This window comes from Rattus norvegicus, chromosome 1 (genome assembly GCF_021556685.1).
Source record: "Rattus norvegicus strain SHRSP/BbbUtx chromosome 1, alternate assembly SHRSP_T2T, whole genome shotgun sequence".
Classification (NCBI taxonomy): domain Eukaryota; kingdom Metazoa; phylum Chordata; class Mammalia; order Rodentia; family Muridae; genus Rattus; species Rattus norvegicus.
This window is the reverse complement of record NC_141534.1, coordinates 126,638,361-126,782,539: the sequence shown is the minus strand read 5'-3', so window position 1 is coordinate 126,782,539 and position 144,179 is coordinate 126,638,361. Positions and strand designations below refer to the sequence as shown.

The 144,179-nt window shown below is 36.3% G+C and overlaps 1 protein-coding gene across 3 annotated transcripts; it reads left to right on the top strand.

The window, feature by feature from the left end:
- Positions 1-41,760: 41,760 nt before the first annotated feature.
- Positions 41,761-102,408, top strand: LOC102555617 (uncharacterized). 3 transcript variants are annotated; one of them, XM_087601064.1, is made up of 4 exons: positions 41,761-42,039; positions 93,767-94,564; positions 94,850-94,889; positions 99,175-102,408. In XM_087601064.1, the coding sequence occupies exons 1-2, from the start codon at positions 42,012-42,014 to the stop codon at positions 94,330-94,332; spliced, it is 594 nt and encodes a 197-aa protein (XP_087457190.1). In that variant the 5' UTR covers positions 41,761-42,011; the 3' UTR covers positions 94,333-94,564; positions 94,850-94,889; positions 99,175-102,408. The 3 variants fall into 3 exon arrangements, with proteins under 3 accessions (XP_087457190.1, XP_087457184.1, XP_087457188.1); XM_087601058.1 differs by lacking the exon at positions 41,761-42,039 and adding an exon at positions 80,206-80,318; XM_087601062.1 differs by lacking the exon at positions 41,761-42,039 and adding an exon at positions 87,122-87,343.
- The last annotated feature ends 41,771 nt before the right edge of the window (positions 102,409-144,179 follow it).

The window sequence follows — 144,179 nt, the reverse complement described above, 5'->3', positions numbered from 1 at the left end:
TATTAATACACAGAGCACTGGCTTGAATAATTTTCATCGTTATAAAGAAAGAAAGGATATAAAAATGGATATACTAGAGATAATTATTTTAGGAAAGGAATGATAGTGTAAGTAATGCATTGGTTTTTTTTTTGAACCATTCATATAGTTGCATTGGATTAAATATTGCATCAAGATGAACTGCACCTGAGTAACAATAATAGAAATGGTCTCACAAACACAAGTGCAATACCACATAGTAACATATTTACATATGTATTGCATGTATACATATTCTCTAATAATTTATTTTCTAAATTATTTACCTCTTAAGTTATGTCTATATGAGCTACACTTCTGGAACAGGGTTAGCCCCTGGGAATCTATTGGGGTGACTTTAGATATGACTCCTGGAAGTGGGGGATATGGAAACTGAAGTGGCAAACATCATCATATAGTCAGGTGTGAGTTCCTGTGTGTGTAGGGGGCACCGTCCCACCCATAAAAACTTTGACCCAAAATGTAAAATGTGTACACCATGTGCATGGATGAAGATGAACAGAGAAGGACAGAAAGGCCAACAAATGACTGACCCAACCTGAGACCCATCCCAAGAGCAAGAACCAGTCCATGACACTGATACTCTGTTATGCTTAAAGATAGAATCCTACAATAACTGTCATTTGAGAAGCTCCACCTGAGAGACAATTGCAACAGACAAAGAGAACTAAAGCTAAAGAGCTCAGGGAGTATAAATTAAGAGTAGGCAGAAGGATTAAGGCATCCAAATATGATAGGGACTCCACAGGACGTCAATTAACCTGGAATCTTGCAGTTCCCATAGACTGATAGATAAACTAAAAGCATGTTGAGGGTAGACTTAGCTTCCGTCCTATGTGTAGCAAATGTGCAGCTTGTTTTTTATGCAGGTTCCCCCAACATTTGGAGTGAGATGTACCCTGACCCTGTTTTGGCTGTAGATCCCATTCTCCTAACTGGTGTGCTTTGTCTGGCCAGAGATTGAAAGAATGCATATTGTTTTGCTATGACTTCATATGTCAGGGGGCTGTACTTCATCTTCTCAGAGAATAAGAAAGAAAATGTGGGGATGATATTAGTATATAAAGTGAATAAATAAATTAAGAAAAAAGGTTTGTCTATAACATTATGACACTGTTAGATACGCTATGCTAAATGATTATATTTCTGAATTAAAGCTTGAAAATATGTTTTTAAAAATGCAGGAAGATTTCTGAAGGACACTTCAATGAACGAAATGCTATCTAATATTATAACTAATGCTTATTATCACTTAGTAAAATTAACAAAATCATATCACAAAAAACATAAGAAAGCTGAAATTAGCAACCAAAGTCGCATTCCGAAATGTCAAGACCAGTAATAAAGGCCTACATATATCTAGAGAGCATCTATTTCCTATAAGCTAGATATGTGTGCACTCCCCAGATACCATTGGGTGTATTTTTTTCTACTGCTAATTGGAACCTCGGTAGAGAGTAAATTACATTTTTCAAGACTTTCTACCTTCAAGTTTTATGGTTCTGCTGAAATATACCAGGAGTAGGGATAGATAGGTGAAACAATTTTGGTGGCAGTCTCCTAGGTTACAACAGACTCTTCATTTCCATAATTTTGGGTTGTGATCTAACTGCAGAATAGTCCTAAATGCAGTCTCTCTTTGAACGCACATACTTCAGAAGTCAGAAAATCAGAGCTAATAGAGTCCCTAAATGCAGGAACTTTACCAGTCTGGATCCTGGCTTGTGTCTGGCTCTCAGGCAGTTCCAGGCTATCCAATGTCTGACTAAAAGCTGCTTATCAGAGATGGAAGAATGCATTTGAGATCTGCATGAGACAAAGCTGATAGAAACGAAGCAAAGGCAGGTTTTGCTGATATTCACAATGGTTTTCTTAAGTCACCTGCTCCTGTTTTCCTGTACAGAATGTATTCTTGCAGCTGAAGTTATGGATTCTGTTTTAAGATCAATCTTCCCTGTCTCATTCCTAGAATTCTGCATTATCAGTAAAGAGTGTGATTTACATCAGACCTTAGTATCTGACAAAGACCAAAGATGGGCTACTAGTTACACTGGTTTAGAGCACAAATTGGTAAACTCTTTGCTCTGAATTGAGGTATTCCCAACTGCAACCAGAGCTGGGGATGTTGCATAGCCCTCAGACAAAAAACTTGCCCACAGAAGTCTGCTATGCCAGGAGCACTCTCCCTCTAAGCCAAGAGCCCACAAGTGTTACTCCACTTTCTCTCCATTGACTGTCCAAGGAGAGATACTACAGGAGATCACAGGGTGTGGGACCCTCCAGGCAGCCTAGGTCAGCAACCTTCTAGACTTTATATGCCCCCAGACCTGGTGATATCCCATGGTTCTCAGAAACAAATGTTGCCCTGAGAAAACTGGTTCCCAGGAGTGCTCTCACTTCTAAATCACAGGCTAATAGACTCACAGGTCCATGGGAAGGACAAACTCTAGTCAGAGATAGCAAGACCAACTAAAATCAGAGATAACCAGATTGCAAGAGGAAAGCGCAACAACTGAAGGAACAGAAACCAAGACTACTTGGCATCATCAGAACCCAGTTCTCACAACACAATAAATACTGGATATCCCAATTCACTGAAAAAGCAAGATGTGGATTTAAAATCATATCTCATGATTATAATAGAGGACCATAAGAAATGCATAAATAACTCTCTTAAAGAAATTCAGGACAACACAGATAAAGAAGCAGAAACACTTAAAGAGGAAACACAAAAATTCCTTCAAGGATTACAAGAAAACTCAAGCAAGCAGGTGAAAAATGTTGAACAAATCCATCCAGGATTTAAAAAGGGAAATAAAAACAATAAAGAAATTACAAAGGGAGACAACCCGGAAGATAGAAAACCTAGGAAAAAGTTGAGAAGTCATAGACACAAGCATGACCAACAGAATACAAGAGATTGAAGAGAGAATCCAATTGATAGGAGATAGCATTGAAAACTTTGACACAATCATCAAACAAAGTGCAAAAAGCAAAAGCTCCTAACCAAATAAATCCAGGAAATTCAGGACATAATGAGAAGACCAAATCTAAGAATAATATTTATAGAAGAGAACAAAGATTCCCACATTAAAAAGCCAGTAAATATGTTCAACACAGTTAAAGAAGAAAACTTCCCTAATCTGAAGAAACAGATGATCATGAACATACAAGAAACCTACTGAACTCCAAACAGATTGGATCAGAAAAGAAATTCCTCCTGTCATGGAACAGTCAAAACATCAAATACACAAAATAAAGAAAGAAGATTAAAAGCAGTAAGGGAAAATGGTCAAGTAACATATAAAGGCAGACCTATCAGAATTACCCCAGACTTGTCAACAGAAACTAGGAAAGCTAGAAGATCCTGGACAGATGTCATACAGACCCTAAGAGACCACGAATGCCAGCCCAGGCTACTATATAAAGTAAAACTCTCAATCACTCTAAATGGAAAAAAAACCCAAGATATTCCATGACAAAAAAATATTTGCACAGTGTTTTTCCACAAACATATCCTTACAAAGAATAATCAATAGAATACTCCAGCAGAAGGAGGAAAACTACACCATAGAAAAAGCAAGAAAGTAATCACCTTTTAACAAACCCAAAAGAAGAGAGCCACACAAACATAATTCCACTTCTAAAAATGAAAATAACAGGAAACAACAATCATTTCTTAATATCTCTTAACATTAATGGACTTAATTCCCCAATAAAAGAACATAGATTAACAAACTGGATATGTAAAGAGGACCCAGAACTTTGCTGCATACAGGATATACACCTCGGTGACAAAGACAGACACTTCCTAAGAGTAAAAGTCTCGAAAAATTTTTTTCCAAGCAATTGGTCTCATCAATCTGGAGAAGCCATTCTAATATCAAATCAAATCAACTTTTAGCAAAAAGTTATCAAAAAAGATGAGGAAAAACACTTCATACTCATCAATGGAAAAATCTACCAAGATGAACTCTCAATTCTGATCATCCATGCTCCAAATCAAGGGCACCCTCATTCATAAAAGAAACATTTCGAAACCTCAAAGCATTCATTGTACCACAAGCAATAATAGGGGGAGATGTCAAAACACCATTCCCATCAATAGACACATCATGGAAACAGAAATTAAACAGAGATACAGTGAAACTAACGAAAGTTATGAACCAAATGAATTTAACAGAAATCTCTAGAAAATTTCATCCTAAAAGATACAAAAGTAGACCTTTTTCTTAGCACCTCATGCTACCATCTCAAAACGTGAACAAATAATTGGTCACAAAACAGGTCTTAATAGATACAAGGAGATAGAAATAAGCCCTGCATCTTATCAGAACACCATGGACTAAGTCTGGTATTCAATAACAGAGAGAGAGAGAGAGAGAGAGAGAGAGAGAGAGAGAGAGAGAGAGAGAGAGATTACATACACATGTATACTGAAGAACATTCTATTCAATGACAACTTGGTCAAGGAAGAAATAAATATTGAAATTAAAGCCATTTTAGAATTTAATGAAAATGAAGGCACAACCCACCCAAGCTTATGGGATACAATGAAAGCAGTAGTAAGAGGAAAATGTATATCTCTCAGAGTCTACAAAGTAATTGGAGAGCACATACACTAACAGTTTGACAGCAGGCCTGAAAGCTCTAGAACACAAAGAAGCAACCTCACCCATGAGGAGTAGACAACAGGTAACAATAAAACTCACAGCTGAGATCAATGAAGTAGAAAGAAAAAGAACAATACAGAGTCAAACCCAGGAGCTTCATTGAGAAAAACGAGTTAGATAAATATGTAGCCAGACTAACAATAAGGCAGAGACACAGTGTCCAAATTAACAAAATCAAAAGGGAAAGGAAGACATAACAATTGAAACTGAGGAAAATCAAAAACTTACTAGGTCCTACTGCAAAAGCCTATACTCAACAAAACTGCAAAATCTGGAGGAAATGGAGAAATTTCTAGAGAGGTATCTAGTAACAAATTTAAATCACGTTCACATAAACCATCTAAACAGTTATGTAACCCCGAAAGAAATAGAAGCAGTTATTCCAAGTATCCCAATCAAAAACCGCCTTCACCTGATAGGATTAGTGCTGAATTTTATCAAACCGTCAAAGAAGACTTAATACCAATACTTTTCACTATTTCACAAAATAAAAACAGAAGGAACACTGCCCAGCTCATTCTTTGAAGGCACAAATATGCTTATACCTAAACAACACAAACATTTCTACAAAGAAATAGAACTTGAAACCAATTTCCTTATGCATATTGATGCAAAACACTCAGTAAAATTCTTACAAACCAAATCCAAGAACACATTAAAATGATCATTTGCCATGATCAAGTTGGCTTCATCCTAGTGCTGTAGGGATGGTACAATAAACTGAAATCCATCAACATTATCCATTATATAAACAAAATCAAGGGAAACAGCAAGGAATTCAACGCCCATTATTAAGTGTAGTAAAAGCAATATACAGCAAGTCAATAGCTAACATTAAAGTAAATGGAGAGAAACTTGAAGAAATCCAACTAAAATCAGGGACTAGACAAGGCTGCTCATGCTTTTACTACCTATTCAATAAAGTACTTTAATCCAAGCCAGAGCAGTTAGAAAACAGAAAGGAGATCAAAAAAAATACAAATTGGAAAGGAAGAAATCAAAATATCACTGTTTGCAAATGATATGATAGTATACTTAGGTGACCTCAAAGATTCCATCAGAGAAATTCTACAACTTATAAACAAAGCAAAGTGGCTGTATATATATATATATATATATATATATATATATATATATATATATATATATATAATTAGCTCAATGAAATCAGTAGTCTTCCTCTACTCAAAGGATAATCAGGCTCAGAAAGAAATTAGTGAAACAACATCCTTCGCAATATTCACAAATAGTATAAAATACCTTTGTGGTTGCCTAACCAAGGAAGCGAAAGATCTGTATGACAAGAATTTCAAGTCTCTGAAGAAAGAAATTGTAGAAAATTTCAGAGAATGGAAAGATCTCCCATGCTCAAGGAACTGCAGGATTAATATAGTAAAAATGAACCTCTTGTTTAAAGCAATTAACAGATTCAATGCAATCCCCATCAAAATTCCAACTCAATTCTTCATAGACTTAAAAGAGCATTTTGCAAATACATTTTGAAAAACAAAAAGCACAGTATAGTGAAAAATATTCTCAACAATAAAAGACATTCTGAGTGAATCACCACCTCTAACCTCATGCTGCATTACTCAGCAATCGTGATAAAACCTGTGTGGAATTGATACAGAGACACGTAGATAGATCATTGGAATAGAATTCAAAGCCCAGAAATGAACCCACACACCTCTTGTTACTTTATCTTTGACAAAGGAGCTAATACATCCAATGAAAAAAGACAGTATTTTAAACAAATAGTGCTGGTTCAACTGGACATCAGCATGTAGAAGAATGAAAAATGAGTTATTCTTAGCTCCTGTTTCAAAGCCAAAGGCCAAGTAAACCAAAGACCCACACATAAAACAGATTACACTGAAAGTAAGTAGGGAAGAGTCTCAAACACATAGACACAGGGGAAAATTTCCTGAACAGAACAGCAGTGGCATATGCTCTAAGATCAAGAATCAACAAATGGGACCTAATAAAATTTCAAAGCTCTGTAAAGCAAAGAACACTGTCCATAGGACAAAATGATAACCAACTGATTGGAAATTCCTTTTCCAATCCTACATCCAATAGAGAGGTAATGTCTAATATATGCAAACAACTAAGGAAGTTGCACTCTAGAGAACCAAATAATCCAATTTAAAAATGGGGTACAGAGATAAACAGAGAATTCTCAACAGAAGAATACCAAATGGCTGACAAGTATCTAAAGAAATGTTCAAAATCCTTAGTTATCAGAAAAATGCAAATCATAACAAACCTGAGAATCCACCTCACACCAGTCAGAATGGCTAAGATCAGAAACTCAGGTGACAGCAGATGCTGGTGAGGATGTGGAGAAAGAGGAACACTCCTCCATTTTTGGTGTCACTGCAAACTGGTACAACCTCTCTGGAAATCGGCTTGGATGTTCCTCAAAAATTTGGTCATATTGCTACCTGAGGACCCAGCTATACCACTGCTGGGAATACAGCCAAAAGATACATCATTTAGCAAGTGCACATGCTCTATTATTTTCATAGCTGCCTATTTATAATATCCAGAAGCAGGAAAGAATCAAGATGTCCTTCAACAGAGGAATGGATACAGAAAATGTTGTACATTTACACAATGTAGTACTACTCTTCTATTAAAAACAATGACTTGATGAAATTTTTAGGCAAATGGATGGAACTAGAACATATCATCCTCAGTGTGGTTAACCAGTCATAAATGAACACACATGGCATCTACTCACTGATAAGATGATATTATCCCCAAAACTTGAAAGAAAAAATTCACAAAGCATATGAAGCTCAAGAAGGAAGACAAAAAATTGGTATGCTTCATTCCTTCTTAGAAAGGAGAACAAAATACTCATGGGAGCAAATACATGGAGAATAAGTGGATCACAGATTGAAAATATCGTCCAGAGACTGCCACACCTATATGCAGAAATGAATCCCAGTCACTATTGCTGATGTCAAGAAACGCTTGCTGACAAGAGCCAGAAATAGGTGTCTCCTGAGAGGCTCTGCCAGAGTCCTAATGATACAAATGAGGATAGTTGCAGCTAAACATTTGACTGATCAAGGGATCACCTATTGATGAGTTATATAAAAGTCTGAAGGATTTGAAGGGGTTTTCAGCTCCATAAGAAAAAATACTGTATCAACCATCCAGACCCCATCAGAGTTCCCAAGGACTAAACCACCAACCAGTGAATACATATGGAGAGACCCATGACTCCAGTCACATATGTTGCAGAGGATGGCATTGTGTGACATCAATAGGAGGAAAACCCCTTGTTCCCATGAAAGCTCATTTCCCTGATGTAGGGAAATGCCAGCATGTTGTGTCAGGAGTGGTTGGGTAGGAGTGGGAGCATCCTCATAGAAGCAGGTGAGGGGGTATGGCTGAGGGGGGAAGGAAATAACATTTGAATTGTAAATTCATAAAATATTCAACAAATTAAAATTAAAAATTCAGGAAGACAAGTTAAGCTTATTCCTTTAATCAATTAAACACTGGGGATGACCACTATGAACCTGAGTAAAAATTAGAAATTCATAATGAAATAGTATCATGGAAAACAGCAAAGCCATAGGTATTTAGATATAAATTTCTAAGTCAGCTTTTGTTAACTTCAATAGTCTTTTATAGCCTTAAATATTTATCATTATATACAGTATATTTTAAATCAGACCTTAACCATACATATATTATTTTGTAGCAAATATCACCTTAAATTTTGATCATATTGCAAAGAAGTGTACACTGACAGGAACCGGATGTATATCTCTCCTGAGAGACACAGCCAGGATATGGCAAACACATAGGCGAATGGCAGTAGCAAATCACTGAGCTGAGAACGGAATCCCCATTGAAGGAATCAGAGAAAGGACTGAAAGATCTTTAAGGGGCTCGAGACCCCATATGAACAACAATGCCACCCAACCAGAGCTTCGAGGGACTAAGACACTAACCAAAGACTGTACATGGACTGACCCTGGGCTCCAACTGCATAGGTAGCAATGAATAGCCTAGTAAGGGCACCAGTGGAAGGGGAAGCCCTTGGTCTGGCAAGACTGAACCCCCAGTGAATGGAATTGTTGGGGGGAAGGCCTTAATGGGAGGAGGATGGGGAGGGGAACACACTTATAGAAGGGGAGGGAAAGGGTTGTGGCATATTTGCCTGGAAACCGGGAAAGGTAATACCAATCGAAATGTAAATAAGAAATACCCAATTTAATAAAGATGGAGAAAAAACTGATCATCTTACAAAAATCTGTACAAATCCAAAATATTTTTGGAGGCATTGTGATTCTTTAGTCTAAAAGAAGATGCAGTGATAAACAAAGAGTTGATTAGGACTAAGAAGTTTTACAGTTGTTCTCTACCAGATTGCCATCTGAAGATGGCAGTTAATTCACATGGTATGTACACTTTAACCTAAGGAAAAATTGCTGACTTCCTACTGAGGTAATCACCCAAGATAGTAGGGAAGCTATAAGGTTGTTATTTAAAAAAAAGAAATGTTCTGTTTTTCTATTAGATTTATATTTTCAAATTGAAAATGAATCCAAATAATATGCACATATACACTCAGAAAAGAATACAACACACACACACACACACACACACACACACAAACACAACCACACAGACAACCACACATATATTCTAAACAAGTGTTGAAAAAGACAATATATGGAAGCAAATGAAGACTACCTTATACAGATTTTATTTATACTTATTTTTAATGATAAGCCTTAAGTTATAAGTTTAAAGAAAAAAATTAACAGATCTTATATCTTTTAAACTATTGCACATGGACATAAAGTCTTGAGATAGAGTTTACAGAACAATATTAAGAGATTTTTTTGAAAGTAGATCACAGAAAAATAATGTAGATAGAAGTTATTAAAAGTAGCAGAAAGTTAGAAATCAGAGTTTTTGTGATCATTTGCTAGCATTGTCTCAGAAGATGTTACAATGGAAATCAACTGCATCAATTTTGGGGCATTAATTTATATTTCAGCCAATCTATAATAATAAAATCTGAATCCTTGTCAGTAGAGATAGAAGTTTTCAAAAGGAAACTCTATGAAATAATGTTCTAATAAGTTCTAAGAAGGAGGTGAAAGCTGAAACTGCAGGACAACAGGTTATAATGAAAGAGAGCCTAGAGAGTTCAGGGGTAATGGTCTTTTATGGAGAGACCCCAGACTTGTTTAGCAGGTAATACCCTTGATGGATACAAACAGGAAAGTAGAGTCTAGGAGCAAAATAGTCTATTGGTTATAGACAAGGAAGGAGGAATGAGTAAGAACTCTACCTATATTCAAATATTGTAGAAGCTGTGAGGGTGTCCAGGACTAGCAGCGTTGAATAAAAAACATGTAATTGTTGGGGGCAAGGAAATTTAAATATTGTAGGCCCCGGAAGTACAAGGAGGCATGTATCAAATAGCTTTGAGGAGAAGGTTGCAGAGGAGAGAGTCTCATGCTACGGAAGGTGGAACTTTAGTTCCTGGGTAGCTGAAGTGAGAAATGGGAGAAAATAGAAGTATAAGGAAATGCCCATGTAAATATAGATGGCTAAATTTATAGGTGAGTGCAGGAGCCAGAGAATGGTGCTCTTGTGGGGGATAAATAGGTAAAGGGAAGCAGCAGCTGAAGAGTTGGAAATTAGAATTCAGATTAAATTGTGTGTTTGGTCAAGCAGAAACAAATGTCCTTATATACGTGAGGAAAGTCAGATGGTTCTGAATGTGGATAATAGAGAAATAAATAGGGGAGTGATGGTGACAAGAAATTTAAAAAGAGTATGGGATTCATGGCAACAGTGGAAATGTGTCATTTTTGGCGGCTGGTGATGACATGAGCCTTGGTGCTGAGTTGTTGGACCAAGTCTCCTGGAAAAGCACCTGCCTCTCGCATGGTGCACTTTGTTACAACTCCAGTTTTCCAGTTTTTAATATTTATAATTTTCCTAACTTCAGTTTCATAGTGGAAAGGGTATTCAATACATGTTAAATGTTCTCTTCCAGTGATAGAGTAAGGAAAATTTTCTTCAAGTCTTAGTAATATACACAAATTAGAAAATTGTCAAACACTGTCCAGTGCTTGGACATTTTTTCCAAATTGGGGAAATCATTTAAGCCAGTTGGAAAACTTATATCCAAGTTGTACTATTGGATATCTTCCATCCACTCATTAAATGGAAGGAAGCAACAGGAAACCAGCATTTGGGAATCTGTGTTCTACTACAGGTTCTCTGCAACAGTGAAACAAATAAAAGTGGATTTTGTACAGTATGGAGTATTCAGGCCATGGAAGTATAAAAGCAGGTGACTCTATAAGTGAAAAGACGTTCTGGTGCTTCCTTTTAGTCAAAGCACACAGAAAACATTAAGTAGCCAATCACTAAAACTTTGTAAATTGACACAATAAACTCCATGTGTTCATAACTAGAATTTGGTGTTATCCTGTGTACTTTCTTTAGAGAGATTTAGGTAGAGGAGTTGACATTGTTTCTACTTCTACTAAGGAAAAATGTTTTTGTTTCCTTTATTTCTGGAAATTATTAAAAATTTTCACTTCACATCTCTCAAGTATACTTAGAGTTACTTTTTATATCCAGGTCAGCTTTCATTTTAATAGTTTTACATACATACATACATACATACATACATATATACATACATACATATGCATGTATGTGTGTATTTGTATCGACAGTTTTACAACTTGATTAGACTATACACAAGTTTAGTGCTGAACATTTTTTGTTGTATAATTAATTAATATATTTTACCTGTGGAACACTTCGTCCCTCGTGTAATTAGGATACTTTACTTTCTTGAATGTTATAAGATGTAGGCATGAACATCAAAGCCTGCTGTAAACTTGGGAATCTCCATCAGTGCTGATGATTTGCCTCTCATCCTGTCCTCCCCGAGTTCCATTACTGCAACAGAAAAATCAAAAGTGAATATGAGGAAAAAAACGCTTTTACCTTCTTTTCTCTACATTGACTAAGAGAAAACAAGACAGTGAAAGCCTAGGACTGTTACTATTTCTGGCTCCTTCTGCTTAGATCCAAACATTATAGCAGATAAGCTGTGTTTTTCTCTTTTTATTGGATATTTTTGTTACTTACATTTCAAAAGTTATCCCCTTTCCCGATTTTCCCTGCCTCTATGAGAGTGTTCCTCCACCCACCCACTTACTCCCTACCATCTCCTTGACCTGGCACCAGGGCATTCAGCCTTCACAGGGCCAAGAGTCTCTCCTCCCATTGATGCCCGATAAGGCCGTCCCCTACTACATAAGTGCTGGAGCTATGTGTCCCTCCATATCTGCTCTTTGGTTGGTGGTTTAGTCTGTGAATTCTGGGAGTCTGCTTGGTTGATATTATTGTTCTCCCTATGGAGTTGAAAACCCGTTCAGTTCCTTCAGTCCTTTCTCTAACTTCTCCATTAGGGACCCTGTTCTCACTTAAAGTGTTGGCTACAATCTCCTGCCTCTGTCTTTGTCAGGCTCTGGCAGTTTTTCAGGAGACAGCTATATCAGACTTCTGTCAACATGTGCATCTTGGCATGCACAGTATTGTCTGGGTTTGGTGACAGTATATGGGATGGATCTCTGGGTGGGGCTGTCTCTGGATGACTTTTCCCTTAGTCTTTGCTCCACAATTTGTCTCTTTACTTCCTCTTGTGAGTATTTCGTTCTCCATTCTAAGAAGGACTGAAGCACCCCCTCTTTTCTCTTCCAACATCTTGAACTTCATGGGGTCTGTGGATTATATCTTGGGTATCCCATGCTTTTGGGACAATATCTACTTATCAGTGAGTGCATACCATGTGTGTTTTTATGACTGGGTCACCTGACTCAGTATGATATTTTCTAGTTGTATCCATTTTCCTAAAATTTCATGACTCATTGATTTTAATAGCTGAGTAGTATTCCATTCTGTAAATGTACCACATTATCTGCATCCATTCCTCTGTTGAAGGACACCTCGGTTCTTTCTAGGTCCTGGCTATTAGCAATAAGGATGCTAGGAACATAGTAAATCATGTGTCCTTGTCATATTTTGGAGCATCTTTTTTTTTGTATATGTGCAGGAGTGGTGTAACTGGGTCCTAAGGTAGTACTATGTCCAATTTTCTGAGGAACTTCCTAGCTGATTTGCAGAGTCATTATACCAGCTTCCAATTCCACTAACAATGGAGAAGTGTCCCTCTTTCTCCACATCCTCTCCAGCATCTGCTGTTACCTGAGTTTTTTTTTTCTTAGAAATTCTGACTGGTATGAGGAGGAAGCTGAGGGTTGTTTTGATTTGAATTTCCCTGATGACTAAGGGTGTTGAACAGTTCGATAGGTGCTTTTCAGCCATTCAATATTCTTCATTTGAGAATTCTGTGTTTATTTCTGTTCCCCATTTTTAACAGGCTTATTTGATTCTCTGGAGCCAAACTTATTGAATTCCATGTATATATTGGATATTAGTCCTCTATTAGAAGTACGATTGTTAAGGATTGTTTCCCAATAGGTTGGTTGCTATTTTGTCCTATTGACAATGTCTTTTGCCTTATAGACACTTTGCAATTTTATGAAGTCCCATTTGTCAATTCCTGGTCTGAGAGCATAAGCCATTTGTGTTCTGTTGAGGACAATTTTCCACAGCACCTACGAGTTCAAGGCTCCTCCCCACATTTTCTGTTATTAGTTTGAGTGTATCTGGTTTTATGTGGAGGCCCTTGACACACTTGGATTCAAGCTTCATACAGGGCAATAAGAATGGATTGGTGTGTATTCTTCTATATTCTGACCTCCAGTTGAACCAGCATCATTTGCTGAAAATGCTATTTTCCATTGGATAGTTTTAGCTCCTCTTTCAAAAACCAAGTGACCATACATGTGTGAGTTCAATTCTCTTCCATTGATCTACCTACCTGTGTCTGTAACAATACCATAGTTTTATCACGATCACTCTGTAATAAAACTTTAGGTTGAAATCCTGTGGGAGGGAGAGCTAAACCTTCAGAGAGGCAGACACGCATGAGAAACCAGAAGAGACTGCACTCTGCACACATTACTGATTCCAGAGGAAAACACCAAACGCCATCTGGAACCCTGGTGGACTGAAGCTCCCAGAAACGGTGGCTCAGATCTTCCTGGTTGCTGCCACCACAGAGAGCTTGTGGGCAGCACCCTGCGAGTGAACTTGAGCCTCTGGACCACAGGTAAGACCAACTTTTCTGCTGCAAGTGACCTGCCTGGTGAACTCAAGACACAGGCCCACAGGAACAGCTGAAGACCTGTAGAGAGGAAAAACTACACGCCCGAAAGCAGAACACTCTGTGCCCATAACAGGCTGAAAGAAAACAGGAAAACAGGTCTACAGAACTCCTGACACACAGGCTTACAGAACAGTCTAGCCACTGTCAGAAATGGCAGAACAAAGTAACACTAGAGGTAATCTGATGGTGAGAGGCAAGCGCAGGAACCCAAGCAACAGAAACCAACACCACATGGCACCATCGGAGCCGAATTCTCCCATCAAAACAAACATGGAATATCCAAACACACCAGAAAAGCAAGATCTAGTTTCAAAATCATATTTGATCATGATGCTGGAGGACGTCAAGGAAGAGGTGAAGAACTCCTTAAGAGAAACACAGGAAAACATTAAAAAACAAGTAGAACCTTATAGACATGAATCGCAAAAATGCCTGAAAGAATTCCAGGAAAACATAAATAAACAAATAGAAGCCCATAGAGAGGAGACACAAAAATCCCTGAAAGAATTCCAGGAAAACACAATCAAACAGTTGAAGGAATTAAAAATGGAAATAGAAGCAATCAAGAAAGAACACATGGAAACATCCCTGGATATAGAAAACCAAAAGAAAAGACAAGGAGATGAAGATACAAGCTTCACCAACAGAATACAAGAGATGGAAGAAAGAATCTCAGGAGCAAAAGATGACATAGAAATCATTGACTTAACTGTCAAAGATAATGTAAAGCAGAAAAAGCTGCTGGTCCAAAACATACAGGAAATCCAGGACTCTATGAGAAGATCAAACCTAAGGATAATAGGTATAGAAGAGAGTGAAGACTCACAGCTCAAAGGACCAGTAAATATCTTCAACAAAGTCATAGAAGAAAACAAACCTAACCTAAAAAAAGAGATACCCATAGGCATACAAGAAGCCTACAGAACTCCAAATAGATTGGAGCAGAAAAGAAACACCTCCCATCACATAATAGTCAAAACACTAAATGCACAAAATAAAGAAAGAATATTAAAAGCAGTAAGGAAAAAAAGGTCAAGTAACATATAAAGGCAGACATATCAGATTCACACCAGACTTTTCACCAGAAACTATGAAGGCCAGAAGATCCTGGATTGATATCATACGGACCCTAAGAGAACACAAATGCCAGCCCAGGTTACTGTATCCTGCAAATCTCTCACTTAACATAGATGGAGAAACCAAGATATTCCATGAGAAAACCAAATTTACACAATATCTTTCTACAAATCCAGAACTACAAAGGATAATAAATGGTAAAGCCCAACATAAGGAGGCAAGCTATACTCTAGAAAAATCAAGAAACTAATCGTCTTGGCAACAAAACAAAGAGAAGCAAAGCACACAAACATAACCTCACATCCAAATATGAATATAACAGGAAGCAATAATCACTATTCCTTAATATCTCTCAACATCAATGGCCTCAAGTCCCCAATAAAAAGACATAGATTAACAAACTGGATACGCAACGAGGACTCTGCATTCTGCTGCCTACAGGAAACACACCTCAGAGACAAAGACAGACACTACCTCAGAGTGAAAGGCTGGAAAACAACTTTCCAAGCAAATGGTCGGAAGAAGCAAGCTGGAGTAGCCATTCTAATATCAAATAAAAACAATTTTCAACTAAAAGTCATCAAGAAAGATAAGGAAGTACACTTCATATTCATCAAAGGAAAAATCCATCAAGATGAATCCTAAATATCTATGTCCCAAATACAAGGGCACCTACATACGTAAAAGAAACCTTACTAAAGCTCAAAACACACATTGCACCTCACATAAAAATAGTAGGAGATTTCAACAGCCCACTCTCATCAATGGACAGATCATGGAAAGAGAAATTAAACAGAGACGTAGACAGACTAAGAGAAGTCATGAGCCAAATGGACTTAACAGATATTTATAAAACATTCTATCCTAAAGGAAAAGGATATACCTTCTTCTCAGCTCCTCATGGTACTTTCTCCAAAATTGACAATATAATTGGTCAAAAAACGGGCCTCAACAGATACAGAAAGATAGAAATAATCCCATGTGTGCTATCGGACCACCACGGCCTAAAACTGGTCTTCAATAACAATAAGGGAAGAATGCCCACATATATGTGGAAATTGAACAATGCTCAACGCAATGATAACCTGGTCAAGGAAGAAATAAAGAAAAATTAAAAACTTTTTGGAATTTAATGAAAATAAAGGTACAACATACCCAAACTTATGGGACACAATGAAAGCTGTGCTAAGAGGAAAACTCATAGCGCTGAGTGCCTGCAGAAAGAAACAAAAGAGCATATGTCAGCAGCTTGACAGCACACCTAAAAGCTCTAGAACAAAGAGAAGCAAATACACCCAGGAGGAGTAGAAGGCAGAAAACAATCAAACTCAGAGTTGAAATCAACCAAGTAGAAACAAAAAGGACCATAGAAATAATCAACAGAACCAAAAATTGGTTCTTTGAGAAAATCAACAAGAGAGATAAACCCTTAGCCAGACAAACGAGAGGACACAGAGAGTGTGTCCAAATTAACAAAATCAGAAATGAAAAGGGAGACATAACTACAGATTCAGAGGAAATTCAAAACATCATCAGATCTTACTATAAAAGCCTATATTCAACAATACTTGAAAATCTGTAGGAAATGGACAATTTCCTAGACAGATACCAGGTACTGAAGTTAAATCAGGAACAGATAAACCATTTAAACAACCCCATAACTCCTAAGGAAATAGAAGCAGTCATTAAAGGTCTCCCAACCAAAAAGAGCCCAGGTCCAGACGGGTTTAGTGCAGAATTCTATCAGGCTGTCATAGAAGACCCCATACCAATATTATCCAAACTATTCCACAAAATTGAAACAGATGGAGCACTAACGAATTCCTTCTATGAAGCCACAATTACTCTTATACCTAAACCACACAAAGTCCCAACAAAGAAAGAGAACTTCAGACCAATTTCCTCTATGAATATTGATGCAAAAATACTCAATAAAATTCTGACAATCCGAATCCAAGAGCACATCAAAACAATCATCCACCATGATCAAGTAGGCTTCATCCCAGGCATGCAGGGATGGTTTAATATACGGAAAACCATCAACGTGATCCATTATATAAACAAACTGAAAGAACAGAACCACATGATCATTTCATTAGATGCTGAGAAAGCATTTGACAAAATTCAACACCCCTTCATGATAAAAGTCCTGGAAAGAATAGGAATTCAATGCCCCTACCTAAACATAGTAAAAGCCATATACAGCAAATCAGTTGCTAACATTAAACTAAATGGAGAGAAACGTGAAGCAATCCCAATAAAATCAGGGACTAGACAAGGCTGCCCACTCTCTCCCTACTTATTCAATATAGTTCGTGAAGTTCTAGCCAGAGCAATCAGACAACAAAAGGAGGTCAAGGGGATACAGATCGGAAAAGAAGAAGTCAAAATATCACTATTTGCAGATGATATGATAGTATATTTAAGTGATCCCAAAAGTTCCACCAGAGAACTACTAAAGCTGATAAACAACTTCAGCAAAGTGGCTGGGTATAAAATTAACTCAAATAAATCAGTAGCCTTCCTCTACCCAAAAGAGAAACAAGCCAAGAAAGAAAGTAGGGAAACGACACCTTTCATTATAGGTCCAAATAATATAAAGTACGCCGATGTGACTTTAACCACGCAAGTAAAAGATCTGTACAATAAGAACTTCAAGACACTGAAGAAATAAATTGAAGAAGACCTCAGAAGATGGAAAGATCTCCCATGCTCATGGATTGGCCGGATTAATATAGTAAAAATGGCCATTTTACCAAAAGCGATCTACAGAATCAATGCAATCCCCATCAAAATACCAATCCAATTCTTCAAAGAGTTAGACTGAACAATTTGCAAATTCATCTGGAATAACAAAAAACCCAGGATAGCTAAAGCTATCCTCAACAATAAAAGGACTTCAGGGGGAATCACTATCCCTGAACTCAAGCAGTATTACAGAGCAATAGTGATATAAACTGCATGGTATTGGTACAGAGACAGACAGATAGAGCAATGGAACAGAATTGAAGACCCAGAAATGAACCCACACACCTATGGGCACTTGATTTTTGACAAAGGAGCCAAAACCATCCAATGGAAAAAAGATAGCAGTTTCAGCAAATTGTGCTGGTTCAACTGGAGGTCAACATGTAGAAGAATGCAGATCGATCCATGCTTATCACCCTGTACAAAGCTTAAGTCCAAGTGGATCAAGGACCTCCACATCAAACCAGACACACTCAAACTAATAGAAGAAAAACTAGGGAAGCATCTGGAACACATGGGCCGTGGAAAAATTTTCATGAACAGAACACCAATGGCTTATGCTCTAAGATCAAGAATCAACAAATGGGATCTCATAAAACTGCAAAGCTTCTGTAAGGCAAAGGACACTGTGGTTAGGACAAAATGGCAACCAACAGATTGGGAAAAGATCTTCACCAATCCTACAATAAATAGAGGCCTTATATCCAAAATATACAAAGAACTCAAGAAGGTAGACCAGAGGGAGACAAATAACCCTATTAAAAATGGGGTTCAGAGCTAAACAAACAATTCACAGCTGAGGAATGCCGAATGGCTGAGAAACACCTAAAGAAATGTTCAACATCTTTAGTCATAAGGAAAATGCAAATCAAAACAACCCTGAGATTTCACCTCACACCAGTGAGAATGGCTAAGATCAAAAACTCAGGTGACAGCAAATGCTGGCGAGGATGCAGAGAAAGAGGAACACTCCTCCATTGTTGGTGGGGTTGCAGACTGGTACAACCATTCTGGAAATCAGTCTGGAGGTTCCTCAGAAAATTGGACATTGAACTGCCTGAGGATCCAGCTATACCTCTCTTGGTCATATACCCAAAACTTGCCACAACATATAAAAAAGACACGTGCTCCACTATGTTCATCGCAGCCTTATTTATAATAGCCAGAAGCTGGAAAGAACCCAGATGTCCTTCAACAGAGGAATGGATACAGAAAATGTGGTACATTTACACAATGGAATATTACTCAGCTATCAAAAACAATGCCTTTATGAAATTCGTAGTCAAATGGTTGGAACTGGAAAATATCATCCTGAATGAGCTAAACCAATCACAGAAAGACACACATGGTATGCACTCATTGATAAGTGGCTATTAGCCCAAATGCTTGAATTACCCTAGATGCCTAGAACAAATGAAACTCAAGACGGATGATCAAAATGTGAATGCTTCACTCCTTCTTTAAAATGGGAACAAGAATACCCTTAGCAGGGAAGAGAGAGGCAAAGATTAAAACAGAGACTGAAGGAACACCGGTTCAGAGCCTGCCCCACATGTGGCCTATACATATAGAGCCACCCAATTAGAGAAGATGAATGAAGCAAAGAAGTGCAGACCGACAGGAGCCGGATGTAGATCGCTCCTGAGAGACACAGCCAGAATACAGCAAATACAGAGGCGAATGCCAGCAGCAAACCACTGATTTGAGAATAGGACCCCCTTTGAAGGAATCAGAGAAAGAACTGGAAGAGCTTGAAGGGGCTCAAGACCCCATATGTACAACAATGCCAAGCAACCAGAGCTTCCAGGGACTAAGCCACTACCTAAAGACTATCCATGGACTGACCCTGGACTCTGACCTCATAGGTAGCAATGAATATCCTAGTAAGAACACCAGTGGAAGGGGAAGCCGTGGGTCCTGCTATGACTGAACCCCCAGTGAACTAGACTTTTGGGGGGAGGGCGGCAATGGGGGGAGGGTTGGGAGGGGAACACCCATAAGGAAGGGGAGGGGGGAGGGGGATGTTTGCCCGGAAACCGGAAAGGGAATAACACTCGAAATGTATATAAGAAATACTCAAGTAATTTAAAAAATAAAATCACTTTAGGTTGGAGATCGTGATTCCCTAGCACTTATTTTATTGTCGAGAATAGTTTTTGCTATCCTGGCTTTTGCTATTCCAAATGAATTTGGAAATTGCTCTTTCCAATTCTTTCAAGAAATGAGTTGGAGTTTGATGGGGGATAGAATTGAATCTGCAGATTGCTTTTGAAAAAATTGACATTTTTACTCTATAAATCCTGCATCCATGAGCATGGGGGATCTTTCCATTTTCTTAGATCTTCTTTGATGTCTTTCTTCAGAGACTTGAAGCTCTTGTCATGCAGATCTTTCACTTGGTTGGTTAGAGTCATACCTAGGTATTTTATATTATTTGTGATTATTTTGAAGGGTGTTGTTTCCTTAACTTCCCTCTCATCCTGTTTATCCTTTGAATAGAGGAAGGCTATTGATTTTTGTAAAGTTAATTTTACATCCAACCACTTTGCTGAAGTTGTTTATAGGCTTAGCATCTCTGGTGGACTTTTTGGGGTCACTTAAGTGTACTACCATATCATCAGAAAATAGTGATATTTTGACTTCTTTATTTCTAATTTTTAATCATTTGACTTACTTTTGTTATCTGACTTCTGGCTTGGACTTTGAGTTCTATATTGAATAGGTAGGGAGAGCATTGTCAGGCTTGTGTTGTCCATGATTCTAGTGTTATTGCATCACGTTTCTCTCCATTTAGCTTAATGTTGACTATTGGCTTGTTTTATATTGCTTTTAATATGTTTTGGTATGGGCCTTGAATTCTAGATCTTTCCAAGACTTTTAACATGAGGGAGTGTTGAATTTTGTCAAATGCTTTCTCAGCATCTAATGAGATGATCATGTGTTTTGTTTCTCTTTGAGTTTGTTTATATAGTAGATTACATTGATTGGTTTCTGTTTTTGAACCATCCCTGCATCTGTGGAATTGAAAATCTAATGCAAATACTATTAAAGCTATTTCACAAAATAGAAACAGAAGGAGCACAACCCATTTCGTTGTTTGAGGCCACAATTACACTTATAACTAAACCACACACAGAGCCAACAAAGAGATAACTTCAGACCAATCTACCTTATGAACATTGATGCAAAAATAATCAATAATTCTCACAAACCGAATGCAAGAACACATCAAAATGATCATCCATTATGAATTGTTTCTTTTTCAACTCACTGATTGTTACTGTTATCTTCCAATTGTTGCTGACTGCTGATTGATAGTGATGTGCCTGTGTCCTCTTCTACAGTTCCTTTTTGTGTAGGTTCTGATTATAGACATTTCTAGGAAAATTCTCTAACAATAGATGTGTAAAGAGTTCTTGGAATACTAATTGCAACTTTCTTCCCATGTGCTGATCCATATGTATTCAGTTTACATGAAACACTGGAGTGTCTCATAAATCTGCACAATATCAAGTGGAATTCAGTGTTAAAGACAATGTTCGTATGCTGTGGGTATTCCCAACAATACATGATGTGTGTGGAATATTTAATGTGTGGTTGTAAAGTGGCCAAACATTTCCTGAACCACATACAGTTATAAGGTGTTTACTACTGTCAGGAATATCTTTTTAACACGTTTCAATGGATTTTTTTAAACTTACATTTCAAATGTTATCTCCTTTCCTGGTGTCCCTTCAATACCCCCTATCATATCCCCCTCTTCCTTGTTCTTTGAGGGTGTTCCTCGACCCATTCACAAACACCTTCCCAACAACCTACCCTTATACCTCCCTGCACTGGTGGTTTTAGCCTTGGCAGGACCAGTCTTCTCCTTTCTTTGGTAGCCAACAAGGGCAGCCTTTGCTACATATGCAGCTGGAGCCATGGGTCTGTCCATGTGTACCTTTTGAAATGTGGTTTAGTCCATGAGAACTCTGGCTTGTTGTTATTGTTGTTCTTATTGGATTGCATACCTCTTCCCTCCTTCAGTTCCTTTTCTAACAATGGGTACCCCATTTTCAGTTCAATTGTTGGCTGCAAGGATTCTACTCTGTATTTGCCATGCTCTGGCAAAGCCTCTCAAGAGACAGCTTTATCAGGCTCCTGTCAGAATGCAATTATTGACATCTGCAATATTGTCTGGATTTGATGGCTGTGTGTATATGGGCTGTATCTCCAAGTGGGGCCGGCTCTAAATATCCATTCCTTCAATCTCTGCTCCAAACTTTATCTGCATATCTTCTCCAATGAATACTTTGTTTCCCCTTCTAAGAAGAACTGAAGCATCCGCACTTTAGTCTTCATTCTTCTTGAGCTTCATGTAGTGTATGTATTGTATCATGTGTAACCTGAGATTTTAGGCTAATATTCACTTATCAGTGAGGGCATACCATGTGTGCTTTTTTGTGATTGGATTACCTCACTCAGGATGATATTTTTTTAGTTTCATCCATTTGCCTAAATTCCCATGAAGTCATTGTTTTTAATAGCTCAGTAGTATTCCAGTGTGTAAAGGTAGCACATTTTCTGTTCCATTCCTCTGTTGAATGACATCTGGGTTCTTTCCAGGTTCTGGCTGTTATTAATGAGGAAGCTATGAACATAATGGAGCATGTGTCATTGTTATATGTTGGAGCATTCTTTGGGTATATGCCCAGGAGTGGTATAGATGGGTCCTCAGAGATTACTATGTCCAATTTTCTAAGGATCTTCCGGAGTGATTTCCAGAGTGGTGGTACCTGATTGCTATCCCACCAACAATGGAAGAGTGTTCCTATTTCTCCACCTTCTCTCTAACATCTGCTATAACCTGAGTTTTTTATCTTAGCCATTCTGACTGGTGTGAAGGGAAATCTCCAGGTTGTTTTGATTTGCACTTCCATGATGACTAAGGATGTTGAAGATTCCTTTTGGTATATATCAGTCATTCAATATTCCTCAGCTGAGAATTGTTTAGCTCTGTACCAAATTTTTTAATAGGGGTATTTTATTCTCTGGAGTCTATCTTCTTGAGTACTTTGTATATTTTGGATAATATTCCTCTATCTGATGTAGGATTGTTGAAGATATATTAATTGCTGTTTTGTCCTAATAACAGTGTCCTTTGCTTCACAGAAGGTTTGCAATTTTATGAAGTCCCATTTGTTGATTCTTGATCTTAGAGCAAAAGCCATTGTTGTTCTGTTCAGCAAAATTTCTCATGTGACCATGTGTTTGAGGCACTTCCCCAATTTTTCTTCTATCAATTTGAGTGTATCAGGCTTTATGTGGAGACCCTTGATCCACTTGGACTTGAGCTTTGTACAGGGTAATGAGAATGGATAGATTTCCCTTCTTCTACCTTTGTCAAAGATCAAGTGAACATATGTAGGAGGATTCATTTTTGGGTCTTCAATTCTATCCCATTGATCTATGCTCATGTCTCTGTACCAATACCCTATAGGTTTTATCAGCTCAATCCTAGAATGACGCCTACTTAATCATGATAGGTGATCATTTTGATGTGTTTTTGGATTTGGGTTGGAAGAATTTTATTGAGTATTTTTTCATCAATATTCATAAGGGAAATTGGTCTGAAGATATTGTTCTTTGTTGGGTCTTTGTGTGGTTAAAGTACAAGCATAACTGTGGTTTCAAAAAAAAAAAGAATTGAGTGATCGTCCTTCTGTTTCTATTTTTTGCAATAGTGTCAACAGTATTGGTATTAGATCTTCTATGGAGGCCTGGTAGAATTCTCCACTAACCACAACTTGTGCCAGGCTTTTTTGTTTCTTTGTTTGGAAGAATTTTTAACAACTACTTCTGTTTCTTTAGGAGTTATGGAATATTTAGATGGTTTATCTGATCCTGATTTAACTCTGTTAACTGGTATTTGTCTAGAAAGATATCCATTTCATCCACATTTTCCATTTTTTTGAGTATAGCCTTTTGTAACACAATCTGATAATTTTTTTTTAATTTCCTCAGATTCTGTTGTTATATCTCCCATTTCATTTCTGATTTTGTTTATTTGGATGCTTTCTCTCTCACTCTGCCCTCTGGTTAGTGTGGCTAAGGGTTTATCTTCCTTGTTGATTTGCTCAAAAGTCACCTCCTGCTGATTATTATTATTATTATTATTATTATTATTATTATTATTGTTATTGTAGTTCTTTTTGTTTCTACTTGGTTGATTTCAGCCCTGAGTTTGATTATTTCCTGCCTTCTCCTCCTCCTGGATGTATGTGCTTCCTTTTGCTCTAGAGATTTCAGGTGCGCTATCAAGCTGCTTGTATATGCTCTCTCCAGTTTCCATTTGGAGGCACTCCGATCTATGACTTTTCCTCTTACCATTACTTCATTGTATCCCATAAGTTTGGGTATGCTGTGCCATCATTTTCATTAAATTCTAAAATGTGTTTAATTTTTTTATTTCTTCCTTGACCATATTATCATTGAGTAGACCATTGTTCAAGTTCCATTTGTATGTGGGATTTCTATCATTTTTGTTGCTATTGAAGATTTGCCTTAGTCCATGTTGATCTGATAGGATACAAGGGATTGTTTCAGTCTTCTTGTATCTGTTGAGGCCTATTTTATGACCTATAATATGTTCAATTTTGGAGAAGGTACCATGAGGTGCTAAAAGTAATGTATACTCTTTTGTCTTAGGTAGAAATATTCTAAGGATATTTGTTAAATCCATGTGGTTCATAACTTCTGTTAGTTTCATTGAGTCTCTGTTGAGTTTCTGTTTCCATGACCTATCCATTGCTTACGGTAACGTGTTGATATCTTCCACTATTATTGTGTGAATTACATTGTGTTCTTTGAGCTTTAGTAAGGTTACTTTTATGAATCTAGGTGTCTTTCAATTTGGAGTATGGATATTCAGGATTGAGAGTTCATCTTGGTGGATTTTTCCTTTGATGAATATGAAGTGTCCTTCCTTATCTGTTTTGATAACTTTTGTTTGATAGTCGATTCCATTCGATATTTGGATGTCTACTCCAGTTTATTTCTTGAAATCATTTGCTTAACAAATGTTTTCCAGTCTTCTACTCTGAAGTAGTTTAAGTTTTTCATTGAGGTGTGTTTTCTGTATGCAGCAAAATACTGGTCCTTTTTCTGTATACAGTCTGTTAGTCTATGTCCTTTTATTGAGAAATTGAGCCCATTGATATTAAGAGATATTAAGGAATAGTCATTTTTCCTGTTATTTTTGTTGTTAGAGTTGGAATTATGTTTGTATGTCTCTTCTTTTAGTTTGTTGCAAGAAGATTATTATTTTGCATTTCTAGGGTGTAGTTTCTCTCCTTCTCTTGGAGTTTTCCTTCTATTATCATTTGTAGGAATGGACATGTTGAAAGATATTGTATAAGTTTGGTTTTGTCATGGAATATCTTGGTTTCTCCATCTATGTTAATTGAGAGTTTTTACGGTATATACTTTTCCGGGGCTGGGATTTGTGGTCTCTTATGATCTGTGTGATGTCTGTCCAGAATCTTCTAGCATTTATAGTCTCTGGTGAGAAGTCTGGTGTAATTCTGATAGGCCTGCCTTATATGTTACCTGACCTTTTACCCTGGCTGCTTTTAATATTTGTTTGTTTTGTGCATTTGCTGCTTTGACTCTTATTTGACAGGAGGAATTTCTTTTCTGGTCCAATCTATTTGGAGTTCTGTAGGGTTCTTGTATGTTTATGGGCATCTCTTTCTTTAGGTTAGGGAAGTTTTCTTCCATAATTTTGTTGAAGATATTTACTGGCCCTTTAGGTTGTGAATTTTTGCTCTCTTCTATACCATTTATCCTTAGGTTTGATCTTCTCATTTTGTCCTGGATTTCCTTGCTGTTTTGTCTTAGGAACTTTTTCCATTTTACTTTTTCTTTGATGATTGTGCCAATGCTTTCTGTGACATCTTCTTCTCCTGAGATTCTCTCCTCCATCTCTTGTATTCTGCTGGTGATACTTGTGTCTATGTCTCTTGATCCCTTTTCTAGGTTTTCTATCTCCACGGTTGTATTTGTGATTTCTTTATTGCTTAATTTCCATTTTTTGGATACAGGATTGTTTTGTTCAATTCCTTCACTTTTTGGCTGAGTTTTCCTGTAATTCTTTAAAGGATTTCTGTGTTTTCTCTTGAAGGATTTCTACATTTTTACTTGTGTTGTCCTGCATTTCTTTAATGTAGTTATTTATGTCTGCATTAAAGTTTTCTATCATCATCTTTAGATGTGATTTTAAATCCAAATCTTGCTTTTCCTGTGTGTTGGGATTACCAGTATTTGGTTTGGTGAGAGAACTGGGTTCTGATGCTTTGTGTTGCTGAAGTTCCTGTGCTTGCCTCTCACCATCTGGTTGTCTCTGGTGTTGTCTGGTCTTGCTCTGTCTGACAGTAGCTTGATTCTCCTCTAAGCCTTTGAGTCAGCACTCCTGCAAGCCGGCTTTCTCCCAATGGAATCTCAGTACAGACAGCTGTTTCACAGGTTCTGCTCTGGAAAGGTCTGTCCCAGACTGTTCCTCGGTTCCTGTGTCCAGAGAGCTCCAGGCTGGTTAGTCTTGGGTCAGGAATGTGAGCAGATGTCATGTTGTCCACTGAGCTCTCAGGGTTGTCTGAACTTCTGAGAATCCCACTATATCCCCAGAGGATCAGGATATAGAGAGCTGTGGGACTGGGTCAGCTCTGGGAGTAGACAAAAACTGAAAGAATCCTGTCCCAGACTGCTCTTGGGTTCCTATGTCCTGAGGGCTACAGGCAGGTCCCTTGGAACCAAAGTAGTGGTCTTAACTTTACTTTCACGTTTACAAATGCTCCTGGAAAATGGCTTTCACCTCTGGGTGCTGGCAGAGACTGGAAGTATCCTGTCCCTGACTGCTCCTAGGTTGTTATATCCAGAGGGCTCTAAGTGAGTTCTTATTGGTCCAGGAAATTGAATGGATATGGTGGTCTCCCCTGAGCTCTCAGGATTGTCTGCACGTCTGAGAGTCCAGATCTCTCCCCAACAAAATCTGTGTACAGAGAGTTGTGTGGGACTGGGTCAGGTCTGGGCACAGGCAGGAACCAGAAGCTGTCAGGAATATCTTTTTTTATTACTTTTTTTTATTAACTTAAGTATTTCTTATTTACATTTGAGTATTATCCCCTTTCCCAGTTTCTGGGCCAACATCCCCCTATCCTCTCCCCCTCCCCTTCTTGATGGGTGTTCCCCTCCCCATCCTCCCCCCATTGCTGCCCTCCCCGAAACAATCACGTTCACTGGGGGTTCAGTCTTAGCAGGACCAAGGGCTTCCCCTTCCACTGGTGATCTTACTAGGATATTCATTGCTACCTATGAGGTCAGAGTCTGGAGTCAGTCCATGTATAGTCTTTAGGTAGTGGCTTAGTCCCTGGAAGCTCTGGTTGTTTGGCATTGTTGTTCATAAGGGGTCTCGAGCTCCTTCAAGCTCTTCCAGTTCTTTCTCTGATTCCTTCAACGGGGATCCTATTCTCAGTACAGTGGTTTGCTGCTGGCATTCGCCTCTGCATTTGCTGTATTCTGGCTGTGTCTCTCAAGAGAGATCCACATCCGGCTCCTGTCGGCCTGCACTTCTTTGCTTCATCCATCTTGTCTAATTGGGTGGCTGTATATGTATGGGCCACATGTGGGGCAGGCTCTGCATGGGTGTTCCTTCTGTCTCTGTTTTAATCTTTGCCTCTCTATTCTGTCAGGAATATCTTAATGAAAGCAATATGTTTACTAAATATCAATTGTATAGCACAGAGACTTGATCACTAAAGACTGAATGAAAATAACAATAATAGCATAGGTCTCTAGGTATCCACTAGTACAAGATCACAATTAAAATTACTCTAATTCTTTCTTTCATAGTATTTAATAACAAGGTAACACATCACCCATGATGTGCTAATTTTATTAAAGAGTTTATCATTCCCCAGAACTGTTATTTAGCAAAAACTGAGTTGGAAAAACAAACATGTTATAGAATCTAGTAATTAAAATGAAAATAAAGGTATAAACAATGGTTTATACATTTTTGCTTGTTTGCCTGTTTTGCCATTAATGACAATAGGAAAGCAGCTTTACTGTCCAAAGAGTACATGGTTTCTGGATATAGTAAGATCTGTCTCTGGATTTTTGTGAGACTCCAGGGTAGTATGCTGAGGACATAAGCTGCCACATTAGTTCTTGCAGTGACTAATCTAATAAGGGAATGTTAGAAAATCCCTTGTTACTGTCACAAGCTGAACCTTGAATCTTTTTCTTTGCAAGAGACACAGCCCTGCATGCTTGAGCTGAAGAATGCACACCAAAATGCTGACACCTGAATTTAATATTAGGTCACAGGCCCTCTACAAGAAGTAGGAACAAAGGAATCAGAGCATACAGTCTCTGAAAACAAACAAGAGCTGTATTTGCAGCTTTCCACTGGCACTATCTCTGGTTTGCTATGGAAGAGCTTTTCCTTCTTGTTAGCACCAATCAGTCTGGATTTGATGATATCTAGGAGCAGATCAGTCCAGGAATATAGCCAACAGTCCGACTGAACAAATCCCTTCTTGCAGACAAATTTATTTGTTCTTCTTGATTAAGCTGGATGGAGTTTGGGCATTCAAATAAGGAGTGGAATCAGATACTGACAGGAGAGAGATTTCATATCTAGGCATGGATTTCAAAGCTGGCTGTAACCTTGGAGATTTCTATCAGGGCTGCTGATTCATCTTTCAACACCTCCTCCCTGGGTTCCATGACTGAAGCAGAAAAATCAAAAGTGGATGTAAGGAAAAACTGTTTTTACCTTCTCTCTACATTGACTAAAGAAAAACCAGTCAGTGGAAATCTGGGCCTGTTCCTATTTCTGAACCGTTTTGCCTAGATTCAAGCAATTTGTCACAGATGCTCTGAATGTTGTTGTTTTGTTTTTGTTGCTTGGTTTTGTTTTGTCTTCACCGTGCTGACAGTGACTTTTAACTTGAAATTGTTTCTGCTTGCTTACTAATTGTGATGTGCCTGTATCTCCTTTCCCAATTGATTCTACTGTATGCTCTCACTAGTTCCTTTCGTAGTAACAAAATATCTACTAATGTATCCTCAAAGAAATGTTGGAATAGTAAGTGAAATATTTTCTTCCATGAGTCAGTTTGCCTGAAACACTTCAGTGTCCTCATAATTCTGCACAATATTAAGTAGAAATCAATGTTGAAAAATGAATATATGCTGTGGATATTCCCAGCAATACATAGGGTTTGTGGAACTTTTAATGTGTGGTTGTAAAGTAGCCACAGTATTTCATAAATCATATAATGTTGTAAGGTATTTACTACTCTCAGAAAATCTTAATCAAAATAATACTGTTTTGTAATTATCCAGTATACAACACAGAAAACTGATCTCTAAAGACAGAGTGCAAATACTCGAAAAGTGGAGGTCTTAAGGTATCCACAAATACAAGGACACAAAGAAAATCACTGTGTTTATTTCTGTCTTTTACACAACATAATAACAAGGGAGAGATCTTCAGTAAATGATGCATTGATTTCCCTATAGGACTCATGTCTCTTTAGAGATAACCCAGCAATTCTTATGACCTCTACATTGTGGATGAACAAACATCTCTAATGAGGGTTGATTGGTGCACTTATCACTAAGCATCACAAGATGTCATCAGGTCTCATTTTATTTTTATATACATTTTACTGATTGAAAGAAGTAATTTTCTCCTCAGGCCTGCAATCTATGGAGGTCAGGTTCTTTATCCCTTTAGCAGTGGCAGCTATGGCTTCCATTTTCTGGAATACATCTCACATCCAATAAAATTAGAGTACATAATTGTCATAAAATTTCTGTGAATATGATATCAGTGTATATTAAGAATATCTATTATATGTTTCTGTGTTTAGAGCTAGAATTACTGAGGATTTCATTTCTCATTAATCTTTCCTTTAATCACTTGAATATAGTCAGTAATCACGGAGACTCTATTTGGGAATCATATTTTTACGGCTTAATAATATAAATAAGTAGTTCCTCCAGTACTAGGACCTTACCATCAAGTTGTGATTTAATCAAAACTTTGAAAATGATCTGTGATGTTTGAATGGGGTAATGCAGACTCCATTTGACCAGTGACTTAACAAAATAACCCAATAGTAGTATTGTAGAATTTATAGTATCATTATAATTTTGGAAAACATTTCTTTAAATATATTGTGATTCAAAACACACACGTGTGTGTATGTGTGTGTGTGTGTGTATGTGTTTGTGTGTGTGTGTGTCTGTGAAAAATATATTTGATTTCTTTGAGAATTTCTGAAATGAGTACTGTGATTATATTATTTCCAGTTTTCTTCTACTGACTCCAATACATATGACATCTGCTCCATCTGTCTCTAATTAAAAAAAATACTGATAGATAATGCATTATGTATGCATATGAAGATTTACATAACTACTCCATGCTGTGCAAATTAGGTTTTTATAACATGCATGTGTTTAGGGCTTACCTCTTAGTATTGAAGAGCCTATCAGATAGATGGCTTTTCTCTGAAAAGTACTGATTTTCCCTTGCCATTATTTGGCTGTAGCTTATCAGGGAGAATGAGGTCTTGAGAAATATTCCTATCATTTGCATGAAAATTTCTGATGTCATTGTGTTACTTTAATAAGTTTTTCATGTTGCTAAAATTGTATGGCTGCAACCAATATATCATGTATAAAAGAACATTCCCTCACAGCAGATATCCTGTTCCTCAGGCTCTTTTACATTGTCATTCTGGAAAGATCTCTGAGCCTTGGAGCTAAGATAAAATTTTTAAGGTCATTTTTTGGTGTTGGACACACATTGTTTTCAGTTGGTATTTGCATTTTGACCAGTTATGTAATTCTGTAATTGACACTGTCTAATTCAAAGTTAAGTTTTTTTTTTGCTGAGGGTTTGAGCTAAACTTAAATGTAGATATAATGAGAAATATTTAGAACACAGACCATACTGTTTCTGGAAATTGACAGGGGTAGCTTCCACTCTAGAGACCATGACCTCTATACCCATTGGTCATTTGCTATATTTTAGGTATTAAAAATAAATTTTCTTTCTGGCCATGATGTATTTCTGCATTAGCCCCAAAAGATATCTTTGAAAAGTGAGATGTGGCTTCTTGAGGCCAATATTTTTTTGATAAGGACTAGGATTTGGCAATTGTTAGTATATTAGATCATTGGTAAAATTCTGAAGTTTACATAGAAATTCTGTCTTGCCAATAGCTGTTGAATTTTATTAACATATCATGGTGGAAAGGATAAGGCTATATACATATTTGAAAATCAAAAGCGTTCATTTTACCACCGTAATAGTGTAAGAAGTTCTCATAGAACTTACTGAAATGTTATGGGGAGCTTGACAGAAGTATGAGATGAAATATGAGAGGCTTTTGTGCTCCTTTTTGTCTATTTCTATTTTGATGACAATAGGGCAGCAGGGCAGGCACTTGCTCATTTTCTACAATGTCTGTCATTTATTCTACAATAGTAGTAACTGTAGAAACACAGGGGATACCATCAAAACTAGGAAGGGAGAAGACTAAATGGTTCCAAAGTAGTAGTGGTGTGGGTCTAGGTTCTTTCTGCAGCTCTTGTACTGTATATCTAAGAGAAAAATTAATTTATCTGTATAAATGGGACTTAGGAGTTTCACCAGTGTTGTATCTCTAGTTGTAAGTTGACTAAAACTTGGATATTCAATGGACTTGGAAAACACAGAGCCAGATTCTAGACAAGTTCCTGAAAGTAACAAAGAGAAATAAAGTTGGACGTGCCAGTTGTTTGGGGGATTGTCAATGAGTGTTCTTCATTTTGTCTCAATACTCACAGATTTCTGCACAAATCCAATGACTGCAATTAACAAATGAGATTATTAATTTTCTCTGGGATGCTAGTTTTGTTTGTTGTCCTCAAATTTTCTTTTTTTCCAGGGACTGTTGCATAAATAAGACAAACAGACAAGCATTTTTAAACTCTTTCTTTCTTTCTTTCTTTCTTTCTTTCTTTCTTTCTTTCTTTCTTTCTTTCTATTTTTACAATTCAGATATTATACCCCTCCCAGTTCACCTGAATGTTCAACATACCACACCTCTTACCGCCATCTCCAAGATCATATCCACCACACTCTCATTCCACCAAATCTCCCTATCCGTGGGTCTCTTGAGGGTTAAGTGTATTTTCTCTGACTGAGTCCAAACCTGGACTTCTGTTGTATATGTGTAACAGACAACATATCAATTTGTGTATGCTGGCTGTTTGGTGGCTCTGTGTCTGAGAGATCCTGGGGTTCCAGTTTAGTTGACATCTCTAAGGTTAGTCTTCCTATAGGGTTGCCCTCCTCCTCTTCTTCTTCTAGATTTTCCATAATTCAACCACAGGTGTCACCAGCTTCTGTCCATAGTTTGGGTCTAAATATCTGCATCTGATGCTTTCAAATGCTTGTTGGTCCTTTCAGAGGGCAATCACGATAGGTCCCTGTTTGTAAGCACAGCATAGCATCAGTAATAGTATCAGGCCTTAGGATCTCCGGCTATCTGGTTCCCAATTTGAGGTCGTCATTGGACCTCCTCCTGAGACTCTTCTCCATTTTTGTCCCTGCAATTCTTTCAGACAGGCACAATTCTGGGCCAAAGTTTTTGACTGTGGTATGTCAAACACTTCCCTCCACTTCTTGTTCTGTCTTTCTACTAGAGGTGAATTCTATAAGATTCCTCTACCCACTGTAGGGTGTTTCATCTCAGGTCCCTCCCTTTGAGACCTGAGAGTATCTCACCTCCCAGAACTCTGGTATATTCTACAGTATTCTCCTACATTATCTCCCAGGGTTGCCTGTTTCCATTCTTTCTGTTGGCTCTCAGGGCTTCAGTCCTGCTCCTCCCCACCCAATACATGATTATGTTCCTCTCTTCCACTCCCTGTTTCCTTTCCCACCAAGGTCCCTTACTCTCTTCCCCTGCTGTGATTGCTTTCTCCTCAACCCCATGTTGAGGATGCCAACATGGGGTTGAGTCATTCTCACTTAGGCTCTTTGGCTTGTTAGCCTTTTTGAGTTCTGTGGATTGTATCCTTGGTATTCTTTACATTTTTTGACAAGACAATCATTTGACTATCAATAATGTATAAGTATATGAGAGAAATCATTGCTCTCTGTTTAACCATTTGTTTAAATATTATAAAATTGAGAACACAGTCAAAAGTCATGCTTGGACAAAAGTGTTTTTAAGAATGCTGTTTTTTCACAGATAAAATGTCAATAGGTATTATTTAAGGTTACTAAATTTGAATCAATGAATTATTTTCAGTGTGAAACAGAGAGGACCACCAGGTGAAGCTACAAGCATTCAATTCTGAAGAGTCAGGAGACTCAGAAGTTGTGAAATGCTGAGGACTCTGTGAAGACTGCTCTACTGTTATGTCACTCAGGATGATATTTTTTAGTTCCATTCCTTTACCTAAGAATATCTTGAAGTCATTATTTTTATAGCTGAGTAGTACTCTATTGTGTAAATGTATCACATTTTCTGTATCCATTCCACTGTTGAAGTATATCTGGGTTTTTACAGGTTCTGTCTATTATAAATAAGGCTGCTATCAACATAGTGGGACATGAGTCCTTGTTATATGTTGCAGTGTCTTTTTGCAATATGCCCAGGAGTGGTATAGTTTGGCCCTCTGGTAGCACTATACACAATTTTCTGGGGATCGGAAATTTTTCTATAAGACTAGCCAATAGAAACTACTTGTATACAGATTATTCTTCCTCTTCAATGTTGTCACCAATATATTACACATACAATTGCCTTTATTTGATCTATTACTTACATATGAATGCATAGGTTGCAAAGAAAGTTGTACATTAAAAATGCATATTTTCTATTATATTTTACTGTATAACTGTGAGGAAAAATATTCAACATAGATGAAACAACACTCATCTATGAATAAATGTTAGAGAATATAGTCCCAGAGAGGCAGGAACTTCAAAAAGGAAGGATCTAACCTACAGAATAATAGACTGCTTAATTTGGGAGAAAATGTGATATTTTCAAAAAACATCAGACAACAGGTATCCATGTAATGCTACATAAATATTTGTCATATCACAATTTATCATTAGACTCACAGCATTTCCTCAATTGTGGTTAAACCATAATCATATAGGCCATAGTAGAAGTTGCTAATGGATGCTGTCTAAATTGGAAAAGTAGAATGAAGAACAGTAATGAAGAGAAACCACTCAGTGCACATCACTCATTATCATGGAAAGACTATTTTAGAGGAGAATAACCAAAGGACACACAGTTGAACAACTTTTTTTCTTGTTTTTCTTTTTATTGACTAGCTTATATATTAAAATTTCTAGTATTATCCTCATTTTCTTGTTTCCCCTTTCCTATCCTCCTTCCTCCTGCTTCTAGGATGATACCCCTTCTCCCCCTCACCCACTACCACCTCAAGACCCTGGCATTCCCTTACTCTGGGGAAAAGAGCCTTCACAGGAACAAGGGTTTCTCATCCTATTGATGCCAGACAATGCCATCCTCTGCTACATATAGTGCTAGATTCATGGTTCCCACCATGTCTATACTTTGGTTGGTGATTTAGTCCCCGAGAGCCCTGGGGTGTACAGTTGGTTGGTTTTGCTGTTCTTCCGATGGGATTGCAAGCACCTCAGCTACTTCAGTCTTTTCTCTAACTCTTCCTTTGCGGTCCTTGTGCTCAGTCTGATGGTTAGCTGGAAGCATCATAATTTGCATCAGTAAGGTTCTGGCAGAGCCTCTCAGGAGACATCCATATCAGGGTCCTCTCTGCAAGCACTTGTTGGCATCAGTAATAGTGACTGGGTTTGGTGGAAGCATATGGGATGGATCCGCAGGTAGGGCAGTCTCTGCATGGCCTTTCTGTCAGTCTCCGCTCCAATCATCATCATTGTCTTTCATCTCAAGAGTATTTAGTTCCACCTAAGAAGAAACAATGCATCCACATTTTTGTCTTCATTCTTCTTGAACTTCATATGGTCTGTTAATTGTATCTTGGGTATTCCAAGCTTTTGGTCTAATATCGACTTATCAGTTTGTGCATACCATGTGTGCTCCTTTGTGACTGGGTTATAATTTCCTGAAGAGTATACTGATGACTTACGCTCTAAGATCAATTGACAAATGGGAACTTATAAAATTACAAAGCTTCTATAAGGTATAGGACACTCTCAATAGGACAAAATGGCAACCAAGAGATTGGGAAAAGATCTTTACCAATCCTAAATCTCTTAGAGGGCTAATATACAATATATATGAGGAATTCAAGAAGTTAGACTCCAGAGAACCAAATAACACTATTAAAAATTGGGTACAGAGCTAAATAAAAATTATCAACTGAGTAATATTGAATGTCCAGGCAGCACCTAAAGAAATGCCCAACATCCGTAGTCATTAGGGAAATGCAAATCAAAACTAATCTGAGATTCCACATCACACCTGTCAGAATGGCTAAGATCAAAACCTCAAGAGAGAGCAAATGCTGGTGAAGATGTGGAGAAAGAGGAAAACTCTTCCATTGTTAGTCAGATTGCAAGCTGGTACAACCACTCTTAAAATCAGTTTGGAGGTTCCTCAGAAAATTGGACATTTTACTACCTAAGGATCCAGCTAAACCACTTCTTGGCATATACCCAAATGATGCTCCAACATACAACAAAGACCCATGTTCCACTATATTCATGGTAGCCATATTTATAAGATCCAGAAGCTAGAAAGAACCCAGATGCCCTTCAACAGAGGAATAGATATAAAAATTGTGGTACATCTACACAATGGAATAAAACTCTGTCAAAAACAATGACTTCATGAAATCCATAGGCAAATGGATAGGTCTAGAAAATAACATCTTGAGTGAGATAACCCAATCTCACACACACACGCACATGCACACACGCACATGCACACACACACACACACACACACACACACACACACACACACAAACCAAACATGGTATGCACGAACTGATAAATAGATATTTACCCAAAAGCTCAAATTACCTAAGTTACAATACACAGACCACATGAAGCTCAAGAAGAATGACCAACGTGTATATGTTTCAGTTCTTCTTAGAAGGGGGAACATAAATATTCCTAGGAGGATATATGGAGACAAAGTTTGAAGCACAGTCTGAAGGAATGGCCATTAGGAGCCTGCCCCACCTGGGGATCCAGCATATATATATATATATATATATATATATATATATATATATATATATATATATATATATATCTCCACCAAAACTAGACAAAATTGATTAAGTCAAGAAGAGAATGTTGACAGGAGCCTGATATGGGCATTACTGAGAGGTTCAGCCAAATCATGACAAATACAGAGGCAAATGCTCGCAGCAAGCCATTGAACTGAGAACCAGGTTCCGTTAGGTGGAATTAGAGAAAGGAATGAAAGAGCTAAAAGGGCTTGCAATTCCTTACGAACAACAAGGCCAACCAACCAGAGCTCCTAGGTACTAAACCAGTACCCAAAGTCTACACATGGACAGACCCATGGCTTTAGCTGCATACATAGCAGAGGATGGCCTTGTTGGGCAACAATGGGAGAAGAAGCCTTTACTCCTGTCAAGGGCAGAATATCACCCCCCAACTGTAGGGGAATGTCAAGGCAGTTAGCAGAAGGAGGTTGGGGCACTTGGCAAGGGGGTTGGGGTAGGGGGTTTATGGATGGAAAATCAGGAAAGGGAATATCATTTGAAATTTAAATAAAAATATCCAATAAAAATAAATAAAAAGGAAAAAAGAGTTAAAATGCATGAAAGATAAAAATATATGCTAGCTGAGGTCCTAACACTTTGAATTGTGAATTGCTGTGGTAGGATACAGTATCTCCCTAATAATTTTTGTCACAAAAATCCTATATTAGAAATTTCTCAACTTGTGGATTGTGACCTTTTTGGAGCCAAAGGACGCTTTCACACAAGTTTCCTAACTCCATTACAAAGCACAGATAATAACATTACAATTCACTACAATAGCAAATTATAGTTATGACATACCATCAAAATTAAATGTATTTTTGGGAGTCACCATCACAAAAGAAACTATATTAAAATGTTTCAGCATTAAGTAGGTGGAGAAACTCTTTGCTAGATCATCTCTGTATGTATCCACATTTGACTACATAAATATAAGTATCTTGCAAGTCATAAATCAAAGTCAAGTAAACTACATTTGCATTTTTTAACCTTTACTGGTGAATTAATTGGTGCAGTTAAAATGAACATTCAAAACAAGAGAATGGGATCAGCATTCACTCCCTTGTATGCCACACCAAGACTCCTTAGTGTTATTTAGTCCCAAAGTAGGTTTAGCAGCACTACTGGGGACAGACCAAAACATTTTTGAAGATCAGACGCATCAACTACTGTTACAACAGAAGACATGTGATATGTATGAACATGTACCTAAGACTGTATAAGACAATTTTAATATAAAGAGACAGAGTCATATAATTTATGATTCACCAATTTATTTTGAAGGTTTATTTTATATTTTCAAGGATAGATGGAAGAAAGACATTTTCTCCAAATCTTTACAAGTTTTTACTCCTTCATTTGTATCCAAGTAATCTTGCCTCTCCCTCTTACTTCTCAGTGGATATTTGGTCTTTACAAAATTACCTGGTCATATGTAGAGTTTTTTTTTTAATTTTAGTAGAATTCTAAATTTTTAGTGTCCAGCCTAAAACAAATGTGAACTTGATTCAAAACAATTAATCAAAATCAAGCAAACAAACAAAAAAAAAAAACAAACAAATACAAAATACATACAAAACCCTTAACTTTGACTGTTGTTTGTCAATTACTCCTGAATATAAGGGCTGGCTAGGACTGTCTTTGTAGGTATCATATCACATTTTTGATGATTATTCCTCTCCCTGAACTCTTCTCAGATTCTCCCAACTTCCTCACTACAAAATTCTAGTGCTATGTATAGGAAAGACTTTTTGTCCAACTTTGGGGGAAATATTTTAACAAACTCTTTGCTATTTTAGGGGTTTATCTGTAGAGACTGAGAAATGGTTTTGAGACTGCTTTAAACTTGAAGAAATTTTTGATCATTTGAAAGTTTCTACTCCATACTACATGATTTTACAGATCAAAAAACTTGGCTCTAGTATACTCCTGGAAAACATGGAGTCTTTATTGATGATTATGGCTCAGGAACAAGATTTGTGTGAGCATTCTGCTCTCATGAGAAGCACGAGAACAATAAATATTGGTACTTAGAATCTTTCCTAGACTCAATTAATTTGTGTAAGGATTGAATAAATGTTACTGGAATAAACTAGTTGGTGTTAGTCTTTTCCAAGAAGTCTGAACTACTATAGTCTTTCAGAAAAACATCTTGACAAGCTTATTTCTCTATTGCATCACTTGTGAACAAAATCATTTAATAAACACCTTTGCAGAATGATGTCATACAGGTGAGGCAGATACAAGAGAGAATGTAGCCTGTCATTGGATGAGAAGGAAGAATAGGCAGCAGAAATGTTTGAAGGACGAGGAGGAGTCTAGAATGGAAAGGAGGAGAGAGAAAAGGCAGAGTAGCCATGAACATGGAGCCTGACGTTAAGATTCCACTCTGTGTATTTAGAGGTTGTTGTGAATATTATTAAGGGATGGATGTGTAAGGGGATTTGTATGTTAGGTGGGCAATTATATCTTATCAATTGGATCAGAGGTTATTGCGTGTGTGCTCTTTCTTGTGGCAATTTGACTTTGGAAGTGTGTATGGCACCAGAGAAACTGGGCCACCACTTGGCCACCATAGAATTGGGATGTGTGCTTCTGGCAAGATATGTAACAGATATCTTGGGGCACTACCATGCTGGACCTAGTGGTGGATAAAAGACAGCTTTTTATTTTTTATAATTTTCCAACAACACCACTACATATTATTTTTTCTCAAAAATACACCAAAAGAAAAAAGAAACCAAAACATGCAAATAATTAATATTATAGTTGGCCAAATAGGTTATATTGAAATAAAGATCTGTACATGAGAGAGGGCTGCCATATGTGGCCTAAGAGAGAGGAGGGTGTACCATATCTTGCATAGACTTGATGCACCAAGGTAGAGGGAAAGGGGTAGGGAGGCAAAGGGGAGAGGGAGGAGGGGAGGAACTCTGATAAAGGGCCTTGGATGGTACAATATTTGGAATAAAAATAAGTCACTAAAACAACTAAATAATTTCAAATATATACAGGGGGAAAGGGAGGGGGAAGGGAGGAGGAGGGGGAGAGGAAGAGGGAGAGGGAGAAAGAAACAAGTGGGGAGTCATGTATCCTCTGTGGTTAATATTTCCATATCTCTGAGTTCAAATTAACATTTGACTTTGTGGAGTGTGGCAGCAGAGAAACTGGGCCAGCGCTGGACCAGCACTGGGATACCACCTAATTGAGATGTGTGCTTCTGGCAAGATATGTAACAGATATCTTGGGGCACTCCAGTGCTGGACCTAGAGGGGGATAAAAGACAGCTTTTTTAGTAATCCTAGTTCTCTTGGTGTCCTCCATTCTTTTGTCTTTGAGATTCTTTCTGCCTCCTTTTCCATGAAGGTCTCTGAGATCTGAGTGGAGGGAATTGATTGAGACATCCCATTTAGAGCAGCATTTTCTAAGTCTCTCTCTCACTCTCTCTCTCTCTCTCTCTCTCTCTCTCTCTCTCTCTCCCTCTCTCTCTCTCTCTCTCCCTCCCTCCCTCCCTCCCTCCTTTCTCTGCTTAATATTTGATTGTGGATCTCTGAATTTTTTCTAATATCCTGAAAAGAAGAAGCTTCCTAATGTGCCATTGCTAAAGATAACAATTACCCAACTTTGTAAAAACAGCAAGGTTGAACAGGTGCCTAAAATAAAACTTCCATAGCTACACATTAGTCTCTTTTGTGGGAAAAGTTCTTTGTAAAGTACTAAAAAAGAAATAGAAGCCCCAACTTAAAATCAAAATAATTGATCTAATATGATGACTGGTTTGCAATATATCTAGGGCAAGGGTAGGACAAATCCTGTGGAAGAAACTAACTACCAGCTGATTTGCCTTAGTGTACACTTACTCCATGAGTCAGAACCCATAATTCACATGGATTGAATGAAGAAGAGCCAGGAAATAGCACAGAGACCACGGTATTATATACTTGTAGATCTGTGCCTTACTCAGCCATCATCAGGTTGTGGAATATACATTGTGACATATTAATAAACAAATAGCAAAAAACACATAAAAGGTGGAAACCAGGGTCCAGAGAACAAAAACCAAAACAAAACATCAAGCAAACAAAAGAAAATTTGAATGAAAGAATGGACTGAAGGACATATTACTGTGGGGAATATGTTGGAAAGGTCTTGAACCATCGATACCACAATAGGATGAATTACATTGAAGAGGGTGTAAAATAATTCTTATTATTAACATGTTATTCTTTTAGCAATAATTGAATAATTATTGTATACTCTTCTTATTATTTGGGAGCATATATTACTTCAAAGTATTATTAATTCTCAGCCATGAACATTAAAAAGTCAGGACAATGCAAAATGGCAACCATGGTATAAATTTGAACCCGTTATTACAATCACCGCTTCTCAAAGGAAGGAATGTTGGCGATAAAAGAAAAGTATATTCAGTACAGGTGTATACTTTGTCAGAAGTTTGGTTCACTTATAACATTGAAGTATAAGAGAGGCTTTTGTTTTGCTTTTCTTCACATATATGTGGTCCCAGGGGGACAGGATGAATACAGTCATATCTCCTAAAGTTCCAGTCAAATTTGGAAAATCTAAAGTTGAAACAAGGATAACTTTACAGGAAGATATCAGAGTTGGGATGGAAGAAAATTGGAATAGCTGTTGGCATTTGATGAACTCGTTGCACAAGGAAAGTAATGTTTTTCAGGGAAGATTAATACCAGAGGGTACTTATGCTCCTGTAAATCTCTCAGCATTTGAGCACATGAAAACAGTGCTAAATTGCCTGAGTGTGTATTAAAAAATGTTGGAATTATGTGTCTATGGATTATTCCTAATGGATATTGTGCACGGCACTAATGCATTGTATGAAATGGTTGTATTTTTAACACATTATATTATATATGAGTATTAGGTTTACAAAATGATGACATGTTAATAACAATTCTGTAAGTGCTCATATAGACTCCATATAGATGTATACAATGTACTTCACTGCAGAAAAATCATACAGGTATACAAACAAAAAAGAAATGATTGTACTATTCCTAGATTTTGTATATTTCTCTTCTAAAATAAACTCCTCTTACTATGTCTTTAACATTATGTTAATTTAAGACAAAATGTACTATGTGATAAATAGCTTCATGAAATTCGACACAGGTATGCATTTAGATAATTCAACTGCTTTGTTTGTAAGTTGTAATGTATCTAAATATAAAAATTAGTGTGATTAATTTCCAAATACAAATAACTCCTCAAGTCATTAACACAGGAAGATTACAAATACTTAGCACAGGAGTGCACTTGACCGTTCATGATTACAAATAGAAGTCCCTAGACACAAATGGAGGCAATATTATGCATGCAATTAGCGAGAAACAGGCTCAAAGTCACAGACATTACTGGACAGTTTTCTCTATTTTAATTGGAGTCAGAAACCAAAGAATAATTACATAATATTTTGGTCTTTCTCCTTCTATTTCATCTTTATTTTTATTCCAGATGAAACATTCATGGAGGAGGGAAGAGATGGAAGAGCTTTGATGGAGAAATCTCCATGGTAACACAGACTTTTGCTATCTTTATCATTTTTGCAATATCTCTCCTGATTGGTCCCAATTCTTTTCCCTATTTTCCTACATCTATGCATGCAGTCTGAGTCAACCACAGCTAAAGAAACCTATTCACCTAAAAAATTTCCAGTAATGCAAATGGCTGATATCTAGCTCTCAAATAGTACCAGGCACTTGTCAGAGGTTGAATGAAAGCTGCTTCTAGGAGAACAAGGAATGCTCTGGAATCCTGCAGATAAAAATGAAAACAGAAAATGATCATGGTCAGGTAACTCGCTGTGATTCTTCACATTCCGGCTCTGAATGAAACTGCTCCAGCTTGCTGTGCAAGGTATTTGTTATTGATTCTGGACATTGCTTTATTTTTAAGATCTATCATTCAGGACTCGAACTTCGGCTTCATATTCAAGGATGGTGTATTACATCAGCCTTCACTATCTGACAGTGACAGGAAATTCGTTGCTTCTTAGTCTACTTTGGGGGACCAGATCTCTAAAGGATTTTTATATCAGAACAATAGCTCTCAGTTGGCACCATGAGACATTCTGGAATATTTTCAGACATCATATTACCTAATATGCCACTGCCATCTGAGAGGACTAAATCCCAAACACTGAAATTCTCCTTTGTTATCTTCTTGGTACCATCAAAAGTCTCAGATGTTTTACATTACATTTCAATCCAAATTCTAACATTAGGTTTAATTTGTTATGGCTAGGAACGAATATATTTCTATGGCCATTTTTACATATCTGCATACTTTATTTTTTAAGGAGAGTCAAAGCACAGAGTTTGCATATACTCCAATGAAAATGGTTAATATGCCAATATTTTTCTTTTTTGAATATAAATTTTCAATTACTAAGGTGTACAGCCACAACCTACTTTCCATAAGTCATAGTATGTTAGTTAAGTTATATTGCTGTCTGTTTTAATTAATATTTAGTATCATTGAGCATTTTTTCAATTGTGTTTGTTACATATTATTCACAGGCTTTTGTTTGTTTGGTAGTAATTTTATAATTCAAAGTTTCTGTTCTTGTGCATAATCTAAGAGCATCAATTGCAATTTAAGTTAAGTTAAGCAATTAAGTTCATCTAAATATACGTGGAAGTATCAATTTATGATAATAAATTGAATCTTTAATGCTCTATTATGTCTAGCTAATATTTTTATTGTTACCCTATCAGTTTTGAAAATCCAAACATTTATTTAAAACAGAAAATATTTTTTCAAATCTTTGTCAAATTTATCATCTCTATTGATCTGGTAACTATATAGTTAACTATATCATTGTTGCTCAGGGATTTGTTTTTTTGTTCTGTCCACCATCTGTATTCTTTTTGCTTCTATGTATCTAACATAGTGTTAAGCATTGAGGAGTTAAGAGATTTTGGGGCTCATTCAAGGGAAATAAATGTGCATTAGAATAACCAAGCATCGATAATTTGTTGAAAATAGTTAAAGACAGGTTGCAGTAGTATTTTTGGAAAATTTATTTTATATTGCACAAGTGATGCCTAACACAGTAACTGGGATAGATTACAATAAATAGCACTTGCCTGTTACTATAGAATGTACACACATAGAAAAGCAGAAAATTGGTGAGACCCTAATCTTTTAAGTGTGAATTGTAGTGATAGAAATTGGTGGTCTTCATAGTAATTTTGGCCTCAGATTCTTTGATGGACGAATTCGAAGTCAATAAAATCTATTATCAAATTTTTTTATTACATTCCAGCATTTAATGAAAAGGAAGGCTCATTTTCTCAGGATGGTACAATTTTTGGATGTGAGACTTTGGATATATAAATTTAGGACTAGTCAAAATATATTCTCCTTGAAAGATAGTTCATATAAACCCTATAGGTACCACTGAGGATGAGAGGGACTGGTAATATCAAATCCTAATCACTTGTGAATCTTTCAGGTTTCATGGAAACAAGTGCCAGTTAGTATGTATCTGCCAACAAGTTCAATAAAAATATGAGAGTTTTACATAGAACCAAAATCTATATTGAAATAAATACCTACTTTGGTGGAGGCAAGAATCTATCTGGTTTTTAAGGGTCCAATACACGTGAAAAAAGAAAACAAGGTGTCCAATAAAGAAACATCTGGTACTGCTTGGATAAATGTAGTAACAGGTAAATCCCCTACATTTGTCTTTATTCTCAAACACTATTATTATTTTCCATATATATTAATTCAAGTTTTTTTAATTGTCATTATTTGCTTCAACATTGCTTTGTACTCAGATAAAAATTATCCAACAGATTTTCAATATGGCATTTCTAGAGACAGCACTATGACAACAGTGCTTCATGGTTAAGGAAAACCACTGTAGTGAGAAGATTTTGAATTACTAATGTACTATATACCATCTAAAGCTCGGAGACTCTTGAAAAAAGAGGGATCCGGAAAAAAAGAGAGATTGTACAATAAATAAAGATGCTGTTTACTCCTATATTTTAGCAAAAACAGCAGTCATTTTGGGCCATCGTCTATGCCACCAGATAAATAGATATCCTAGCTTGTCTTGCAGTTTGTTTAATCCACTTATTAAATGACAGGGAAAGACAGTAGACCCTCACTCTAGTATCCACATTCTCAGATAATTTATTGTAGGAAAGGCTACACTTAATTGAATGTAGCCTTGAAAGAGGTTGAAAATACACGCCAAGGAAGAGTATGGGAGATTGGCTCTGTCAGGTAATCTATATAAAGTGTCATCATCCTTAGTGATATTCTAAGCAGTCTTTTCTGAGGACGCACACAGCCCAGAATATAACCAAACAAAAATACTCTGTATGTTTTCCCAATAAACTCACTAGTTTCCTAGGGAAAAGCTTGCTAAATTTCTATATTGACTTGTTCTTTTAATGTTAGATGAGGGTAGGAGGCATTGACATTGCTTCTCCCTCTACTTGGTGGAAATTAATTTTTAAATTATTCTTTATTTTTAAGATTATAGTTCAGTTTTATTTACCTTTCCCTCCTTTTCTCTCCATCCTACCATTTTAATATTTTTACTCCTTTTCAAATACATTGCTAGTTTTCATTTGACTTTTGTTAAATGCATATTATCTGTATGTATATAAATGTGTGTCTTTTTCTTTTTTTTGGTTATAGTTTTTTTTTCTTTTCTTATTGTCTTTTTAACATTACACATGTTATCCCCTTTCCCGGGTTTCCCTCCAGAAACCCCCTATCCCATCTGTCCTCCCACTGCTTCTGTGAGGATGCTCCCACACCCAAACATCAATTCCTTCCCAACTCCCTATCCTGGCACCCTACTCTGAGTCATCTAGCCTTCACAGGACCAAGGGTTTCTCCTCCAGTTGATGCTCAACCAGACCATCCTCTGCTCCATATGCAATGGTTGGAGCAATGGTTCTCTCCATGTGTGCTTTTGGTTGATTGTTTAGTCCCTGGGAGCTCTGGTGTGTCTGGTTGGTTGATATTGTTGTTATGTCTGTGAGGTCACAAACCCCTTCACCTTCTTCAGTACTTTCTCTAACTTCTCCACTGTGGAACCTATTCTCAGTCCAATAGTTGGCTACAAGCATCCACCTATGTATTTGTCAGACTCTGGCCGAGCCTCTCAGGAAACAGCGGTATCAGTCTCTTCTTAGCATGTACTTCATGGAATCTGTAATTAGGTCTCATTTCATTTACTGTATATGGGATGGATGACCAGGTGGGGTTGTCTCTGCCTGGTCTTTCCTTCAGTCTCTGCTCCAAACTTTGTCTCTGTCTTTCCTCCAGAGAGTATTTTGTTCCCCCTTCTAAAGACTGAAGCATGCACATTTTGGTCTTCCTTTTTTCTTGAACTCCACATGACCTGTAAATAGTTTCTTGGATATTCTGAACTTTTGGGCTAATATCCACTTACCATGTGTTTTCTTCTGTGATAGGATTACCTCACTCAGGATGATATTTTCTAGTTCCTTCCATTTGCCTAGGAATTTAATGAAGTCATTATTTTTAATAGCTGAGTAGTAATCCACTGTATAAATATAGCACAATTTTTGTATCCATTCCTTTGTTGAAGGATATCTGGTTGCTTTCCAGCTTCTGGCTATATAGATAAGGGTGCTATGAACAGTGTGGAAGATGTGTACTTTTTATATGTTGGAGAATCTTTTAGGTGTATGCAAAGAGTGGTATAGCTGGGTCCTCAGTAAGTGCTATGTCCAATTTTCTGAGGAGCCATGAGACTGATTTCCAGATGGATTGTATCAGCTTGCAATCCCACCAAAATGACAGAGTATTCCTATTTCTCCACAGCCTTGAGAGCATCTGCTGTTACCTGAGTTTTTGATTTAGCCATTCTGACTGGTTTAAGGTGGTTATTTCAGGTTTGTTTTGATTTGCATTTCCTTGATGCCTAATGATGTTTAACATTTCTTTAGGTGCTTCCCTGCCATTCCTTATTCCTTGGTTTAGAATTCTTTGTTTAGCTCTGTACCTGATTTTATTAGGGTTATTTGATTCTCTGGAGTCTAACTTCTTTAATTCTTTGTATGTCTTGTATATTAGCCTTCTATCAGAAGTAGGATTTGTAACAGCCACTTTACTTTGGATAATGTTATGTAAGTATATTTTTAGGGCTAATCATTTTGTGTTAGATAACCAATATTTTCTTTTTCTATATAAAGCTATATATCTTGCTGTCAGAATTATTTAAGTGCTTAAAATATTTTTAAAATCAACTTTGTTGTTGTAATCACTAGCATTCCTAGAAGACATAATCTTACAGCAAATAGCCTCAAATCCTAGATTTTACCTTCTTTCTTGTCTCTCTTCCACAGTGACCATGGAGTTTTAGATATCTGAGATATTCTATCAAATATTTGCTGACTGTGTTCCACACTGTGTTTTGATTTGTTGTGGTTTTCTGTATTTATTACTTAGATAAATAATGGACCTTTTAAGATGCATTTTCAAATCCAATATGCAATTTTTATTTAAAGAGTATGTGATTATCTATGCAATCATTTATTTATTATAGGTATTTTTAGGTAGAGAGCTGATATTATAATGATAATTTCCCTGTTTTATTAATATACATTTACAATTTTTACTTTCCTAAAAAGATCCTTTGATCTCCTCGTTTACTCCATCAGATCATTTGAAACCTAATATGTCCCACCCTACTACTCTATTCTTCACCTAGATAATTGTTCCTCTTTCATTTTATTGTTCTGAAGTTACCAGTGTATAGATATATTGATATCAATAGTTGAAGCAAGGAGCCTGCAACCTTACACCGATGATTGAGTGTAACACACACAATATCAACTGTTCTAGTTCCATCTTTCTGTTTAAAATTATTACTTTCTTTACTGCAGACTATCATTTAACAGTTTCTTTCTTCTATACAGTGAAAGTATTTTCATCATACTTCTACCAACTAAAGCATAGTTACATTGTTTCCATTTAAGTGTATTGCAAATATTAAATTAGCAAACATTCTCAAGGAAGTAAACAAGGGTAAAGTTGTTGAATAACTTTGGATATTTAACAAGGTGTGATTTTTCATTTAGGGCTCAACAGACCACTTAATATTCTTTGCATTTACCCTGTTCAGTAATTGCCTCTAAGTGTTGTAAAATTAATAATGTGCTGAAGGTGACAAGTAAATATTTTTGTGGGCATAAGGACACTGAAAATTAGAAATTTCAGAGAATTAATAAAGCTTTTCCATAATTATTCATAACATTACCTGACATGTGAAGTTAGCTAGATTTATAATATTGGTCATAAACTCTTTCACTTTCTGTTATTTAATATATATTACATAGCAGATATGTATAGAAAAATTAAGATGTGGGTACCAAGCCACTAATACTCACATAATTGCTATGAATGGAAAAATATACTCTAGAAAAAATTAAATTTGATAAAATCATGAAGTTTACTTTGAGTTGTTGTAGTAAACTGCTATTTTTACATCAACACACCATAGTGATAAATAGTAACATTTTGAATAAAAATGGGGACTTTAGTTAAAATGTTAGTATTTTAAGAAAATGTTAAATGGAACTTCTTGGAAATTAGGAGGTATAAAGTGAGATTTTGATTGATTCTGAGATGAAATATAAGTAAGAGTCCTAGGTGCTACCCACATTTTATTATATATGTAGAAATCAGAGGAAACAGCCTGCCATTTTGTAGGATTTTCATCTCAGTACCAGAAAACAAAAAGTGTTTAAACAGGAGGAACTCAGAACAGAGAATAAAATCTGTGAGTAGCAATGTTGGCCATGAATTAAATTTATATGGTTAGGTTTTGTTCTTAAGGTTTTAATATACTGAGCCAGGTAGATGAATAAGTTGATAACATGCTCACTTGAAAATATTGGCACCTGGGATTTATTTTTAGAATGCACCTAATAACATCTAGGCAAACTGGTATAGCTTTCTATCTTATGAAAGGAGAGAAGGGGGTTAAGAGTAAGATATGTGACTTTATGCTCAGCTAGAGTAGACTGTTTGGCACTTTGCATTTTATAGATAATATTTTTATGACATGAGCCAGTCGTAATATACATCAACATTAATAAGTATTTAATTAATATTTTAAAACACATGCTGTCATGAATTGCAAAGATCTGCTAATGTTTATATAATTCTTCTACTATAGCAAGGTAGCCACAATCCCAGTATGACTAGAAGCAAGACTCATGGAGCCCAATCCTTATCATAGTGACTACTGTCATTTAATGGGCTGCTGAAGAAAAGGAGACCAGATTATTCATGGGTTTTTGCCTTGAAAGCTAACCCATATTCCAATAAATATGAATGAACTGCCCTAAGTATAGTAGTGTGAGGGAGGTAACTCCACCTCCAGTCTTCCATGTGGTAGTGAAGGTGTAGGAGTGATGTTCCTCCACAGGAGAACCCTCCACCTCTGGCTGTTGGGAAACCTGGCCTATGTCAGGTGAATGGGAAAAGTGTCCATGCTCCTTACCAGATGAAGCAATTCAAAAGAGCCTGCCTTGCATCTAACATGTTCAGCACCTGGACCTAATGATGGCAGTGATTAGGTAAGTGCTGACCCATGGGGTGGCGTGCCATGAAGTGGCCTACATCACACATATCTACAGAAAAAATAATCATTCATATACATGCACACATACATACACACACACACAAATAAACACACACAGCACATTATTGTGATCTAAAATATCAGGTGTGAATTAATTTTAGAAAACATATAAAAGCAAAAGGAATGGAAACACTCATATCTTTGTCAGGGATATCACTGCTGTTAAGAAACACCATGACCCTATTAAAAAATGGGGTTCAGAGCTAAACAAAGAATTCACAGCTGAGGAATGCCGATGTGTTCAACATCTTTAGTCATAAGGGAAATGCAAATCAAAATAATCCTGAGATTTCACCTCACACCAGTGAGAATGGCTAAGATCAAAAACTCAGGTGACAGCAGATGTTGGCAAGGATGTGGAGAAAGAGGAACACTCCTCCATTGTTGGTGGGATTGCAGACTGGTACAACCATTCTGGAAATCAGTCTGGAGGTTCCTCAGAAAATTGGACATTGAACTGCCTGAGGATCCAGCTATACCTCTCTTGGTCATATACCCAAAACATGCCACAACATATAAAAAAGACACGTGCTCCACTATGTTCATCGCAGCCTTATTTATAATAGCCAGAAGCTGGAAAGAACCCAGATGCCCTTCAACAGAGGAATGGATACAGAAAATGTGGTACATCTACACAATGGAATATTATTCAGCTATCAAAAACAATGACTTTATGAAATTCATAGGCAAATGGTTGGAACTGGAAAATATCATCCTGAGTGAGGTAACCCAATCACAGAAAAACACACATGGTATGCACTCATTGATAAGTGGCTATTAGCCCAAATGCTTGAATTACCCTAGATGCCTAGAACAAATGAAACTCAAGACAGATGATCAAAATGTGAATGCTTCACTCCTTCTTTAAAAGGGGAACAAGACTCTGACCCCATAGGTAGCAATGAATATCCTAGTAAGAGCACCAGTGGAAGGGGAAGCCCTGGGTCCTGCTAAGACTGAACCCCCAGTGAACTAGTCTATGGGGGGAGGGTGGCAATGGGGGGAGGGTTGGGAGGGGAACACCCATAAGGAAGGGGAGGGGGGAGGGGGATGTTTGCCCGGAAAACGGGAAAGGGAATAACACTCGAAATGTATATAAGAAATACTCAAGTTAATAAAAAAAAAGGGGGGGGGAACAAGAATACCCTTGGCAGGGAATAGAGAGGCAAAGATAAAAAAAAAAAAAAAAAAAAAAAAAACAGAAGGAACACCCATTCAGAGCCTGCCCCACATGTGGCCCATAAGTATACAGCCACCCAATTAGACAAGATGGATGAAGCAAAGAAGTGCAGGCCGACAGGAGCCGGATGTAGATCGCTCCTGAGAGACACAGCCAGAATACAGAAAAAACAGAGGCGAATGCCAGCAGCAAACCACTGAACTGAGAATAGGACCCCCGTTGAAGGAATCAGAGAAAAACTTGAAGAGCTTGAAGGGGCTCGAGACCCCATATGTACAACAATGCCAAGCAACCAGAGCTTCCAGGCACTAAGCCACTACCTAAAGACTATACATGGACTGACCCTGGACTCTGACCCCATAGGTAGCAATGAATATCCTAGTAAGAGCACCAGTGGAAGGGGAAGCCCTGGGTCCTGCTAAGACTGAACCCCCAGTGAACTAGATTTTTCGGGGGGAGGGTGGCAATGGGGGGAGTGTGGGGAGGGGAACACCCATAAAGAAGGGGAGCGGGAGGGGTTAGGGGGATGTTTGCCTGGAAACCAGGAAAGGGGATAACACTCAAAATGTATATAAGAAATACTCAAGTTAATAAAAAAAATAAAATAAAAAAATAAAAAAATGACACACAAATCCATGACAAAAAAAAAAAAAAACCCAAAAAAAAAAAAAACAAAAAAAAACCAAAAAAACACCGTGACCAAAGCCGCTTGTGGAGGAAAGGTTTCATTTGGCTTATGTTTCCTGTTCATCATTGAAAGAAAAGGACAGGATGGGAGCTTAAGCATGCCTGCAACATGGGAAACAGGAGCTGATGCAAAGCCCTTGGAATAGCATATTTTTTGCTGGCTTGCTCCTCATGGCATATTTAGACTGATTATTTTCTTATACAATTCAGGATTAATAGCCACACACACACAATAAGCACATAAATCACTAGTTATAAAGTTACTCTATAGGCTTTCCTACAACACAAGGATGGAGGTGGCTTCTCAATCACGGTTCCCTCTTTCAGATGACACTAGCTTGTGTCAGGTTGATAGAAAAGTATACAGCATGCTACCAATGGTCTTCTTGGCTTCTTGTGGTGATACAAACATTTAACCCTACTTCTCTGTAAATATAGGGAGATATCTGTGAGGTCAAGGCCCCTTTGTTCTATTTAGTGAGTACCTGAACAGGAGGGCTACATAGAGATATTTTTGTGTCAAAATCAAAACAAAGATGCATTACTAATAGTCTCCTTTGTTGAGAGAATCTTTTGTAAGCGTCACCTCTCAAAATTAAAAGCAGATAGCAAATGAACTGAGGCAGAAAATAGGAGGTTGCACAATTTCAAGAAGAAAGGGGATTCTGGGAAACATAATTGGCCAATGTAGCTTAACATAAAGGGGCAGAACAACCAGGAAATGTTAGGCAGAAAGGAATAGTAAGGCAGGGAGATAGGCCAATTAGCAACAGTATAGTAGATGACTGTAGAAAGCCTTGGGATCTTAGAAGCAACTGGCTGAACTTTTTGCAATCTAAAGGAATCTCTCACAGTACAAATGATCCTAGGCTGTGCTTGCAGAAAGGAGCCTAGAATAGCAGCTCTCTAGGAGGCTCTATCCAGCAGGTTACTGAGACAGATGCAAATACCCACAGACAAACAATGGACAGAGGTCCACAGAAGAGTTAGGGGAGAAGCAGAAGGACATCAATGAGATGGAAACCCCACAGAATGACCAAAGTGTCAAATAACCTGGAGTCACAGGAACTCTCAGAGACTGAGACAATGATGAAAAACCATACATGGGCTGGTCCTAGTTACATATGAACAGAGGGCTGCTACATGTGGCTTCGAAGGGAAAGGATGCAACTAATCTTGCAGAGACTTGAAGCACTAGGATGGAGAGATTGGGTCAGAACTGCCCTCTCAGAGGCAAAAGGGAAAGGGAGGATGGGAGGTACTCTTAGAGTGGACATTGGAGGAGGCAATATTTAGAATGTAATAAGTCAATAAAGCAAATAAATGTATTTAAAATTACACAGACATGTATGTATCTCTGCCTTTTTTCCATGAAGGGCCCCGAGGTCTGAGTGGAGGGACTTGCTTGAGACTTCCCATTTAGAGCAATGTTTTCTAAGTCCACCTTTACCTTCCCTTCTCTCTCTCTCTCTCTCTCTCTCTCTCTCTCTCTCTCTCTCTCTCTCTCTGTGTGTGTGTGTGTGTGTGTGTGCGTGTGTAATACTTAGTTCTGTACCTCTGTATTTGTTCTCATTGCCTGAAAATAGAAAAGTTCAAAAAATGCAATTGGTAATGATAATGTTTACACAAATAACTAAAAACAGAGAAGTTGAACAAGATCACATGCATGCCTAAATATTAGTGTCTTTTGTTTGGAATGTTCTATGACCGAAGAGAAAAATCAAAATCATTGATCTATAATGCTGACTGACGTAAATATCTAGTGAAAAAGTAACACAAATCTTGTGGAAGTAATTGACATTTCATTTGCCTTAATGCAAATTTACTCTGTATGTCAGAACCATAGACCAGAGACCTATGCATTATAAACTTGAAGATCTGTACCTTATTTGGCCATTATCAATTAAATGAATCTACAAAGTGATACATTATTAAAAAAAGAGAAAAATGAATAAAATTGGGTGAAGAGAGCAAAACCAAACCAAAAGAAAACAAAACTAAACTAATAAACAAACTAACTAACTAAAAACAAGTAAACAAACGAAATGTTGAATGATCTTAGCAATTCTGATTGGTGTGAGGTGCTTTGTTTTTATTTGCATTTCCCTGGTGTCAAGGGGTGTTGAACATTTCTTTTGGAGCTTCTCAGTCATTCAATATTCCTTGGTGTAGACTTTTTTTTAGCTCTATACATTATTTTAGCAAGGTTAGTTGGTTCTCTGGAGTCTAACTTCTTAAGGCTTTTGTATATTTTGTTTGTTATTCCTCTACTGGTTTTAAGGGTGGTAAAAATCTTTTCCCAATCTCTGGATTGCTGTTTTCTGCTTTGGACAGTGTCCTTCACCTTACGGGAGATTTGAAATTTTATGAGGTACCATTTGTTTATTCCTGACCTTAGAGTATAAGCCATTGGTATTCTCTTCAGGAAAATTTTCCTTATGCCCATGAGTTTGAGGGACTTTCCCATTTTCTCTTCTATTAATTTCATCTTATAGGTTTTACATGGAGGTCCTTGATCCATTTGGGCTTGTGCTTTGTTCAAGGAGATAAGATTGGGTCAATTTGTGCTCTGAGTGGCAGTTGAAACAGCATCATTTGCTGAAAGGTGTCTTTTTTCCACTAGATGATTTTGGCTCCTTTGTCAATGATCAAGTAGCCATAGGTGTGTGGATTCATTTCTGGGTCTTCTATTCTATTCCATTGATCTACCTATCTGACTCTGTATCAGTACCATGCAGCTTTTATCACTATTGCTCTGTAGTATACCTTAAAATCAGGTATGGTGATTCCCCCAGAAGTTCTTTATTGCTGAGAATAGTTTATGATATCCTGGACTTTTTGTTATTTCAGATTAACTTAAGAATTATTCATTATATCTCTGGAATAATTAGTTGGAATTTTGATTAGTTTGGATCTCTAGGTTATTTTTTGTAAGCTGGACATTTTTACCATGTTAATCCTGCCAATCCATGTGCATGAGAGATCTATCCATTTTATGAGGTTTTCTTCAGTTTCTTCAGACATTTGAAGTTCTTGTCATACAGATCTTTCCCTTGATTTTCAGCATCACACCAAGATATTTCATACTATTTGTGAATATTTTTTTTCTTTTTTCTTTTTTTCGGAACTGGACACCGAACCCAGGGCCTTGCACTTGCTAGGCAAGCGCTCTACCACTGAGCTAAATCCCCAGCCCTATTTGTGAATAGTTTAAGGGGTGTCAGTTCCCTAATTTCTTTCTCAGGGCATTAATCCTTTGAATAGAGGAAGAATACTGGTTTGTTTGAGTTAATTTTATATCCAGGCACTTTGCTGAACAACAACCACCACCACAACCACAACAACTGCAACAGCAACCACAACAGCAACCACAACCACAACCACAACAACTGCAACAGCAACCACAACAGCAACCACCACCACAACCACAACAACTGCAACAGCAACCACAACAGCAACCACAACCACAACCACAACAACTGCAACAGCAACCACCACCACAACCACAACAACTGCAACAGCAACCACAACCACAACCACAATAACTGCAACAGCAACCACAACAGCAACCACAACCACAACCACAACAACTGCAACAGCAACCACAACAGCAACCACAACCACAACCACAACAAAAACCAACTACCAATACCAAACCAAACAAAAACAAAACAATAACAAAAGTTGAATAAATGGAAGAAAATGAGGGACATACCACTATGAGGGTTGAGATGAAAGGACTTGAAAACGTATCAGGACCAAAAACGTATGCAGGACATTGTATAAGGAAGTAAAACAATTTTTACCACTAGCATGTGTTATCCACTTAGTAATTATTGAATAAGTGTACTCTATCTTTACTATTAGGAGTCTATATTACTTGAAACTATAACTTTTTCAGCCATTAACGTTAACAAATCCTATGCAATGCAAAATGAAAATTGTGGAATGTATTCTAATTAGTTAATGAAAAGTACTGCTTCTCAAAGAAAGATTGTTGGAGGAAATTGGAAGCATATTCAGGGTATGTGTGTACTGTGTCAGAAGGAAGGTTCACTTGTGACATAGAGATTATAAGAGAGACTTCCGTGTTTCTTTTCTTCATCTACATATGTGCTACCTACAGGGAAACAGCACAAATCCAGTCTTATCTCTTAAATTTCAGTCAGGTATGCAAAATCTAAATTAGAAACTTAAGAATAACTTCACAGGAAGGCATATGAGATGGGAAGAAATAAAATTGGAGAAGCTGTGGGCATTTGTTGAATTGGTTGCAGAGGGAAAGTAATATTTTTTTTCAGGGAAGATTAGCATCAGAGGGTATGTTAGCTCCTATAGATCTGTTTGAATCTGAGCCCGTAGCAATAGGGCTAAATTGTTCATGTGTGTATTAAAAGGGGATCAAATTAAGTGGCCATGGATTATCTAAGTAATAGATATTGTAGGTAACACTAATTTATTGTATGCAATGGTTGTATTCTTACCAAATTATATGACAACTTAATAAAAATTTATAAGTTTTCATGTAGATACCATAGCCATATACACAATGTGATTCTCTATACAATAAAAATGAACATGTAGCCACATACAAAGAAATGATTGTCATATGCCTAGATTTTGTATATTTCTTTCCTAAAATAAACACTTCTTAATATTTCTTTTGTATTGTTATAGTTTAAGAGGTGGCGTATCCTGCGGTAAATAGCTTTATGAAATTAGAAACAAGGACGTTTTTAGATAATTTCACGTGCAGAGATTTCAAGTTGTAATGTGCATAAGAATATGAGCTAGTGTGACAAATTTCTAGTAATCATAGGTTGTTGCATATTGCCACAGGAAGATTACTAAGGTTCAGCGGTGGACTGCATTTGCTAGCCCATGATTAAAGCAGAAGTCCCCAGACACATTCCAAGGTTTTGTTTTAGGTACCATTCCCAAGATACAGGCTCAAAGGTGCAGGCATTACTGACCAGATTTCTGTTTGAATAAGAGCTAGAAATTAAAGAATAATAACATAATATTTCGTTCTGTTTACTTCTATTTTATCTTTACTTTAACCTGATGCAACAGGCAGGGAGGAGGGAGAAGAAATAGAGGAGCTTTGATGGAGAAATCACCATGGCAACAACAGGCTTTTGCTTTCTTCGCCATGTATTGAGATCTCTCTTCTGATTGGTCCCAAATATTTTCCCTATTTTATTTCGTATAGGCTATTCTGCATCTACCAGAGCTAAAGAAATCTCTTAACATAAACATTTTCCAGTATATTCTTATGCTAGATATCTAGTTATCAGCTCATACCAGGTTCTTGCCAGAGATTTCTTTCAAGCTGCTTCTCAGAGAAGGAGGAGTGCTTTGGAAATCTGAAGATGAATATGAAACTAGAAAATCAGCATGGTCAGGTAATATGTTATGATTTTTAACACTTTTCTCTAAATGAAACTGCACCTGTTCGCTGTGCTGGGTATTTGTCACTGCTTCTCGTTATTCCTTCAGGTTTAAATCTATCATTCAGTACTCAGCCTTGGATTTCTTCTTCATCTGCAATGATGGCGTAATTCATCAGTACTCAGTATCTGACAGAGACAGGAATCTTATTGCTCCTTAATCTTCTTTGGCAGATTGGATCTGCAAATAATTTTGATATCAGGACAGCAGTGATCACTTGGCATCATGAGGCTTTCTGGAACATTTTTTGACATCATGTTTCCTAGTATAGCACTGCCATCTGAGCACACTAAAACTGACACATTGCAATTCTCCTTTGTTGTCATCTTGGTACTATCAGAGAGTGAGATATTTTATATTACTTAGCAATCCAAATTCTAACATCAGGTTTAAGTTGTTATTGTTGGGAACAAACATAATCCCATGTTCATCTTTACATGTGTGCATATTTCATTATTTAAAAACTGTCAAACTAAAGAATTCACGTGTATTCCAATTTATAATGTCAGTATACCAAAATTTCTTAATTTCTGGATTTTTGAATCTCCTCTTACTAAAGTTTCCAGCTGCCATCCCCTTTAGATTAGTCATAGTAAATTAGGTTAGGTATTTTGGTCTCCTTTAATTGCTATTTAGTAACATTGGTCATGTTTTCCATAGTGATTATTACTTATTTTCCTATGCATATTGTGTGTTCTGCAGTAATTTTATTAAATTGAAGTTTCTGTTCTTTTGCCAAATTTAAGAGTCTTAATTGTATTTACATTTATGTAAATACAGATATGGAGAAGAATCAATTGATGATAATAGATTGAATCAATGTGCTTTTAATTTTCTGGCTTATATGTATTGTTGGTTTCTCATCAGTTTTGAACTTGCTAACATTTGTTTGCAACAGAATTTTTTCTTATTTGTGTCTTTAACAAATTTATCATCTCATTGTCCTGGTAGCTATACAGTTAAGAATTCGGTCTTGGATCAGTGAATTTTCTCATTGTTCTGCCCAACATTTGTGTTTTTTTCTATTTGATGTATTTAACATAACACTAAATCTTGATGATTTAACAGATTTTTCAGGCTCATTTAAGAAAAACGTAAAAAAAAACATAGAAAATTATTTAATAATAAGTGCAAAATCAGAGGTAACAATACAATCCTTTGAACATTTATAATGTATTGTACAAGTACTACATAGCAAGGTGACTGAGAATGATCACAATAGCCTTTCTCTTTTAATGAAGAAATTACACACATATAAAAGCCTGTAATAATTGAGGCCCTAATGTTTTAAACTGATTATTCTCAGATTCCTTTGGGAAAGGATTCTAAGTCATTAAATTCTTTTTAACAATTTTGTTGATTATATTCCAGAACTGAGCGAAAAGGAAGGTTCAGTTTCTCAGAATGCTGACTCTTTTGAATATGGGCCTTGGATATAGAAATATAGGGTTAGTCAAAATGATACTCTCCTCAGAAGATACCTCATGTACCTCATATAACACCTGTAGTATCAACCAGTAAGGATGATAGGGACTGGTATCCTCAAATCCCAGTCACTTGTGAATCTTGCATATTTCACAGTAAAAAGTGTCAGTCAATGTGTATCTGCCAGCAAGTTTAACAATGGTATGAGTGTTTTACATAGAACCAAAGTTCATATTGCATTAAATGTCCACTCATAGATGTAAGAATCCGTGAGTGTTTTATGGGTCATTTATACAAACACTTGTGAAACAGTAGATATAGTCTCTAGTGAAGAAACAGCAGTTAATGGTTGGCTAAATGTAGTACCAGGTAAAATCCCCCACATTTGTGTTTATTCTCCTAAACTACAACTATATACCATGTCTATTAAGTCATGTCCATTTCTTAGCTTTCATCATTTGTGTCACCTTTGCCTGGTAGTCTGAATACAAAAAAAAAAAAAAAAGAAAACATCCTATTGATTTTCAATAAGGCTTTACCAACTCAGTCCTATGACAAAAGTGCTTCAGCATTCAGTAAACCACTTTAGTGTGAAGATCGTGAGTTATTTATGTAAAACTGTTTAAAAGTCATAGACTCTTGAGAAAAGAGGGATCTGGAAAGGAAGGAAAAGATAGAGGTATAGATCAAGGTTCTGTCTCGTCCATTATTCTAATTCACACAGAACTCATCTTTGGCAATTATCTGTGGTACATGATAAATAGATATCCTAGTTGGTCTTGAAGTTTGTTGACATCTTCTCATTAATTACAGGAAAAGGCAAGAGATCATGCTTCTAGTACCACACACTAAGACAATTTATCTTATGAAAGTCTACACTTAATGACTGTAGCCTTAATGTAGGCTTAAAATACAAACCAAGGAAGAGTACAGGAGGTTCACTCATTTATGTGAAATATAAGAGAGTCATGAACCTTTCAGGATAATGATTTTCTGGGCAGCCTATTTCTGATCTCATGAAGCCCAGAAAATAATAAAGAAAATGCTCTGAGATATTTATCGATAATCTTATCTGTTACCTAGGTAGAACCTTGGGGATGTCTATATTGACTTGTTATTTTAATGGTAATTACGGGAAGTAGACTTTGCTTCTATCTCTACTTATGGTTTGTAAATTGTATGTTGGGTATTCCGAGCTTTTGGGATAATATCTGCTTATCAGTGAGTACATACAATGTTTGTTACTTTGTGATTGGGTTACCTCTCTCACGATACTATTTTCAAGTTTCATCCATTTGCCTAAGTATTTCATGAAGACATTGTTTTCAAAACTTGATAGAATTCCATTGCATAAAGGTGCCACATTTACTGTATTTATTAATCTGTTGAAGGATATCTGGATCCTATCTGGCTTATGGCTATTATAAATAAGGTTGCTATGAACATAGTAGATATGTCCTTGTTGTATGTTGGATTATATTTTGGGTGTATTCTCAGGAGTGGTATAATGGGGTCCTAAAGTAGTACTATGTCCAATTTTATGAGGAACCTCCAGACTAATTGCCAGAGTGGTTGGACCCACTTGCAATCCCACCAAAAAGGGAGTAGTGTTCCTCTTTTTCACATACTCCACAGAAGATGTTTTGAAGATGCTTTTTTTGAGATTTGATATTATCCATTTTGACTGTTGTGAGGTGGAATCACATAGTTATTTTGATTTGCATTTCCTTGTTAACTAATGATGTTCAACATTTCTTTAGGTGCTTCAAGGCCATTCAACATTTCTCAGTTGAGAATTATTTGTTTATGTAGCCCATTTTTAAAAAGGGTAAATTCTGGAGCCTCACTTCTTCTGTTCTTCTGTGATATATATATATATATATATATATATATATATATATATATATATATATATATTTGTGTGTGTGTATATATGTATATATATATATATGTTATGATATTTTCCCAATCTGTAGATTGCTGTGTTGTCCTATTAACACTGTCCTTTAGCTTACTATATATCAGGAATTTTATGAGATCCAATTTGTGGGTTCTTCGTCTTAGAGCATAATACATTGTTGTTCTTTTCAGGAAAGTTTTCCCTATAACCATGTGTTCGAGATTATTCCCAATTTTCTATTAGTTTCTGTATTCCTAGTTTATATGGAAGTCCAGTATTCACTTGGAATTGTACTATCTACAAGACAATAAAAATAGATTTGCATTCTCAAATGCTGAATGCCAGTTGAACCAGCACCATTTGTTGAAAATGCTATCTTTTTTCAACTAGATGCATTTATCATCTTTGTCAAATATCAAGTGTCCATAGATGTGTGGATTCATTTCCGGGTCTTCAATTCTACTCCTCTGATCTACCTGTCTGCCTCTGTACCAATACCATAAAATTTTTAGCTCTAGTGCTCTGTAATGCAGCTGGAGATTTGGATGATGATTCCCCAGAGGTTCTTTTATTCTTGAGAATACTTTTCACTATACTGTTTTTTTTTTTATTCCAAATGAATTTGCAGATTGCTCTTTCTAACTCTGTTAAGATTAGACTTGGGATTTTAATGGGGATTGCAGTGAATCTGTAGACTGCTTTCAGCAAGAAGGCCATTACAATTTTTTTTTTTTTGGTTCTTTTTTTCGGAGCTGGGGACCGAACCCAGGGCCTTGCACTTCCTAGGCAAGTGCTCTACCACTGAGCTAAATCCCCAACCTCGGCCATTACAATATTAATCCTGCCAATCCATGAGTATGGGAAATGTTTGTGTTCCTGAGATCTTCAATTTCTTTCTTCAGAAACTTGAAGATTTTGTCAAACAGATTCATACTTGTTTGGTTAGTGTCATACCAAGGTATTTGATATGATTTGTGACTGTTGTGAAGGATGAGACATCCCTCAGTTCTTTCTTAACCTGTTTATCCTTTGGGTAGAAGAAGGGAACTGATTTTTTTGAGTTATTTTTATAGCCAGCAACTTTACTGAGGTTGTTTATCAGGATTAGATGTTCTCCAGTGAAATTTTTGGGGGCACTTATGTATACTATCTTATAATCTGCCAATAGAGATTTTTGACTTCTTTTTTTGCACTTTGTATCCCTTTGAACTTTTTTGGTTGTCTAATTGTTCTGGCTAGGATTTCAAATACTACATTGAATAGGAGAGTGAGCAACCTTGTCTAATCACTGATTTTAGTTGGATTGCTTCAAGTTTCTCTTTATTTAGCTTGCTGTTGGCTACTTGTTTTCTGTATATTGTTTTTATTATATTTAGATATGTGTCTTGAATTCCTCATCTTTCCAAGACTTTTATCTCAAAGGGGTATCAAATTATATAAAAAGCTTTCAAAGCCTCTAATAAGATGATTATGTGATCTTTTTCTTTCAATCCATTTATATTGTGGATTATGTTGATGAACTAACATTGAACCATGCTAGCATCCCTTGAATGAAGCCTATTTGACCATGAATATTCATTCTGATGTGTTCTTCAATTCATTTTGTGAAAATCTGATTATTTTTGCATCAGTATTCTTAAGGGATATTGGTCTGAAGTTTTCTTAGTTTTCTATTTTTATTCTTAGTGTGGTTTAAGTATAAGTGCAATTTTGGTCTCAATGAATGAAGTGGGTTCTGTTCCTTCCTTCTGTTTCTATTTTGTACAATGGTTTAGACAGTATTGCCATTTGGTCTTCTCTGAATGTCTGATTGAATTCAGCACTAAACCAAATCTGTTCCTGAGCTGTTTTGTTTGGTTGCTTGCTTCTTTGTTAGTTTTGGGAATTCATTTAATGACTGGATTTATTTCTTTAGGAGATATGGGGTTTTTTACATGGTTTATCTGTTCCTGGTTTTACTTTGGTATGTGATATCTGTCTAGAAATTGTCTATTTCATCCAGACTTTCCAGTTTTGTTGAGTATATATTCAATTGTAATAGGGTCTGATGATTTTTTTGGATTTCCTCAGTTTCTGTTGCTCTGTCTTCCTTTTCATTTATGTTTTGTTAATTTGGATAATGTCGCTGGGTCCTCTGGTTAGTCTAGCTAAGGGTTTATCTATCTTGTTGATATTCCCAAAGTATCAACTCCCTGTTTTGTTGATTATTTGTATAGATTCATTTTGTTTCTACTTGGTTGATTTCAGTCCCGAATGTGACTATTTCCTGCCTTCTACATCTCTAGGCTATAATTGCTTCTTTTTCTCATAGAGTTTTCAGGTGTGCTCTCAAGGTGCTTGTGTATGTTCTGTCAAGTTTCTTTTGGAGGCACTCGGAGATTTGAGTTTTCCTCTTTGCACTGCTTTCATTATCCCATAAGTTTGGGTGTGTTGTGCCTTCGTTATCATTAAATTCTAAAAAGTTTTTTTTTTATTTTTATTAACTTGAGTATTTATTTACATTTTGATTGTTATTCCCCTTCCCAGTTTCTGGGCCAACATCCCCCTAACCCTCCCCCCTCCCTTTTCTATGGGTGTTCCCCTCCCCATCCTCTCCCCATTACCACCCTCCCCCCAACAATCACGTTCACTGGGGGTTCCATCTTGGCAGGACCAAGGGATTCCCCTCCACTGGTGTTCTTACTAGGCTAGTCATTGCTACCTATGAGGTTGGAGCCCAGGGTCAGTCCATGTATAGTCTAAAAAGTTTTTAATATATGTCTTTATTTCTTCTTTGTGCAATTTGACATTGAATAGTGTTGTTTAGTTTCCATGTGTATGTGGGCTTGGTGTTGTTTTTGTTGTTATTGAAGAGCAGTCTTAGTCCAGGGTGATCTGATAGAATGTGTATGATTAACTCTATCATCTTTTGTCTGTTGTGGCCTGTTTTGTGACTGATTATATCATCAATTTTGAGGAGGGTACCATAAGGTGCTGAGAAGAATGTATATTCTTTTGCTTTAGGATGAAATGTTCTACAGATATCATTAAATCCATTTGGTTCATAACTTCTGTTAGTTTTACTGTGTCTCTGTTTAGTTTCTATTTCCATGATCTGTCTTTGAAGACAGTAAGCTGTTGAATTCACCCACTAATATTTGTGAGGTACAATGTGTGTTTTGAATTTTATTAAACTTTCTTCCACCAATGCAGGTGCCCTTTCATTTAGAACATTGATGTTCAGGATTTAGAGTTCAATTTGATGGATGTTTCCTTTCATGATTTTTATTACTGTATGAGTTTTAATGTGTGCTTTGAACTTCAGTAATAGTACCTTTGCAAATGTGAGTGCCCTTGCATTTGAAGCATAAGTGTTCAGAATTAAAAGTTCATCTTGGTGATATTTCCTTTGTTGAGTATGGAATGTCCTTCCTTATCCATTTTGCTGACTTTCAGTCAAACATCTATTTACTTGATGTAAGAATGACTACCCCAGCTTGTTTTTTGGGACCATTTGCTTGGAATGGTTTTCCTAGACTTTTACTCTGAGGAAATGTCAGTCTTTTCATTTAGTTGTGTTTACCTTATGCAGCAAAATGCTGGGCTTTTTTTTACATGTCAAGTCTGTAAATCTATGTGTTTGTATTGTGTAATTCTGTCCATTGATTGTATGACAGATTAAGAAAAAATGAGTGTTGTTTCCTCTTATTTTGGTTGTTAAACACGGGATTGAAATTTTGTGGCTGTCTTGTTTTGGATTTGTTGTCAGAATGTTGATTTCTTGCTTTTTTGGGAGTAGTTTTCAGCGATGTGGTGGAGTTTTCAATACATTATCCTTTGTTGTCCTGTATTTGTAAATGGCAATGTTTGAATTTGGCTTTGTCCTGGAATATGTTGGTTTCTCCATTTATGTTAATTGATAGTATTGCTGGATAATGGAGCCTCAGCTGACATATTTGTTCTCTTACATTCTGTATGACATGTGCCCAAGGTCTTCTAGCTTTTAGGGTCACTGTTGAGAAGTTTGGTGAAATCTGACGTGTCTGCCTTTATATGTAACTTGACCTCTTTCTCTCAATGCTCTTAATAGTCCATCATTACATTGTGTTTTTGCTCTTTTATTTATTGTATGATTGGAGGAATTTCTGTTTTGTTCCATCTATTTCTCATACTGTAGGCTAATTGTATGTTCATTGTTTATTGTCACCTATTTATTTTGCTTAGTGAATTTTTATTCTGTAACTTTTTTAAGATATTTATTCTGTTGATAGTGTGTCCTGGATTTCCTTTATGTTTTTGATTAGGAACTTTATGCAGTTTGCATTTTCTTTTACTGTTGTGTCAATGTTTTCAGGGTATCTTGTACACTTGAGATTCTCTCCTCTATCTCTTGTATTCTGTTGGTGATGCTTGTGTCTATGACTCCTGAACTCTTACCTAGGTTTTCCATATCCAAGATTTTGTTCCTTTGTGATTTCTTTTATTGTCTATTTCCTGTTTTAGTTCCTGGATGGTTTGTTCATTTCCTTTACCTATTTGGCTATGATTTCCTCTATTTCTTTAATGGGTTTAGGTATTAGCTCTTCAAGGCCATCTGGCAGCTTACCCGTGTTCTATTGTACTTCTTTCAGGGACTTATTTATTAATGTCTATCGTCATCTTCTTTCATCTTCATGAGATGTGATTTTTAGAAGTGAATCTTGCTTTTCAGGTGTCTTGGGGTATCCAGGGCTTCCTGTGGTGGGAGAACTGATTTCTGATGTTGCTAAGTAACAATAATTACTTATGCTTATGTCACTGTGTTTGTCTCATGCTATCTGGTTTTCTCTGGTATGAACTGGTCTTGCTGTCCCTGAATTGATCCTGCACTTCCTGTGAGTTTGTGAACTTGTGATGCTGGTTATTTCAAAGTGCTGCAGAACAAGCTGCCTCTGGGTATGGGCAGAGTAAGTGGATATCCAGAGCCCTGTATTTCCTTCTGTGTTCTTGTGCAAGCTAGAAGGCATGAATACATCTTTCTGGGCAAGGCTCCTGTGTCCTCCGTGTCCTGGCGGTTTACAGATACTGAATCAGTGGTTGTGGTCACACCTGTGATCATCACACTGTCAGAAGTTCTGGAGGATAAGCTGCCTCTAGCTGTGTGTGGGTTAGAGAGGTGTGAGTAGAGGCTCTGCTCACAGGGGCAGGGACAAACTGGATGGAATGTGTGCTTCCAGCTAGGTAGAGCTGACTGTGTTTCTAGGGTCCTGTGAGGTACCAGTTCAGATATTGGAAGATTTTGGTCCCATCTGTAGTCCTAGTTCAGTCAGAATTCTGGAGGAACAATCTATCTCTGGTGTGGATAGGTTCAGAAGAGTGGAGCATTTTCTGTTTTGCTATTAGAGCTTGAAACCAAATAGTAATTACATAATTAATTTTGTCTTTCTCCTCCAATGTCATCTGTTTTTTTTTTTTTTGTTGATAAGAGGCAGAGCAGTCTGCCAAGATTTTCTTTTTTCTTTCTTTCTTTTTTTTATTAACTTGAGTGTTTTTTATTTACATTTTGAGGGTTATTCCCTTTCCAGGTTCCTGGGCAAACATCCCCCTAATCCCTACCCCTCCGCTTCTTTGTGGGTATTCCCCTCCCCATCCTCCCCCCATTGCCGCCCTCCCCCCAACAATCACGTTCACTGGGGGTTCAGTCTTAGCAGGACCAAGGGCTTCCCCTTCCACTGGTGATCTTACTAGGATATTCATTGCTACCTATGAGATCGGAGTCCGGGGTCAGTCCATGTATAGTCTTTAGGTAGTGGCTTAGTCCCTGGAAGCTCTGCTTGCTTGGCATTGTTGTTCATAAGGGGTCTCGAGCCCCTTCAAGCTCTTCCAGTTCTTTCTCTGATTCCTTCAACGGGGGTCCTATTCTCAGTTCAGTGGTTTGCTGCTGGCATTTGCCTCTGTATTTGCTGTATTCTGGCTGTGTCTCTCAGGAGAGATCTGATTATGTAAGTTCTTAAATAAACACTGGGTAATATAAATAAGGCTGCTATGAATATAGTGGAGCACGTGTCTTTTTTATATGTTTAATATATGGAAAACCACCAACTTGATCCATTATATAAACAAACTGAAAGAACAAAACCACATGATCATTTCATTAGATGCTGAGAAAGCATTTGACAAAATTCAACACCCCTTCATGATAAAAGTCCTGGAAAGAATAGGAATTCAAGGCCCATACCTAAACAGAGTAAAAGCCATATACAGCAAACCAGTTGCTAACATTAAACTAAATGGGGAGAAACTTGAAGCAATCCCACTAAAATCAGGGACTAGACAAGGCTGCCCACTCTCTCCCTACTTATTCAATATAGTTCTTGAAGTTCTAGCCAGAGCAATCAGACAGCAAAAGGAGGCCAAGGGGATACAGATCGGAAAAGAAGAAGTCAAAATATCACTATTTGCAGATGATATGATAGTATATTTAAGTGATCCCAAAAGTTCCACCAGAGAACTACTAAAGCTGATAAACAACTTTAGCAAAGTGGCTGGGTATAAAATTAACTCAAATAAATCAGTAGCCTTCCTCTACACAAAAGAGAAACAAGCCAAGAAAGAAATTAGGGAAACGACACCCTTCATAATAGACCCAAATAATATAAAGTACCTCTGTGTGACTTTAACCAGGCAAGTAAAAGATCTGTACAATAAGAACTTCAAGACACTGAAGAAAGAAACTGAAGAAGACCTCAGAAGATGGAAAGATCTCCCATGCTCATGGATTGGCAGGATTAATATAGTAAAAATGGCCATTTTACCAAAAGCGATCTACAGATTCAATGCAATCCCCATCAAAATACCAATCCAATTCTTCAAAGAGTTAGACAGAACAATTTGCAAATTCATCTGTTTTCATTTTATATGCTTGTATATATAGTGTACATTTCTCTCTCTCTCTCTCTCTCTCTCTCTCTCTCTCTCTCTCTCCTTCTCTCTGTGTGTATGTGTTTCTGTGTGTGTTTCGATGTGTGTCTGTTTGTGTGTGTGCACATACAGAGGAACTAGTGAAAACTCTATGTCCTCTGTGTTTACCAATCTTGTATCTCAACTCAACATCCCTTATTTTATTTAGTGAGTACAGTTCACTAGGTGTCTTCATTCCTTTGTCTTTGTCTTTTACATTCATTTGTCCATCTTTTCCATGAACTTCCCTGAGCTCTGAATAGAGACTTGATGGAGATATCACCTTTGTTGCAGTGTTTTGTAAGCTCTCTCTCTCTCTCTCTCTCTCTCTCTCTCTCTCTCTCTCTCTCTCTCATTCTCTCTCCCTCTTCTCTTCTCTTCTCTTCTCTTTAATTCTCTTTTATCCTCTTCTCTTATCTCTCCTTTCTCTCTTTCTTTTTTCTCCCTGTTTCTGCTAAATATTTCATTGTGACCATTTGTACTTGATATCATATCTTGCAATGAGAAAGCTTCAGAAATGACATTTCTAATGATTATACTTATACAACTCACTGTCAACAGGGAGCCTGAAAAGGTGCCCAAAGTAGAACTTTAATTCCTCCATAGTAGTATCTGATTTGGGGAATGTTGTCTGTAGGTTACTAAAAAAGAAATGTGAGACCCAAGACCCAAGCCAATATCAAAATATTTGATTTATAATGCAGAGTGTCCTGAAAAATATTTAGGGCAAAGTAACACAAATCTTGTGGAAGTAAAAACTACCATCTGACTTGCCATATTACACACTTGTTCCATGAGGCAAAACCAATAACTGAAAGAGGTTGGGAGAAGAATAAGAATTAAATAGATAGCCCAGAGCCCAAGGTGTTATGTACTTGTAGATCTGTGACTTACTTAATCATCACCAGTTCCACGGTAATACATTGTGATATATTAAAAAACAAATATCAAAAACAAGAAAAGGAACAAAAGGAAAATAGAATGAAGAAAACAAATCAAAAATCAAAAACAAAATGAATAAAACAAAACCAAAACAATCAAGCAGAATAAAAGTTAAATGAATGGAAAAAATGAAGGACATACCACTGTGAGAATTGTGTTGAAAGGACTTGAACCAGCAGGACCACAAAAAGATAAGGGATATTGGAGAAAGAAGTAAATAATTTTTAGTATTAACATGTGGTATTCATTTATTAATTAATCAAAATTTGTATTCTATCATTATTTAGGAGCATATATTCATTGAAAGTATAATGAATTTTAGCCATTAACATTAAAAATCCCTGTACAATGTAAAATAATAGCCATGATATACATTATAAAAAGTTAATAAGAATAACTTCTTCTCAAGGAAAGAAAGTTGGAAAAAATGGAAGGCATATTAAGGGTAGGTGTGTACTTTGCCAGAAGGTTGGTTCTCATATGTGACTGAGGTATATGGGAGAAAACTGTGTTACTTTTACTCAGCCATGCATGTGCTAGTCACAGGGTAACAATATAAATACAGTCATAACTCTTAAAATTTCAGTCAAGTATGCAAAATCTAAATTTGAAAATTGAGAATAACTTTACAGGAAGGCATATGTTGGGAAGATATAATTTTGGAGTATCTGTGGGCATTTGATGAACTGGTTGCATAGGGAAAGTAGTATTTTTCAGGGAGAATTAGTATTAGAGGGTACTTCTGCTCCTGTAGATCTGTTTGAATCTGAACCCATATTAGAGGCCTAAATTGGTCATGTGTGTATTAAAAAGTGATCAAATTAAGTGGTCATAGATTGTTTAAGTCATAGATATTATGGGTAACATTAATTTATTGTATGTAATGGTTGCATTTTTACCAAATTATATGACAATAACTATTTTACATTTTTTGTTTAGATACTATACCAATATACACAATGTGATTCTCTGTACCATAAAATCAAACATGTAGCCACATACAAGGAAATCATTGAAATATGCCTAGATATTTGGATATTTCTTTTCTAAAATAAACACCTATTAATATTTCTTTAGCATTATTATAATGTAAGAGGTGGTGTACACTGTGGTAAATAGTTTTATGAAGTTAGAAACAAGTACGTCTTCAAATAATTTCATGTGCAGTGACTGCAAGTTGTAATGTGCATAAGAATATGAGCTAGTGTGATACATTTCCAAATAATCAAATATCATTGCCTATTGCCACAGGAAGATTACAAAATCTCAGCACTGAAGTACATTTGATAGCCCATGATTACAAGCAGAAGTCCCTAGACACAAATGGAGGCTTTGTTTTAGGTACTATTACCTAAATACAGGTTCAAAGGTGCGGGCATTACTGACCAGTTTCCTATTTGAGTTAGAGCTAGAAATTAAACAGCAATAACATAATATTTTGTTCTGTCTCCTTCCATTTTGTCTTTACTTTATTTCTGATGCAACAGGCAGAGAGGGGGGAGCAGAAATAGAGGAAATATGATGGAGAAATCTCCATGGTAACAACAGGCTTTTACTTTCTTTGTCATTTACTGAGATCTCTCTTCTGATTGGTCCCAAATATTTTCCCTATTTTCTTATGAATACTCAACCATTCTGTGTCAATCAGAGCTAAAGAGATCTCTTCACATAAAATTTTTCCAGTAATTCTCATGGTAGATATCTCGTTGTCAGCTTACACCTGGTCCTTGACATAGATTTACTTCAAGCTGCTTCTCAGAGAAGGAGGAGTGCTCTGGAAAACTGAAGATGAATATGAAACTGGAAAATTAGCATGGTCCAGTAATGTGTTATGATGTTTAACATTCTTCTCTAAATGAAAATGCACCTGTTTGCTGTGCTGTGTATTTCTCATTGCTTCTGGTCATGCCTTCAGTTTTAAGATCTATCATTCAGTATTCAGCCTTGGATTTCTTCTTGATCTGCAATGATAGTGTATTTCATCAGTCCTCAGTATCTGACACAGACAGGAATCTTGTTGCTCCTTAATCATCTTTGGCAGATTAGATCTGCAGAGAATTTTTATATCATGATAGCAGTGATCATTTGGCATCATGAAGCTTTCAGGAACATTTTTGACATCACCTTACCTAGTATAGCACTCCCATCTGAGTGTACTAAAACTGAAACACTGCAATTCTGCTTTCCTATTTTCTTAGTACTATCAAAGTCTGAGATATTTTATATTATTTAGCAATCCAAATTTTAACATAATTTTTAAGTTGTTATTGTTGGGAACAAACATAATTCCATGTTCATCCATACATATCTGCAATTTTATTCTTTACGAACTGTCAAACTAAAATTTACCATGTACTCCAATTTACAATGTTACTATACCAAAATTTCTTTATTTTTTGACTTTTCAATCTCATCTTATTAAAGTTTCCAACCACCATGATTTGTCATAGTAAATTAGGTTAGCTATATTGCTCTCTTTAATTACAATTAATATCATTGGCCATGTTTTCAATAGTGATTATTATTTATCATCCTATGTGTATTGTGTGTCCTGTGGTAATTTTACAAAATTCACGTTTTTGTTCCTCGTCATAATTTAAGAATGTTAATTGCATTTAAGTTTATGTAAATACTGATATGTATAATAATCAAGTGATGATAATAGACTGAATCAATTCAGCTCTATTTCCTGTCTTATAATTATTTTTGTTTTCTCATCAGTTTTGAAATTGCTAATACATGTTTACAACAGGAAATGTTCTTCTCAATATCTCTACCAAATTTATCATCTCATTTTCTTGTTAACTATTTAGTTAAGTATTTGGTTTTAGATCAGTGAATTTTTTCATTGTTCTCTCCATCATCTGTGTTCTTTTTGATTCAATATATTTAACATAATTATAAACCTTGATGACTTAGCCGATTTTTGGACTCATTTATGAAAAAAAAGTGTGTTGATCTGACAAATTTGCTGACAATTTTGAATATGGGTTGTGGATATAGAAATAGATGATTAGTCAAAAATATACTCTCCTTGGAAGATACCTCATTTACCCTATATAACACCTATAGGATCCACCAGAAAGAATGATAGGCTTTGGTATTTTCAAACCCCAGTCACTTGTGATTCTTGAATGTTTCCCAAAAACAAGTGCTAGACAATGTGTATCTGCCCATACATTTAATAATGGTATGAGTGTTTTTTTTTTTTACAAATAAAGTTCTTATTGGATTAAATGTCCATCCTGATGGAGGTAAGATTCTATGTGGGTTTTATGGGTCTTTTATACAAACACTTATTAAAAATATAGATATTGTCTTTAGTGAAGAAACAGCTCATAATGATTTCATAAATGAATGTAGTATCAGGTAAAAATCCCATACATTTATATTTATTCTCCTAAACTATGACTATATTCCATGTCTATTAAGTCATATCCATTTCTTAATTTTCATCATTTGTGTCACCCTTGCCTTGTAGTCAAATACAGAAAAAAGGAAAATTTCCCATTCATTTTTCAATAAGGCTTTACCAAAGTAAGTCCTACGACAAAAGTGCTTCAGTAAACTACTATAGTGCAAAAACTGTGAGTTATTTAGGTAGAACTGTTTAAAACTCATAGACTCTTGAGAAAAGAGGGAGCTGGAAAGAAAGGAAGAGATAAAAGTATACATCAAGGGGCTCACTATTCTTTTATTCCAAATAAAACAGAACCTACCTTGGGCAATCATCTGTGCTACATGATAAATAGATTTCCCAGTTGGCCTAGAAGTTTGTTCACATCTCCTCATTAATGACAGGAAAAGGCAAGAGATCCTGCTTCTAGTATCACATGCTCAGACAATTTATTTTCTGAAAGTCTACACCTAATGAATATTACCATTAATGTTTACTTAAAAATAAAAGCAAAGGAAGAGTATTGGTGGTTGGCTTTAATGTGAAATATAAGAGAATCATCACTCTTACAGGGTAATGATTTTCTAGGCAGCGTAATTCTCATATCACTAAACCCAGAAAATAGTAAATAACCAATGCTCTGAGATTTTTATCAATAATCTTATGTGTTACCTAGGTAGAACCTTGAGGAACTTCTATATTGACTTGTTATTTTGATGTTAGTTAGAGGGAGTAGACATTGTTATATCTCAACTTATTGTTTTTCAATTGTATATTGGGTATTCTGAGCTTTTGAGATAAAATCTGCTTATCAGTGAGTGCGTACAATGTGTGTTATTTTTTGAGTGGGTTACCTCTGTCATGATTGATATTTTTTGTTTCATCTATTTAGCTAAGAATTTCATGAATTCATTGTTTTGTATAGTTGAGTAGAAATCCATTGTGTAAAGGTACCATATTTACTCTATTCATTAATCTCTTGAAAGACATCTGGGTTCTTTCCAGCATCTGGCTATTATAAATAAGGCTGCTATGAATATAGTAGATGCATCCATATAATATGGTGGAACATCTTTTCAGTGTATGCTCAGGAGTGGTATACCTGAGTACTGAAATAGTGCTATCTCTAATTTTTTAAGGAAACATCAGACTGATTTCTAGAGTGCTTGTTCCAGCTTTCAATCCCACCACCTATGGAGGAGTGTTCCTCTTTTTCCCCAAATTCCACAGAAGCTGCTATCACTTCAGTTTTGATGTTAGCCATTTTGACTGTTTTGAGGTGGAATCTCAGAGTTATTTTGATTTGCATTTCCCTGATGACTATCAATGTTAAACATTTCTTTATGTGCTTCTAGGACATTCAAAATTTCTCAGTTGAGAATTATTTTTTATCTCTGTAGCCCACGTTAAAAAGAGTTAATTGATTCTCTAGAGACGAATTTCTTGTATTCTTTATATATGTAATGGATATTAGCCGTCTATCTGACGTAAGACCTTTCACAATCTGTTGGTAGATGCTTTGTCTTGTTGACAGTGTCCTTTCCTTACAATAGCATCGGAATTTTATGAGGTCTAATTTGTTGATTCTTAATCTTAGAGCCTAAGACATTGGTGTTCTGTTCAGCAAAATTTCCCCCTTACCCATATGTTCTAGTCTATCCCCATCTTTCTACTAGTTTCTCTATTTCTGATTTTATATGGAAGTCCAATATTCAGTTGGAGTTGAACTTTGAGAAAGACAATGAAAATAGATAGATTTGCATTCTTAAATGAAGACTATGCAGTTGAACCAACACCGTTTGTTGAGATGCTATCTTTTCCAACTTAACGGTTTTACCACCTTGTCAATTATCAAGTGACTATAGGTGTGAGTTTTCATTTCTGGGCCTTCAGTTCTATTGCACTTATCTACCTGTCTGTCTTTGTACTGCTACCATATAATTTTTATCACTATTGATCTGTAATATAACTGGAGATTGGTGACGGTGATTCCCCAGACATTCTTTTATTCTTGAGGATAGTTATCACTATCCTGGTGTTTTTTTGCTTTTTTTGTTTTATTGTTATTCCAAATAAAGATGCAAATTTCTCTTTCTAACTCTCTGAAGATGTGGCTTGGGATTTTAAGTGTGGATTATATTGAATCTGTAGATTGCTTTCAGCAAGTTGGCCATTATTACTATATTAATCCTGTCAATCCATGAGAATATGAGATCTTTGTTTTCTTGAGGTCTTCAATTTTTTTCTTCAGAAAGTTGAAGATCTTGTCATACAGATCTTTTATTTGCTTTGTTAGTGTCACACAAGGTATTTTGTATGATTTGGGACTATTGTGAATAGTGTCATATCTCTAATGTCTTTCTTAACCTGTTTATCCTCTGGGTAGAGGAAGGCTACTGATTTGTTTGAGTTATTTTTATACCCGCAACTTTGCTGAAGTTGTTTGTCAGGTTAGGGCTTCTCTAGTGGAATTCTTCTGGCTAGAACTACAAGTACTACATTGAATTGGTAGAGAGAGAGTGGGCATCCTTGTCTAGTCCCTGATTTTAGTGGGATTGCTTTAAATTTCTCTTAATTTAGCTTGCTGTTGCATACTGATTTGCTATGTATTGCTTTTACTATATTTAGCTATGGGCTTGAATTCCTGATCTTTCCAAGACGTTTATCTCAAAAAGGTATTACATTTTGTAAAATGCTTTCATCACATCTAATGAGATGATAATATAATTTTTTCCTTGAATACATTTATATTGTGGATTACACTGATGAATTTACTAATATTTAACCATCCCAGAATCCCTAGTATGAAGCCTACTTGATCATGATAGATGTTCATTCTGATGTGTTCTTGGATTCAGTTTGTGAGATTCTGATTCCTTTTGCATCAATATTCATAAGGGATATTTGTCTGTAGCTCTCTTTATTTGTTTGGTGTTAGTGTGCTTTAAGTATAAGTGAATTTTTGCCTCAAAGATGAAATAGGTTGTGATTGCTCCACCTGTTTAAATTTTTGGAATGTTTTGAACAATATTCGCATTTGATCTTCTGGTGAAGGTCTGATAAAATTCAGCACTAAATCAAATCTGTTCATGAGCTTTCTTGTTTGCTTGCTTGTTTGTTTTGGGGAGATATTTAATGACTGGCTCTATTTCTTTAGGAGATATGGGATTTTTGCATGGTTTATCTGTTCCTGGTTTTATTTGGTATGTGATATCTGTCTTGAAAAATGTCCATTTCATCCAGCTTTCCAGTTTTTTTGAGTATAGGCATTACTATTAGTATCTGGTGAGTGTTTTTTTTTTTTGCATCTCCTCATTTTCTGCTGTCATGTCTTCATTTTCATCATGATTTTGTTAATTTGGATAATGTCGCTTGGCCCTCTGGTTAGTCTAGCTATGGTTTATCTATCTTCTCGATTTGCTCAATGTAACAGCTCCTGGTTTTGTTGATTCTTTGTATATTTCTTTTCATTTCTACTTGGTTGATTTCAGCCCAAAATTTGTCTATTTCCTGCCTTCTACAGCCCTTGTCTCTAATTGCTTTTTTCTCTAGAGCTTTCAGGTGTGCTGTAAAGGTGCTAGTGCATGCTCTCTTTAGTTACTTTTTGGGGCACTCAGAGCTATGAGTTTTCCTCTTTGTACTACTTTCATTATCCCATAAGTTTGAGTATGTTGTTCATTATCATTAAATTCTAAAAAGTCTTTAACTTCTTTATTTCTTTCTTGGCCAAATTGCCATTGAGTTGTTCAACTTCAATGTGCATATGGGTTGTGTGTTGTTTTTGTTGATATTGAAGACTAGTCTTAGTCCAGGGTGATCTGATAGGATGCATGGAATTCTTTCTATCATCTTTTGTCTGATGAGGCCTGTTTTGTGACTGATTATATAGTCAATTTTGGAGAAGGTAATATAGGTGCTGAGAATTAGGTATATTCTTTTGTTTTAGGACCAACTGTTCTATAGATATTGTTAAATCCATTTAGTTCATAACTTTGGTTAATTTCACCGTATCACTGTTTGGTTTCTGTTTCCATGATTTGTCCTTTGATGATGGTGTGTTGTTGAATTCACTCACAATTATTTGTGAGGTAAATTTTCTTCAATCAATGCAGGGGCCCTTGATTTAAGAGTAGCTTGTTTCTTGGGACCATTTGCTTGGAATGATTTTTTCAGCCTTTTACTCTGAAGAAGTGTCTGTTTTTTCATTTACATGTTTTTACTTTTTGCAGCAAAATGCTGGGCCCTTTTTACATATGCATTCTTTAGATCTATGTGTTTGCCTTGTGTAATTGAGTCCATTGATTGTAAGAACGATTAAGAAAAAATGAATTTTCTTCCTCTTAGTTTGGTTATAAGACATGGGATTATAATTTTGCATCTCTCTTCTTTTGGGCTTGTTGTCAGAATGTTAATTCTTGCTTTTACTTGGGAGTAGTTTTCATTGATGTGCTGGAGTTTTCCATACATTAGCCTTTGTTCTCCTGTATTTGTGAATGGAATTGTTTGAATTCTGGTTTGTCCTGGAATATCTTGGTTTCTCTAACTAAGTTAATTCAGAGTTTTGCTGAGTAATGTATCCTCAGCTGACATTTTTTTCTTTTAGGTTGTGTATGGCATGTGGCCTAGGTAGTCTATCTTTTAGTGTCTCTGTAGAGAAGACTGGTATAATCTGACAGGTCTGGCTTTATACGTAACGTTTTCTTACAATACTCTTAATAGTGTATCATTGCATTGTGTATTTGCTGTTTTATTTATTATGTGATTAGAGGAATTTCTGTCTTATTCCATCTATTTGACTTTCTGTAGACTAATTGTATGTTTATTGTTTATTATCACCTATTTCTTTTGCTTAGTGAATTTTTCTGATGTAATTTTTTTGTGATATCTATTCCCTTGATATTGTGTCCTGGATTTACTGGATGTTTTTGATTAGGAACTTTATGCAGGTTACATTTTCTTTGACGGTTGTGTCAATGTTTACATGGTATCTTGTACAACTGGGATTCTTGTTCTCTCTTTGTATTATCTTGGTGATACATATATGACTCCTGATCTCTTTCATATTTTTTTCCATATACATTTTTTCCTTAGTGATTGCTTCTAGTGTCTGTTTCCAGTTTTAGTTCCTGGATGGTTATGTTCATTTTCTTTACCTGTTTGGCTCTGATTTCCTCTATTTCTTCAAGGGGTTTATGTATTAGTTCTTCAAGTGGTTCTCCAGGCTTACTTGTGTTCCATTGTAGTTCTTTAAGGGACTTATTTATTAACATCTATCATCATCTTCTATTATCTTCATGAGATGGAATTTTACATCTGAATCTTGCTTCTCAGGTGTCTTGGGGTATCTAGGGCTTCTTGTGGTAGGAGAACTGATTAGTGATGTTGCCAAGTAGCAGTGATTTTTTTATGCTTATGTCACTGTTTTTGTCTCATTCTATCTAGTTTTCTCTGGTATGAACTGCTCTTAGTATCTCTGAATTGAGCCTATCCTTCCTCTGAGATTTTGAATTGGTGATTGTGGTTGTTTCAAAAGTGCTGCAGAACAAGCTGGTTCTGGGTTTCGGCAGAGTAAGTGGACATCCAGAGCCCTGTACTTCCTCCTGTGTCCCAGTGCAATCTGAAAGGAATGTGTATGACTTGCTGGGCAAGGTTCATTTGCCCTTCAGGTCCTCGGGATTTGCAGTAGAGCCAGATACTGAATCAGTGGTGGGGATCACACCTGTGATCCTGTTACTGCCAGAAGTCCTGGGGGACAAGCTGCCTCTAGCTGTGTGTGGGTTAGAGATGTGGGAGCAGAGGTTCTGCTTGTAGGGGTAGGGGGAAACTGGATGGAATATGTGCCTCCAGCTAGGCAGAGGTGCCTGTGTTTCCTGAGTTCTGTGAGGTACCTGTTAGCTCAGGTATTAGAAGAGTTTGGTCTCATCTGTAATCCTATTTCTGTCAGAAGTCTGGAGGCACAATCTCTCTGGTGTAGCTGGTTTGGGAAGAATGGAGCACTCATTTCTTTTCAATTAGAGCTTGGAACCAAATAATAATTACATAATTTGTTCTTTCTCCTCCAATGTCTTCTGTTTTCAACATATGTGTGTATACATATATATGTGTGTGTGTGTGTGTGTGTGTGTGTGTGTGTGTGTTTCTGTCTGTTTCTGTGTGTGTTTTCCTGTGTCTGTATGTGTGCACATACAGAGGAACTAAGGGAAAATTATATGTCCTCTGTGCTTACCAGTCTTGATCTCATCTCAACCCTCCATATTTTATTTAGTGAGTACAGTTCTCTGGGTGTCTTCATGCCTTTGTCTTTGTTTTTTATATTCATTCTCCACTCTTTTCCATGAAGGTCCCTGAGCTGTGAATGGAGAGACTTAAAGGAGATATCACATTTGTTGCACTGTTTTCTAAGTTCACTCTATATCGCTCCTGTCTTTCCTCTCTTCTCTTCCTTTTCTCCTCTCTTCTCTTTGTTTCTTTTCTCTTCTCTCTCCTTTCTATCTTTCTTTTTTCCTGTCTCTACTAAATATTTCATTTTGGACATTTGTACTTGTAATCTTTTTCTGGAATGAGAAAACTTCAGATAATGCCATTTCTAATAATACTTATGCAGTTCACTATCAACAGAGCTATTGAAAAAGTGCCTAAGATAGAACATTAATTCCTCCATATTAGTGCCCTATGTGGGGAATGTTATCTGTAGGTTGCTAAAAAAGAATGTAAGAACCAAACCAATATCAAAATCTTTGATTTATAATGCAGAGTGTCTTTCAAAATATTTAGGGTAAAGGTAGCACACATCTTGTGGAAGTAAAAACTACCATCTGATTTGCTGTATTGCACACTTGCTCCCTGAGGCAGAATCCATAAGTGTAAGAGGTTGGGAGAAGAATAACGATTAAGTAGATAGCCCAGAGTCCTAGAATTATATACTTGTAGATCTATGACTTACTTAGTCATCACCAGTTCCAGGATTATACATTGCAATATATTAAAAAAAAGGATATCCAAAACAATAAAAAGGAAAAATAGGTAGACAGAATGAAGAAAACAAATCAAAAATCAAAAACAAAATGAAAAAAACCGAAACCAAAACAAACAAGCAGAACAGAAGTTAAATGAGTGGGAAAAAATGAGGGACATACCTATCTCTATGAGAATTCTGTTGAAATTATTTGAACCAGCAGGACCAAAAAGGGGTGAGGGATATTGGAGAAAGAAGTAAATAATGTTTAGTATTAACAAGTATTATTCATTTAGTAATTACTGAAAAATTCTATTCTATCATTATTTAAGAGCTTATATTCATTGAAACTGTAATGAATTTTCACCCATTAACAGTAAAAATCTCTGTGCAATACAAAATAACAACCATGACATACATTTTTTTTATCTTTACTAACTTGAGTATTCCTTATTTACATTACGATTGTTATTCTCCTTCCTGGTTTCCGGGCCAACATCCCCCTAGCCCCTAGCCCTACTCTTCTATATGGGTGTTCCCCTCCCCATCCTCCCCCATTACCACCCTCCTCCCAACAATCATGCTCACTGGGGATTCAGTCTTGGCAGGACCAAGGGCTTCCCCTTCCACTGGTGTTCTTACTAGGCTATTCATTGCTACCTATGAGGTTGGAGCCCAGGGTAAGTCCATGTATAATCTATAGGTAGTGGCTTAGTCTCTGGAAGCTCTGGTTGGTTAGCATTGTTGTTCATATGAGGTCTCAAGCCCCGTCAAGCTCTTCCACTCCTTTCTAAGATTCCTTCAACGGGGGTCCCGTTCTCAGTTTAGTGGTTTGCTGCTGGCATTCATCTATGTATTTGCTGTATTCTGACTGTGTCTCTCAGGAGAGATCTACATCTGGTTCCTGTCAGCCTGCACTTCTTTGCTTCATTCATCTTATCTAGTTTGGTGGCTGTATATGTATGGGCCACATGTGGGGCAGGCTCTGAATGGGTGTTCCTTCTGCCTCTGTTTTAATCTTTGCCTCCCTATTCCCTGCCAAGGGTATTCTTGTTCCCCTTTTAAAGAAGGAGTGAAGCATTCGCATTTTGGTCATCTTTCTTGAGTTTCATGGATTCTGTGCATCTAGGGTAATGCAAGCATTTGAGCTAATAGCCACTTATCAATGAATGCATACCATGTGTGTTTTTCCATGGCATATATTTAACCAGTTAATAAAAATTACTGTTTCTCAAAGAAAGAAAGTTGGAAAAAATTGGAAAGCATATCCAGGGTAGATGTGTACTTTGTCAGAAGGTTGGTTCTTATGTGAGATTGAGCGTATAAAAGAGACAACTGTGTTATTTTCACTCAGTTGTGTATGTGCTAGTCACAGGGCAACAATATATACACAGTCATATATCTTAAAATTTTAAGTATGCAAAATCTAAAATTGAAAATTCAGAATAACTTTACAGGAAGGCATCCGGGTTGGGAAGATATAAATTTGCACTAGCCTTGGACATTTGATGAACTAGTTGCAGAGGGATCATAATATTTTTTAGGGAGGATTAGCATCAGAGGGTACTTTTGTTCCTGTAGATCTGTTTGAATCTAAGCCTATATTGATAGGGCTAAATTGGTTGTGTATGTATTAAAAAGTGTTCAAATTAAGTGACCATGGATTATTAAAGTTACATATATTGTGGATAAACATAATTTATTGTATGAAATAGTTGTATTTTTACCAAATTATATGACACCTTATTAACAAAGTTTTCATATAAATAGCATACCCACATAAACAATGTGTACAATAAAATCAAACATGTAGCCACATGCAAAGAAATTATTGGAATGTGCCTAGATTTTGGGTATTTCTTTTCTAAAATAAACACCTCTTAATATTTCTTTAGCAATATGCAGATTTAAGAGGTGGTGTATCCTGTAGTATATAGATTTATGAAATTAGAAATAAGTATGACTAGATAATTTCACATGCAGAGATTGCAAGTTGTAATGTGCATAAGTATATGAAGTAGTGGTAAATTTTCAAATAATCATAGCTCATTGCATATTGCCACAGTAAGATTATAAGGGCTAAGGACTTCAGTTTATTTGATAGCCCATGATTACAAACAGAAGTCCCTAGACACAAATGGAGGCTTTATTTTAGGAACCATTACCTAGATACAGGCTTAAAGGTGCAGGCATTGCTGACCAGTGATTTTGTTTTAATAAGAGTCAGAAATTAAAGAATAATAACATAATATATCTTTCTTTCACTCTCTCTTTTATCTTTACTGTATTTCTGATGCAACAGGCAGGGAGTGGGGAGAAGAAATTGAGGAGCTTTGATAGAGAAATCTCCATGGTAACAACAGGCTTTTGCTTTCTTCGCAGTGTATTGAGATCTCTCTTCTGATTGGTCCCAAATATTTTCCCTATTTTTTTTATATATAATTGGCTATTCTGCGTCAATCAGAGGTAAAGAAATCTATTCACATAAAAATTTTCAAGTAATGCTCATGGTAGGTATCTAGTTGTCAGTGCATAACAGGTTCTTGCCAGAGATTTATTTCAAACTGCTTCTCAGAGAAGGAGGAGTGCTCTGGAAAACTGAAGATGAATATGAAACTAGAAAATCAGCATGGTCAGGTAATATGTTGTGATTTTTGACATTCTTCTCTAAGAGAAGCTGCTCCTATTTGCTTTGCTGGATATCTGTCATTGCTTCTGGTCATTCCTTTAATTTTAAATCTATCATTCAGTATTCAGCCTCATATTTCTGCTTCATCTGCAATGATGGCGTATTTCATAAGTCCTCAGTATCTGTCAGAGACAGGAATCTTTTTGCTCCTTAATCTTCTTAGGCAGATTGGACTTGCAAAGAATTTTGATATCAGGGCAACAATGTTCATTTGGCATCATGAGGCTTTATGGATCATTTTTGACATCACATTTCCTAATACAGCACTGCCATCCAAGCACACTAAAACTGAAATACTGTAATTCACCTTTGTTGTCATCTTGTTATTATCAAAGTATGAGATATTTTACAGTACTTTGAAATCCAAATTCTAACATAATGTTTAAGTTGTTATTGTTTGGAACAAAGAGAATTCCATGTTAATCCTTACATATCTGCATTTTTTTTTATTCTTTAAGTACTGTCAAAGTAAAGAATTCACATGTACTCCAATTTGTACTGTTAATATACCAAAATTTCTTTATTTTTTGACTTTGAATCATATCTTACTAAAGTTTTCAGTCACCATACACTTTAGATTAGTCATAGTAAATTAGGTTAGCTATATTACTCTCCTTTCATTACTATTTAATATCATTGTCCATGTTTTTAATAGTGATTATTACTTATCATCCTATGGGTATTGTGTGTTCTGCAGTAATTTTATAAAAGTCAATTTTTTGTTCTTATGCATAATTCAAGAATCTTAATTGCATGTAAGTTTATGTAAATACTGATATGGAGAAGAATCAATTGATGATAATAGATTGATTGTGCTCTATTTTCTGGCTTATATTTATTGTTGGTTTCTCATCAGTTTTGAACTTGCTAAAACATGTTTACAACAGAAAATGTTGGTATTAATGTCTTTACCAAATTTATCATCTCATTTTCCTGTTAACTATTTAGTTACATATTCTGTTTTAGATCAGTGAATTTTCTCATTGTTCTATCCATCATCTATGTTCTTTTTGATTCGATGTTTTTAACCTAATGCTAAACCTTGATGACAACAGAGTTTTCGGCTCATTTATGAAAAAATGTTTATGGATCTGAATAAGAGATCATGGGAAATTACTTGATAATGGGTGCAAAGACAGAGGATATAGTATACTCCTTTGAATATTTATAATGTATTGTAAAAATACTACCTAGGAAGGTGACTGAGAATGATTAAAATAATCTTTTTCTGTTACTGAAAGAAAGCACACACATATAAAAGCATGCAAATATTGAGGTCCTAATGTTTTAAACTATGAAAATCGGTGATAGAAATGGATTGCCTTCATATAGTTTATCTTCAGAATCCTTTGAGAAAGGATTCTATGTCAATAAATTCTATTAACAAATTTCTCGGTTACATTCTAGGACTGAGTGCAAAGGAAGGTTTATTTCTTCAGGATGCTGACTCTTTGAAAATGGGGCTTGTATATAAAAATATAGGATTAGTCAAAAATATACTGTCCTTGGAAGATACCTCATTTACCTCATATAACACCTATAGTATCAACCAGTAAGAATGATACTGACTGGTATCCTCAAACCTCAGTCACCTGTGAATCTTGCATGATTCACAGTAACAAGTGCCAGTTAATGTGTATCTGCCAGCAAGTTTAGTAATGGTATGGGTGTTTTATATAGAACCAAAGTTCTTATTGTATTAAATGTCCATCCTGATGGATGTAAGTCTATGAATGTTTGTGGGTCATTTATAAAAACACTTGTAATAATATAGATATAGTCTCTAGTGAAGCAACAGCAGTTAATGGTTGGCTAATATAGTACTAGGTAAAATCCCCTACATTTGTGTTTATTTTCCTAAACTACGACTATATTCCATGTCTATTAAGTCATGTCCATTTCTTAATTTTCATCATTTCAGTCACCTTTGCCTTGTACTCAGAATACAAAAAAAAAAGAAGAAAAAATCCAATTAATTTTCAATAAGGCTTTACCAAAGTCAGTCCTATGACAAAAGAGCTTCAGCATTCAGGAAACCACTGTAGTGTGAAAAGCATGAGTTATTTGGATAAACCTGTTTAAAACTCACAGACTCTTGAGAAAAGAGGGAGCTGGAAAAGAAGGAAGAGATTGAGGTATAGATCGAGGTTCTCTCTTGTCCTTTGTTCCAATTCACACAGAACCCATCTTGGGCAATCATCTGTGCTACGTGATAAATAAATATCCTTGTTGGGATTGAAGTTTGCTTTCATAGCCTCATTAATGACAGGAAAAGTCAAGAGATCCTTCTTTTATTACCACATGCTCAGACAATCTATTTTATGAAAGTCTACATTTAATGAATGTTAGCATGAATGTAGTCTTAAAAATACAAGCAAAGGAACAGTATCAGAGGCTGGCTTTTGATGTTAAATATAAGAGAGCCATCACCCTTACAGGGTAATGATTTTCTGGGCAGTCTGTTTCTCATATCATTAAGCCCAGAAAATAACAAATAAAAAGTGCTCTGATATGTTTATCAATAATCTTATATGTTACCTAGGCAGAACCTTGGGGAATTTCTATATTAACTTGTTATTTTAATGTTACTTAGCGGGGGTAGACATTGTTTCTATCTCTACTTATGGTTTGTGAATTGTATCTTCGGTAATCTTAGCTTTTGGATAATATCTGCTTATCAGTGAATGCATACAATGTGTGTTATTTTGTGATTGGGTTGCTTCTCTCATGATGAGATTTTCATTTTTCATTCATTCGCCTAAGAATTTCATGAATTCATTGTTTTGTATAGTTGAGTAGAATTCCATTGTGTAAAGGTACCACATTTACTTTATCCATTAATCTGTCGAAGGACATCTGGGTTCTTTCCAGCATCTGGCTATTATAAATAAGGCTGCTATGAGCTTAGTAGATGCATCCATATTATATGGTGGAACATCTTTTGGGTGTATACCCAGGAGTGGTATATCTGTGTATTTAAGTAGTACTATGTCTAATTTTTTGAGGACCATCAGACTGATTTCCAGAGTAGTTCCACCAGCTTTTGATCCCACCATCAATGCAGGAGTGTTCCTTTTTATCTACATACTCTATAGAAGATGCTGTCACTGTGTTTCTCTCATTCTAGGGTTTTCTCTTGTGTGAACTGGTCTTGCTGTCTGTGAATTGAGCCTCCCTTCCTGAGGGTTTGTGAACTTGTGATCTTGGCTGTTTCAAAGTGCTGCAGAACAAGCTGCGTATGGGTTTGGGGAGTGTAATTGGACATCAAGAGCCCTGTATTCGCTCCTGTATTCCAGTTCAAGCTGGAAGGAATGTGGACATCTTGCTGGGCAATGCTCCTGTGTCTTCCATATCCTCAGGGTTCACAGTAGGGCCAGATACAGAATCAGAAGTTGGGATCATACCTGTGATCCTGTACTGTCAGAAGTCCTGGGGGACAAGCTGCGTCTAGCTGTGTGTGGGTTAGAGATATGAGAGCAGAGGCTCTGCTCACAAAGGCATGGGGAAACTGGAAGGAATGTGTGCCTCCAGCTAGATAGAGCTGACTGTGTTTCTTGGGTGCTATGAGGTGACAGTTAGATCAGATATTGGAAGACTTTGGTTTCATCTGTAATCCTAGTTCTGTCAGAAGTCTGGAGGTACAATCTACTCCTGAACTGGGTGATTTGGGAAGAGTAGAGCATTCTCTATTTTACAATTGGAACTTGAAACCAAATAATTACATAATTAATTTGTTCTTTCATTTACAGTGTTATCTGTTTTATACATATATATATTTGTGTGTGTGTGTGTGTGTGTGTGAGTTTTTCCTCCTGTTTCTGTGTGTGTTTCAATGTGTCTGTCTCTTTGTGTGTATGCATGTGCAGAGGAACTAGTGGAAACTCATATGTCCTCTTTGGTTACCTGTCTTGTATCTCACTTCAACATTACTTATGTTATTTAGCGAGTACAGTTCTCTTGGTGTCTTCTTTTCCTTTGCCTTTTACATTCATTCTTTCCTCTTTTCCATGAGGTTCCCTGAGCTCTGAATGGAGAGACCTGATAAAGATATCACCTTTGTGGCAGTGTTTTCTAAGTTCACTCTATCTCTCCTCCCTTCTCTTCTCCTCTCCTCTCTTCTCTATCCTTTCTCTTTTTCTTTTTTCTCCCTGTCTCTGCTAAATATTTCATGGTGGGCACTTGTAATTTTTATCATCTCCTGCAATTAGAAAGCTTCAGAAAATGCCATTTCTAAAGATTATACTTATTCAACTCATTGTCAACAGAGAGATTGAAAAGATGCCCAAACTCGAACTTTAATTCCTACACTTTAGTGACTTATGTGGGTAATGTTGTTTATATGCTACTGAAAAAGAAATGTAAGACCCAAGCCAATATCAAAACATTTGAATTTTAACACAGAGTGGCCTGCAAAATATTCAGTGCAAAGTAGCACAAATATTGTGGAAGTAAAAACTACCATCTGACTTGCTTTTTTACACACTTGTTCCATGAGGCAGAAATCTAACTGAAAGAGTTTGGGAGAAGAATAATGATTAAGTAGATAGCCCAGAGTCCTAGATATTATTATATACTTGTAGATCTGTGACTTATTTAGTCATCACCTGTTCCAAGATTATACATTGTGTTATATTAAAAAACAAATATCCATTAAAACAGAGACTGAAGAAACACCCATTCAGAGCCTGCCCCACATGTGGCCCATACATATACAGTCATCCAATTAGACAAGATGGATGAAGCAAAATAGTGCAGGCCGACAGGAGCCGGATGTAGATCGCTCCTGAGAGACACAGCCAGAATACAGCAAATACAGAGGCGAATGCCAGCAGCAAACCACTGAACTGAGAATAGGACCCCCATTGAAGGAATCAGAGAAAGAACTGGAAGAGCTTGAAGGGGCTCGAGACCCCATATGTACAACAATGCCAAGCAACCAGAGCTTCCAGGGACTAAGCCACTACCTAAAGACTATACATGGACTGACCCTGGACTCTGACCTCATAGGTAGCATTGAATATCCTAGTAAGAGCACCAGTGGAAGGGGAAGCCCTGGGTCCTGCTAAGACTGAACCCCCAGTGAACTAGACTATGGGGGGAGGGCGGCAATGGGGGGAGGGTTGGGAGGGGAACACCCATAAGGAAGGGGAGGGGGGAGGGGGATGTTTGCCCGGAAACCAAAAAATTATTATTAAGTATTAAATAAATTTAAAAAAAAAACCAATATCCAAAAGAAGAAAAGGAGATTAGGAAAATAGAATGAAGAAACAAATCAAAATTCAAAAACAAAATGAAAAAGCTATGAGAATTGTGTTGAACTGATTTGAACTCACACAAAAGAGTTGGGGACATTGGAGAAAAAGGTAATTACTTTTTAGTATAAACAGTGTTTTTCATTAAGTAATTATTGAAAAATTGTATTTTGTCATTATTTAGGAGCATATATTCATTGAAACTATAATAAATTTTCAGCCATTAACATTAAAAATCCATGTGCAATGCCAAATAACAACCGTGGTATATACATTTAACTACTTAATAAAAATTACTGTTTCTAAAAAAACAAAGTTGGAAAAAGTGTAACGCATATTCAGGGTAGGAATGTATTTTGACAGAAGGTTGGTTCTTATGTGACATAGAAGGCACAAGAGAGACAACTGTTCAATTTTATTCAGTTATGTGTATGCCAGTCACAGGGCAACAATATAAACACAGCTTTATTTCTTAAAATTTCAGTCATGTATACAAAATCTAAAATTGAAAATTGAGAATAACTTTACAGGAAGGCTTCCAAGTTGGAAGGATATAAATTTGGAGTATTTGTGGGCATTTGATGAACTACTTGCATAGGGAAAGTAATTTTAATATTTTTCAGGAAGAATTAGTATCAGAGTGTGCTTTTGATTCTGTAGATCTGTTTGAATCTGATCTGAGCCCATATCAATAGGCCCATATCATGTGTGTGTTAAAAAGTGATCTAATTAAGTGGCAATAGATTATTTAAGTAATAGATATTATGGATAATTCTAATTTATTGTATGTAGCAGTTGTATTTATAACAAATTATATGACACCACAATAACAATTCTACAAAATTAATATATTTACCATGCCAGTATACACAATGTGATTCTTGAACAATAAAAACAAATATGTAGGCACATACAAAGAAATGATCGTAGTATGCCTAGATTTTGGATATTTCTTTTCTAAAATAAACACCTATTAATATTTCTTTAGCATTATTATCATTTAAGAGGTGGTGTATCCTGTGGTAAATAGCTTTATGAAGTTAGAAACAAGTACGTCTTCAGATAATTTCATGTGCAGTGATTGCAAGTTGTAATGTGCATAAGAATATGAGCTAGTGTGATACATTTCCAAATAATCAAATCATGTTGCATATTGTCACAGGAAGATTATAAAATCTCAGCACCGGGGGTCCATTTGATAGCCCATGATTACAAGCAGAAGTCCCTAGGCACGAATGGAGTCTTTATTTTAGGTAACCTAGATACAGGGTCCAAGGTGTGGGCATTGCTGACCAATGATTTTGTTGGAATAAGAGCCAGAAATTAAAGAATAATAACATAATATTTTGTTCTGCCTCCTTCTATTTTATCTCTACTTTATTCCTGATGCAACAGGCAGGGAGGAGGGAGCAGAAATAGAGGAGCTTTGAAAGAGAAATCTCCATGGTAACAACAGGCTTTTGCTTTCTTCGCCATGTATTGAGATCTCTCTTCTGATTGGTCCCAAATATTTTTCCTATTTTCTTACATATACTCGGCCATTCTGCGTCAATAACAGCTAAAGAAATCTATTCACATAAAAAAATTTCAGTTATGCTCATGGTGGATATCTAGTTGTCAGCTCATACCAGGTCTTGCCAGAGATTTGCTTCAAGCTGCCTCTCAGAGAAGTGCTCTGGAAAATGAAGATGAATATGAAACTAGAAAATCAGCATGGTCAGGTAACATGTTAGGTTTTTTAACATTCTTCTCTAAATGAAACTGTTTTTGTTTTCTGTGCCAGGTATCTGTCAATGCTTCTGGTCATTGCTTCTGTTTTCAATCTATCATTCAGTACTCAGCCTTGGATTTCTGCTTCATCTGCAATGATGGCGTATTTCATCAGTCCTCAGTATCTGACAGAGACAGGAATCTTGTTGCTCCTTACTTTTCTTTGGCAGATTAGATCTGCAAAGAATTGTTATATCAGGACAGCAGTGATCACTTGCCATCATGTGACTTTCTGGAACATGTTTTGACATCATCTTAGCTGTTATGGCACTGCCATCTGAGCATACTAACATGGAAATACTGCAATTCTCCTTCGTTATCATCTTGGTACTATCAAAATCTAAGATATTTTCCATTATTTAGCAATCCAAATTCTAACATCAGGTTTAAGATGTTATTGTTGGGATCAAATATAATTCCATGTTCATCCTTACATATGTGCATATTTCATTATTTAAAAACTGTCAAACTGAAGAATTCATATGTACTCCAATTTATAATGTTACTATACCACATTTTTTTGGCTTTGAATCTCATATTACTAAAGTTTCCAGCCACCATCCCCTTTTTATTAGTCATAGTAAATAAGGTTAGCTATATTGTTCTCCTTTACTTACTATTTAGTAACATTGGTCATGTTTTCCATAGTGATTATTACTTGTCATTCTGTGGGCATTGTGCATTCTTTAGTAATTTTAAAATTCAAGTGTCTCTTCTTGCGCATAATTCTAAGAGCCTCACTTGCATTTAAGTTTATGTAAATACTGATTTGGGGAAAAATCAATTGATGGTAATAGATTGCATCAACTGTGCTCTAATTTTTCTGGTCCATATTTATTCTCATCAGTTTTCAATTTGCTTATTTGTTTACAACAGAAAATGTTCTTATCAATGTCTTACCAAACTAATCATCTCATTGTTCTGGTAACTGTATAGTTAAATATAGGGTTTTATCTCATTGATTTGTCTTATTCTGTCATCATCTGTGTTATATTTGCAGCTATGTATTTAACATAATGTTAAAGTTTGTGGATTTAACAGATTTTGGAGCTCCTTTAACGAAAAATGTTTGTGGATCTGAATAACAAATCATGGAAAATTAGTTGATAATTGGTGCAGAGATAGAGGTTATAGTATAATCCTTTGAAGATGCATACTGTACAAGTATTACAAGGCTAGTGAGAAAGATTGCATTAGCCTTTTCTTGTTACTGAAGCAAGTACACACATATAAAAGCATGTAATTATTTAAGCCGTAATATTTTAAATTACTATCACTGACTGGTAGTGATAGTAATGGGATGCCTTCATACAAGTTTATTCTCAGATTCCTTGGAGGAAGAATTTTAAAGTAGTAAAATATGTTAATGTATTTTGGTTACATTCCATGACTAAATGACAATAAATGTTGTTTCTCAGGATTGTGATTGGGATATTGGGCTTTTGTTTTATAAGTATAGGACTAGTTAAAAATACCTTCTCCATTAGAAAATAGCTCCTATATCATCTATATGTACAACTAAAATGATAGGATACAGTAAGCTGAAATCCTAGTCACTTTTATATCCTGCATGTTTTACAGTGAGAAGTGCCTTTTATTGTTATAGTGTTATCTGAAACCAACTCCCATTTTACCATTATAGTATCCACCTATTCTGAGACATCAAGGCTTTATAGGACCATGGGCCTTTCCTCCCACTGATGTGAGATAAGGCAATCCTCTGCTACATCTGCAGCTGGAGCCATGGGGCCCCTTCATGTATATTAGTTGGTTGGTGGTTTAGTCCCAGGATTTCTGGGGTGTCTGGTTAGTTGATACTGTCATTCTTTGTATGGAAATGTAATCCTCTTCAGCTCCTTCAGAGTTTCCCCTAAATTTTCCTTTGGGGTTCCTGTGCTTAGTCTGAGGGTTGGCTGAGGCCACCCCTATCTGTATTGGTCAGAATCTAGCAGTGACTTTCAGGAGACAGCTATATAAGATTCCTGAGAGCAAGTATTTCTTGGCATCATATTTGGGTTTGGCGTCTGTAGATATTGTGGATCCCTATGTGGGGTTGTCTCTGGATGGCCTTTCCTTCAGTTTATCCTCCAGTCAGTCTCTGCACTATCACTAGACAGGGACAAGTCTGGGTTAAAATTTTTGAGATGGATGATGCTCCCTTCCCTCAACAGGTGGCTGTGCCTATATACTGGGTATGGTCTCCACAGGTTCTATCTTGCCTGTGTTGGGTATTGTGGCTAATGTCATCCCAGTTGGCTCCTGGGAAACCTTTGATTCCCTGGCATCTGTAACTTTCTAGTGACTAGCCCAAGATCTCCATGGCACACTGCTATACACAGCTATTGAATTTCCAGACCCTTTGGAGTCCCGGCACACACATACCAGCCAGGCTTCTATACCCAGCAAACTCTCAACTAATATAAATGGAGAAACTAAGATATCCCATGACAAAACCAAATGTAGATAATATATTTCTAAAATTCCTGCTAAACAGAAGATAATACGTGAAAAATTCTTCCTTATGGAGGAAACCTATATGCAAGAAAAAACGTCATAAATATAATCTTAGCAAACCCAAAAGAAGAGAGTCACAAAAAACATAATTCTAACTCTGACAACAAAAGTGCAAGGAAGAAACATTCATTAGATATTATTCTCACTTAACATCAGTGGGCTATATATCCCAATAAAAAGACAGAATATTTCAACTAATGTCATCCCTATAGGATCCTGGGACACTTTTGCTTTCCTGACATCTAAGACTTTCTGATGGTTATAACCAGTTCTCCATCCAGCAATGCTACAAACCTGTTTAATGTCCTGACTCTGTACATCTCCCCTGTCTACTCCCATACCTGATCAAGCTACTTTTTACTCCTTTCCCCTTTTCTCCTCCACATCATCTTCCCCTCCTAAGTTCCTCCCTTCCTCTACTTTCCATGATTATTTCATTCCCCCTTCAAAGGAGGACCGAAGCATCAACACTTTGGTCTTCCTTCTTCTTGAACTTGATATGGTCTGTAAGTTGCATCATCAGTTTTCCAGGCTCTTTTCCTAATATCCCCTTATCAGTGAGTAGATATCATGTATTTTATTTGTGACTTGGTTACTTCACTCCGGATGGTGTTTTCTAGTTCCATTCATTTGCATGTGATTTTCATGAAGCCATTGCTTTTAAATGCTGAGTCGTACTCCATTGTATAAATATACCAAATTTTCCATATCCATTCCTCTGTTGGTGGACATTTGAGTTGTTTCTACCTTCTAGATATTATAAATACATTTCCTATGAACATAGTGGAGCATATGCTCTTGTTATATGTTGGAGTAAAATTTGGGTGTATTCCCAAGAGTAATATAGCATGGTCCTCAGTCTATGTCAAATTTTCTGAGAAAACATCAGACCTATTTCCAAAGCTTGCAATCCTATGAGCAAAGGGAACATTTGAACTATAAATAAGTAAGAAAAATATAAGAAAACTATTTTTAAAAAGCGATAGACTAACAGACTTGAAGTATGGTATATTCTTTTTCAGACGGTATGTATATTGCTTTCCTTATGTTTATGTATAGGCTTTGAATTAATGATCTCAACAGTATTTTTAACATGAAGGGGAGATGTATTTTTTCAAATGCTTTCTCATCATATAAGGCGATGATCATGTGACTCCTTTTGAATTTGTTTATATCATGGATTACGTTAATTTATTTTCATATATTGAACCAAACTTGCATCCCTGGGATGAAGCCTACTTGATTATGGCAAATGATGGTTTGGATGTGTTTTTTGAATTTTGTTAGTGAGAATTTTATTTAGTATTTTTGCATCAATTCTCATAACCAAAATTGGTCTGAAGTTCTCATTTTTTAATTGGGTCCTTGTGTAGTTTAGTTATCAGAGTTATTGTCATTTGATAGGATGAAATAGGTAGTGCTCCTTTTGTTTCTATTTTATGGAATATTTTGAAAATACTGAGATTATGTCTTCTTTAAAAGTATGGTAGAATTCAGCAGTAAAGACATCTGACCCTAGGCATTTTTGATTGTGAGGTTTTTAATGACTTCTCTTTCATTAGAGGATTTGGGCCTGTTTAGATAATTTACCAGCTCTTGATTTAAATTTGGTATGTGGTATCTGTCTAGAAAATTATCCATTTCTTCTAGTTTTTTTTCAGTTTTGTTGAGAGTAGGCATTTGCAGTAGGCTCTGATGATATATTTTAATTTCCTCAGTTTCTGTTTTTACGTCTACCTTTTCATTTGTGATTCTATTAATTTGGATAATTTATCTTGTCCCATTCCCTAATTTGACTAGTGACTAGTCTATCTTCTTGATTATCTGAAAGAATCAGCTTTTGGTTTTGTTTATTCTTTGTTTAGTTCTCTTTGTTTCTCCTTAGTTGATTTTGCCCCTGACTTTGACTATTTCCTGCAATCAAGCCCTCTTGCAAAAGAGCATTGAACACATTGGCATGGGGGAAAATTTCCTAATTTTACTCAGGCTTTAAGATAAAAAATTGATAAATGAGACCTCATGAAACTGGAAAGCTCCTTTAAGGCAAAGGACATAGCCATTATGACAATTGGCAACCTACAGATTTGAAAAAAAGAAAATAACAATAACTTCAGTATCCACACATTCAAGAGAGGGCTAATAATCAAAATAAATAAAGGACTCAAAAAGATAACCACTCAGAATGCAAACAACCCAATGAAAAATAGTGTATAGAACTAAATGAGAATTCACACTAGAGGAATCTCGAATGGCACTTAAAGAAATGTTCAAAGTCCTTAGTGATCAGGAAAAAGCAAATTAAACAACCCCATGATTCCACCTTATGCCAATCAGAATTGCTATGATAAAATCGTCAGATGATAGCACATGTTGGCGAGGATGTGGAGAACAAGGAACACTCTTTCAATGATTGTGGAATGGCAAACTTGTACAACTACTTTGGAAAGAAACCTTGAATTTCCTCAGAATATTGGTAGTATATTAACTGAAGATCCTGTTATACCTCCTTTGTGTGTATGACAAAAAAAAAAAAATGCCGTATAGGAGCATCTGTTACAATATGTACTTAGAAGCTTATTTTTGATAGCCAGAAGCTGGAAACAGCCCAGATGTCTCAGAATAGAAGAAAGAATATATAAAATGTGGTCCATTTACACAATGGAATACTATTCAGCTATTAAGAATGAGGATAGCAAAAATATTTCAGGCAAATGGATTGAACTAAAAGAATATCATCCTAAGTGAGGTAACTTAGACCCTAAGGACATGCATGGCATGTACTCACTAATAAGTGGATATTAGCCAGAAAATACAGAATACCCCGGATACAATCCACTGAACTCAAAAAGGTTAATCACTAAAAGTCCCAAGTCAGGATGTACCAATTGTAAATATGATAATATATTTAAATTAATATTATTAAAAGAATAATAGTAATTAGTACTGATAAAACATTTATCACACTGTCACTATACTATCACTATAACTATGTTAATGATATTATGAATACCAATGGTTTGATACTGCATAAGCATTCATTTGAATATGAGTTTAACAGTAACAGAGGAAGAACACATAGCCCCAGAATAACTGTACTCAGGACTCCCTCTTGAACTTCCTTCAAGAGTTCCACTCAACTCTTCTGGATATTCAACTATTTCCTCATGATAAGCTCCATACAATAGGACAAAGTACAATATTGTTTGCTTCTCTGATCACACTCCTTCATGAAGGAGTACACATCCATCAGTTCTCACAGCATGTCAGGGAGTAGGCAGTGCGACTAGTGCCTATACCCAATTTTGAATCTATGATGACTACATTGAAATCATGTATTTTGGTCTCTCCTTTACTCATGTTCAGTGTATCTTCATAAAGTTTGAAAAGTCATGGAGAGCCTGATGATTTATACAAGAGAGAAAGAGAGAGAAATAAATTATGACTAATTTTTATTATGAATTTGTTTTGGAATTATGGAAAACATCCTGTAAATCCTGTTAGGTAAACATTTATAATTTTTGCATGTGTATGTTGTGACAAATTGTTTTCTTTTACAGTAAAATTTAAATTTTTGTCTTGTATACCTGTGAATTACATTTTGCATTTTGTTTTTCTTGAAATATGTTACATTTTTAAAAAGAATAATATATTGTTTTTCTCAGGACCACACTATGCAGTCAAACCTATAAACTAACATATCAGCCTAAATGGTGACATAGTCATCTGAGTTTCTAGGAAACTTCTTCAAAGATCTCCACATGAAATCCTGAACAAAGAAACAAATGAAGGGTGCATGGTTAAATATTTGAGATTTTAAAATCTGGTGTCCTTATTAACTATATTTAACATTTAAATTGCAGCAGCAGCAGGAGCAGCAGCACCAGCAGGAACAGCAGCAGCCGCAGCAGCGGCAGCAGCAGCAGCGGCAGCAGCAGCGGCAGCGGCAGCAACAGGGGCAGCCGCAACAACAGCGGCAGCAGCAGGGGCAGCCGCAGCAGCAGCGGCAGCCACAACAGCAGCGGCAGCCGCAGCAGCAGGGGCAGCTGCGACAGCAGGGGCAGCTGCAGCAGCGGCAGCAGCAGGGGCAGCCGCGACAGCAGCAGCAGCAGCAGGGGCAGCCGCGACAGCAGAGGCAGCAGCAGGGGCAGCCGCGGCAGCAGCGGCAGCAGCAGGGGCAGCCGAGGCATCAGAGGCAGCAGCAGGGGCAGCCGCAGCTGCAGCAGCAGCAGCAGCAGCAGCAGGGGCAACCGCGACAGCAGCGGCAGCAGCAGGGGCAGCCTCGGCAGCAGCGGCAGCAGCAGGGGCAGCCGAGGCACCAGCGGCAGCTGCAGGGGCAGCCGCAGCTGCAGCGGCTGCAGCAGCAGCAGCAGCAGCTGCAGCAGCTACAGCAGCAGTGCCAGCAGGAGCAGCTTCAGCAACAATGTGAGCAGCAGTTGCTGCAACAGCAGCAATGCCAGCAGGAGCAGCAGCAGCAGCAGCAGCAGCAGCAGCAGCAGCAGCAGCGGAAAAGGAGAAAAAACAGAAGGAGCCGGCGGAGCAGGAAGAGCAAGAGGACCAGAAGGACCAGGAGAACCAGGAACACCAGGAGGAGGAGAAGAAGGAATAATGAGTGACTGTGTCTACATGTGTGGGAGGAGTTTGCTGGGAAAGGAATATTGGTAAATTTAGTACTGAGAGGTGGAATTCTAATAAGTTAAAGATATCAGAAAGGATTCAAAATCCTGCAAATACCATACATACTATATATAGTAAATTAAACTGCTAATTGTACCTTCTTTGATCAACTGCCCATTTGAAAATTATTTCAGAAATTTTCTTCTCCACTTAGCAGAATGTCTCTTAGAGTCCTGCAGTCTATCTTAAGATTGTTTAGGTTTGTGCTTTTATAAGACTTTACATGTTGATATATATGTTTTTAATTTTCTATTTTTATCCTTGTATAGCTTCTTTGGAGAAATGTATACTCAAAGATTTATCGTTTAGGTAAGACATATTTTTTTTTACATTTATAGTTGTGTTGCCTTTCATATACTTAAAGTGGTACTTTCTTCTCCTTAGTATGATTTTAAAATCTGGTTTTTTATTGTTTCAGATGTCTACACTTAGTAACATTGAGCTCATAATTTTCTATTATTATTGAAATTGTTTTTAGTTTTCTTTGACTACCATATTTGTAGTAGTTATGTATTGAGTGTAATTACTCTCTGGATGCATGAGAGAGAGAGAGGGAGAGAGGGAGAGAGAGGGAGAGAGGATAGGGGGAGGGGGAGTAGAGGTGGAGGGACAGTGACAGGAAGAGGGAGAGCAAGGGGAATGAACAAAACTGAACCAGTATAGAAAACCTGTGGAGATACATAGGTGCTAAGTGTACCACATCTCCTTTGGGATATATGAAAGTTAACAACTACTGTGTTCAGGGTTTTCTCCCAATGTCCAACCTCTCTTAAGTAAACATTGTCATACAAAACTGAGCTTTATATTTGGCTCATACTAGCCTTTGTAGTGTATAGTTCATATTTAAAAGTTGTGAAAATTGCAATATATTTCTTAATAATTACTCCCATTGTCACATATATTAGTTATTGTTTTACTTAAGGGTATATAGTTTAGATTACATGGTATTTATTATTTGAAATTTTTTACTAGGTTTAGGTTCATTTGTACAGAAATCATTTTGAATTAATTATTTTATTGTCTGAGTTGGAAAACCAAATTTGAGTTGTTATTCACTTCAATATATATATATATATATATATATATATATATATATATATATATAGTATAATGTGTGTGTGTGTGTGTGTGTGCGTGTGTGTGTGTGTGTGTGTGTACACATATAGGGTGGTAGTTTCTATATATATGTATATATGAAGAAATTAATATGTATTTATGCATATATATGTATATGTTATTTCTCATACACAGGTAATCATTGTATGAGTTTTTGTTATTGTTGGCATTTTTAAGTAATTCATTTTTTAACTTATATATGTACTCAAAACTGGACAGTTGACTTAGTCTACAATATGTACCTTTCTTAATAATTACTTATTGCTCAATACATTTGAACAGAAATACTGAGTTTGGATCCTTTGAATCTTCATATATATATAAACAAACACACATAGACAGGATATTGTCTGTCTGTAATCCCACCATGAACTAGGTAGTTTATTCACTTTACTGATCTATGTTTATAGTGATCTGAGCTTAATGATAGAGTGTCTTAAAATCAGAAATCAAATGAGAAATATATTTAATATTGACCTCTGTCAACTACATATCTGTGTTCCCACATCACATCCATGCACACAGGAACAAGTACATGCACATATATTTATACACATATAATAAGTAATAAGTCTTTTTTTAGAAAGGAACTACTATGCAGCCTAGGATATAGCACTCAAACTCACAGATATCCACATGATTCTAACCCACTCAATAATAGGATTTAAAAGACATAATGACTAGCTGTGGCTTAATTCATGGATTTTGAAGAGTAAATTTTATTCCATTAAATATAAATATTTAAGAATATAACCATAAAGAATATCATATTTATAATTATTTCAAAGATAGAAGTATATATCAAGGTCTATTATAAATTGTGTTTTTCAGGTTGTTCTTTCAAAGTTGACTCTCATGGATTCCCTCATGAACCGTTTGGCCATATGACCATGTATAAATTATCTGTGCTTTTGAGACATATAGTTCTGATCTCTAAATAGATTTTTGAAATTGAGACTTAGTCTCAATACTAAAATTATAGTGAATTAATCAGAACATCTAAAATGTATATCAATTTTTTAAGTAGTTTTCAAAATGTGTTTCGGGTCATCTTTAAATTATTGGAATTTGTTCTGCTATCAATTGTTTATGCATACAGGGATCAGGGATTTCATAATGAAAGTATTGAAAAGGAATGAGTAATATTATGTCAAGTGCAGTCTACTAAATGGCAAACTATTTTGAAGTGCTAATTTGATTTATTGCTGTCAGTAAATCTATTTATACCAGAGAATTATAAACCAATCTCTGGTATATGAAGAAAGCTAGAACATGAAATTAAACTCAAATTTGTTATTTTAATAGCAGAGAGATTTACACAGATTTTCACTGTAAGTGCCAGATCATCAAAATGATGCATACTCTTCTAGCCTTCAATGTAAAATCAGATAACTAGTTATATTCATAGATATCAGAAAAAATAATTTTAAAAATCTTATATTCTTTGCATATGGCAATTTTGCATAAAAATAAAAGAAAATTACAGAAGATTTGAATGCTAAAGTTTTATTAATAGATCAGATATAGGTACCTATGGAAGTGGCTAAGGCTTTGTTTCCAACTTTATTATATTTATTCATAAATTATATGGAAACATTTCATTAACTAGTTCATTTTTATATGGATTATGACGTTTCCGTTTTCTTTCTGGTGTCATATGTTATATTTTTGAAAGACCTGCTCATTACATTATTTGTTTTTTTTAATTTTTATTTTATTATTCACGTTACATCTTGATGACAGCCACATCCCTCTTTTGTTTCTACTCCTACCCCTATAAATCCCTCCTGTCTTTGGCACATTCTTTTAGGAGAAGAAGGTATCACTCTACCCTGTGACATCTAGTCCCAGTAGGCCTAGGCACATTTCCTCCAACTTAGACCCAAGTAGGCAGTCCAGGTAGAGGTAGGGGTCTAATGGTAGAGAACAGAGAACAACGCAGGCTGAACTCTAATTCTTAAGGAACCCATATGAAGACCAAGCTCACATTTGCTACAAATGCAAAAGGAATCCTGGTCTAGTGCCTGCATAGTCCTTGGTTGGTAGCCCAGGCCCTGAGAGACCTCATGGTACCATGCTAGTTAACACTGTAGATATTCATACGATGACCTTGAGCCTCTGTCTTGCTCACTTCTATCTGCTACCCTTCCACAAGACTCCCTGTGTGCTCTACCTGATGTTTGTCTGTGGGTTTCTGTGTCTATCTCCAACAGATGCTACAGGAAGCCTCTCAGGAAACAATTATGCTAGTTCATAGTCTTCAAGCATAGTAGAGTATCATTAACAATGTCAGGGTGTCACTTTCACATGAGATTATCTCAAGTTGTGGCAGTCATGAGATGGCTATTCCCTTGTTCTTTGCTCCAAATTTGTCCTAGCACACTTTGTAGGCAAGGTCACTTTTTGTTGAAGATTTTGTGGGTGAATTAATGCCAACCTCCATAGAAGTCCTGCCTGGCTAGAGGAGGTGGACATTTCAGTCTCTATTTCCCACTCTGGTAAGAATATCAGCTAATGTCACCTTCCTATACTCCCTGTGTCTTATCCCATCCCAGACCTCCAACTAGTGACCAGAGATGCCCCTCAGCCCATTTCCATTCTCATTCAAGTCACTCCCTCCTTCCCAAACGTGATCACCATCTCTGGTACCCTCATCACTTATTCTCCTACACAGTTCTGTCTTCCTATACACTTCTAATGACTATCTAGTTATGAGTGAGAGTTTTGCATATTAGCCAGTTTCTTAGGGTCTGTGGATTATAACATATTTGTCCTGCATTTTATGGCTAATGTTCATTCATATGTGAATACATATCATGTCTGTGGCACTGGGTTATGCCACCCAGGCTGTTATTCTCAAGTTCTATCCATTTCCCTGTAAAATTCTAGATGTCTTTGTTTTAAAAGCTGAATAGAGTTTCATTGTGTAGATCTACCACATTTCTTTTATCCATTCTTCAGTTGAGGGACATCTATGTTGTTTCTATTTCAGGCTAATATGAACAAATTGCTTTAAACATAGGTGAGAAGCGTACCTGTGGTATAGCCTGTCATTTTTGGGTATATGCACAGGAGTGGTATAACTGGGTCTTGGTTAGAACTAATTGACATTTCCTGAGAGACTGTCTAATTGATTTCCAAAATAGTTGTATAAGTTTGAGCTCCCACCAAAAATAGAGGACTGTTTTCCTTATTCTACATCCTTGCCAGCATGTGCTAAAACATGAGTTTTTGATCTCAAGAATTTTGACAGGTATAAGATTGAATTTCAGGGTTATTTTGATTTGCATTTCCTGATGACTAAGGATACTGCACATTTCTTTAATCCTAACACTGTTCTTTACAAAAGCTCTCAGCACTTACTGTAAACTTAATTACGAAATATTTATATATATTACCTTTTTTCATTGTTCAAAATATTGATGATACATTTACCCAAATCTGGTTTTTTAATGTGTATTATATATTTCTGATACAGACTCTCGTTGTGCTGCCATCTGAGAATTCAAGTTCATTACTGAAACCATGCTTCTTCTCAGCATCATCAGAAGATCACAACAGACCGCAGATCACCACTCTTAGCTGGTGGTATTGTAAAATCTCTTCATTACTGACTTTCATTTTTGCTTGCTTGTGTATAAAATTGAATTTAAATTTTATATTTTTCTCATTTGCTTAAGGTTTGCTTAAGTCACATTTAGACCTAACCATATTTTTATTTCCTGCCATGTTTTTTAAATTATAAAAGATATTTAAACACTGAAATATATTTTATAATTTTGTATTGATTTTTTTTATTTGCTTACATTTCAAGTGTTATCCACCATCCTGGTTTCACCTCTGCAATTCTTTATCCCATCCCCATTTCCCCTGCTTCTATGAGAGAACTCCTCAACCTACCCACTCACTCCCCGCTCATTGACCTAGAATTTCCCTCTGATGAGGTACCAAGTCTCAAGAGGACTAAGGGCCTCCCCTCTCATTGATGCCAGATAAAGCAAAAGGCAGTCTTCTGCTACATAAGCAGCTGAGCTGTAGCCATGGGTCCCCCCATATGTATTATTTGATTGGTGGTTTAGTCCCTGGCATCTCTGGGGGCCAGGTTGATTGATATTGTTCTGTATTTTTGTTATTTAAAACAGTATTTTAATACAAATATTCATTCAATTATATTATACCACTCCCTTAAGTTCTTCAGGTCCTCTCCTACTTTCCTACCAACTTTAAACACTTTGGCAATTAAAAAAAATGATAAGAAAATCCAGTAGAAAACAACTCCCTCAAAATCAAGAAAATAAATCTACATTCAAACAATAAAAAAATACCCAAATGAAAAACAACAAAAAATCAACAAAATAAAAACAAAATCACCAAATTGTATCCATGTAAAAAAGCATACTCAAAAACTCAGAAAAACTAGATTTTATGTACCTGAGTTGTTATATGTGAGTTCCATTGTTAACCATTACTTTATTGAAGATATTTTCACTTTATTTATTTACTTATTTATTTTTATTTATACATTCATGAATTCTTTTTTTTAAACAAAGTTAGAGCACTGCTTGCTCTTCCAGAGGTTCTGAGCTCAATTCCCTGTAACAACATTGTGGTCCATACCCAACTATAATAAGATCAGGCATACACACAGACAGACTATTATGCATAATAAATAAATCTAAAAATATCTTTAAAAATAAAATTAAACCATCAATAATGTTAATGAACTAATCAATACTGGTATGGAATTATACCTGCCTCAATGGTATTATATATCCTGTTTGCAGGAGAGGATCTGCAAGTAGCTTCTGGGAACATGCCCCAGTTAATTCTGATTGGTAAACAAAGGTGCTAGCATCCAATAGCTGGGGAGGAGAGATGCAGGATTTAAGGTTCCCAGGCTTGGGACCATGAGGAAGAAGAAGGGCAGAAAGATGATAGGCCTGAGGAATATGCAGGGGAGAAAAGCAGAATTATCATGTAAAAGGGACAGGAGAACATGGCCCAGAGGGCTGCTCAACTAAGTGAAGAGCAACTAAATCAGAACAAATAAATTTGTAAACAGTAACACAGTCTTATCTGTGGGAGTTAGATTCTAACAGCAAAGAGGTTAAGGAGTTGCTCAGATATTGTGTTGCTTAAGTCATGTCAAATGTAAAGGCTGTGTGTCTCTTTCATTTGCAAATATAAACCATTGGCATGGGTAGTTATGCCCTAAGAGATTAGTTTAAAAATTAGTACTACAACTATGATAATGGCATTGGACAAGAAAAATCAACAGAAAGACGTGGGTCAAAAACAAGGCACAAGAATGAGAGACCCACTTATTTATACACTTAGACATCCTATTAAATTCCTTAATTGGAAGTCATCGAATATGTGAGAAGGACATAATACATTATAAAAGATCCTGCAATGTAGCAGTGTAAGTTCTACATGGGCACTGACTTGACACCTCCACTTTAATAAAATTTCTAAGTACAGTCATCCATAATTGGGCCTTATTGTCGGTTTGAAGAGAGGACTCTATAGTCTTGGCAACAAATTGGCTTCTTTGGAAATTTCTGCTATATTTCTGACAGACTTTTTGGCCCGTAACTTAAATAAATGTAAACCAGTTCCAGTACTGGAAGCTTTGTTTGGTAAGAAATAATGTCCAATTGAGACACATTATTTGGTGATTTCATTTAGACCACACCCACACAGATACACACCGGCACATGCACACACATACACACACAAACACACACACACACGCATACACACACATATATGTATATATGTATATATAATTTATAATGTATTGTTTCCTACTACCCCTCCAGTAATCCTCTAGTATCCCCTAACATTGAGCTATTCCTCCTGTATTCCTTTCCACAAACCACTTTCCTTACGCTAGCTTTTTTCCCTGTTTTCTCTTCACTGTCTCCTCTCTTCTCCCATTCCTGACTTGATTCTAACCCCAATCAGTTAAATTTGTCTGGTCTCTTTCTTTTGTCAGAATGTGCTTTAAAAACGTGTACATTATCTGATATTTAAGAAAAAATGCCTATTTACTTTACATAATGACTACCCTGAACACAGCATCTGGGACAATGTTCAATGGAAGTGGCAACAATTTGTATCAGATAATTTTTAAAATGGTCGATATACTGAGGTGTTTAGGATCTGTATTTATCAGTTTTCCATTTGTGTTTATGGAATTTCATTTTTGTAACTAATATTTGAATTATTTTCACAAATCATGAAAGTGGCTATGGATTTTCAAAGATTTTGATTTTCTTTTACTGAACATTGAAATGATCCTGTAGTTTTTTGTCGTTACATGTATCAATGTAGTAGTCGTTTATATGCGCTCTTTATAAATGTTAAGGTATTCTTACATATTTAGGTCACATTTACAGTGTCACAGTATAAAAGCTTTTATATCTGTTGGATGGTTTCAACTGTACTTGTTAGTATACAAATTCATTTTGTATTTTTTTTGTTTTTCATACAATATAGTTTAATTACTGTCTTTCCACTTTCTAACTACTCCCAGATTTTCCTGTCTCCCCACCAATAAAAGTTCACCCACCCTTGCTTGTGTACAAGGTAACTATCTCTGTGTTGTCTCACCCCTCCCCCAAAAAATAAATAAAAAACAAAAAAATGACAAAATAAAACACCCAACAATGCAAAAAAGTACAAAAATAAAATAAATCAAATGCTCACAAGAAAACAATGGATCAAAAATGGGTCTGTTTTCTGTATTCCAATCCATGTTTCCTTCCCCGGAATGTGGTTGATTTATGCAGTAGCACTCCATTGGGAAAAAATGAGTTTTGCCTTTCTACACAGCAGGTATAAATTATAAATAGTATCTTATTTAAGGATTGTACTTTGTGTCTACTTTCTCTCCTTAGTACTAGTATTTTTCTGTTTTAAACATGTGCTGGCACTGTGTCTCTTGACTTTCTATATCCATCATTTGGGTAAGTTTGATGAATACATCCTTATGAAGGCACAATACTCTGAAGTTTGTTCGTATAGGCGGTCTCATATCCATATACTCACAGATGCCTTAAATAAACAGTTACTCTTGAAGAGTGAGGAAGTATATGAATTTAGATGGAATAAATAATACTGTGGAAATAGATTTTCTAGGATAGGGAACTGCATATATTTTTTTTCCAATCACAAACTGTTCAAATAATGAAATTTCATAAACTATTTTATCAAAATATGTCTATAAACCACCAAACACCTCGTTCCATGCACAGAACACTCTATCTACCCTAACAGCCAGAACTTTCCAACATTACAGAAGAAAATGTGTAAGCTCTATAACAGAGTCTATAAAATATCAACTAATTCTCATTCTGAAAATCTCCAGAAAGCTTTACCCCCAAGAAACCTTATATAATCCCTCCTTTCTGCTCAGTCCTCTGCTGGTTCAAGTTTGAACATGGGCAACAATCGACTTGGGTCTTTTCCTTCCAATGAATCTCTTGCGTGAATTTTGTTATGTACTGTGAATTTCTGGGATACCTTGGCTCTCAGCTGCAAGGATACTCTCTCCCATAGAGCTGTGATATTTGCAAAGACTGGTACAGTTCTTACCTGGCCCACTGACACTATCATCTCCTTGAGTTGTAGGATTTTCAGACATTATCCTCATACTTGTTGCATATGATCCTCGCAGAACAAAGAAAAATAATACTGGCAGTCTTATTTGCCATTATTCCAGTGCCAACAAGGGTCTCAGAGATTCAAATTTTGCAGTCTATGTTAAACAGAAGTGGAGAATTGTCATTGCCATTTGACAAATATTAACTTTTGTAGTTTTTTTTCTTTTTGTGTTCCATGTGTTTCCATTCTTTTTTACGAGGTCAGGCAAGAGTGTTAGAAAAATCACTGCCTCTCTGTGGTATAAAATTAGTATTTCATATTTTCACTGAAAGAAATTTACCAACCAAATTTTCTTGTCATTCTTTGAAAATAAATCTTCCACAGACATACCACTATGCCTGCATTAGTCTTCACACTAATTATTTCTATATCATATGCATTTATGTAATTATACAGCTTTGTCTGAATTTCTGATTGAAAGGACAAAACTTTTTAAGTCATATATATCAAAAATATATAGTATTCTTCTATATCATCTGTTTTTCTTCTTTTGGAACATCCGATATGGAATAATGTAACATAAAAAAAACAGGTCAATTGATAATAAGTACAGAAAAGTCTGCAAACACAAGTAGCAATCCAAGTGCTTCATTAGTAATAAATATCAAAATAAGATGTTTGCATTTCTTACAAAATGTCTGATTGATATCAAAACCAGACATTAGTAGATATGTGTTGCTGTAAATGTAGAGAAAAGAGAGAAATTAATGAAAGGGAAAAATAGGAAAGTGAGCAAGATGTGATTAATTAATTTATATAGCCTTAAACAAGGACCCTCATTTTTAATAGCTTTACTAAAAGAAAGCACAAATTGGGGAGTTCGCATGTTTTCTAAGCAGGAGTTGCTTTACTGTTCTTCATGAACAGGAGGAACTAGGATACCAAAACAACTCAAAACTAGGAGCAAACTTCAGTAGAAACTTAGCACTGGGGATCAGCTCAAAGAGATGAACGTCTAGATGGATCACTTTGTGAACTATTATTTTTTAAAACACTAAGCACCTAAACATAATATGGTAACTGAGAGAATATTTATCTAAAACATGCATTATCATATGATGTCATCCATTAGCTGAGGAATCTTGTTTGAAAATGGAAATACATTAGCCCAAAAGCTTGAATTATCCAAGGTGCAATCCACAGACCACATGAAACTCAAGAAGGCTGACCAAAATGCAGATGTTTCCACTACTTCATTAAAGGAAACAAAAAAATCCATAGGAGGGGATATGGAGGTAACGTTTAGAGCAGAGACTGAAGGAACGGCCATTCAGAGCCTGCCCCACATGTGACCCATATATATACAGCCACCAAAACTAGATAAGATGGATAAAGCCAAAAAGTGAATGCTGAAAGGGACTGGATATAGATATCTCCTGAGAGACACAACAAGAGCATGTCAAATACAGAGGTGAATGCTATCAGCAAACCACTGAACTGAGAACAGGACCCCCATTGGAAGAATTAGAGAAAGAATTGAAAGAGCTGAAGGGACTTGCAAACCCCATTAGAACAACAATGCCAACCAACTAGAGTTTCCAGGGACTAAACAACTAACCAAATGCTATACATGGACTGACCGAGAATTCCAAGTACATATTTAGCAGAGAATAGCCTTGTTGGGGCACCAATGGAAGGAGAAGCCCATGATCCTGCCAAGGTTAGATCCCCAGTGCAGGGGAATGTCGGGGGGGGGTGGTAAGGGGAGGTTCATGGGAGGGGACACCCTTATGGGGGAGGGGGAGGGGATAGGGAGCTTATGGAAGGAAACTGAGAAAGGGAATAACATTTGAAATGTAAATAAAGAAAGATATCCAATAAAATTGATACTCTAAACACAAAAAGATACATAAGTATTCTAATTTATAAACCCTAATATATATTTTGTAAATAGGGATGGTATTTAGGCAGAGAGAAGTCTTAATATAGCTATTCATATGAACTCACACATTCTCTAGTTAAACACCTCACCACTTCCTAATTACAATCTAAAATATTATTGGGGTCTCTTAGGAAGGAAAATGCTCAAAGAATCATGAAATCTTTCAAAAATAAAACTCTACTTCTACACTATGAGATCTGAATAGACATTGAACAGTGTACAGGCAATGCTGCATAAAGTGATTAAAAAAACCTTAACAGAGTTGTATCTGAATGGAAAGTATATAACTTATTCCATGTTTTAAATTTTCCATTATTTAAGTGTTATGCTTATTTTTATATGTGGGTATTATGTAAGAATGTGTCCTAATTTTATTATTTCATATATGGTAGGATTTGTTTCTTCCTTTATGCAAAAATGAAGTTGACGTTTGAAACAAATATTACATTTACAATGAAACAGTGAATATTAGGAATAGCTCTTCTACTCAGTCCTCACAATATGTATAAACATACTAACCACAAAACTCTACTACTCCCTTACCTACTTCTTAATATGAGATGTAGAAAAAAAGACAAGAAAGTATTCCAAGACCAATTTAACATTACTATTCTTTTTTGAATACAATTATTTTAGTTATTTATCTTCCAAATGGTGTCCCACTTTTCAGTCCCCTATTCCAGAGCTCTTCATGCCAAACTTGCTTCCCTTTGGCTTGAGAGAGTGCTCCCTCATGCAACCACTGCAACCTCCAGTACTCTCCTCCCCTGTAGAATCAAGTCTCTCTGGGATTAGAAGAAGAATCCTCTCCCACTGAGGCCAGACAAGGTTGTCTTCTGCTACATCATACATGGTGGGGGCAAGGGACCAGCCCGCTTATGCTCTTTGGTGGGTGCCTTAGTCTCTGGAAGCTCTGAATTGCCTGTATTAGTTGATAATAATTTTTATTATGGGTTTCAATCCCCCTCACCTCCTTTGACCCTTCTCCTAACTCTTTCATAAAGGTCCCTGACCTCTGTCCAATGGTGTGCTGTATCTGTCTCATTCAGTTGCTTGTAGAGCTTTTCATAAGACAGTTCGTGTCCACAAGCACAACATGGCATCGTTAACAGTGTCATGGTTTGGGGGCAGGCACCAAACTCAAACAGTTCCTTTGTAAATGAGTTATAGTTTTCCTCCCTTCACTGAATTTGCTTGGAATGAAAGAATCTCTAGAATATTATAGTCTTAATTCTCGAAGTTTACCATAAAGCTCAAGCACACAGTTATGTGACTCTTCTATTTTCTTTTTTCTTTCTTTCTTTCTTTCTTTCTTTCTTTCTTTCTTTCTTTCTTTCTTTTTTTTTTTTGAGCTGGGGACCGAACCCAGGGCTAGGCAAGCGCTCTACCACCAAGCCAAATCCCCAACCCCATTCTGTAGTCGTTTTTTTGTTTGTTTGTTTGTTTTTTTTCTGAGCTGGGGATCGAACCCAGGGCATTGTGCTTGCTAGGGAAGTGCTCTACCACTGAGCTTAATCCCCAACCCCTCTTCTTCTATTTTCTGTATCAGTGGGAAATTGGTTTTCACCATAATCAAGGAGTATGCTAGATACCTGTGGAAACAAATATTGTGGCTCCATTCATTTAGTTATCCATCTATCCATCCATGCATCCATCCATCCATTGTTTTCTTTCTTTCTTTCTTTCTTTCTTTCTTTCTTTCTTTCTTTTTTCCTTTCTTTCTTTCTTTCTTCCTTCCTTCCTACCTCCCTCCCTCCGTCCCTCCCTCCCTCCCTCCCTCTCTCTCTCTCTCTTTTTTTCTTTCTTTCTTTCTTTCTTTCAACCATTTGTTTCTTTTAAACTAATTCAGTTCAACTAGTTCTGATCATCAGTACATAAGTATATAGTTATTAACTTGTACCTTGGCATCCAAGAAACAGGGTTGCAGACCCCAAGAAATATCTATTTCTATCGTTCATTCATTCATTGCAAATGTTCTCAAAGGATATAACAGACATTTCATTTACCTAGGCTTTTCTGTGCTCGAAATTTTATTTTACTTAATTTTGTGTAGATTGTATGCTGGAAACTGACTCCAAAAGGGAATAGTGCCTGAGAAGGATGGGTGTAACAGTTGACATGGAGATAAATTTCACTGGACAGAGGCTTAAATTTTCTTTGAACCACAGAGGATATTTTGTCTGCCTGTGCATTTAGAGGAAGGAACAATGTTTCCAAAAGGCAACATTTCATACAACAACAATTATACCATTTCTTATTTGCATTTCAAAGAATTTCTAAGATATAATTATGCAGGTAGAATTATACTTCTTTGTAAAACTTATATTGAATGATTCAATAATCCCATCTCTTGTGCTGTCTTAGACCAAGTTTTGCTATGCAGGGAGCAGAGGCCTTATTGTACTTTCAATCAGAGACTTGTAGTTACAGATACTAGACAGTATGAAATCTAGAAAAATTAATTTTTACATGATATTGACAAGCAAAGCAAAAACATATAAGTTGAATTATATCCTATTTCTTGCCATGTTATTTCTTTTCTTTCTAATGTATATCTTTCTAACATGCTCTTTATAGTCATTTCACTCTTGTGTGTGATAAGATGGTCAAAATCTAGAATGTAGAAAGTCCTTATCCTTATTGTTTCAATATTTTTCAAGAAATGCAACAGGAATTCTGATGATAACCTTAGATTCTTTGACTCTTGGTTTCCTAAACACTTTTTGGTATCATTTCTTTTTAAAAACTTACTCAGACTGATATTATCACTAGAGAATATTAAAGATATATTCCGATTTTCCTTTGTTGGTTTTCTACATATCCACAGCTTGGGTCTCTGTCTGAGACTCTGTGGTCAAGGAAAAGACATTCTGATGATTTTATTAACTATGTTGTTCTTTTTGACCCAGGTAATTTTATTTCCTGTTCTATTTTTCTTACTGATACTATCCTAAAACACCTTGGAATTTAATATTAACAAAGGCAAAAGCAAATAGTGAACAACAGAAATAGTTTTATAGATAATTTTATATAAAAGAGAATGAGTCAGACAACTCACTGCTGAAACCTGGAACTCTGTCACAAGGTTTCATTAGAGCTGGAATTATACAATGTAGTCTCATTAGCATTTATGGTGAAATCTCTGCATGTTTTGCATAGGATTTTCTGTGAGTTCACAAGAAAATAGGCATGCAAATTCAGAAGGACAATATTTCCCAACTCTCCTACCCACTTTCCTTCTCTTATATCAAAATCATATTTCTATCCTTGCTTCCATTCTCCTTTTCAAATGATTGTTGAAGCTATTTCATCAGGGACAGAGCGAAGAATATTGGCAGAGACATAGGTACCAGATAAAACAGATGTGGAAGGTTTTTATTCCTGAAAGACATTTCTAGGTCTAATAATGAAAAGGCACTGATACACATTTCTAAATAGGAATAAAAAGAAAAATTGAAGACCCAGGGGATTTTTCAGACATTTAACACAAATCATACTTAGTAGAATTGCAGAGTTAGGTTCAGTCTATCCCTAATGTAAAATGGAAAACTTTCTTAATTTGGGTCTTTCTAAGGCTCAGTCTTTTGTCCTTCCATAGAAATAAGCTCAGGTATTTTCTAGATGATGAAAATTCCCAATATTACTGTTTGGGGACTAACATCCAGGATTTTAGAAGATCTCTACTCAGGTTAAAATACTTGTTAGAGAATCATGGGAAAAGACATGATTGTACTGAGTTGTCAAAGTCCCCTTCTGATCTGAGAAGACTATTAGGAAACCCTAGTCAATTTTTATCTCCAGCAAAAATGAAGAGAACACAAAAATCTCTGACCATGGAGGTGTGTGGTTGGATTTTTTATAATTGTCAGATGATTTCTTCTCAATAATCCAGGGAGTAAACATATACCCTGAAATAAGAAAAAGCTCAAGGAACTAAATTCCTTGGGATGAGTGGTATAGGGTAGAGTCCGTAGATACACCCTGTAGTAAATAATGTGGACAGTCACTCTTTTGACTAACTTATTCTTATCCCATACTCTGATTTTAGTATAAAAAAACTGTGATTAACTAAGTGAAGCCCTATGGGTCTAAGTTGTTTGGCAATAGGGAAATATTCAAATGCCTAAATATCTTTAGATTGTAGTAGTCTTGAAATTTTCTGACTGGGCAATAATAAATAATACCTAGTTGCAATCAGTTCAAGGTTGGCAGGATCTGTCAATCAAAGTGATGTGACTTTAGTGAGTTAGGAGGGACAGTTTTATTTCTGTTTCTGGAAAAAAAAAACAGAAAAACATGTGTTGGGTGGTTATTGCTCTTAGGTGATTATTTACCTAGCACCACAAGTATACAAGAAATTATTCTTTGTGCTTCCAAAGAACCGTCAGGAAAGAGGAATGGCTCACCTGCCTCAAAGTGTTACCACTATAGTGCCTGTGCCATTAATTTCCTGGGGGCCACATATGGTATAAAATACAACTCTGAAGGATCTGAATGGATCAGGATTGGGTTTTGTTTGATGGACTCTCTGGCAGATAACAGTTATTTCCTTGCAAATGGAACTCTAAACAGGTGCTTCTTCTCCCATTCAGCCTTTCTTCATCCTAATTGTGTACACAAAGAATCATCTAGCCTTGTAAAGACACTAGGAAGAAAATGTTAATAAAAATATCTAAGTATGGGAAACATTGAAGAAAGTTTAAATATCTGAAACCTTGGGTCCTCTCTGCAGCACTAAAATACTGAGTACTATGGGAAAATAAATTTACTTCAACTAAAGGAGACAGCAGATTCAACTTTATGACTATGGAACCAAGACTGCAAAATGATGGAAACATTTACAGTAGTTCACAAGTTAGGTCCTATGCAAGCCCTGCCAATAACAACAAAAAGCATAAAAACATCAACCTAAATAACTGAGACGTTGAAAATGGTAGTGTCTCACTTGGTCTTTTTTTTATTGGATAGTTTTTGTATTTACAATTCAAATATTATCCTTTTTTCTTATCCCTGCCTCTCCAATGCCCCTCTTCCCTGCTTCTGTGAGGATTCTCCCCTTTCCACCCACCCACTCCCACCTCAACATTCTGACATTTCCCTACACTGGGGAAATGAGCCTTCACAGGACCAAGGGTTTCTTCTCCTATTGATGCCAGACAATGCCATACTCTTCTACGGATGTGGCTGGAGCCATGGTTCCCCCACATGTATTCTTTGGTTGTTAGTTTAGTCTCTGGGAATTTTTGGCTTCAGGTTGGTTGATATTGTTGCTCTTCCTTTGGGGTTGCAAATCCCTTAAACTCCTTACATTTTTTCTCTAACTTCTGCACTGGGGTCCCTGTGGTCAGCCAGATGGTTAGTTACAAACATCTTAATCTATATCAGTAAGGCTCTGGCAGAGGCTTTCAGGAGACATCTATATCAGGCCCCTGTCAGCAAGCATCTCTTGGCATCAGCAATAGTGACTGGGTTTGGTGGCCGTATATGGGATGGATCCTCAGGTGGAACAGACTTTGGATGGTATTTCCTTCAGTCTCTGCTCCACAGTTTGTCCCTGTTTTTTTTTTCTCCTGTGGGTATTTTGGTCCTACTTCTAAGAAGGACAGATGCATCCACATTTTGGTTTTTCTCCTTTTTGACATTATGTGGTTATGAGTTTGGAAATAGTAGCTTCTTACTTGGTCTTATACATACATCTATTATCTAACTACTTCAGCCACTCCATTGTTTGTAAAATCTAGGTGGTCTCTAGCAAGGTGAGGTTTATTGGCTTGTTTCATGTGTTAACTTCACACAAGTTGTCACAGAGAAAGGAGCCTCCCTTGAGGAAATGTCACCATGAGATCAACCTGTAAGACATTTTCTCAATTAGTGATCACGGGTAGGAGGACCCATTGTGGGCGGTGCGATTCCTGGGTTGGAAGTCTTGGGTTCTATAAGAAAGCAAGCTGAGCAAGCCCAGGGAAGCAAGCCAGTGAGAAATATCACTCCATGTCCTTTGAAGCAGCTCTTGCTTCATGGCCTGTTTGACTTGCAGTCCTCACTTCATTTGGTGAAGTGTAAGTGTAAAAAGAATAACCCCCTTCCCACCTTGCTCATTATATTTGATGCAGGCATCAAAACCCCGAATATAACAAGATGCACAAAACAATTCTTACTATCAGAAGTGTAACATTTCCAAGAACTCTCATAGAGAAAATTCAGGGAACAATAGGTAGTCATTTGAAGGGAGAGTCTCTACACTTGTGTAAAGAATTCTCACACCTTGATATGCAAAACTTTATAGATTATTTTAGAACGAGCATAAGGGGAAGATTCCTAAGACATGAAAGTTATATAAAGAACAAGGAAGTAGCAGGAGTCATATTTATTACTTTAACTACTGATGGAATAATGAGGGAGAGCTCTGTGGAAAAGCTCTAAGAGATGGAAATATAATGGTTTTACATACATAATTAAACAAGTGCCTCATACTCGTTCTATTTTGTCCAACATTAATAGGTTGAAAAGAATTGATGCAAACAGATTAAATTTACACATGCTCTAGTATATCTGGCTTATATTTAACATTAATATCTCATTACTTGTGACATTTTTGAAAGATGGTCAGAATGATGAGGGATTTCAAAATAATTCACCACTCATTCATGTAATTCTATTATTAACTAAATGGGAGTGTCTCAAGATTTTGCTTCATTTTTTTCCAATGCTCTGTTGTAAGTGAGGTTTTTTGTTTGTTTGTTTGTTTGTCCGTTTGTTTGTTTTCATGTAGATAGAATGATGATAATCTCTGAATATTCTTCACATTTAGAGACTCATTTAAGATACTTGCCCATGTTCCTGAAGAATCATGTATAAAAAAATGAATAAAGGGTGCAAAGGACAGGATTTGCTGTAGAATTCTTGGGAGCTTATGTGATATGATGCACAAGTGAAACTTAATAAACTTATCAAGTAAGCTTAAAGTAGTCTGTTTTAAAATATTAAAATATAAATGAAAAGTAAAAGCAACTACATTAGAGGATTGCATATTGTGAAACACAATTTTAAGAGTGGTTTACTTCATTATCATTTGCTGGCCAACAAGACTGTACACATGTCTAAATCAGTAAAGGCTGATATCACACTTATTGGTTGCCTTTCAGACATTTAGAAAGCATTTTTATTACTGAGGGAGTTGATTTTTTTTGCATATGCGACTTGACATAATTAAGAGTAGTCCCAAGTGTCTCATTCTTGGGAGCTAGCACCAAAAATATCAGTATGAAACACTAACTGTACTACATAAAACTAGCCTCAAATCCAGAAGCACTTAGGACTTTGTATGTTCCAAAGTGGAAGTTAAGGTAAAGATAGCCATAATATGGCCACCTAGGACCATAATAGCTTGAGTGGATAATGCAGAGAATCAGAATTCTTTTTTTTTTTTGGTTCTTTTTTTCGGAGCTGGGGACTGAACCCAGGGCCTTGCGCTTCCTAGGTAAGCGCTCTACCACTGAGCTAAATCCCCAGCCCGGAGAATCAGAATTCTTATTGGATCAAATATCCACTCTAGTAGGGTAAAAGTCAGAAGTGGTATGAATCACTTAGAAAAATACTTGTGGCAAGAGAAGCAAGCATCTCCTAGAAATTGCTTACATGTGGTACCAGCAAAAGTGTTTTTCTGCATTTGTGTTTACAGTCATAGGATTTTCTTATACTCCATGTCAATAAATACAGTTTTCTTATATCATCATTTCAATCAACTCTGTCCATTATTCTTCATAGTTTCTATTCCCAAGAAATCTGTTTTCTCAAATTGTGGCCCTTAGACAAAAAACAGTATACAATCGGGTACCTGAGAAAATATCATATACCTAATATGACATTCTATTAGTAATTATTTATCTGTTTGTGTCCACAAGTGTGTGCAGCTACATATATGCTGGTACAATAGGAGTTTGCCTGGTGCCCTTCCCTATGACACTTGCCCTCATCCCTTGTATATTACACTGAAGCTCTAGCTTCAGTGGGTGCTGAACAGTTTTTGGGGCTCCAAACAAGCTCCAAATCACTCTTTGCCCAGGATATTCATTACATGCATGCACGGCACAATTTTTATTAGTACATGACTCTGGGAGACCAATTCCAGAATCTTTACTCTTTCTCAGAAGTACTTCTTACTAACTTCTTGAGACCTGAGAACTGGTATGACTTCAGTGCAGGTGTGAAAAATGCTCACAGACCAGCCCTCTGCACCTCCATGGTACTGTATGGGTATGCAGAAGATACACAGACCCACACTTGTTCCCATAAAAAATCAACACAGGACAGGGAAGATGTCCACAGACTCACCAACTTCCATGTACCACAGAGAGAAGAGGTCCCCCAGAGGCCCGAACGATGTGTGCTCTCCCTGGAGTGGGAACCATTACAATGTTCAAATGAATGGTTTACCAATGGGTGGAGAAAGAGTAGAGAACCAGTTTGAGCATTATTAATCTAGGTGGAACTGCATATACCAGGGTGGAGAGGAATAGCCTGTTTTGAATAGTCAGCCCCTACACCTGCGACCATAGTGAAGTGCCTGCTCAAGGTTTCTCTGAGGGCCATGTCTGGGTTTCTGGGTTTACAGTAGCAAGCTTAAATGTCAATGTCTGTGGCTCATACTACCACTGGAATACATGGCAATCATAGTTGTTTGGGCAGCACCAAAGACAATATAGCTGTCCATATGCTGTGCAGATCTGGTCCTGCCCCTCACTCTCTCCCCATCACTGATGCTCTTGAAAGCTTGCCCCACAACTCACCTGCTGAAGCACGTGGGAGATCTTGCTGTCTACCTTAATAGAGCATCGCAGTGAAGCTAGCCTGTTAGTAGGGGCGCTGTAGGGGGGCATCGATGTTGGAGGGCTGACCCAGCCTAGCCTGCTATGAGCTAACTCTGACAAGGAGGCAATGTCCCCTTTCTAATTACCTTGTCAATTATCTCAGTTTGGAAAAGTGGCCTGGGAGTCTTGAAAGTGGGAGAGCTAGCCCTGCCTCTCACAGGCTACAGCATTTGGGAATCTGCCCTGGACCTTGACTAGGTAGAGCAGAAGAGTATAGCTGTCTCTTGAGTCATGGGTGTTTGAGCCAGCTTTGGCACAAGAGCATAAGAACTGAAATTACAATAAAATATATAAAAAGATGAATTAAAAAGCATTCTTATCACTGACAAAAGGGATTTCAGCTCCTTTCATTAGCATATGCCTGTGGTGCCTATTAGCAGGTCAAGGTCTATTACCTTCTGGTCTCCTTCAATCACCATTCACAAGTAGCAGTTATACAATTTAAAGTCTTTTTTTTTACAGGTGACTGTTTTTCTTACACTGTTCATGTCCTTTGTTTCTTTCTGATTTCTTTAAAAATAGGCTTATCAGTCTGGAAAATTGCCTCTTGGGTAGCGCGCAAAGGGCCTTGCATAAGGCCTTTTGATAAATTGAAGGGTTTTTGATAAATTGAAGGAGGTGACCCAGAGACCAGACAAATATGCTGCAGAGTTCCTAATCCTACTTATGGAAAAACTTTTTTAGTACAAAATGATAGGTACTAATTCTTATGAGGGCATGCTTGCCCTCAACTCTCACTACCTCTCCTAGTCAGCTCCTGATATTCACAAGAGGAAGCATTAATGTCCGGTTGATGGCCTTCAAACTTTCCAGAGAGATGTATTGCATATGGCATTTGAGGTGTTTAATAGAAGGGAAAAACAAAAGAAAAAATGATAGACAGGCGTTTAGTAATCATCAAAGTTTCGATCGCTTGGCAATAGCCCTATGGTTAATGATATGGTTAAGGACAATGAGTCACAAAAAATATAACACAAGCATATAGCTTTAAATTTAGCAATGCTGGACATTGTGTTGAAAGGTACCCTTCACATGACCTAGTGCCAGCATCTGGCCCAAAGTGTTAACAAGCAGGAAATTGAGGAATTAACTGTCTTACACTGCATAGACAAAATATAAAATATATAAATATACATATAAAATAGCCCTCTAAGTTCCTTCCCAAGAGAAAATATTTTAGGACCTGTTTGTTCTGGCATCTAAAGACTAACACTGACTTGGGACCTTTGGCCCCAACAAAATCAATATTACCACAGAAGAGTCTAGGGTATTCACTCCATAGTCAGTAAGTCTATGTCATTCATAAGAGATTCATAAACCATTTAGTGTTATGAAATAAAAAAGTTGATGGGGTAATTGATAGGCCTATGCGAAGATTTGCTCCTTAGAAAATACACTATGCAACAGGTTTGGTACAAAAGAGGGCATTGAGAGGGATAGATGGGAGCCAGCCATGTAGATAGGACTATTATATATACACACACACACATATATATATGCTATATATATGTATGCTATATAATATATAATATATAATATTATTATATTATATTATATTATTATATTAATTATTAATATATTGTATTAATTATTAATATTATTATAATATATTGTATTACTATATTATATATTATATATAATATTATATATAAATACATGTATACACACACAAACACACACAAATATATATACACACAGTAATGGAGCTATGCAGTGGATGGCATATCAAAATTCAGGTGTAGATCTTATTGTGATGCTTATATCTCACTGGACACTTTAAGGAGGGTCACTGCTAGGATTTGGGAGACTCTGTCATAATAAGTTTAAGCATATTACTTGCCATGCTCAGAAATTTTCTGACAGGTTTGAACACTAACATATCAGAGTTAAACAATCTTTGTCTGTCTGTAATTTTCTGTTCTAAATTATACTTCACATAAATAAAACAGGAGTCCAGTTAAAGCTTAATCTCATCCCTAGCTGCCTCAATTCTTAGCTAGAATTACTACAATTTGCATTTTTAAAATTATAATAGATTTATATAATTAATACTTTAGGTTCTAATATTTTTTTTATTAACTTGAGTATTTCTTATATACATTTCGAGTGTTATTCCCTTTCCCGGTTTCCGGGCAAACATCCCCCTCCCCCCTCCCCTTCCTTATGGGTGTTCCCCTCCCAACCCTCCCCCCATTGCCGCCCTCCCCCCAACAATCTAGTTCACTGGGGGTTCAGTCTTAGCAGGACCCAGGGCTTCCCCTTCCACTGGTGCTCTTACTAGGATATTCATTGCTACCTATGGGGTCAGAGTCCAGGGTCAGTCCATGTATAGTCTTTAGGTAGTGGCTTAGTCTCTGGAAGCTCTGGTTGCTTGGCATTGTTGTACTTTTGGGGTCTCGAGCCCCTTCAAGCTTTTCCAGTTCTTTCTCTCATTCCTTCAATAGGGGACCTATTCTCAGTTCAGTGGTTTGCTGCTGGCATTCGCCTCTGTATTTGCTGTATTCTGGCTGTGTCTCTCAGGAGCGATCTACATCCGGCTCCTGCCGGTCTGCACTTCTTTGCTTCATCCATCTTGTCTAATTGGGGGGCTGTATATGTATGGGCCACATGTGGGGCAGGCTCTGAATGGGTGTTCCTTCAGTCTCTGTTTTAATCTTTGCCTCTCCCTTCCCTGCCAAGGGTATTCTTTTTCCTCATTTAAAGAAGGAGTGAAGCATTCACATTTTGATCATCCGTCTTGAGTTTCGTTTGTTCTAGGGATCTAGGGTAATTCAAGCATTTGGGCTAATAGCCACTTATCAATGAGTGCATACCATGTATGTCTTTCTGTGATTGGGTTAGCTCACTCAGGATGATATTTTCCAGTTCCAACCATTTGCCTACGAATATCATAAACTCGTTGTTTTTGATAGCTGAGTAATATTCCATTGTGTAGATGTACCACATTTTCTGTATCCATTCCTCTGTTGAAGGGCATCTGGGTTCTTTCCATTTTCTGGCTATTATAAATAAGGCTGCGATGAACATAGTGGAGCACGTGTCTCTTTTATATGTTGAGGCATCTTTTGGGTATATGCCCAAGAGAGGTATAGCTGGATCCTCAGGCAGTTCAATGTCCAATTTTCTGAGGAACCTCCAGACTGATTTCCAGAATGGTTTTACCAGTCTGCAACCCCACCAACAATGGAGGAGTGTTCCTCTTTCTCCACATCCTCGCCAGCATCTGCTGTCACCTGAGTTTTTGATCTTAGCCAATCGCACTGGTGTGAGGTGAAATCTCAGGGTTGTTTTGATTTGCATTTCCCTTATGACTAAAGATGTTGAACATTTCTTTAGGTGTTTCTCAGCCATTCGGCATTCCTCAGCTGTGAATTCTTTGTTTAGCTCTGAACCCCATTTTTTAATAGGGTTATTTGTTTCCCTGCAGTCTAACTTCTTGAGTTCTTTGTATATTTTGGATATAAGGCCTCTATCTTTTGTAGGATTCGTAAAGATCTTTTCCCAATCTGTTGGTTGCCGTTTTGTCCTAACCACAGTGTCCTTTGCCTTACAGAAGCTTTGCAGAGATCCCATTTGTCGATTCTTGATCTTAGAGCATAAGCCATTGGTGTTTTGTTCAGGAAATTTTTTCCAGTGCCCATGTGTTCCAGATGCTTCCCTAGTTTTTCTTCTATTAGTTTGAGTGTGTCTGGTTTGATGTGGAGGTCCTTGATCCACTTGGACTTAAGCTTTGTACAGGGTGATAAGCATGGATCGATCTGCATTCTTCTACATGTTGCCCTCCAGTTGAACCAGCACCATTTGCTGAAAATGCTATCTTTTTTCCATTGGATGGTTTTGGCTCCTTTGTCAAAAATCAAGTGACCATAGGTGTGTGGGTTCATGTCTGGGTCTTCAATTCTATTCCATTGGTCTATCTGTCTGTCTCTGTACCAATACCATGCAGTTTTTATCACTATTGCTCTGTAATACTGCTTGAGTTCAGGGAGAGTGATTCCCCCTGAAGTTCTTTTATTGTTCAGGATAGCTTTAGCTATCCTGGGTTTTTTGTTATTCCAGATGAATTTGCAAATTGTTCTGTCTAACTCTTTGAAGAATTGGATTGGTATTTTGATGGGGATTGCATTGAATCTGTAGATTGCTTTTGGTATTATAAAAATTTAAACCATACTATATCGATATTAAATCATATCTAAATAGCAAGCTACAGATCTTTAGAAAAGAGTTTACATCATAACATTAAGATTTCCTTTCCTTTTCTCTTTTTGAGATCAGAGTGCAATGAAATCACAGATAAAGTCTTTTAAGAGTGGGTAATTAGACCTTTTGAGATAAGAGACTTTCTGGACATAGAGCAGAATAATTTGGATAAAAAATAATTGGGAATTATTTGTTCATGGTAGTGAGAAGTTGAACACTATGTGTGCCAGTTTCAGTCCTTTGAATGGGACCAAGTTTTTGTAATGAAATCAGAGTGTGAGGAGACCGAGGGAGGGAAGCCTGACTGCAGAAAGCAAGATGGGGTAAAGGCATCTGAGGGTGCATATGGGCTAGGTGAGAGCCAGAGCTTCAGGGAGGGATGGGATTCTAGGTAATTTGGAATCAAATTTACATACAAATGATCATGCATACCTTGGGAGTGGTTAGATAAGCAAGTTGGTTCAGAGCATCCATTAGCAGGATCAGTTGTATGTGTTGTAGTGCCTAGATCTACTCTACTCTGATCTGTTGCAGCTTATAGACAAAATGTTTAAGCAGTATGAAGAGGAGAACAGGCAGGAAGAAACAGGGTTTAGAGAAAAGAAAAATGGAAGATAGGGAATTACTTTCCCCAAATTTCTTGTATTATTTTTAAAGTTCCCTAAGAAAATTAGAAATTTAATTGGAAAAGTGAATAAATTTAAGGCCATTCAGGATGGTCTCAGGTGTAGAGAATCTAGGTTTCCTAAAAGGCATCCCAAGTAATACTAAGAGGTTATTAAAGACACTGTTTTCCAGGACTAGAGGAAGAAAAGTGTCAGTGCACACAACATTCTTATAAGTGCAGGAACGACTAAATGTTGAATATACAGTGAGTTGAGTTTAATTACAGTCAATAGGGTCAGTGGCTTAGCCTACCTAAAGCGGAGGAGAGTCTCAACACCTGGTACTAGTGCTTTCATAGAAGACAGGATGCAAACAAAAAATAATACCTAATACTAAGTAGTAACACCTCTTCCAAATTTAAAAACTAATGAGGAAGAGAGTCATAAAAATAAGATCATCTAGAAGAGCTGTGAGATTAAGAGACGGTTTGAAAGTGGGGCGGGTAGGAGAGAGTACGAAGGAGACACCATGGAGACTGCAGAATTGAAGCTCCAATTGTGGTGTGTTGGTGACAGGTGAATATCAATCACTTTGGCTTTAATGACTTTGGCTGGAACTACCTCTGCTATAAGCATATCAGAAGTCTTGAGAACATGGAACATGTCACTTCCTTGAACTTACAAAATATTTTCAGAGATGAAATAAGAAACTTACCTAATTGTTACTGGTAGATGGGTTGCGTAGTTATCAGGAGACAGAAAGCAGATTTGTTGCAGGTAGTTGAGGGTTGAAAATAGAGTATTGTTGTGTGGCGTCAACCCATGAGAAGGAGCATAAGTACCAGGACAGCCTACTGAGTCTCAGCACCAATATCACAAAATATAATGTGGAGTTGGATACCTACCCAGCCCATGCCTCTATTCTCTCTTGAGTAGTTTTGAAATGCAGCAAGGGTTGATTGGGGAAAGAAAGAGGAACCCACCATGTAGACTGGTAGACAGACAAATGAGAACAGAACTATAAGGGCAAAGAAAGGGAAGGTATGTGCACCGAAGGACAGAAAGGATGTGAAAGAGAATGCCAAACAGATTTTGTGAGAGAGAACTGGGGTGACATTCCTTTTATCAGGCCATACACAACCTGGCACACCTGGTCGTGTCAGCAAATCAAGACAGCAGCTATTGTTATGTCCCTGAGGGCATCCTAGTGGTATCATCCCTTCATTGGACTACACTCCCTGCTTACTCTGTTGACACTTAATTTTCTGTGATCTCTGTGGTGGCTGGTAAAGACTGGCCCTACCAGCCAGGAACTACAATCTCTCTTCTCCATCTGGTACCACTTGATAGCTCACTCCTTCTTTGTCATACGTAGTTGCCCACACCCATTCTTGGGCAGTTGTATCAAAAAGAAGTTAAACATTTCATTTTTTCAAATAATTTCCTCTGGAATACTTCCTCCTCTCTCACCCTTTTCTGGCATCAATTCTTCATTCTACCCTCACCATATTTTTCTGGTGATTCAAAATTGAAGGGCAACATTTTCTCATGATCTCCCTATTAAAATTGTATTGTACGTGCCTACCATCCATCTTGTTACTCTCAATACCATATTCTGCAAAAACATAGACACAGCTTAATACTTTGAGAATAAATGTATTCACTAACACATTCACTCAATCTACAACAATGTTCCTATCTTGAGTGTCCCAAACTCAAAATCTATTTGAGGAGCCAGAGATTAGCATAACCCAGATTGATCAGTTGATTTATTGGTGGGGAAATGATAGAATGTCATGCTAAAACAGTCTACAAAACTGAAGTGGAAATTATCAGAGGAAATGAATCTGGATTTCACACAGCTAACAATTTTAATGTCCCATGTATATTTTTATAACCCGTATTGATATGCTGAAGAATCAAAGGTGACAGATATGGTCTAACCATGTTCTAATTTGCAGAGTTTATATTTGATATTGAACTTTGACTTTTTTTTCCTTTTCTTTTTTTTTCAGACCTGGGGACCGAACCCAGGGCCTTGCGCTTCCTAGGCAAGCACTCTACCACTGAGCTAAATCCCCAACCCCGAACTTTGACTTTTTTAACACTAGCATACTAGCTCATGACAGATGACCAATGAATTACAAAATTGTTTACATTGTCATCTCTGTTATCCTACTGTAAGGTATTTGCATGATGGTTCTGGAATTTTCCTCATTGCTCTTCTCATCTCTCTCTCTCTCTCTCTCTCTCTCTCTCTCTCTCTCTCTGTGTGTGTGCACACAAAATTATATATGCATAATTAATGGGAAGTCAGAGACTACAGGGAAGAGACATGTGCTTTCATTTGTTAAAGGTAGTACCTGCTAATTTTCCCAGACACTTTTTTTTGCTTTCATATACTATTACTATTTTCCATGTCTAATAATATTTCAGAGTTTTGCTAAGGAATGGTACAAAGACCATACAATGTAATGCACTCCACTTAGCACAATACATATATTAGAGGTTGGGACTTTCTGAACAGTGAATGAAGAAAAAGAAAGGAAGGTGTGATGCATGGGCTTTTGAAGGCTTTTCTACTCATGGTGGCAGTAAATATGTGCTGCATTTAGTGGCTGGTGGTGATGTAGCTTTTGACTCTCTGACCTGAAGTGGTCTCTTTATGGAATGTGGGGCTTTTATAACATTCCTTCCTTTTGCTTATTACAAAAGAAGATAAATTGAATGGGATGGTTAGAGTGGCAGAAATGGGGGCACAATGTACTTTAGATCACTTGTGTCTGACTTTGGACTCCCAAGAAAACTGGAAGCTAGCCAAGTCCATTTAGAGTAGGCTGTTTCACTTTCTTTTCAGGTTCCTCAGGATCATGTGATGTAGGCAGCACTTGGGACAGGAAAAAGAGGACCAGCAGACACAGGATGTCTCAGGGTTCTCATATTTGTACCCACTCAAGTACTCTCAGAATTAAACTATCTGCAGCGAGCAAAGATTATGATTCTCCCAGAGCACATATGAGGTCAATAGTTGACTGCTTTGAATAATCTGCATTATCCCCATGTTCTAAGACTGCCATTAAACAAACAATTGTTTCCATAATATGAAAAAAGTCTCACTACAGTCTGGGACTAGGAAAATGTAGGCAGATTCTGTAAGTCTAGAATACAAGTCTTACAGGAAAGGCTAGAGCTAGTGGGTTGCTTGAAGATTTTATATGTATGACAGAAGGTAACTTAAAGGAACTTAGGTGAAATTGTTTTCTTAGGTGTTAGGTGGACATTTGAAACTTTTAGCCTCATGTTTTTAGGTGTTAGAGAAGGACAGTCCCAACATGAGGGAGAGTGGGTATGGTGGAAGTTCCTAACCCATAGGATTAAAACAGAAAACAGAATAGCCAGGGTGAAAAAACAAGCTCTTTATCAACCGAATTTATCAAGAGTCCTGTTAGATATGAACTCAAGTGTATTGTCTTTAGTTTGCAAGAACTTTTTTGTTTAAAAATAAGATACAACTCTCAGATATGTTAACATTACCGCTAGTTGTAACCTGTACAGAAATCTGCAAAGAATTCTGCACTCTAGAAATGGAAATAGACGCAAGGACTTGAGACATACTAAAAACAGATAAGCTCAAAACGATTTGGGGTTAAAACATTAACACACTTTAATCCTGCATTTATCTACAGAAGGAAAAACAAGAACTTTGAAGTTTAAATGTGTGACTACAATAATATTATAAGTACATTACTGGAGCTAGATTAAGAGCTTATCAAAAATTCATTACTAAAATTCTGAGCTTTTGAATTCATAATTTAACATGTAAAAGAAATGTACCAGTTTTTTTGCATTTTATATATTTTAAGTAATTTTCTTATACATTTAAAAATTGCATTTACATACCCTGAGACACTCCCTATAACTGATATAACTTACATTTACATAAGAGCTTATCACAATTCATTACTAAAATTCTGAGCTTTTGAATACTTAATTTAACATGTAAAAGAAATGTACCTGTTTTTTTATATTGTACATATTTTAAGTCATTTTCTTATACCTTTAAAAATTGCATTTACATACCCTGAGACACTCCCTTAGACTGATATAACTTAATTTACATATCTTAAAACACTTAATGGAAATGTTGGGGTGGAAAAGGAGGGTGGTTGAGGAGTGGAACAACCTTATACAGGAAGGGGAGTGCGATGTGATAGTAGGCTCATGTCTGGGAAAACGGGAAAGATAATAACATTTGAAATGTAAATTAACAAAAAAATCCAATAAAAAAGAAAAAAGATATTATAAAAAATACTTTTCATACCGCTACACTTTACTTAAATTTTCATATCCTCAAATCTTACATAAATTTTTCCCTTTGTCCTATCCAATTATTTACCATGGGACACCAGTTGTTGAATACCAAGAATAGTCATTATAAAGTGAATTTTTGAAACAAAGGAAGAATAAAATGTTATATTGAATCTGTTTTGTGAGTTATCTCAGATTTCATTCTGTTTGCCACAGAAGTTGTATTTAGACATAATAGTAGCTCAGCAGTGTGCCCTGAGGCCTGCTTTTACTCTGGGAAGAGAACTGATAAGAAAATTGAATCCTTGGTGTCTGGGCTGCTATACTTCTTGCTATTAAACTGGCAAATGTATTGTTTTCCTACTTTTTGATGCCATCAAACATCTCATAAAGAAATATTTCACCTGGGTAATCAGAAAGTACAAGCCTACCAACTCCAGAATCTAGGAAAATGTGGCTCCTAAGTTCTTCTCAGTTTCATTTGACATAGAGGTCCCCGGGTAGCATCAGACTTTGGCTGACAGTTCCAGAAGATCCAACAGTCTTTTCTGTGAAGTAGAAACTTGGGGGATCAGCCTACCTAATGTTACTAAAGCAAGGTAATGAACTTGTCACTGCCCAGCCTTTACACAGTTGCACAGGTCCTGGCTTCAGGCAAGGCCATTGGCAATTTTTCACCAAGTGGTCAGATTTTTCATTTTTAAGCAAGATCCATCATCTTATTGGGAGGATATCTTAGGGATGAGTCCAAGAGCTTATACTTCTTTTTACCACAGGAAACTTTTGGATTATATATTTTAAATGCAGTATTCAACAGATACCAGAATTTCTGGAACATTAATCTATTAAGTATAGCCAAACTAAACAAACTTTTCTTGTTCCTTGTCATTATTTTAGAAATAACTTTGAAAACATATGCAAAAAACAAATTAGCATATTCCTTTACCCAATTACACACTGAGAATGACTCCTTTGAACCTGAGTAAAACTTAAGAATTCATAATAATATATAACTTACTTATCAACCATGCATTTTTACTTATCAAAATCTTAGATGCCTGGAGAGAACAGCAAAATCGTAAGTATTTAGGCATAAAAATCTATGTTAGCTTTTGTTAACCTTAATAGTCCTTTTTAACCTAAATTTTCTATCATTAGGTAGACTGTATTATAAATCAGACTTGTTGTAGCAAATATTATCATACAAAAATACATACTAATCCAAAATATTTTGAAGGCATTTTGCTTCTTTTGTCTAAAACAAGATACAATGATAAACAAAGAGATGGTTATGACTAAGAACTTTTACAATTGTTCTATGCCAATTTGTCTGAAAATGGCAGGTAATTAAAATGGTATATACATTTTAACCATAGTAAACATAGCTGACAGCCACATGGTTGCTTCTTAATGAGGACATCAACCAAGATGGTTGGGGAGTTAGATGATTGTTATTTCAAAGGAAAAAAATCTGTTTTCCTAGGAAATCTAGATTTTTGAATAGAAGAGTAATCCACATTATATGCACATGTATACACAGAGTGAAATACACTTCACACACACACATATAGTTTGAAACCAAGTTACATGCATACATGCATACATACACACACAGAATATATCCTAAACAAGTACTAAAACATATATATATATATATTTAAGTTTACATTATACAGATTTTTATTTAAATATACTTATTTTAAATATAAGCTTGTTATAATTATAAAGACAAATTTTGTTACAGATTTTATGAATTTTAAACCATAGTCAATACTACAGAGAAGATATGTAAAGACATAAATTGTGGAATTTTCTTCAATGCATAAACAAAGGGCAAGCTTTAGATAACTGAGAGACATTTAAGTGTTCTTTTGATTTTGCTTTCATAAAAAACAGCAGACAGAAAAATATATGACTATAATTTTTCTTTACTTATTTTATATAATTTCATAGTTACACCCAATGTCTTTACTATTTGAGTGTTGTATGTCTGGTTAGTTCCTCTTTGAGATGTAGTTAGGGTTGCCTATCAGAGAAAGGAGTGTATCATTAGAGAACATTTTGTGTTTTATTCTTAAGTGGGTGGGTAGGGGTGGGTCCCTTCTAGATACAGTTTCTTCTCAGTTCCATGAGCACATAAGTAATGCATATATGTAATCCATTGGTTATTCTATACAAATTAGCTTACCCTATATTACCTTCATACTTAATGGAATTTTAAAATCATAGCATTATTAAATAGATTATTTGCATAAGTATCCTCTTTAATTTTGTTGTTATTATTGACTTTGAAAAAATAAGCCCTGATGTAGTAGTTTAAGGATTGTCTTATTTTATGGTTTAGATGTCATGAGGAAAGACCATTACCAAGGGAACTCTTATAAAATACCCTTAAAAATATTTATTTGGAGATGTCCTATAGGCTCAGATATTCACTCCCTTATCAAGAGAGAAGTATGTCGGTGCCCCATTAGGAATGGTATGGGAGGAGCTGAAAGTTCTACATCTTGTTCTGAAAACCTCCAGGAGAATGCTGGCATCTCCAGAGAGCAAGAAGGAAGGTCTCTCAAAGTCCACCACACAGTAACACCCTTCTTCAACAAGGCCACACCTCTTATTGGTACCATTCCCTGAATGAAACATGTTGAAAATACCACCTCCTATTCCCTGGCCCACATAAGATTGTTCAAGCACATGACTCTTTCAGGGCCATATCTAACCAAAGCATGATGCAAAATATACTTAATCCAACTTCAAAATCCCAATATTTGATAGCAATCTACTGAAGTTTAAAAGTCTAAAATTCAAAGTCTACTCTGAGGTTCATGTAATTTCTTAAAGTAATCTTCTAAAAAGCCAACATCAAAATGAAGTGAGTTGATGCCTTTTTGTAGGTAAGGGCAGGCACAAGATAGGACAGAGTCTATGATTCAGTAGTGAAAAAGAAATGTGCACACATAATTTAGAGAGGCAGAAAAGATAGGAGAAGAGGGAGAAAAACCAAGATGTAGGAAGAGGACCACCCTGATCCATCTGGTTTTAAATAGCCTCAGGTAGCTATGTATATCTTAAAAGGGATGGATAATTATAGGAGACATTGTCTTATCTAGGTGTGGGCAGTGTATATCTATATCATTTGTCTCTGAGTTTATTGTGTGGATGTTTTGGGAGGTGAGAATTTACTGATATAAGTCTGATTGATAAATTATAAGCCTTTACAATTTCGATTTTACTGAGTTACTGGGAATTGTGACTGAGCAGAATCAACAGCAAAAGAGCTGTGAGATGGGTGGTTTTTGCATGGGACTGGTGTGACAGTGACCCACCATGAAAACTAGAATTGCAGTAGCTCCTGGAGCTAGCAGTGGTGGCAAGATCACTGCACTGCCCAGAGAGTAGTTAGCGATAGTGTGGCATGGTGTCTTATTTCATTTTTTAAAAATATTTCCTGCTATACAGATCACATATTTCCATCATATTATGGCACAGGATATACATTAATGTTTCAAAAAATATCATGGTGAAGAAATACATGATGAAAGTAATATCAAAAACCATTTGGGCAAGTACCAAACTGTGCATTTTCATGTTCAATATGAAAGTGCTCTTCAGAGCTCCAATTACTTTCTTGTTGACTACTGTTAGAAGAGCTGGCATTCAGCCTAAACAAACTTTGTTCTCTTATGCTAGTTCAACTTAATGTTAGCTGCTTTCCTCAGCAGGTATCCCATGGCTCTGTCATTTCTAATATCTTGTGGTATTAAAGGCAAATTTATCACTTCTTGTTTCAGTGGCTGGTGTCCACACATAATATTCTGAATATTGGATCATTTCTCCAGCTCTGCACTCTGGAGTACTCTAGGCATTGGTTAATATCTACAGCTGTTCTTAGTGACTATCCCATAATACTGACTTCTCTGATACAATGGGGTCATTTTCTGTAACTAAGCTTCACCAATAACATCTCAGAGACCCTCTTCATGGTTCTAAACCTCAACATCTTTACCTGAAACCTTCAGTACTGGTCCACAAAATGTAACTGAGGCTATATCTTCACCAATAGTATTTCATATCCTCTTGCATTGCCAAGCCCTCAGCTTCTCTCTATAAGGACTTCATGCCTTCATTCCCAATACCATTTGGGTGATCATTACATATTATCAAGTCTGACCTCAAGAATGGTGTCTATCTATAAAACATAGCTTCTTTCCAATCTCAGAACAAACTTCCCAGAACATTTAACAAGAGATGTGCAGATCTCATCTTAGTCACTGTTAATATTTTTTTAGCTTTGCCTAACCAACATCAATTGTCCCTGTGACGCCTTCTATTCTTGACTCTAAATCTAGTGCCAAATGACAAACCTATTGCCTAGTGTTTCTGGAATATAGACCACCATTTCTATTAAACTATCACCTTCTGTCTGTTTTCCAAATCCTTCACTATCTTAGCTTGACTGTCTTGGAACTTTCTCTGTAGACTGGTGTTGAATTTAGAGATCTTTATGCCCTATCTGTTGCATGTTGGTATTAGTGATATATACCACTATGTCTGAACCTAAGCCTTCCTTTACCTTTTCACAAGACCTTGCAAAACATAGTCACCATGCCTCAAGATATGGATCACAGGGATGCCTTCCTTTTCTGGAATGTAGTTCATTCCAGATATCGTCAAGGTTACAATCAAGAATAGCCATCAATACCCATCACTTGTCAATTTGGCATGCAGTATTCATATTTTTGTATATTTAAGTTAAAACTATAACCAGGTCATAATAATGCCCAAGATGATTTAACTATCCATTGTGCAGCAGAGGACTACTGGATTTGGGTTCAGTCAGAGGAGATGCAACTAACCCTCAAGAGACTGGAGGCCCCAAGGTGTGTAGGGGTCTTGTGGGATGGAAGGGGTAGAGATATCCTTGTGGATACAGAGCATTGCCAGGAGAAGGTATGGGATGTGGGACAGTAAAAGGGCAGACCAGGAGGGGAATGAAATCTGAAGTGAAAACAAATAAATAACAAAAATAAATAAAATAATAACTAAGTCATAATAGTGGCTAAGATAATATAACTATCACTTTTGCAACTACAAATGAATATTGCTCTAAAGTCAGGCCTCCCATAATTTGTTAATCTCCTCAAACACAATATTTAGCTTCATTCCACTTCCTTGTGTGCCTATAAAAGATCAACCATCCTTTTTCATATTTTCTTTATAAGCTTATTATGCTTGATGAAAACATCACTCATATGCAATAGCCACTGGAAAAATTTCCTACTTGACTTTTTCAAGACTTCCTTTGCCAATGCAATTGATATAAATCTCTTTATCATAGTTTCAGGGAGAATTTTCAACCTGATCAAAAAGCAGTCACATGCTTCACCAATATATCATAAGAATGATCTCTTGAAATTATACTAAAAGTCTTCTATTCTGAATTATGTTGATTCAGGTCATCAGAGTTAAAATTCCCTCAGGACCAATGTCTTCCATATTTCTACTAGATTGGCTTATTAATCCCCACTTAAAGCATTCAATGTTTTCAAAATTTAATGAACCCAGATTCACATTTCTTCAAACAAAATATTGTCAAGCCTACCATTGTATTACCACAGTCTCTGGTACTAACTTCTATTATTTTTCTTTATAGAACATGATATTTCTTACAAAGTTTTCTTAATTATATATCTTAAGTATTTACATTTCAAATGTTATCCACTTACCAGGTTAACCCTGTTCCATTTCCCTTTCGTCTGCTTTTGGTACTCTGAGAAGTCACCATAACTAAAATGCTTCCTGTTTCTGAAAACATTGCATTTTTACAGCTGGTTTACAGCTTCAGAATTTCAGTCTATTTTCATCATAGTGAGAAAAATATGACAAAATTTTTTTAAAAAAAATTGTGCAAATAAGCAGAAGCAAAAGAGACCCCTGCAAAAATGCACATGATCATAGATTCACTTATTCATATATCCAGGTCTACCATAAAAATGCTAAATTATCATCTCTACAGAACAGGGGAGAGGGGAGAATGGAGTAGTTATGGGGGTAGGGGACAAGAAAAGACTTTGGATAGACAGGAAATGAGCATGGTTTATAAGTGTACCATTGGAATGCCTGTATTAGAGTTAGATGTTAATTTTGATTAAGTATATTAATTAGGTGAGCCAACGTGGGCTTTGGATTGCTAGACATCAATACTTTGCTAGATAGACCTTCACAATGAACCTCAGGAGGAGAAAATTTCCAAATGTGGGAATATATCTTGGTGGCTAGAATGTTAGGAATGTTAGATAATACATTTTAACAAGGGAAATTGAATGGGAGTGAGGAGTAGGCATGCTTGAGTCATATTTGACATGCTGTTAGGGTCCATTAGATATCCCTTTGATCTTAGAGACTAGGGGAATGCATGGAATCCTGTGTGTTTTAAAAACATCCAATTGAGAAAGGTCTAGCAAAAGAACATTGAGAACAACAGGTATAAATGAAGACATCTCCATCAAACATATGAAGAGAACATAGAGGTGAGGTTGCAATAGCCAAGGAAACTGTCAGGAGATGGGAGACCAGAAGAAAAGAAAATGCATTCATATGGAGATAAGCATGCTCAAAGAACACAACTTAGTAATATAAATATGTCTTCATGAAGCCTCTGGCTATATTTTTAAGAGAAATCTTTCATATTTGCCTCAACTGAGTTGTGACTAAGAACAAGCAAAAAGAAACTGGACAAGACATGGATAGAGTTGCTTCAGAGAAGTACAACCTTAGAAGAATGAACACCCAGCAGATTGATGAAAGAATGGAAAGACATACTGGGAAACATGACCCACTCTGACCATCTGAGGACACATGTACACAAGTGTGCAAAAATAGGGCATGTGAATTATATACACGGTTCACAAATTTGATGAAATGTTTTTGTGGACTCCATGCTAAATATTAATCCTTACAGGTAGAAAAAGCAGAAGACAAGGTAAATTGCTAGCTGCAAAACACTTGATATGCACACTTGTATAAATACACACACACATACTTACAAAAAACATCAATATACATGCAAACATGTACACATACTGAAAAACATACTGTAAATACACACATACCCTACAAACTTATGCTCCAAAATAATGGGTTAGAATTAACTTTAGAAAACATATAAGTAGGAGGGACAGTAAAACTTCCTATTTTCCTCAGGGTTATCATGGCTGTGATAAAGCAACTTGATCAAAGCAGCTTGTGGAGGAAAGGATTATTTTTGGGTCATTTTTTTGTATATCACTGTTTATTATTGAAGGAAAAGGGCAGGACAGGAACTCAAGCAGGCACCTGAGAGGAAGGAGCTACTGCAAAGCTCATAGAAGGGGACTGGTTAATTGCTTGCTCCCTGTGGATTTCTCAGCCTGCTTTCTTTCTAACACAATCCAGGAGGACCAGATCATGAGTGTCAACACACACAATGACCTGCATCAATGAGACATGCAGCATTACTTTTAAATATTTCCTACAGGCTTGCCTAAAGTATAACTACAGAGGCAACTTCTCAGTTGAGCCTTCCATCCTTGGTGTGGTATTACAGTCCCTTAATCCTAGTACTCTGGATGTACAGATAGGCAAACATCTGTGAGTACAAGGCAAGTCAGATCTACTTAGCAAGTTTCTAAATATGAGGGTTGCATAGAGAGAACAGTTTCAATATTAAAATAAACAAAAAAATAATTAGTAATGATTTCATTTGTTGAGAGAATTTCTTGTAAGCACCACTCTCAATAAAAATGTCAACAGCAAATAAGCTGAGGCAGAAAATAGGAGGTAGGACACTGACAGGAAGAGAGAATACACTGGGAAGAATAATTGACCCAGTGTACCCAGTAGATCAAGGGGCAGAACCAGAAAAGGTTTGCCAGAAGGTATAGTAGGGCAGGGTGGAATGCCACTTAGGAACAGTCTAGTAGATGACTATACGGCCAGTCAGAGCCTGCACCACATGTAGCCCATATATACACAGCCATCAAAACAAGATAAGAGGGATGAAGCTAAGAAGTGCTTGCTGACAGGAACTGGATATAGATCTCTCCTGAGAGACACAGCCAGAACATGTCAAAAAACAGAGGCGAACGCCAGCAGCAAACCAATGAACTGAGAACGGGACACCCATTGGAGGAATTAGAGAAAAAATTCAAAGAGCCGAAGGGGCTTGCAACCCTATAAGAACAGCAATGACAAACAACCAGAGCTCCCAGGGACTAAACTATTACCCAAAGACGATACATGGACTGACCCATGGCTCTAACTGCATATGTAGCAGGGGATGGCTTTGTTGGGAACCAATAGGAGAAGCCCTTGGTTCTGCCAAGGATGGAACCCCATTGTAAGGGAATGTTAGGGGGCGGTAAGGTTGGTGGATGTGGAGGGGCACACCCTTGTAGAGGAAGGGGGAATGGTGGGCTTATGGAGAGGAAACCAGGAAAGGGGATAACATTTGAAATGTAAATAAAGAAATATCCAATTAAAAGAAGGAAAAGAAAGATTTGAGTTCTTTGGAACAATTGACTGAATTGTCTGTACCTCACAGAAATGAGTCAAACAATTAATGGTGTTACATTGTACTTTCAGAAAGGAACTTAAAATAGAATCCTTTTGAGAGGCTTTACCAAGCAGGTAACTGAGACAAGCACAGATACTTACATACATTAGATTGAGGTATGTGGAAGAGGTAGGGGAAGAATTGACAGCTCTCAAGGAGATGGCAACCTCACAGGAAGACCAAGAGTGGCAACTATCCTGGACCCTGGAAGCTCCCAGAGACTGAGCCACCAATCAACGAACATAGAGGGTCAAGCTCCAGACACATATGTAGCAAAGTGCTGTCACATTTGGCCTCACAGGGATAGGATGTGCATAAAGCTTCAAATATTGATACACCAAAGTAGAGTGATAGGGAAAGGGCTGCCTCTCAGAAGAAATGGGAAAGAGAGGAGGGGTCACAATTTGATATATATAAAATTGTGCAGACCCTTGTATCATCTGTGTTTACTTCTGCTGTATCTCTGAGCTCATATGAGCTTGTCGTATTTGACTTAATGACCCAATTTCTCTTGGTGTCCTTCATTAATTTGGATTTTCATTCTTTCTGCCTTTTTTTCCATGAACGTCCCTGAGCTCTGACTGGAGGAGCTTGGTAGTGATATAACATTTAGGAAAGTGTTTTCTAAGCTCTCTTCTCTTCTCTTCTCTTCTCTTCTCTTCTCTTCTCTTCTCTTCTCTTCTCTTCTCTCTCTGTCTCTGTCTCTGTCTCTGTCTCTGTCTCTGTCTCTCTCTCTCTCTCTCTCTCTCTCTCTCTCTCTGCTTAATATTTGGTTATGGATCTCTGTATTTGTTCACAAATCCTTCAAATATTAAGCATCAGAAAATGTCATTGCTAAAGACAACACTTACACACTTACTACTAATGGAGAGGTTGAAAAATTGCCTATAATAGAACATCCATTCATACATATTAGTGACTTTTGTGGATAATGATCTCTCTAGGTTAGTAAAAGAGAACTGTAAGTCCCAATTGAGTATCAATATCTTTGATCTATAATGATGACTGGCATGCAAAATATCTAAGAGAAGTGTAGCACAAATCTTGTGGAAATAACTTACTACCATCTGATTTGCTTTTTTTTTTTCAGAGCTGGGGACCGAACCCAGGGCCTTGCACTTGCTAGGCAAGTGCTCTACCACTGAGCTAAATCCCCAACCCCCTGATTTGCTTTAATGCATACTTTTTCCATTAATCGGAACAATTAGGAGACAGTGATTAGGTAAAGAAGAACCAGAAATTAGATATGCCATAGACTTAGGAATTATATATTTGTATATCTGTACCTTATTTAGCAATCATCAGTTTTTGGAATCTACCTAAGAAAACAAACAAACAATGCAAATCAAAGAAAAAGACAAAATTGTAATAAAGAGAGCAACAACAACAACAACAACAACAACAACAACAACAACAATTACAACAACAACAGCAACAGCAACAAATATAACACGGAAATATATGTTGAATGAATAGAAGAAAATAAGCAATTTACCACTATAAAGGTTGGGTTGAAAAAGGGCTGACCCAACGTGTCCACAAAAGGATGAGAGACATTATAGAAGGGAATAAAATAATTCTTACTATCAAGATGTGTTGCTCTATAGTAATAATTGAAAAATTATATTCTATCCTTAGGATTTGGGAGCTTATATTACTTCAAACTACAATAAGTCTTCAGCCATTAAAAAATCCTGTGCATTGCAAAATTACAACCATGGTATACATTTGAACCAGTTAATGGAACTTACAGCTTCTTAAAGAAAAAAGTTAGAGACAATTGGAAATTATATTCAGTGCAGGTGTTTACATTGCCAGGGGTTGGTTCACTTGTGACATGGATGGTATAAGAATGTCTTCTGGGTTGCTTTTCTTTTGGTACATATGTGCTAATCATAGGGTAATAGTATAAACACAGTCATATTTCCCAAAATTTCAATCAAGTATACAAGATCTAAAGTTGAGATTGAAAATAATTTTACACAAAAGCATAAGGGTTAGGCTGGAAAATAATTGCAATTGTTATTGGCATTTGATAAATTGATTGCCAAGAAAAAGTAATATTTGTCAAGGAAGATTAGCTTTGAGGGTACTCATGCTTGTGTAGATCTTTCAGCATCTGAGCTCATATCCGTATTGCTAATTTAGTTCAATGTATTTTAGAAAGAGATCAAATTAAGTTGCCATGGATTATTAGTTATAGAAATTATGGGTAAAATTAATGCTTTATATATAATGATTGTATTTTTAATAAGCTACATGACATTAATATTATGTTAAAGTATGAAAAAACAATGATATATTAGTAAGATTTCTATAAGTTCTCATTCAGACACCCATACACCCAATGTTTTGTTCTCCATAAAATAAATTACACATATATTCACACACAAAGACATAATTTTGTATGCCTAGATTTTGCATTTTTCTTTTCTAAAATAAACTCTTAATATTTTTAACCATCATTATAACTTAAGACAAGGTGTATTATGTGGTAAATAGCTTTATGAAAATGAACACAATTATGCTGTTAGATAATTCATGTATATTACTTGTAAGTTGTATTGTACATAAACATGGGAACAAGTGTGATAAATTTTCAAATAAGCATAGCTCCTCAGGCTATTGACAAAGGAAAATTACAGAGATTCACTACTGGGGTGCATTTGTCAGCCCATGATTATCACAGCAGTCCCTAGACAAAAATGGAGGCTTTATCGTGGTTACCAATAGCCAGTTACAGGCTCAAAGGCACAGGCTTTACTGGACAGTTTATTCTGTTTTTAATTAGAGCCAGAAAAGAAAGAAAAATTACATGATTTTTTTAGTGTTTCCCCTTGTATTTCGTCTTTATTGTTATTCCTGATGCAACATGCATAGAGGAGGAAGAAAAGATGGAGGAGCTTTGATTGAAAAATCTCCATGGTAACAACAGGCTTTTGCCTTCTATATCATTTTTGAGCTCTCTCTCCTGATTGGTTCCAAACCTTTTCTCTATTATCCTATGTATACTCAGCCAGTCTGGGTAAACAACAGCAAAAGAAATCTATTCACATAAGAATTTTTCCAGTAACGCTTCTGGTTGATATCTAGCTATTAGCTTGTACCAGGATCTTGCTGTGGATTGACAACAAGCTGCTTCTTGGAGGAGAAGGGGTGCTCTGGAAACCTGCAGATGAAAATTAAAAGAAAAAATCAACATGGGCAGGTAACTTGCTATGATTTTTCACATTCTTGCTCTTAATGAAATAACTCTTGTTTGCTATGCAAGGTATTTGTTATTGCTTTTGGTTACTGCCATGGTTTTAAGATCTATCATTCATATCTCACGTTAGTCATTCTGCTTCATCTTTAAGGATGGTGTATTATGTCATCCTTCAGTATCTGAGAGAAACAGGAGATCTGTTGCTGCTTAATCAATTTTTGGGTATCAGATCTGTAAAGGATTTTATATCAAGGCATCAATTCTCACTTGGCACCATGAGACATTCTGTAGCATTTTGTAACATCACCTCATCTGGTATGCCCCTGACCTCTAAGAGTACTAAAACTCATCTGCTGTAATTCTCCCATGTTGTCGTGTTGGTACCCTCAAAGGTATCAGATATTTTACATTACATTTCAATCTAAATTCTAACATCAGGTTTATGTTGTTATTGTTGGGATCATAATTCTATATTCATCCTTATATATCTCCAATTTTCATTCTTTAAGAATAGTCAAGGTAAAGAGTTTGCATACATACAAATGAAAAAGTATAATGTACAAAAAATTCTTTTCTTTTCCTTCTTTGACTTTGAATCTCAATTTTCAGCCACCACTCAGTTTCCATGAGTCATAGCATAGATGGTAGTTTAGTTGTATTGCTTTGTCTTAATTATTATTTAGAAGCCTTGCCCTGTTTTTCAAATGAGTTCATTAAATACCATCCTGTCACTATTGTGTGTTCTCTGGTAATTTGATAAAATTCAAGTTTCTGTTCTTGTGCATAATCTAGTATCGTGAGTTGAATTTAATTTTATCTAAATAATTATTGATAATGTGCTGCAAGTGGTAAAAAAAATAGAGATTTTAGTAGAATTCTTGGAACCATTATTGTGTATTTCACAAATGATGCCTAATAAGGTGACTGAGAAATATTATGAGGACCTTTTCCTGTAATTGTAGAAATTACACACATATAAAACTGGATAGTTGTTGAGGTCTTAATGATTTAATTTGTGAATGACAGTGATAAAAATGGGTTACCTTCATAGTAGTTTTGATTCTTTAGAGGGAGGATTCTAAATCAATAAAATCTGTTATCAAATTTCTTGGTTATATTTCAGGATTGGATGAAAAGGAAGTTTTTGTTTCTCAGGATGCTGATTGTTTTGAATGAGTGGCTTAGATATATAGATAAAAGGATAATAAAACATATACCCTCCTTAGGAGATAGCTCATATATACTCTATAGGTACCCCTAAGGTACCACTAAGCCCAAATCTTAGTCACCTGTGAATCTTGCATGGTTCACAGTTATAAATACCAGTCAATGTGCATCTGCCATGAAGTTCAACAATGGTATAGGGAGTTTACACAAAAATAATAATCTTATTGGATTAAATGTCCATTCTTCTAGAGGCAAGAAAGAATGATGATTTTTTATGGGTTACTTATACAGACACTTGTGAAAAAAAAAGTTATAGTTTCTGGTGAAGAAACACCTGGTATTGCTTGGTTAAATATAGTACCAGGTAAAATTCTCCTACATTGGTTTTTATCCTCATAAGCTATTACTATAATAGATGTCTATTAATTCAGGCGTTCATTTCTTGATTTTAATCATTTGCTTCACCATTGCTTTGTGCCCTCCAAAATTCCAAGATATATTCAATAAGGATTTTCCAAAGACAATGTTATGAAAAATGCACTCCAGGGTTCGGTAAATCACTGTACTGTGAAAATTGTGAATCATATATTGAACACCATTTAATGTTCAGAGAAATCTTGAGAAAAGGGGAATCTGAAAGGAATGAAGAGATATAGAAATCGATCAAGGTTCGTCCATAACCCTCTATTCCAAAACAAATAGCAGGCATCTAGTTCAATCATCTGTGCCATCTTTTATATGGATGCTGAAGCTGGGCTTGAAGTTTGTTTATAACCCTTCATTAAATGACAAGAAAGGTAGGAAATCTTCACTCTAGTATCCACATGCTCAGGCAATTTATTGAAGGGAAATCTACACTTACTGAGTGTAGCCTTTCAGGAGGCTAGAAAATATAGATCAAAGTCAAATAGAGGAAATTATCTCCGTCACTTAATTTATAAGAAACTTTTCTTCCTTATTGGGTAATGGTTTTCTAAGCACACACCAGAAAATAAGCAGTTAAAAATGTTCTGTAAGTTTTACCAATAAACCCACCAGTTGGCTAGGGTGAACCCTCGTAGATTTGTTTATTGAATTTTTGTTTGAATGTTAGATGGGCAAGGGGTAAATATGATTTCACCTCTATTTGGTGGAGGTAATTTTTATTTCATTTTTTTGTTGTTTTTGAGATTAAAGTACAGGTTTACTTCCTTAATCTCTCTCCTATACTAAAATGTAATATTCTTTGCTCCTGTTAAAATCCATTTCTTGTTTTCATTTATTTACTATTACATGCATATGTCTGCATGTATGTACATGTTTATTCTTAAAGACATAAATACAACCCTTTTAGTTTGTACAGCCTTATATATGTATTATTTCATGAATGATTTTCTCTTGTATAACTAAATAACTATTTGTTTTTCTTTCCACAAAACTGTAACTCTTCCTGTCAGAATTATGAAAGTGCTTGAAATAATTAAAAACACATCTTGCTGGTGTAATTACTGGCACTACTAGAAGACATAATCTTACATAATATCATCTCATAACCTAGATTTTTATCAACTTTTGTCCCTTTTCCAAAATGACATCTGAGATTTTGATAAAGGAGGTTTTATCAAACTATTGGCTGACTGTGTTTTTATCTGTTGTGGTTTTTTTTTTTTTTTGCACGTATTTGTTGGATGATCTATGAAGCTGGTAAGAATCATTTTTTCAGATCAGATACAAAATTTTCTCTTGAAGATTATGTTATCTCAGCAATCCTGCTCATTTATTATAGGTATTTTTAGATAGAAATTTGAGATTAAGAAAATATTTTCCATTTTTTGAATCTACATTGTATCCTTTTACATTTATAAATATAGTCTCTTTTCTCTTCCCATTTATTCCATCACATCACTTGAAACATAGTATGCTCTACCCTGTTGTTTTTTCTGTTACACCCAGGTATTTGTCCACTTTTAATTTCATTGTCTCTTCAATTACCCTTGTATATGCATGATGGGGATGGACATACGAATCTCCAATCAGACAAAACTTTTGGCAATTGTCACTGATGTTCCAGATTAACACTCTCACTATGCACTTTGCAAGTTGTGTATATCTATTAAAATCATTACTTTATATTACTTTTCACATTGTATACTTACTCTATTTTCATCATACTTTCACCAATGGAGGCACAGTTAGGTTCTTTCTGTTTCCTGTGTATTGTGAATATAAAACTAGTAAACCTACTTAAAGAAGTAACGATGCAGAAGGCTGTTGAGTACCTTTGTACACATAGTAAGGAGTGATATAACTGTAGCATATAATATTAATATATAGCTTTTTGATATCTTGGGCTACTGATTTTTAACCAAATTGAACCACTTTCCTTTCACAACAACAGGGAGTGAATGTTCTCTACTCTCAAATATACTAAAGAATTTGTTGTCATTTTTTGTTCATATTTCTTTGTTTTGGTTTGGATGATAAGATATTTCAAACTTCCGTGGATTTGAATCTCCAGGTGAAACTTCTCACAACTGATAGACACTGGGAAAATTTGAATGGGTAGTTGTTTTGAACCAAGATGAAGGCATAACAAAAAGTAGACATTTCTTAAAAGGAACTCAAGATGAATCTTTTTAGTAGACTATAACAGGTCATCCATGCATATTTGAACAATCCAACAACACAGTAGAACCTAATTCTGTGAAGTAGAATGGGTTATTTGTCTCTAGAGGTCTATTAGCGGTGGAACTTGGAATTAGGTATTGCAAAAACAACAGTATCATCAGTTTGTATGAACTAAAACAGTGCTTAAAAGTGTTTGACTTCTGAGTTCCTGTGGTTTAAATGAACAATCTAATTTTCAGGGAAAGATATTATAAAGTATCCTAGGTTACTTAGAGCTGCACGGGTCCAGAAGTAAGAAACCCACATGAAAGTACAAAGAGTTTAAAAGGCCAAAGAAAGATTATAGTAGTGAAAGGGAATATGGTAGTGTTTTGAGTCATGTGTAAATATACATATTCCACTCTTCCCACTGACCATGTTACAGGACAAATAAGTACACAATGACTTTACCCTGTTGACAGGACAGCTATCAAATTACATACAGACTAAGATATAGAGGAAGGAACTAGATCACTGTAACCTGAACTCTTCTTTGTTCACCCTCCAGCTCTTTGTAGATATGACAAAATATTTTCATGAATGTAGGAAGAAGAAATTTTGAAACTCTGATACACAAATAGATATGTCCAGAGCTATGTTCTAATATTCTCTGCGTTGTTTCTCTTGTGTAAGAACATGAGAAAATATAGGACTACCTTTAGGCAGACAGAAGTGTCTTATAATGAGAAAATAAATGGGAAGGTATATGTCTGCTTTCAATTCGGGGGATACAGAAACTAATAATTATTACAGTTTTCCATGTAGTGTGTGTTGTCAAATATTTCCAAGAGTATATACATTTGCTTCTTTATAAAGTTTACTTCTCTCAATCCTTTGAATATTTGTGAAACTTATGTGCTTAACACAAGACTTGGAAACCTGTATAGAATTATAAAGGGATCTTAATGGAAAGATGAATGATTTTAGTGTTGTATTTATCCTTCCACCAAGGCCTGGCCCAATGTGGAAAAAAGTTGAGTAATATTTATAGTGAATATAAGGTAGACAGGTACCGATGGTCTAGCAGTTCCCACTGAATCAACTGTAAATTTACTGTGCTGTGTAAACTACTGTGATCAGTTTTTTTTTTTTGTTCTTTTTTTCGGAGCTGGGGACCGCTGTGATCAGTTTTATTGAGGAACAAGTGGCTTTTTAACTTTTTTGTATACTTTAAATATGTTTTTTACAGTCTAGACTTTATCCCCCTTCATGTCTGACCCCTGATTGTTCCAAATCCCACACCTCCTTACCCTGTCCTCAATTACCCCTTCCACCAAGACCTCCCCTCTCCTTGGGGCTCCAAGTCTCTCTATGGTTAGATGCATCTTCTCTGACTGAGTCAAGACCAGGCAGTCCTCTGCTATATATGGGTTGGCAGCCTCATCTCAGCTGGTATGGCTCAGTATGTGAGACTCCAGGGGTCCTGTTTAGTAGATTCTGCTGGTCTTGCTATAGGGTCACCCTCCTCCTCAGCTTCTTCTAGCTTTTCACTAAATCAACCAAACTTGTCACCAGCTTCTATGAATTGCTTGGGTATAAAAATTGGCATGTGACTTTTAGCTACTTGTTGGGCCTTTTTGAGAGCAGTCATAATAAACACCTGTTTGTAAGCACACATTAGCATCAGTGTTAGTGTCATAACTTGGGGCCTATCACTGAGCTTGATCCCAATTTGGACCTGTCACTGTACCTCCTTTTCCTAAGTGTTTCCTTAATTATTGTCTCTGTAGTTTTTTGAGACAGGAACAATTCTGGGTCAGAGTATTTGACTGTCAGATGGCAACCTCATCCTGCCAATTGATGCCCTATCTTTCTACTGCAAGTGGACTCTACATGTTCCCTCTCCCTATTGTAGGGCATTTCATCTAAGGTCTCTCCTATTTAGTCCTGATAATCTTTCAATTTCCAGGTCTCTAGTACAGTCTAGAGGTTTTACTCACTTCTTACTTCCCAAGGTTGCTTGTTTCCATCCATCCTGCTGACCATAAGGGCTCACTCCCTGACCCCTTTCCCATCAAGGTCCCTCACTCCCCCACTCCCAGTAGCCATTGATTTTTTTCTCCCTTCTAAGTGGAATTAAGGCATTCTTACTTGAGCCTTTAAGCTTGTTAGCCTTCTTGGGTTCTCTGGATTGTATTCTGGGTATTTTGTATATTTTTTGGCTAATATCCACTTATTATTGTGTACATACCATGCATATCATTTTTGCTCTGAGTTATCTCGCTCAGTATATTACCTATTTCCATCCATTTTCTTGCAATTCTCATGATGTCCTCATTCTTAATAGCTTAGTAGTACTCCACTGCGTAAATTACCCAGTTTATGTATTGATTCTTCTGTGGCGGGGCATCTGTTTTATTTGTATTGTTTTGGTTTTTTTTTCAGCTTCTGGCTATCAAAAATAAGACTGTTATGAACATAATGGAGCATGTGCCCTGGTAGCATGTTGGGGCATCATTTGACCAAGAGTGGTATAGCTAGGGTTTCAGGTAGATCTATTTCAAATTGTCTGAGTAACCTCCAGATCAATTTTCCTGAGCAGTTTTTACCAATTTGTAATCTCACCATTAACAGAAGTGTGTTTCTATTTCTCCACATCCTCCTCAACATTCGCTGTTACCTGAGTTTTTTCGGGGTCATTTTGATTTGCATTTTCCCGATGACTAGGCACATTGAACACTTTTTTAAGTTCTCACCCATTCCAGATTCCTCTTTGTGAATTCTCTGTTTTGTTCTTTACCCCAGTTTTTGATCGGGTTGTTTGTTTACTTCATGGTTAGCTTTTTGAGTTTTTTATGTACTTTGGATATTAGACCTCTATCAGATGTAGGGTTAGTGAAGGTTTTTTCTCCAATCTGTGGGTTGCTGATTTGTCCTATTGGCTATGTCCTTTGCCTTACACAAAATTTCCAGTTTCATAAGGTGCAATTTATTTATTATTTATTTTATAACCTGTGCCATTGCAGTTCTGTTTAGAAAATTTCCCCCCTGTGCAATGAGTTTGAGATTCTGTCCCACTTTCCCTTCTCCAAGATTCAGTGTATCTGGGTGTATGTTGAGGTCCTTGATCCACTTGGACTTATGTATATATCAAACCGTCTTATCCTAATTGATCACAGAAGGAAGCTGCATCTAGAAATAGGAAAAGTTCCTCTCACTTTAGTTTCTCACACATTTTTCAAAATGTCCTCTGAAGCTGCTTCTTTTTTTACAGCATGAATGTTTTACTACTATATGACAGGAAGAAAAAAAAAACACACCATTCGAAGACTATTTTTCCATGGTATAAAGAAATGCAAGTAAATTATAACTTACAACATTTTTGCTCTATGTGTTAATCGAATTCACTAAAAAATTACATTTAATTCACACTATGTTGAACATAAGGGTTGCCTTTTTTTACATGTGTTTTACACTCTAGTTTAAATACATACATTAATACAAGTAACTTATTATACAGTTCCTTTCTTAATAAATGAACATCCTAGTTTCATTGTATCAATTTTAGTATTCCCTTCTATTTCATCCCTATTAAACACACTGTCAACCCTCGTGACATCAACAAACAGTGGGGTGTGTGTGAGGGTGTGTGTTTGTGTGTGTGTTTCCAAATGAGATTGGATTGAATCTTCTCTTTTGGGACGATTCCCAAAATAATAGTGATTCAAATTATCTTAGTAGAGAATATCTGCCTGTAGTTTTTAATCCATGAGTGAGGTATATTGAAATTTTCTCTCTCAAGTTTGACATGGTAATGTTATTGTGGAGTTTTGATTATTCACAACCCCTCAATAAATGAGAGAATTTTAGAAATTCTTCCAAAATTTCTATGCAACGCATATCAAACTTCATGTCACCTTAGGAAGTCTTTAGTTTTATTGTCTAGGAAGTCTCAATAAGTGAGCTCATCAGTGTACCCATAGCAGTGCTGTAATTTGTGCTGCATAATGGCATTGTAGTTCAATCTTTGGCTTGTACACAGTTCAGTAAATAGCCCATTGCCTATATTTTATAAGTTAGCACAATAAACTCATTCATTCTCTACAGAGAACATTGGTGAAATTCTCCAGCTGTTTGTTTTGCAAATGTTAGGGGGAGTGTCAGATATTCATTATATTTATTCTACTGGAAAATATTATTAAATAATTTCTTATATTTTTGAGATTTAATATAATTATTTTTCATATAATTTTCTTTATTATATCCCTCCCACATATTTTACTTGACCTCCTTAAAGTTCAGGTCATTTTCACTAATTGCTGTTATGTACAAATATGTACATATATACATAATTTCATTTTTGAGACATAAATTAAATGTGATCAGTAAATAGTATGAGTTGTGTGAACATGTGCTTTTAATGATGATCATTTTGTATTAGATAACAAATTGGAGTACTCTTCCTTATAGGAGTTTACCTAGTGATCTCATAATTTTTTTAGGTGTCTGAAATACTGTACTGAATTTGAAGTTTCATGTCCTTTCCAGATACACATTAATATATGGATTTTGGTGACATCTTGTTAATCCTTCTTAGGTACATATGGTTTTAAGATTTTTATGTGTGTAGATTGTGTATTTTACACAAAAAATAGTTTGCTAACAACAATAGTACTATTCTGCAGGATAGTATATTTCTGCCTAAATTTTCAAATTTTGTCTAAGTCATGGAATAGTGATGAATTTTGGGCATTCATCAATCAGGATTAGACAATCCTCTGTAAATTCTCTACAGTTAAACCTGTGCTGTAATTCATCTGTTTGAGCTGTAAAATTAATACTTTTGCTGAAGGAAACAGTTAAAATTTCTCAGTGTGTAAAGGACAGTTAGAAATTATACTGTTTCAGAGAATTAGAATATAGAGTTTTTTCCATTATAGGTCATAACAATACCTGACATTTGAAGTAAACTAGGATTACTGAATTGGGCATAAATACTCTCACTTTTGTGATATAGTCTACATAACACAACAGACGTGTAGTGATAATTAAAAAGTGAAAAACATTTCACTTGTACCAAACCAAACCAAACCAAACAAACAAGCAAAAAAAGCACACAAAACAGAGGTTGAAGGAATTTGAAAAAAATAAGGGACATATCATTGAGAGGGTTTTGTTGGAAAGGACCTGAACCATCATTCCACAACAGAATTAGAAAAACTGTAGAAGAAAATAAAATAAATTTACAATTAACATGTGTTATCCTTTTCATAATAATTGAATGAATGTAGTCTATCCTTATAATTTGGAGAATATATAATGTCAAACTACAATAAATTTTCAGCCATTAACATTAGCAATCCTGTGCAATGCAAAATTAAAACCATAGCACACAATCA

What these genes read in the sequence shown, in the direction of transcription:
- LOC102555617 (XM_087601062.1), top strand. Translation starts at nt 87,305, where the DNA reads ATGAAGATGAATATGAAACTAGAAAATCAGCATGGTCAG. An exon ending in TAGAAAATCAGCATGGTCAG is followed by an intron (nt 87,344 to 93,766) that starts GTAACATGTTAG and finishes TTTAAATTGCAG; the next exon opens with CAGCAGCAGGAGCAGCAGCA.